We start from the raw sequence: 144,179 nt of genomic DNA, 5'->3' as shown, positions 1-144,179 counted from the left end.
ATGGTGTCAACTGATGTTGAGGGTGATGGTACTGCCTACAGAGATGTTAAAATAACTTCTGCACCATTACTGAGAACCAGCCACTAAGAACCATTATCCAGTATTGGATATTGGCTTTGATCATTGGACACAACGCAGACGTTAAGATGTACATAAAACTATACGATCACATAACTTTTTATTGGTGAAGGGAATCGTTCTACAGCATCACAGGTAGATTTTCCTGTAATGTTTCAGCCGGTGATAACTGAGCAACCTAGTCAGGGACTCTGAATTAACAGAGTAGGTAAGCTAGGTCAGTTAGGAGTAAATCAACAGCGGATGGTGGATCACATGAAGGACGGATGGTGGATCACATGAAGGACGGATGGTGGATCACATGAAGAACGGATGGTGGATCACATGAAGGACGGATGGTGGATCACATGAAGTACGGATGGTGGATCACATGGAGAACGGATGGTGGATCACATGAAGGACGGATGGTGGATCACATGAAGTACGGATGGTGGATCACATGGAGGACGGATGGTGGATCACATGAAGTACGGATGGTGGATCACATGAAGGTCGGATGGTGGATCACATGAAGTACGGATGGTGGATCACATGAAGTTGGAATGGTTGCAGAACTTTTAAATGACGGGAATTGGCGTTGCAGATAAACAGATGGATTGTTGGAGTTGACAACGACGATCAGAGGAGCAGTTCACTGGAGTCGGGGTTATGAAGACGGTCCGTAGTTGATGGTTGCGCCTTTTTCTGGAAATAAGAAGTTCCGATATTTGATGTTACGAACTTAGTTATTCACACAAGAATTGTATGAACTATACATTGCTGAACATTTAGATGTTGTTGAACTTTTGAAATGATTTTATTTATGAATATTTTTGTTGTTTTTAGGGAAATTTGCAAGCATTCATATTGTCACCGATTTTAACTAAAATATAAATTATATTTCTTAAGAAAGGGAGGAATGTGACAATATGATAAGCTAAAAATATATATATAAATATATATAAAATATATTTATATTTATATTGATGATTATATATTCTTAAAATGTTTATTAAATTGAATAAAATAAATACAGGGGAATATATCTATTAAGTAAATCATGACCTTGTAAAAGGTTGTTCAGTTGACCGCTGGGTTGCATATAACATGTTTACATGCAGAGCAGGTGGTGACATGTAGCAATAACAATTAGTTATAACACTGGACATACGTGTATTCTTCGAACATCAATTTCCAGGTTGGTCAAAACATGTCAATTAGAGTCAACTTAATAGATATTCATCCCTGCATCTTTTGATTTAAGACTATGATGGTCAAATTAATAGAAACCTTGACGCTGTTTATATTCTGTATATATACTTGTGTATTTTATTGTATTGGACACATCGGTCTAGGCAACGTTAATAAACTTATAGCAAAATACCATCTTGTTATAAAAATAAAGGACGAAGTTGAAGATCATTGAGAACATAACATTCCTAGTAGTTTTGCCAAATACAGGTAAGACAGTTTATTCCTGGTGTAGAAAAACCTTTGTTTTTTTCAAAAATTCAAAGCGGTGTTTATTTATAAGATTATATTAATGATAAGCCAAGTCAACACAAGTGCCAACTACTGGGATGGTGATACCCTCGGGGAAATAAATCTCTACCAGCAGTGGCATCGACTCAGAGGTTGCATTTTAAGTTTTAACTCATCATAGATACCAGTATTTTAATTTTATATTTACGCCAGACGCGCGTTTCGTCTACAATATATCAGTGAATGTCCTGTGAAGGGAAGACAGGCGCATCGTTTACGTAAGACTTCAAAAGGTGCTATGTTCAATTTTGTCGAAAGGAACTAAAAAAAAAAAACTCAACTGTCAGACAAGAACGCGAAAACCAAAAAAAAGACCCAACATATCAGAGTCAGTAAAAACTAATTTTCAAAATCTTGCCATATAAAGTCATAATTTCCCCATCCGAATAACATGATAAAAGAGTTTGTAAAATGTGTTATGTAAATGCTGATAAAAGAATGCTGATTACTGGCTGATTTTCTTTTTCAAGGGTATGTCGAAAAGAAAACGACAAAGATGAAAGAACTTTAGTGCGAATGCCAGCTGGTATAAAGTTCAATATACACTTACAGACTTAATAGACAGTCTACTTTTCATTCTTTCAAAAAAAATTCATATCAGAGGTTTTGTACCAGATAGCCAAAATCAGCAAAGAGTACTGCATTGTTAAAAAAGAATGATAGTAAAACTACATACAAACCAGTTAACTTTATCAATGACAATACAAGCGACACAACCTTAAAGACGGTATAAGTACCCTCGTCCACGTGCGGGTGTTGTCTGATAAAAATAGATGTACATGGATACACATGGAAAAAAGTATTTTGTAAAATGTGTTATGTAAATACTGATAAAAAAAATGCTGATTACTGGCTGATTTTCTTTTTCAAGGGTATGTCGAAAAGAAAACGACGACGATGAAAAAACTTTAGTGCGAATGCCAGCTGGTATATAACCAAATTGGAATTTAAATTAAAAAAACACTCTTTATTCTTTTATGATATAATTTGTTAAAATAGAACTAGTTAAACACTATTTAAATATCACCTGAGTTTGATCAATAATTATCGACTCGATAAGTTCTTATCTGCACATGCATCTACTGTACATGTACACAGCAAAACATGTGTTTTTATCCTCATTGTTTACAACACTTTAAATAACCAAGTTTATAAAGTTATGTGATTGACACCTTGAAATAGATCCTCCACAACTCTTAACCGCAGCAAGATGGCAGATAATCAGCATGAGAGAGGCAGGAATGTCGCTGTGACAACTGTACGTATTGTCGGTCATCACTTTTCCACTATTAGTCATTTAGAGAATAAAAATCAGGCAATACACGATATAAAAGACTATCCGAGATCAAAAAGACCCCCTATGCCACCTGCTAGGGAAAATCAAGCATGATGAAGCTTAGTTAGAAAGAAACCCATTGCATACAATACAATCCTGAAAAGAGAGGGGTTGGCATACAGGAGCCTTTTAACAATAATTGTTCGAGATTGAATCATCTCTACTGGTTATTGTGCGATAAGACCATTTCAGGAACGTTTGCTGACGAACAGACACACAGTTATCCGTATCCAATGTAGTGCAGAGCTGGCCAAAATTGGAAATAAGCATCGTGGAGGAAGATCCATTGTTCAAATGGAATTCTGTTTATCTTCCTTGGTCCAATCATAGCCCGGATTTGAACCATATCAAGGATGTATGGGACACTATTGGGCGTAATTTTCACAAAAGGACACCCCAGTCTAAACACGTGATGAAATAAACAATGCCCTTCATCAGAAATGGTTGCTGCTACCTAAGCAACAAATTAGTCGATTTATGGCAGAAATCATAAGACGTTAAGTGGCGGTTCACTGTTTAAATGGAGACTGCGCACAAAGTACTATTTCTTTGGCGTATAACGATTAACCATGATGTGAACATCTTAAGATTGATTTTGAAATGTCTGACATTGTAAAGTTCGACTACAGTGAAAGTTGTAAAGTTTTGTTTTTAGAATTGTGGTTAGATAAATAATTTTTTTTTCAAACATTTTTTGTTCGTTAAAATGCCAATGTTTTTATAAACTATGTTTCAATATTATTTTACAAATATTTTATCAAATTCTATCCAAAATAAAGGCTGATTATGCAAGTTTTAAAAAATTAATATTTTGCAATACTTTTTTCCATGTGTATATATAAAAAAAGAAACATTACTTTGCTTTTTAAGTAAAATATATTTAATATATTAGTTTGTAATATTTTCACGATTATAACTAATGACCTGATTCATCTATTCATGATCATTTAGTATTTTCTTTTAAATTCGAAGATAACTTTACGCCATTTTCCGATTTCAAACAAATACGCATTTTTTCAACCATTTACCTTTATAGAGATGGAACTGAGTTGTCCTTTTGATCATTAAATGTATCGAGCACTATTCAATGTCTCTAGAATGACTTTGAAAGGCGCTAAAGACTCGTTTTAGAGATACTGGTACAACATTTTAACGTCCCCGAGGTTGCAACTCACGTGAAACGAAGTTATGTGAAGATTGGCAAATCCGCATTATTCATCTCCGTAATCGATTTGGAGAAACTCATGGAAGAAACAAAAATAGGCTATATGCGCAAACAGTTTGTAACCGACTTCATCTGGGCAGCTTAAGAGCTCGTCGTTCGTTGAAGTGAACTATCCTTACGCAGAATCGAAGGATGTCGCGAGTTAAATGGAGAGGGTACGGATTCGATTACATAGACTAACATGGAGACTAATCCTCTTTACCGCTGAATCGAAATTCAACTTGACATTTATCGATGGCAGAGACATGGTCTGCCGCAGGTACAAGGCATGCTTTTTGATGCGCGCGTACAGGAAACAAATTGGCTTTAGGATAACCTACCAGGAACGCCCCGATCTGACAATTAGTGAAGGAAACCTAAATGCAAAAGGGTATAGGAACGAAATTCTGGCTCCACTAGTTCTCCCGTTTCTCCGAAGGCAACGTTAAACTACATTTTTAACAGAAAACGCCCGTTGTAAACACATTTTAATGAATTTTAGAGAATAATCGCATTCGAGTGTTGCCGTGGCCAGTATTGTCTTCAGATTATCGCCAATGGTACATCTTTGGGACGAACTTGGACGACTCACCAAATAGAGCCCAAATCCATCGGAAACGGTCAACCAACTTGAATAACACTTTTCAGGGAAAGTAACAACAGAAAGGGTCATTGATAAAAAGGACGATCACGAATAGTTTCTTCAGATACTGGAACATGAATGACCACAATATCACCATCCTGAAAGCTCTGAGGGCCATTTCGGATGTTGTAATGAAATGTTGGTTCATTCAAAAGCACGTATGAAACGGATATAAAATGGATGCAAATAAAATATGATGCAGCAATAAAAGAACGTGAAAATAAAATAATGAACAAGCTGGACAAGTAAGACCACAAATTCAAACATGCAGAACCATTGATTTATTAACTTCACGAAAATAAAACGGCAGCTGAGATCCAGGTGATGAATGTTTGGTAAGTAAAACAAGAAGAACAAGAAAGAGAAATTGAATAGATTCACGGAGTGAGATGTGTTGAGACAAATTAGATTAGATATTGAAACCTTAAAAATTGAGGGTAATACGTTGCATCATACTCATACCTCTCGTAAATAGCACACACATGGTGTTTACTATGTGCCGCACTCAATGTAATGTCACGTCATTTTGAGCTCTAGTTTCAGATTTTTGAACATAGCGCCCTTCGATACCTAGCGCAAAAGAAGCGCCTGTTTCTCCTCTACAAGACCTATATAGTCATACCCCGTGACACCCCTCATTATTTTTCTCTAGAAGTCCTAGAATAGGCCGACCCCCCTAATTTTTTGACATTTTTTTCGAATTTTGAGCTCTAGTTTCAGATTTTTGAACATAGCGCCCTTCGATACCTAGCGCAAAAGAAGCGCCTGTTTCTCCTCTACAAGACCTATATAGTTATTCCCCGTGACACCCCTCATTATTTTTCTCTAGAAGCCCTGGAATAGGCCGACCCCCCTAATTTTTTGACATTTTTTTCAAATTTTGAGCTGTAGTTTCAGATTTTTGAACATAGCGCCCTTTGATACCTAGCGCAAAAGGAGCGCCTGTTTCTCTTCTACAAGACCTATATAGTCATTCCCCGTGACACCCCTCATTATTTTTCTTTCGAACTCCTGGATTAGGCCGACCCTACCCAATCTTTTGGACATTTTTTTCGAATTTTTAGGTCTAGTTTCAGATTTTTGAACATAGCGCCCTTCGATACCTAGTGCAAAAGAAGCGCCTGTTTCTCCTCTACAAGACCTATATAGTCATACCCCGTGACACCCCTCATTATTTTTCTCTAGAACTCCTGGAGTAGGCCGACCCTATCCCCTTTTTTTTGACATTTTTTTCAAATTTTGAGCTCTAGTTTCAGATTTTTGAACATAGCGCCCTTTGATACCTAGTGCAAAAGAAGCGCCTGTTTCTTCTCTACAAGACCTATATAGTCATTCCCCGTGACACCCCTCATTATTTTTCTTTAGAACTCCTGTAATAGGCCGACCCTAGCCCCATTTTTTTGAATTTTTTTTCGAATTTTGAGCTCTAGTTTCAGATTTTTGAACATAGCGCCCTTCGATAACTAGTGCAATAGAAGCGCCTGTTTCTCCTCTACAAGACCTATATAGTCATACCCCGTGACACCCCTCATTATTTTTCTCTAGAAGTCCTAGAATAGGCCGACCCCCCTAATTTTTTGACATTTTTTTCGAATTTTGAGCTCTGGTTTCAGATTTTTGAACATAGCGCCCTTCGATACCTAGCGCAAAAGAAGCGCCTGTTTCTCCTCTACAAGACCTATATAGTCATACCCCGTGACACCCCTCATTATTTTTCTCTAGAAGTCCTAGAATAGGCCGAACCCCCTAATTTTTTGACATTTTTTTCGAATTTTGAGCTCTAGTTTCAGATTTTTGAACATAGCGCCCTTCGATACCTAGCGCAAAAGAAGCGCCTGTTTCTCCTCTACAAGACCTATATAGTCATACCCCGTGACACCCCTCATTATTTTTCTCTAGAAGTCCTAGAATAGGCCGAACCCCCTAATTTTTTGACATTTTTTTCGAATTTTGAGCTCTAGTTTCAGATTTTTGAACATAGCGCCCTTCGATACCTAGCGCAAAAGAAGCGCCTGTTTCTCCTCTACAAGACCTATATAGTTATTCCCCGTGACACCCCTCATTATTTTTCTCTAGAAGCCCTGGAATAGGCCGACACCCCTAATTTTTTGACATTTTTTTCGAATTTTGAGCTCTAGTTTCAGATTTTTGAACATAGCGCCCTTCGATACCTAGCGCAAAAGAAGCGCCTGTTTCTCCTCTACAAGACCTATATAGTTATTCCCCGTGACACCCCTCATTATTTTTCTCTAGAAGCCCTGGAATAGGCCGACCCCCCTAATTTTTTGACATTTTTTTCAAATTTTGAGCTGTAGTTTCAGATTTTTGAACATAGCGCCCTTTGATACCTAGCGCAAAAGGAGCGCCTGTTTCTCTTCTACAAGACCTATATAGTCATTCCCCGTGACACCCCTCATTATTTTTCTTTCGAACTCCTGGATTAGGCCGACCCTACCCAATCTTTTGGACATTTTTTTCGAATTTTTAGGTCTAGTTTCAGATTTTTGAACATAGCGCCCTTCGATACCTAGTGCAAAAGAAGCGCCTGTTTCTCCTCTACAAGACCTATATAGTCATACCCCGTGACACCCCTCATTATTTTTCTCTAGAAGTCCTAGAATAGGCCGACCCCCCTAATTTTTTGACATTTTTTTCGAATTTTGAGCTCTAGTCTCAGATTTTTGAACATAGCGCCCTTCGATACCTAGCGCAAAAGAAGCGCCTGTTTCTCCTCTACAAGACCTATATAGTCATACCCCGTGACACCCCTCATTATTTTTCTCTTGAAGTCCTAGAATAGGCCGACCCCCCTAATTTTTTGACATTTTTTTCGAATTTTGAGCTCTAGTTTCAGATTTTTGAACATAGCGCCCTTCGATACCTAGCGCAAAAGAAGCGCCTGTTTCTCCTCTACAAGACCTATATAGTTATTCCCCGTGACACCCCTCATTATTTTTCTCTAGAAGCCCTGGAATAGGCCGACCCCCCTAATTTTTTGACATTTTTTTCGAATTTTGAGCTCTAGTTTCAGATTTTTGAACATAGCGCCCTTCGATACCTAGCGCAAAAGAAGCGCCTGTTTCTCCTCTACAAGACCTATATAGTTATTCCCCGTGACACCCCTCATTATTTTTCTCTAGAAGCCCTGGAATAGGCCGACCCCCCTAATTTTTTGACATTTTTTTCAAATTTTGAGCTGTAGTTTCAGATTTTTGAACATAGCGCCCTTTGATACCTAGCGCAAAAGGAGCGCCTGTTTCTCTTCTACAAGACCTATATAGTCATTCCCCGTGACACCCCTCATTATTTTTCTTTCGAACTCCTGGATTAGGCCGACCCTACCCAATCTTTTGGACATTTTTATCGAATTTTTAGGTCTAGTTTCAGATTTTTGAACATAGCGCCCTTCGATACCTAGTGCAAAAGAAGCGCCTGTTTCTCCTCTACAAGACCTATATAGTCATACCCCGTGACACCCCTCATTATTTTTCTCTAGAACTCCTGGAGTAGGCCGACCCTATCCCCTTTTTTTTGACATTTTTTTCGAATTTTGAGCTCTAGTTTCAGATTTTTGAACATAGCGCCCTTTGATACCTAGTGCAAAAGAAGCGCCTGTTTCTTCTCTACAAGACCTATATAGTCATTCCCCGTGACACCCCTCATTATTTTTCTTTAGAACTCCTGTAATAGGCCGACCCTAGCCCCATTTTTTTTAAATTTTTTTCGAATTTTGAGCTCTAGTTTCAGATTTTTGAACATAGCGCCCTTCGATAACTAGTGCAATAGAAGCGCCTGTTTCTCCTCTACAAGACCTATATAGTCATACCCCGTGACACCCCTCATTATTTTTCTCTAGAAGTCCTAGAATAGGCCGACCCCCCTAATTTTTTGACATTTTTTTCGAATTTTGAGCTCTAGTTTCAGATTTTTGAACATAGCGCCCTTCGATACCTAGCGCAAAAGAAGCGCCTGTTTCTCCTCTACAAGACCTATATAGTCATACCCCGTGACACCCCTCATTATTTTTCTCTAGAAGTCCTAGAATAGGCCGACCCCCCTAATTTTTTGACATTTTTTTCGAATTTTGAGCTCTAGTTTCAGATTTTTGAACATAGCGCCCTTCGATACCTAGCGCAAAAGAAGCGCCTGTTTCTCCTCTACAAGACCTATATAGTTATTCCCCGTGACACCCCTCATTATTTTTCTCTAGAAGCCCTGGAATAGGCCGACCCCCCTAATTTTTTGACATTTTTTTCAAATTTTGAGCTGTAGTTTCAGATTTTTGAACATAGCGCCCTTTGATACCTAGCGGAAAAGGAGCGCCTGTTTCTCTTCTACAAGACCTATATAGTCATTCCCCGTGACACCCCTCATTATTTTTCTTTCGAACTCCTGGATTAGGCCGACCCTACCCAATCTTTTGGACATTTTTTTCGAATTTTTAGGTCTAGTTTCAGATTTTTGAACATAGCGCCCTTCGATACCTAGTGCAAAAGAAGCGCCTGTTTCTCCTCTACAAGACCTATATAGTCATACCCCGCGACACCCCTCATTATTTTTCTCTAGAACTCCTGGAGTAGGCCGACCCTATCCCCTTTTTTTTGACATTTTTTTCGAATTTTGAGCTGTAGTTTCAGATTTTTGAACATAGCGCCCTTTGATACCTAGTGCAAAAAAAGCGCCTGTTTCTTCTCTACAAGACCTATATAGTCATTCCCCGTGACACCCCTCATTATTTTTCTTTAGAACTCCTGTAATAGGCCGACCCTAGCCCCATTTTTTTGAAATTTTTTTCGAATTTTGAGCTTTAGTTTCAGATTTTTGAACATAGCGCCCTTCGATAACTAGTGCAATAGAAGCGCCTGTTTCTCCTCTACAAGACCTATATAGTCATACCCCGTGACACCCCTCATTATTTTTCTCTAGAAGTCCTAGAATAGGCCGACCCCCCTAATTTTTTGACATTTTTTTCGAATTTTGAGCTCTAGTTTCAGATTTTTGAACATAGCGCCCTTCGATACCTAGCGCAAAAGAAGCGCCTGTTTCTCCTCTACAAGACCTATATAGTCATACCCCGTGACACCCCTCATTATTTTTCTCTAGAAGTCCTAGAATAGGCCGACCCCCCTAATTTTTTGACATTTTTTTCGAATTTTGAGCTCTAGTTTCAGATTTTTGAACATAGCGCCCTTCGATACCTAGCGCAAAAGAAGCGCCTGTTTCTCCTCTACAAGACCTATATAGTTATTCCCCGTGACACCCCTCATTATTTTTCTCTAGAAGCCCTGGAATAGGCTGACCCCCCTAATTTTTTGACATTTTTTTCAAATTTTGAGCTGTAGTTTCAGATTTTTGAACATAGCGCCCTTTGATACCTAGCGCAAAAGGAGCGCCTGTTTCTCTTCTACAAGACCTATATAGTCATTCCCCGTGACACCCCTCATTATTTTTCTTTCGAACTCCTGGATTAGGCCGACCCTACCCAATCTTTTGGACATTTTTTTCGAATTTTTAGGTCTAGTTTCAGATTTTTGAACATAGCGCCCTTCGATACCTAGTGCAAAAAAAGCGCCTGTTTCTCCTCTACAAGACCTATATAGTCATACCCCGTGACACCCCTCATTATTTTTCTCTAGAACTCCTGGAGTAGGCCGACCCTATCCCCTTTTTTTTGACATTTTTTTCGAATTTTGAGCTCTAGTTTCAGATTTTTGAACATAGCGCCCTTTGATACCTAGTGCAAAAGAAGCGCCTGTTTCTTCTCTACAAGACCTATATAGTCATTCCCCGTGACACCCCTCATTATTTTTCTTTAGAACTCCTGTAATAGGCCGACCCTAGCCCCATTTTTTTGAATTTTTTTTCGAATTTTGAGCTCTAGTTTCAGATTTTTGAACATAGCGCCCTTCGATAACTAGTGCAATAGAAGCGCCTGTTTCTCCTCTACAAGACCTATATAGTCATACCCCGTGACACCCCTCATTATTTTTCTCTAGAAGTCCTAGAATAGGCCGACCCCCCTAATTTTTTGACATTTTTTTCGAATTTTGAGCTCTAGTTTCAGATTTTTGAACATAGCGCCCTTCGATACATAGCGCAAAAGAAGCGCCTGTTTCTCCTCTACAAGACCTATATAGTCATACCCCGTGACACCCCTCATTATTTTTCTCTAGAACTCCTGGAGTAGGCCGACCCTATATCCTTTTTTTTGACATTTTTTTCGAATTTTGAGCTCTAGTTTCAGATTTTTGAACATAGCGCCCTTTGATACCTAGTGCAAAAGAAGCGCCTGTTTCTTCTCTACAAGACCTATATAGTCATTCCCCGTGACACCCCTCATTATTTTTCTTTAGAACTCCTGTAATAGGCCGACCCTAGCCCCATTTTTTTGAATTTTTTTTCGAATTTTGAGCTCTAGTTTCAGATTTTTGAACATAGCGCCCTTCGATACCTAGTGCAAAAGAAGCGCCTGTTTCTCCTTTACAAGACCTATATAGTCATACCCCGTGACACCCCTCATTATTTTTCTCTAGAACTCCTGGAGTAGGCCGACCCTATCCCTTTTTTTTTTGACATTTTTTTCGAATTTTGAGCTCTAGTTTCAGATTTTTGAACATAGCGCCCTTTGATACCTAGTGCAAAAGAAGCGCCTGTTTCTTCTCTACAAGACCTATATAGTCATTCCCCGTGACACCCCTCATTATTTTTCTTTAGAACTCCTGTAATAGGCCGACCCTAGCCCCATTTTTTTGATTTTTTTTTCGAATTTTGAGCTCTAGTTTCAGATTTTTGAACATAGCGCCCTTCGATAACTAGTGCAATAGAAGCGCCTGTTTCTCCTCTACAAGACCTATATAGTCATACCCCGTGACACCCCTCATTATTTTTCTCTAGAAGTCCTAGAATAGGCCGACCCCCCTAATTTTTTGACATTTTTTTCGAATTTTGAGCTCTAGTTTCAGATTTTTGAACATAGCGCCCTTCGATACCTAGCGCAAAAGAAGCGCCTGTTTCTCCTCTACAAGACCTATATAGTCATACCCCGTGACACCCCTCATTATTTTTCTCTAGAAGTCCTAGAATAGGCCGACCCCCCTAATTTTTTGACATTTTTTTCGAATTGTGAGCTCTAGTTTCAGATTTTTGAACATAGCGCCCTTCGATACCTAGCGCAAAAGAAGCGCCTGTTTCTCCTCTACAAGACCTATATAGTTATTCCCCGTGACACCCCTCATTATTTTTCTCTAGAAGCCCTGGAATAGGCCGACCCCCTAATTTTTTGACATTTTTTTCAAATTTTGAGCTCTAGATTAAACAATGACATAAAAGGTGCTACATTTTACAGAGTAGGACTACTTTTACATACGTTCTAAATTGAAGAGGGTGCATAGGTGGCCCTACACCTACAAATAATCCGTTGATAGATGCATAGTTATTGTGGTACTGAATATTAGCCTAAAAAGTTATGCGACTTGTTAAATCAATAGATTGGATAAAAAACATTTCAAAATTGAGTTAAAATTGCTGTATTTTAACTCATTTTCTGCCTTTTTGAATATTTTTTTATTTAACGGCCGTTGTTGTCTTATTCTGTTTTTTTGGTTTCTCGATATATCGCCTTATTGTTCGCTGGCTTATTGTTCGCTAGCTATTGTTCGCTAGCTTCTGTCTGGTGGCAATCATTTAAAAAACCCGTTTTGTTTACGTCTTCCACTTTGGTCTCTGGTGGATATTTCTCTCATTGGCAATTATTATACTTCATCTCCTTTTTTATCAACTTTCACCACTTTGTACGGCTTACTTCTCCTACATTTCAGTAAAACGTTTCTAATTCTGTATAGTTTACCAGTACAAAAGCAAATATTCACACTTTAGCACGCACACAAATAGCTATGATATACATTATTTTTTCAGGTAGTCACTTCAATAAATATATAAACCTTATAAGTTAGACAATAGTTGGCAATTCAAATTCACAATCCTAATCAAAACAATACTTTCTGAAATAAATTTATATTTTATGTATTTAGAATATGAATAAGAGTTGGGAAAAATTAAAACAAAAGATATGTGGTGCTTGTGTCAATGACACAACAATCCACTAGAGACCAATTATCGTGGAAGTAAAGCATCTTTTAAATATGTTCACTTCGTATTTATTACCATACTTCACTGGAAAATATAGTGGCAAAAATGTACTGTCCAGAAAAACAATAAGAACTGTTTCTTTTCAACGGATGTCAAGTTGGTTTAATATTCAACATTCAACATTCATTTTTTTTCTGGCATCCATTTTCAACATTCAGCATTCATTTTCAACATTCGATTTCAACATTCAACATTCGATTTCAACATTCAACATCCGATTTCAACATTCAACATTCATTTTTTTTTTCCCTTACATCCATTTTCAACATTCAACATTCGTTTTCAACATTCGATTTTCAACTAACAACATTTGTTTTCAACATTCAACATTCGCCCCATTTTCAGCTTTCAACTTTCAACAATCGTTTTCAACAAAAAAAATTGTGAAAAATAAAATTTGAGGAATAAAAAAATTGTGAGAAAAAAAATTTGAGGAAAATTTTTAAGGAAAACAAGTTGTAAAAAAAAATTTAGTTTGGACTTTTTTTAAATTCTAATATCGAAAAAGAAAAAAAAGGGAAAAGGAAACAACTTGTGTCTGGTACATTTAAATATTAAACGAATCACAAATCCAAATTGTACAATACAATATTACATAAAGATGGTACAAATAAAAAGACTGATTAAAACATCAATATAATTTTAAACGGAGATAAAAGTCTTTATCAATCTAAACAATAAGGGTGCGTGCTCTTTACTTTTAAGTTTGGAGAAGATCTAAGATGATACTTAAGACAGAATAGTGACTATCCTCTATTACAAATAAAGCATATCTATTTTTGGCGAGGTAAGAGCTAAAGAATTCCAGAAAAACTGGAAAAAATGACGCAAAATCTTGCATGCGGAAGGTTTCTTTTAGACCCTTTCTAAATCTAAAGCGCAAGTTTTCTTTTATTTATTGTTTTATATTCTGGTCACGGAGCAAAATCACGGCCGACACTCGGTTAACCGAGAGATATGTCGGTTAATCTATATTGAGTATGCGGCTATATCGGCGGTGGGTCTGTTAATCGGGTTGGCTAAAGTCTGTTAATCAGGTGTTATCGTGAAAATCAGTGCAAGGTCATTATGTTTCATTGTATAACCTTTTAATTATATTTATATCATAAAAACTATTCATGTCTGACAAAATGATTTGGAGTACTGAATCCAGTGGTGTAATTCTTTTTTTTCTAGCTTCAATAAACGATATATAAAATGAAAAGGCGAGTTACTCATCAGTAAATTTATACACATTTTACACACACAAAATGTACACAAAAATGACAAGTTGGTTGAGTTTACTTGTATGCAATCTTTGGAACATCGAAAAAAGACTGGCATTATGTTTGTTTACCATATTAACATCAATATGTGTAAAATCTACACGAAAAACTGTAATTTGGTGACATAAATCAATTTTTGAAAAAAATATGGTCTGTTGATGGGTCGGATGTATAAAACGGTGACATCCCATTAGTCCGACAATCATTATTCCGACAGCCCATTACTCCGACAGCCCACTATTCCGACAGCCCATTACTCCGACAGCCCATTATTCCGACAACCCATTACTCCGCCAGCCCATTATTCCGACAATGCGTTTTTCTTATGGTATGGGTAAATTTTCTCTAAAAAGACCAACTCCGTCCTCTATGGTATGTGTGGTTGTCCGTCTTGATTAAAAATATTCTTTCCATGCGGGATATTTGTCTCAGTATATTAATTGAGTTGATACACATGCTTATAGCAACTGCTCAGTCCTTATCCTCGTCCAATGTTCGTTTTACGTGTCAATGTACTTTATCTATCTTCATATTTCGTTGTCTGTATGTCCAATATCAGTCTGTGCTGTTCTATTTCGCTAATTTTTGCATGTGTGGCTTGATCTATCTCTTTTTAAATTAGAAGATGTGGTATGATTGCCAATGACACAACTATCCAGAAGAGACCAACATGACATAGACATTAACAACTATAGGTCACCGTACGGCCTTCAACAATGAGCAACGCCCATACTGCATAGTCAACTATAAAAGGCCCCGATATGAAAATGTAAAAAGTACCTTATTTGTATTAAAATATGAACGAAAAACAAAAATGTAACACATAAACAAACAACAACCACTGAATTACAGGCTCCTGACTTGTGACCGGCACATACATAAATAATGTGGCGGGGGTTAACATGTTAGCCGGATCTCAACCCTTCCCCTAACCTGCGACAGTGGTATAACAGTACAACATAAGAACGAACTATAAAAATCTGTTGAAAAAGGTTTAACTCATCAGATGGACAAAAATACAAGTGGACGTGGCAGGGTACTTGTACATCCCGACAACAAAAAGACACTAGGAACAGATATGAGAGTTCTTGCCGTTATCTGAAAGCTAGTTCAAAGCTTCTAACAACTAATAAAAAAAGTCATGCATCTAAGACTTAACTAGATCTTCGGTCCCCCCCTTTCGCGTATCAGGGGAGTGAGGTTTCCTCTACTATTAACTACATAAATAAATAAAAAGGAGTTGAATAACACTACCCACCCTCTTTGGTCGCAACACTTTCTCTCCTTGTATCAATCATCTGAGTTTTATTTAAATTAGTTTTGTCGCAGAAATATACAGTAAACGCATTTTGACTGCTCAAATAGAATGACTGCAGTATGAAAGCCAATAACAAACTAGTTAAAAAACTAAGACAATGTGTGACATTCTTGTCCTGCTTGTGTCTTTGTCAAATTGTCTAATTTTAAAAACGTGGTACATTATGTGTTTTGTTGGAAATTTGACACTTATTTTTCATTTAAAGAAACTTGGTACATTATGTGTTTTGTTGGAAATTTGACACTTATTTTTCATTTAAAGAAACTTGGTACATTATATGTGTTTTGTTGGAAATTTGACACTTATTTTTCATTTAAAGATTGTTTTCAAGAAGAAGAAAAATATTTAGATATTATTGAATTTAAGAAAGGTAGTTCATATGTTAATTCACAATCGGTGCTCTTCCATTACATTTTAAAAGAATTGAAAATGCTAGATACTTGTACAGCTGATAAAGTTGAGGATGAGAGTCATTTTTTAATCGAATGCTCACTTCATAATAATTTGAGGGAGGAACTCTTTCACCATATTTCTAGCACATGTAAGAACTTTAAAAAGTAAGATAAATATGATAAATTTTCGATGTTAACAAAAGAAAACTTTACTATTATTGGGGGGGGGGGGGAGGGGATGATGATTACACTGTTAGATCTTTTGAATTATATAGTACATGTCTTGATACCGACTATTATTTGATATCAATGTGTTAGTTGCTTTTTTGTATTTTGTCTTGGTAACTGAGGCTTATAGTGCTTTAAAGATAATTATATCAAGTATTGTAATGTCTTAATGTCAGGAATATTGACCCAATCATTAGACCGCCGCTTTGAAAAAGTGGGGGTATACTGTTTTATCTCTGTCTGTCCATCCGTCAGTTCGTCCGCCCGTCCCATAAATATTTTCGTTGCATCTTTTTCAGGAACTACATTACAAGGCCGTGATTTCTGAAAGGTTTATTGAAGTTGGCTATGTCGTGTGATGCGTTTTTAAATTCATTACATATTACATGTCTGACAGCCAAGTTGAAAATTGTCGTCACATTTTTCTCAGAAACTACAATTCAATGATTCACAACTCAAACATTTCCCGTTTACCGAAATGTTTGGAGGGGTTTCATCAGCAGCTCGTACCCTCAATGGTTGTTCTTGATTTATATGTTCTTTAAAGAGCCTTTAGTTTGGAAAATGACGTATTCTTTTCTGTTATATTCTATATACAGATTTCGAATTGAGTATACAGAAAGTATTCGAACAACCTAAGCCTTATTTTATATATACGGAATTATTTCTTAAAATATGTTACTACATATCTAGACGTAATATAATACAGACAGATAAATTTTATTTTCACCTGATACCCTGGTACTGACTTGCTAAATGTCGGACTTATGGGTTGTCGGAATATTGGGCTGTCGGATCAATGGGTTGTCGGACTATTGGGTTGTCGGACTAATGGGTTGTCGGACTAATGGGTTGTCGGACCAATGGTCTGTCGGACTAATGGGCTGTCGGAATAATGGCGTGTAACCGGCACACATACCACATCTTCCTATATCCAGAGTACACGGATGTCCGGTTACACGCCATTATTGTGCCAATGAGACAACTCTCCATCCAAGTCTCAATTATAAAAGTAAACCATTATAGGTCAAGGTACGGTCTTCAACACGGAGTCTAGGCGCCCATCGAACAGCAAGCTATACAGGCCCCAAAAATTATTAGTGTAAATTCATTCTAACGGGGAAACGAAGGGTTTGTATATATATAAAAAAAATAAACAGAAACAATTGGGAACCACATAAACAGATGCCAACCACTGGACATCAGATTCCTACTTAGGACAGGCGCAAACAATTGCAGCATATTTTTGTTTTATCTTGTTACTTGTAGATCAATGAGGCGCACAGGAGAAGTACACATATCTCTTAAAATCACTTGATATCTAATCAAAGAATAGGTTTGTAATAACAAGGCGGTTGCCACATGTGGCGCAGGATCTGCCTACCCTTCTGGAGCACCTTAGAGTGTCCCCAGAATTTGGTGGGGTTCGTGTTGCTTAGTCTTTAATTTTCTATGTCATGTCTTGTGTACTATTATTTGTCTGTGTGTCTTTCTTTTTTAGCCATGGCGTCAACTTGTCAGTTAATTTTCTATCTATGAGTTTGAATGTCCCTCTGGTATTTTTCGTCCTTCTTTTTTTAAATAAATTGCTATGGTGACGAGCTTCAAAACAAGTTTCAATGTTGTTGCCGATGACGAACGTTGGATGACAATTGAAAAATACGGACGATGAGATAAGTCATTAGGTAAAATTGTCCGAATGGTTCATGTAATGTAAAAGGTGAACTAGAACTTAAATCATTAACTATTGGCACCTCCTTTTATGTTGAAAATAGGTAGGTTTTATAGTTACGAGAGAAACCTGCAACATGCCCCAAAATGCCTTAATCGGCCTCTTATCTTGAGTTCAGTGTATGTTCACTTGTATTAATATGTCTTTTGTTTAAGTTACCTATTACAGCCGATTACATTAAGTGTATAGGAAAAGGTGAGAAAGCAAGCTAACCAACGATATATCCTTGCCTACACACTCAATGAGCGGGTTCTTAACTCTAACATTTAGAATAAGAATAAAATGGAATGTTTGATGTATACATTTAATGTCAGACCATATAAATTTTATTGACAGCAATCTTAAGACAAAAAGAAAGAGACAATGGAAAGAAAAACAAAGGTCCAATGTAAACAGACACGCCATGGCCAAAATTATAGACGACAAATAGAAAACAACCGTAACTAAATATTACTCAGAAAACTAGAGATTGAACAACACGAACCAAATTGAAAACCGTGTTGAGGTCGGATTCTCTGGAAGGTTTTAGCTCGATCTTATATAAAAAATAATCAGATTAATACATGGCCTTTCTTTTTTATATCAGTCTGGTCATTAGTCGGACCTCCTCCTCCTCCCTTTATCAGCTCGATACGTTAGCCTGTTGTTCAGTGGTTGTCGTTTGTTGGTGTGGTTTATAAGTGCTTCTCGTTTCTCTTTTTTATATAGATTATACCGCTTGTTTTGCGTTTGAATTGTTTTTTTACACCAGTTATTGTGGTGTCCTTTATTGCTTTCTTTTCGATTTGTGCAAATGCTCTGTGTTGAAGGCCGTTTACCTCGAACTACAATTGTTAACATTTTGTACTTTGTCGGACTTAGATGGAGAGTTGTCTCATTGGCACTCATACCATAACTTCTTATGTATATGTATTAATCACGTATTAATCATGATATATACTACTGATTTACGAACGCTTATACAGCGTTTCCTTCCACTCTTTACACATATTCAAAAACTATCTTATAATTGCTAAGTATGCGATAAAATTAATAACATCTTTCGAAATTTACTATCATGCAAGATATATGTTTCAGTGTTTTCGTATAAAATGAACTCACAAAGACGAATACGTCACATATAAGTTTTATTTGTAGACGAATATAATTGTAGAAGCGAGATATATACAGCATTTTTACAGGGACTTGGAATATTAGAAGCTGAATAACTACAGCATTTATACAGGGACTTGGAATGGTGAAAGCTTGACAATATACAGCATTTGTAAAGGGACTTGGATTGTTATGAGCTGGATATATACAGCATTTTTACAGGGACTTGGAATATTATGCATAAGACACGAGACTATTTTCTAAGTCAATAAATATCAGAATTTAACGAGACAAGGCCTCCCGTCAGAAAGTTACTTTTATACAGCATCTGCTTCGTGGACAGAATTCTGAAATAAATAAATGTAAAATTAATAATTACATTGAAATAAACTGTATTGTGTGCAAATTGATTGAATTGAGAGAAAAAAAAAACAGATTTAAAAATATAATAAATGTACAGAATTTATGTATTGAAACATACAGGTTGAACCCGGCCACATTATTTATGTACATGTACTAGTATGTGTCTGTCCCAAGTCAGGAGCCTGTAATTCAGGGGTTGCCGTTTGTTTATGTGTTACATATTTGTTTTTCGTTCATTTTTTTCTACATAAATAAGGCCGTTAGTTTTCTCGTTTAAATTGTTTTATATTGTCTTAACGGGACCTTTTATAGCTGACTATGCGGTATGGGCTTTGCTCATTGATGAAGGCCGTTTAGTATTTGTTTTTCATTTTTTTTTTACATTTTAATTTCTCGTTTGAATGGTTTCACATTTGTCATTTCGCAGTCTTTTAAAATTGACCATGTGGTATGGGCTCTGTTCATTGTTGAAGACCGTACGGTAACCTATAGTTGTTAATTTATGATTCATTTGGTCTCTAGTGGAGAGTTGTCTCATTGGTTATCATACAACATCTTCTTTTTTATATAAGTTTACAAAATTTAATAGTGCATACATTTGTACAAATTTTTTTTCATCAATTTTGAAAAGGAAATTTAACATTTTATTGTATATTACAAAGCTGGATAAACTGACAAAGGAAATCCACTTAAGCTAGAAAAAAAATAATGTAATTTAAATAAAATAAAAATATCTTTTATAAGTTAAATATTTTAATGTTGATACTTTTTTATTTTTATTGTCTATATTATAATAGCTTGGTGTTAATAGAATTGTGAAAATATAGATCTAGAAAACAAAGAAGACAGATATACATAGCAGTAAGAAGTAAGTTGAAGAAGGCAGAATATAACATAATAATTATAAGAGGCAAACAGGTCCGATAACTCGAACAATCACTTCCATCGTTGATGTGAAATGCATTGAATATTGTGTCGTTTTCTACAATTCCGTCATTTCTACAATTGCAGAAACGGACACAATAATCAACACAATCAAAATGATAGTTTATAAAGGAATATAGATAGAGAGTATGTTATAATGTCTACAGATCATTATATTAGCGGGGTATATATAACGAGAGCATATTTAATGTTATTATATTAGAGGGGTATATAGATAGACCGTATTTAATAATCTCTAAACGTTATTATGTTAGAGGCGTATATAGATAGAACATAATTAATAATCTCTAAATAAATGTTATTATTTTACAGGGGTATATAGAAAGAGTATGTTTCATAGTTTCTAAACGTTATTATGTTAGAGAGTCAAGCTATATAACATGCACTATTTAGTTCGATTAGATTTGTTTCCAACAAGAAGTGTTAAATCATTATTACAGACCCAGTGTAAAATATTAATCAATATAGAGCCAAAGTTAGCAAAAACTGACAAAAACTATACTGGTCAATATGAATTGTAAAGGCATTACACCCACAGTAAGTATTTACCTTATTTTATATTAAATGGAGAAGTTTTCAGGCGTCTTTTCAAGGCGAATATCATAGTGGCTGACTGCTTTCCTGGTCAGGTTTTCTGCTTTTTCTTGTCCAAATATTCCTGTTCCACGATAGATAACTGCAGATTCTTTCCCGCTGCATTTAGGAGTCGGACTAGGGTCAACTTGATTGAAAAGAGCAAAATCTGCCCGCCACTGACCGGTTTCAAGATCGAAGTCCATTAGATTGGAAAAGCGACAGCCCCATTGAATATCTTTGGAAGAATAAGACGTCCTAGCTTGACATATTTCACCAGTGGACTCTATTGTGCCTTCTAATACAATTATGATTTCAAATGTGTTCGCTAACATTTCTTCGAACTGCATGTCATACAAAGGACTGTCTTCATTAATTTTATGACTAATAACCATCGGCCACATTAGAAACATTCGGTCATCCATTCCGTTTACTTCAAATTCCATTTGTTTCTGATACAACGGATAAACGAACCCTTCCTCGGAAATCTTTTCACCTACATAAATACCATACACGGAAGCGTCAATCAAATGGCTTTTTCTAATGTCACCTACTCTTATTTGTAAACAAAGTTCGCCATCTTCTACACATATACACATAGTATCACTGAACATAAGAGTGTATCGTCTATATTTTGGACGTGCAACCTTGACCAATATGAACCCTACAAGTAATGTCTCGAGCAAAAAGCCTATTGTGATCTGGATAAATACCAGAGGGATGCTTCCGCCACATTTTGTATCAGGATAAAAGGTTCCATATCCGATTGTAGTTTGTGTTTCCATCGAAAAAAGTAATGCATCGGCAAAGCTTTTCATCCTAATAACACATGGTGACCATGCCGGATTATCAAGATTATCGAAATCACCATGGGAATAACTCAGTAAATACCAGAAAATTGCAAACAGTAAATACACAAAGAAAAATGTCAGGCAAAATATAAGTGCAGCCCATCGCCATTTTATATCAATAAGAGTTTGATACAAATCACGGAAATAACCTTTTCGCTTACTTCCTTTTATACCTCTATATCCAACACGGTATTGTCCAGTTTTCTTGACCAGTGATGGTCTTCCGAGCTGATAGCCATTTCTCATTTTGGTTGAGGAATCTTTACTTTCTCCAGGAAATTCCACGGTTTTTACGGAAGGTCGTCTTTTCATTGTAACACCAGTCTTTGGGTCGAAGTCGTAAGTTGTTTCAGTTGTTTCATCGCCATGTTTTGGAAGTTGTTTTTTGTCGGAAGCCATGTTTGTAGATATATTGCGAATTATTGTTTTGTGTCCTTTTACATAGTACTCTTCGAACTGAATGATCTTATGGTATACAAAAATATCAGAAAAGGTTTTTTATGCCCCAAAAATAACTATGACGTAAATTTATGAGAAAAGCAGCATTTTGATTGGTTAGCTGGAAAACAATGCTAATTTATGAAAATCGATCTGGGCTGTCAACAATACTTGTTTAACATCTAATTGTTCACCAAACATTATCTCATTGATGTTCAAAATGATTGATTGATGATCGCTGGAAAAAAAGGTAACATTAAACGCATTAATGATCTTAATGTGCCTCTATGATATGCTCATTACCTCCAGGCAAAAAACAAGTGAAGAAGAATTACTGATATGTGTTTTATTCTCACATTTGTACATTGATTATAACGAATTGACAAATAAAATATTTCAAATTCATGATAATTATAAAACAAAGAGACTACATGCTAAGATTGACTTCCATTTTTTTCTTTCCATTCTATATATCTTCATGGTTTGTTTATTTTGTGTATATTCATAATAAATATGATATGCAACTGTACATCACGAATTGATAAATAAAATATTTCAAATTCATGATAATTACAAAACAAAGAACGTAAATGCTAAAATTAACACTCATTTTTTCTCCAGAATATCTTTAAATTGCCTTTCATATGTACATATGTATGTTAATAAATATGATATTCAAAAAAGTTTTACAACTTTCATTATTTATTCACAATGATCCATCAAACGTCTTGTAACAAGTGTATAATAACCTAATTAAATCATTTATTTTTGTTTATTATTCTTTGTTAAAATGTATTACTTTTAATGGAAAATACAGTGTTGGGCAATAAAAACCATTGATAAAAGAACTGACGGGGTATTAAATCCTTCAAATATAAATTATATAGGATGTATAATTAAGACATTACAAGTCTTTTAACAAAAATGTACACAAATATTCATAAAGAATAACATTATCAATTTGTTGGTAAAAATGATGTGTTTTAAAAGATATACATTTACATATTACCATTAAGAATTATCTGTACTTCGTTATTATAACTGGGACAAATTGAATAAGGTACTGATGCCAGATGGTGCCCTGATATCTTGTCAAGCATGAATAAGGTACTGATGCCAGATGGTGCCCTGATGTCTTGTCAAGCATGAATAAGGTACTGATGCCAGATGGTGCCCTGATGTCTTGCCAAGCATGAATAAAGTACTGATGCCAGATGGTGCCCTGATGTCTTGTCAAGCATGAATAAGGTACTGATGCCAGATGGTGCCCTGATATCTTGTCAAGCATGAATAAGGTACTGATGCCAGATGGTGCCCTGATGTCTTGCCAAGCATGAATAAGGTACTGATGCCAGATGGTGCCCTGATGTCTTGTCAAGCATGAACAAGGTACTGATGGTGCCCTGATGTCTTGTCAAGCATGAACAAGGTACTGATGGTGCCCTGATGTCTTGTCAAGCATGAACAAGGTACTGATGGTGCCCTGATGTCTTGTCAAGCATGAACAAGGTACTGATGGTGCCCTGATGTCTTGTCAAGCATGAACAAGGTACTGATGGTGCCCTGATGTCTTGTCAAGCATAAACACAGAATTATTGGATACACACTAGTGACATGTTTACTTCGTACTTACTAAAAGCAGGAAACAAAATTTGCGCATTATTTTTATAGATGGGTAAACAGAGGACATCCCTGTCAAGTCACAATTAGTTTAGTTTAAACATATATTTAGATTAGAAAACTAGTTATTACAACTTATATCAATCCATTTTCACTTTGTTAATGTGAGTGCTGCCTTGTAACGGCATCGGCCGGCTCTTTTTAATCTATAAGAATGTCTTTATATTGCTGTCTTCCTTAACGCGGGCAGCCATTTAGCATCCCCTTCAAACGGACTAGTATATCATCGGCTCTCAAGACTATACTCACAAATGGTGTCAAGGGAGTCAGAGTCGAAAACAATTATTACAGATATTTGTTTTGTTTCTGTATATAAATCTTGTATTTTGTTTTGTATTTCAAGGATGTGTGTTGAAGACCATACTTTGACCTATAATGGTTTACTTTTATAAAGTGTGACTTCGATAGAGAGTTGTCTCATTGGTACCCATACCACATCTTCTAATATCTACTTATTACGGTTTTCCTTTTTTACATGTGTACATCAATGTCAAATATGACTGTTTTAGTCACTTCTTTTAATTGATTGTTGGTTGCTTAATGTCCAGTGGCAAAAATTGCATGCATTTTGAGGAGGAGAGCCACTATTTTAATACAATTCTTCATTAACAGGTCCAAGTTTACTGTTTAAATTCTAGATGTTTTTAATATTATCTTAGTACATCCTAATTTACAGTTTTTCCCGGACAAATGTTTAAATACATGTATGAAAAAAAAATACGGATATACATTGTATATGTCTGAATAATCTGGCCTATAGTTTCCTACATGCACTTCATCTAAAATTTGGAGGATACTGGAAAGTTGTCTCATGGCAATCATACCACATCTTATGAGTATACTTTACTGAAGGAATTAAAAATGCATGTTCCGAGGTTATTTTTAAAATTTGTTGTCAAAATTCTTCAAACGATATTTTGAGTTTTAAATCGGTGTGATCAACAAACAGGGCCTAATGCAGAATTTTTGAATAGGTGGCCTTATTCCAAATGAATATAAACAGCCAAGTTGAGTGAGGTCAACAATTTTAAACCGAATTTTAACAAAAAAGTAAAATTCATAGCATTTCCAAAAAAAAATTGAGGTGATCAAAAGGCCTAGGGCCTACCTTCTAGATCAGCGACTGACAATGTATCAAAAACAGTTTGAAGGCTTTGACGTTGTATTGGTCATTAAAATATAAAATGCATAAATTATTTTTATAATTGATATTCATGAAAAGAGTAACGTCATGGCCACCACATCATTATGAGTAATTCCTTTCCTTTGATGAAAACCAAATGTATTTTTATGATTGACAGTGGTCAAGGGTATCATCCATTAATAAGAACATAAATGTCAAAACGGACGTTGGACACTTCGCACCTTTATTGTTGCAAACATAACTCGGCCTAAAATCTGACATCTAATAACGACAATAATAATTCTTACAAATTAGCTTCCTTCACATTCTGAAACATAAAAGGTAACGGAATGTAATTATGTTACTAGTCACTGGACACGTGCTCGGAGTATTTGTCAAATACATATTAATTAAGATGTGTTCGAATATCTGACAAAGCTGGCATATCAAAAACCATACCTGTTAGTATGTACCAATATAAAATTGTAAATTATAGACGTGAAATAAGACCCCCAAAATAATGATAAATCAAGTATGCAACAGCCAAATGATCATCGCCTATAACATGTATGCATGATAAACTTTTTATAATTATACTAAGAATGCATATCAGTAAGAGTTGTTATATGGCATTTCTTACATCACTATGTCTTTATTTTTGATTTGTGCACAAAATTGAACGATACCTAACTCAGTTGTACATTTTTTTAAATACATTGTTTATTTTTTCATAGCTACAGAAAAAAATCCATACACGGTGTTTGTATATATCTCAACTTGTACGATTTGCTCGTGTATGTAACAATGTTTTAGATTTTAACGAGTTAAATTTATGTATTACTGAAAAATTATTACACGTTCAGGTATGATCACATACAATATTTTATAGAAATATTCTTTGTAAAGCACAAAAATGTCAGTATTCACCTCAGAACCTTACAAATCCTTGAAATAGACTTATTAGGAAGGTATATAGTTACGATACTGTTGTCAAGTCATTAAAAATTGCATATTTTGGCGTTAATATTGATTCACTTATAGGGTCTTTGCATCGGAACTAAACAAATCTATTTAAAACCCAGTTTTTGGCTTGACACGGGTTATGTTCTTCTCATAATATGTTATGATGGTATAATACTAAACCCCTCACGGGAAGGATTGTGCCTGCTATTTATATGATGAAGACAATCTTTCAATCAGCTTAATTGAAGTCTGAAGCTGGCATATAGGTTAACTGCTAGTAGACTGATATTATTTATGTATATTATTGGCATTTTGTTTATTTTCTTTGGTTACATCTCTGACATCAGACTCGGACTTCTCTTGAACTGAATTTTAATGTGCATATTGTTATGCGTTTACTTTTCTACATTGGCTAGATGTACAGGGGGAGGTTTGAGATCTCATAAACATTTTTAACCCCGCTGCATTTTTGCACCTGTCCCAAGTCAGGAGCCTCTGGCCTTAGTTAGTCTTGTATAACTTAAACTTTTACTTTCTTGTGTATAATTTGGAGTTTAGTATGGCGTTCATTATCTCTTATTGATTGATTGTTGGTTGCTTAACTTCCAGTGGCAAATATTTCCTGCATATTCAGGACGAGAATAAGTTCACAATAAATACTATAGGTAGGTCTTTAAATGATGGAGGCCATCTGGAATGATGGTCGGGGAAATTTGGACTGCCACTGGAAAATGAGGGTATATTGGATATTATCACTGAACTAGTATATATATTTGATATGGAGCAAACTTAAGGACGCCTGCGGGTGTGGTAATTTCTAGCTGCATTGAACACCTGTTGGTGACCTTCTTCTGTTGTCTGCTCTATGGTCAGGTTGTCGTCTCTTTGACACATTCTCAATTTCCATTTCCATTCTCAATTTTATGTAGATATTTAAACAAGGTAATACATTTCCTGGTCGCCATATCTTTTAAATGTGCCAACTATTAGTAAGCTAAAAGAACAGAATACGTTCAGTTAAGAGTTTTAATTTAACCCTTTATAATTTCAAACGTTTCACTTGTGTAGGAGCAAACTATAAAGTGGGGAGGGGACAATCGCCATCTTGGCCGTCGCTTCCTCCGCACATGCGCGTAGGTTATTTTCTTCTCTTGACTTTGGCTTGCGATAAGCTTGAGTTGTTGTGTACCAAGTTAAAATTTACAAAATATTTGCTTTACAGCTTGCTTACTTATGTTCATCATCGGTAAAGGACAAAATGTGAAAAAAATGAGATGTCAAAATAAAAATCAACATTGATTGAGTGATTTTTGTTAGTTTATCGTCCAGTGGCAAATAGTCCATTCATGTTTAGAAAAATAATTAATCATGCAGGGTATCAATGTAAACAAAAGTGGAAACAATTGTTATGTTGGGGAGAAAAATTAGCATGAGAAGCATCCGATATGAAAAATATAGTAAATCCACATACCCCCCCCCCCCAAAAATATCAAAGGATAATCCATTTATGTTCAAACACACACAAAACATGAAAACATGAGGCTTATATTAGATGGAGATAACACACAGGAACACACGATGATATAAAAATAAAGTTTATTGACATAGTTCACAACAATAGATGACTTCGTGTTTCTAGTTAACTAAAAACTTGTACAAAATGAATTAGTGGTTCATACATTAAGATTGATTGTACATGTAAGGTTATCTATCAAATAGAAACCAAATTGTTTTCAATACATATGTAGGAACACACAAAAGGTATTTAAACAATTGCGTGTTGTTGATTTGAAGAAAATAATCTGCAGTACTCATCACAGGATTTTTTAAAAACTCTGAACATATGATTAAATGTTTTTAGGTTAGTAAAAACAGTGTTCCTCTTTATATATATTTGACATGCATATATGGATGGTACCATAAGGGAGCTACCATTTGATTTTTATGGGGGACTAGGATGAAATTTGAAAAAATAGGCAGGACAGGCGTTTTGAGTAAAAAAAAAAGGCAGGATGAGACACTTGCATAAAAAAAAGTCAGGACGACAATTTAGGTAAAAAAAATCAGGATATACTAATAAAAAAAAAGGCAGGACCAAACAAAGTGGAAAATAAAAAGACAGGACAGTGATTACAGCTAAAAAAAAATGCAGGACAAAATTTTTCATCTTACTTTTCGTAAAAGAAATAATATTGAAATAACTCAGATATAAAACTATGCACTGATCTATATATAGACTGCATGAAAAATGAGATGGCAAATTATCAATCAACATTAATTGATTGATTTTTTTGTTTGTTAATAATTGTCCACTGGCAAATAGCTGATACACTAATGTTCAGAATGATTAATCAACTCTGCTGTTTATTATTTTGTCATATTTGAATAATGGTTAATGCTTTTTGCAAATTAACCCTTTCATCCATTCAAATCAACATTTATTCTATATTTATATATATATATCTTCTAGTTTAGAGTCACTCGAAAAATATTTCAACCACGTTGTTTTAGTCTGTTTCGGTTATTATACTTACTAAAAGAGAGACGAAAGTTACCAATGGACAGTCAAACTCATAAATCTAAAACAAACTGATAACACCATGGCTAAAAAAGAAAAAGACAAACAGACAAACAATAGCACATATGACACAACATAGAAAACTAAAGAATAAACAACACGAACCCCACCAAAAACTAGGGGTGATCTCAGGTGCTCCGGAAGGGTGAGCAGATCCTGCTCCACATGTGGCACCCGTCGTGTTGCTTTTGTGGTAACACATCCGGTAAAATAGTATAATACGGTAGGTCACATTCATGAAAGGGAAGGGGATTGTAGTTACGACGTAAGGAACATATCCGATATCATTTGTGAAACGGTTGATAAATACCATAACGGTCAACCAACTTGTGATGGCGTCCGTAAAATTTACGAAGGGATGATATCAACTTCACCTTTTGGAACTCTTGGTTTAATAGCTTCCTTGTGATCAGCAACCCTCTATCAAGACAATCATGATAGGAAATGCAAACACGGGAATATCGTATCAATTGGGAGATATATATCCCGTATGCAGGTGCTGCTGGAATGTTGCTACTTAGAAATGGAAAGTTCACAATTGGAAATCTGAAATCATCTCTTTTGTCGTTAAGTTTTGTTTTCAACCATTGTCAATTTCTAGATGTAAGTCAAGATATGAAGCCGACTTTACTGTATCTGTAGTATCCTTTATCTCTAGTTCGATGGGATAGATGCGTTCCACATAGTCACCAAATTTTGAATTATTTAGTGAAAGAACATCATCTATATAGCGGAAAGTAGAGTTAAAGGATATAACTAACTTTTTATCTTTCTTCCTAAGAAGTTCCTGCAAAATAGTCAGCCTCATAGTAATAAAGAAAGAAGTCGGCAGGTAGAAGGGCACAGTTTGTGCCCATTGGAATGACGACTAAGTGAGTCAAATATATTTGAACTTGATGATATCTGGTTTTAGATCTAGCCGATTGCGATGCTGTTATCTGCCAATTTCTTGTAAATATTGTGCTTAAAACGTAGTTTCTCAATGAGATCCCCTATATTTTTTTCTTCTAAGATTGTAGTTCTTTCCGATGCTCGTTTCCTGCAACTCGGTCTGTTATGCATGTTATATTTGTCCACTGGACGACTAATTCAGCTTATTTTTCTTTCCTTCCTGACGCACTGGTGTTCATTGCCTAATAAATCATGTTAATCAGGGATTGTATTCCTCAGATCAAAATTGGTTTTAAATGAACCCAAATATATGTTTGAAATTTACATGGTCTCACTAACATATTTGGTTCATAAACCATTTAATAAAACTAAAAAATATTTAATAACTTTTTCAGACAGAGATGACCCCAGACGATTATGACAGCTCTGTCCATGTATCTCTTTTTTAAGTCTCACTTATTTAAAAAAAAAATTAAAAAAAAAAAAAAAATGGGTATAAGCTAGAAGAACCAAAACCGTAAATGGCAATTTTTACTTTACCACATAACTCTCCCTTTACGTCATAATTTGTAAGAGTGACCATTATTATATAGTTTAAAGTAGGGTCTTCAACACGGAACTACATTTTTTTTTGGTGGTTTTTACGACACAAAATGGAAATCAAGTCTATTTCATTGTCATATTCGTTTTTTAGAGCGAAGAACTTTTTACCAACTTTATTTTTTTAAATTGTCATCCGAAACACAGAGTTAACCTACCAGTCAATGTATACCACACATAGCCTTTGGATAGTGTTCACCAACAATATACACTTTAGATGATTATAACGATACCAATCATAAATGTCTTAATAATCATCAATGTCATATGTTTGATTGATGTCAATAATAAAATGTTGGTTAAATGTGGAAATATATGCAGAAGTTTGCATGTATACTGTTATGAATATCGTTTCTGATCCCACCGTATAGATACAAGGTCACTGATATATAATATTCTTTTCTAATAAACATACTATTTAGTTGGAAAAGATCCTTGAACTTATATAATATGTGTTCTTAGGACAGACAAACCTAAGTTTTTTTAACCTACACTTTTGCTCGTTACTTGATAGGTTTTCAATGTGTTTGTCAAAACAAATGTATGCTATATAAAAAAAATTCATACTAAAATATACAAAATCTCCTTATACGATGGTTGTTCGTCCGTGCAAGTAAATGTATGAGTGTTTTTTTTTTTTTATCTCCGGATTTTTTTATTTTTATTTATTTGCTTTGATTTTTGCTGTTAGTGTTTCCAGTCTTTAGGGACGACATCAAACGATCAAAGTAAGGTGGGGTGGTTAGGATGGGGTTGAACTGTTGCAAACGCTGCATTTGTTTCATACTTTGGCATATTTAACTACAAAAATGTACACATATTTTAACCACTAAAAAAGGTATATTTTGAGCAAAAGAAAAGAGGTATCGTTCTTGATTGCCCCAACTCAAAACAATGTCACAAACTATTCAAATTTAGGTATTGCCATCCTTTTTTCTTGCTGCTTTTTTCAAATAAAAAGACTTTATTACTCACTATCTTACATATATTACATTCATCTGATGAAGTCGATGAACTGACAATACAATTATATATTCATAGAAGAGCGATGACCTTTGTGTCTCAAAATTTTTCTACACAAGTTATTTTCCAGCGCAATAAATTTTGATAACCAAAAACATGTAAATGCATTTCGGTTCAAACACGGTCAGTAAACACTGATTAAAAGGTATACTTTATAACAAACGGTACACAACATTTAAAAAACTTTGGTTAGGAAGAATTTCACTCTAAGTAATATTTACAATCACAGGCGTTGGTCAATTTCGCGCTACATGTCTAATGTATTAAGGTGACTCGGGGGACTAAATCGATTTTTTTAAATTTTATATAGGATATCGATATATTTTTTTATAAATGAACTTTATCTGATACTTAATAGAAAAATAAAATAAAAAAAATGGGATCACCGTTCATTTACGCTCACAATCTGCCTTTGAAAGAAGCATTCATTCGTGTAAAGGCCTTTTTTCTATGGAACTAATAGGAGAAAAAGAGGTGATATCGAAATAAAAAAAGAAATTAATTACAGAAATCGTTCAAATTTTACAATAGTTTAGTTTAAGTATAGCTCAATTGAAATTAATAATTAAAAAATATAGGTCACTGATGAGTTATAAAAGATATTTCAATCTAAATGCCAAAAAATGGCATTTTTGTACCAAAGGGAGATAATTTGGAGCGTTTTCAATGGGGGAAGTGTCACAAAAATTACCTTTACAATTACCTGTAATTTTGTTATTGCTCTTATTGTCGTCACGATAATAACACAATGAATGGTTGTGGCATTATAACACACCGTTTACAAAATTGATTCCAATAGTATTTTTATATGACTGCATCTGTGGTTTTGTGGTAATGTGCTCGAATGAAATTAAAACTAAAACTGATAAAATCCTCAAGTTTTGTTTTTAGATTTTCATAATAAAAAATTGAAATGTGTGTTCATTGAATGTAATTGTGTTTCCTCATCTTTCTGTTTCGAAATGACTCTGTGTTCTTGTGAGGAGTTTTACCCCCAAAGTATCGTCGTTGTTTGAAGCCAAGCATCTCCTAGCAAGTGAAAGTTTATTTTTCGTTTTTTTATCGGTAATATTAATGATCAAATTAAACAGCATTTGCAATCCCTTTTAAATTTTACTTTTTTTTAATGTTCTTTTTGACCAAGTGATTGAAAAAGTTCTAAAAATGAGCTATGATAGGATGGCACCATGTAACTAACCAAGATATGAGTGAATATCGACAATCCTTCTTTTACATAAAATATTCATACAGGAATTTGGCTTTTTGGAGTCTTTATATGTATTAATATAACCAATACGCCCTACCAACTTCCAAGCAAGGACTGAAAATCGTAAACTGGACAACCAACAAAGACTTCACAAACAATCAGAGAGTCTAGAGAGTCTACGATCTTGTGTCAGAAGTTGGCGCCGTATTTGAGACATCTAACCAATGAAACATAAAAAGGACTTTAGTAAAATTGAGAACGGAAATGGGGAGTGTGTCAAAGAGATAACAACCCGACCATAGAACAGAAAACAGCAGAATGTCACCAACAGGTCTTCAATGCAGAGAGAAATTCACGCACCCAGAGGCATCATTCAGCTGGCCCCTAAACAAAAATATATACTATTATAGTTCAGTGGACGCCATAGTGAACTCCAAATTGTACACAAGAAACTACCATTAAAATAAGACAAGAGGCTCCTGACTTGGGACAGACGGGGTTAAACATGTTTATGAGATCTCAACCCCCCATTAATACCTTTAGCCAATGTAGAAAAGTAAACGCATACCAATACGTTTATCGGGTTTTTCTTGTAATGGGATTTTTAGTGGTTTTCTTTAACTTGAGTTTCAATATCCGCTTGGTATCTTTTGACTCCCTTCAGCAAACTTTTGGTTTGTAAGGGAGTTGACTAAGGTTATTACAAAGAAAAACATCACCTATCATTGCATATTGCAGTAGAATTATTGCCTTAAATGCTTAATATTCTTGATATCAAAGATTGCAACTTATCACCAGATTTGTAATTGTTTTACCCATATGTCGAATAACCCATGTGAAGCAAAATCCTGCTTACCCTTCCAGAGTAAACTGAGGTCACTCTCGGTTTTCAGTGGTGTCCGAGGTGGTCAGTCTTTAGTTTTCTACGAGGTGTTTTGTTATTTTTCGGGGTTTTTGTTTACTATGGCCATTGTTATTTTTTTTTTATTACTTTGAGTTTTGAATGTCTCGAGCCCCATTTGGTATCTTTCGTCTATTTTTCAAATTCAGCTCAAACATAAACCACTTGACCGGCATACACCTTAAACTATCTTCTATGAAATTATAAAAAACTGAAATTTAGAACTATTTCAATGCATGCGGACATTCTCTCTATTTATGTTCTAAATATATTAAAGAAGATGTGGTATGATTGCCAATGAGACAACTCTCTATAGAAATTTACAACTATAAGTTACCATACGGTCTTCAACAATCAGCATGCCGCAAGTCCATGCTGCATAGTCAGCTATAATTGGCCCCGTATGACAATGAAAAACAATTCAAACGAGAATTTATGTACAAACAAGAATGTATCCTTAGTACACGGATGCCCCACTCGCACTATAATTTTCCATGTGCAGTAGACCGTGAAATTCGTAATCCAAAACTTTAATTTGGCTTTGAAATTAGAAAGAGCATATCATAGAGAACATGTCTACTTAGTTTCCAGTTGATTGAACTTTAACTTCATCAAAAACTACCTTGACCAAAACTTTAACCTGAACTTTGCACTGTCATTTTCCATGTTCAGTGGACCGTGAAACTGAGATCAAAACTATAGTTTAGCATTAAAATTAGAAATATCATATCATAGGTAACATGATTACTAAGTTTCAAGTTGATAGGACTTTAACTTCATGGAAAACTACCTTGAACAAAAACTTTAACCTGAATCGGGAAAGACTGACGAACGGACGAACAGACGGGAGTACGGAGGAACGACCGAACGGACCCACAGACCAGAAAACATAATGCACCTCTACTATCGAAGGTGGGGCATAAAAATGAACGAAAATAAATATGAAACAAATAAACAGCCGTCAATCACTGAAGTACAGGCTCCTGACTTGGGACAGGCGCATACATACATATTGTGGCGGGATTAAACATGTTAGCGGGATCCGAACCCTCCTCTATACTGGGACAGTGATGTAACAATTCAACATTAAAATGAACTACAAAAATATAAGTCTGTTATACGGTTTTGGTTTTGCTCATTAATGACGCGGCCGTATATTGACCTCAAACTGATTATTTTTTGTCATGTGGTCTCATTGGTAATCATAAATCATATCTCCTATAGTTTTATACATTTTGTTTTGTACTACGTACCGAGAGTGCTTTTGCTACAATAAAAGAGGGACGAAAGATACAAGAGCTCTGAGGGACAGTCAAACTCATAAAACGAAAATAAACTGACAACGCCATGGCTAAAATTGAAAACGACAAACGGACAAACAATAGTACACATGTCACAACATAGAAAAATAAAGAATAAACAACACGAACCCCACCTAAAATTAGGGGTGATATCAGGTGCTTCTGATTTGACCGATGGGAAGGGATAGCAAGTTAAAATAAACCTTTTGATTTTAATCTACCGCACCAGTAGTCCAATGCTGAAGATCTTAAATGCCTTAAATGCAGTAGGTCTTGTGTATGTTTTAACTATAAACCAGCACCAATCCGGGTTGTCTTGGATTTGTTTCCCGTTCGTTAGACGTCGTTTTTGGTTAATGTAAGATCTAGATTCTGATTAATTTCGGTTGGATTTTTGGTTTTTTATTATTTTTACATGTAGGTGTTGGTTATGATTTATACTTCTATTTCGTTCATTTATTTCTTGACATCAATCTGGCTTTTTGATTTTCTCGTTTGAACTGTTTTACATTTGTCATTTCGGGGACTTTTATAACTGACCATGCAGAGTGGGCTGTGCTCGTTGTTAAGGCCATACGGTGACCGTCGGAGGACATTTGAGCGCATTGATAGGACATTTGAGCGAAAAAATAGGACATTTGAGCGCCAAAGTAGAACCCATTTGAGCGCCATATACTCAATTTAATTCTTTATTAACCAAATGTTTTACAAGATATTGGTACATAAATAATCAATTTACACTGAACATAGATTACAAAAATATACGATCATGACAAAACAGACAGAAGTATTAAATACACATAAAATAAATACATATAATACCAAATACTAGTAGCAAATATTTGTAACAAATGAATTACTGTAACAGATCATCTTACTGAAAACAGTCATTTCTGAGCTTCAGTGCTCTAAATATATATATTTTCACAAGTTGCACAAGTCTTTTACATTAGCAGTGCTTAATAATGTTTACTACTGTAAAATAGTACTGCTGTTTACTTCTTTTTCATTTAGTCTCTGGTGGAACGATTTTTGATCATTGCTAATTATACCACATCTTCTTATTTGACATTAAACTTTGATCATTCAATATTAACCATTTTTAAATTAAAAAAGAAGAAAAAAAGTAAAAATGTACTTGCTCACAAGCACGCTGTTAACTTTAAATCAAATCAAATGTTTAGATAATAATTGGGACTTGCTCAAAACATTGAAAAAAAAAGGATAATATTTTGAGATTTTATATTTGAAACTTTTCAAATATAGATATATGAAATGCATTGGAATATCTGTTTGTCATAATGAATTATTACTTTCATTGTGTATGTTAAACGTTATAAAAGAAAAAATATAATAAAGAACACTAAAAGTACTTCTGAAAACCAGTTTATTTACTAAAAACAAATATTTCTATAAAAAAAACATATAAAATAAATTAATCATTTTAATTTTTATGTATTTGACAGCTGAAGTACAAAATAATAACAATAAAAATGAAATAATTTAACAAGTTCTTTGTTTGTTCCGATGCCGCAAGACAATATTCGATATAGGTGTTTTTCTTTATTTCTTTTCGATCAGTACGTTTTTTTGCGCATATATATCATACGCGGTTGCTTAATCTTTGTAAAACAATGTCCAATAACTGTCAAATTGAGCAAGTAATGGGGGAAAAGTAAATTACTTCAACAATTGATTAATTATACAATCAGTAATGTGTGTTTGCTTCATTGCTCCGAGACAAAGAAAATAACCGTTAAATATAAAATAGAAATAAAAACTTATCATTTTCAAATTAGTATCACGATACCAAAGATGGTCTCTAAATCCGAAGAATTAGGCGCGATGTTTCTGTTTAGCGATGAGCCAGAAGATTATCAAAAAAGTAGATGGCCGTTTGTAAATTACATGAAGAAGAAATTAAAAGTTGGTATTTGGGATAAAGAAAAGAAACGACAAGCACTTGTTCAGAAAAGTGGTCACTATCGTGTTAAGTACAGCGGTATTAAAAACAGAAGAACTCGATTCCTTCAAGACTTATATGTAACACTTATTGACTTAAAATGGCGCTACGCTATTGCCATACTTTTTAATGTATATTTAGCAACCTATTTCATGTTTGCCGTTTTCTGGTATTGGTTAATGCATAACCATGGTGACTTCGATCACGTTAACGATCCGGACTGGAAGTCGTGTGTAGAAGGCGTTCACGATTTTGGAAACGCTTTCTTGTTCTCTATAGAAACACAGACAACTATAGGATATGGGTTTGCCTACCCTAATACGGACTGTGAAGGAACTCTTTTATTAACATTTCTACAAGTAACTGTTGGGATATTTTTAGAAAATATGCTCCTTGGGTTCATGTTCATGAAGTTTGCCCAGCCTAAGAGACGCGGGAAGACATTGATGTTCAGCAAGCATGCTTGTGTCAACCATGAAGATGGTGTTCTTTGTTTGCAAGTGAGTATTTATAGTAGAAATGTAAAATCTTTGTAACTTAAATGGTATTTAAAGACAAGAAATTATGAGAATTGACGATGAGACTAAGAAAACGTTTTATAGTAGAAATGTACAATCTTTGTAATTATTTTTTTTAAAGAGAAACATGGTTAAAAAGACACGAATTTATAAGAATTGATAATAATACAAAGAAAATTACGTGTTATTTGGATACACTTATGAATATAGTAAAACTGTTATATTTTTGGAAATGAATTTGTTTAAATGCAAGGCTGGGACAGGATTGAATTAGATGTGAAATTAATTATTACGAGCAAGGAACTTAAGACAAGGGAACTCTTCAACTGCTTATATACTCTATTCAAAACATTTAAAGGAAGACGGTTTTACATTATTCCTACATTTAAATTTGACTAAATTGAGCAAAGCACCATATTTTACTGATGTATATATTTAATATAATAATTGTGCTTGAAAGTGGAATGTGTCCAAATCTTTACCTCTATCATTTACATAGAACGATAAAAATGATTATGAAAAAGTAATGATTGATAAGTTAGCAGCAGTTAAACCTGTATATCTTAAACAAAATGTCTAATATGCTTTTGCAAAATGTGGTTTTATTGTCTTTCAAATTATATTCAAATCATATTACTATCGGATTTTTTTGTTCTGAAAACCCATACCATTAGTAATTTTAGTGTGCTTCTGGTTAATTATTCGATAAATGTCGAAATCGTTCGTCTCTTTATTTTCACTGTATGTTTATTACACATGATAAGAAACTATTTGTTAACCTGTTCATTTTTTAAAACTTTGGGGTTGATATCATTGCAACTAAGTTAGTACGTTTAACAATCGACATTGCACAAAAAGAAAACCGGACAATAACAAGATGTGATTTGTTTTGACCATAATAGATAGTAAGTTATCTCCCTTTCTACATAGACTATTATATATCTTCTATTAATTGCTTCACAAATTCATCAGCTTTCGATTCTTCCTTTATATACATATAGATTCTTACATTGGTACCAGTCGATTATCGTATTTATCCAATCGAGATAGTTAAATTATCAATTTTAAAGTCCGAGCCGCCTCGGCGAGGACTTTAAAATTTATAATTTAACTATCGAGATTGGATAAATCCGATAATCCACGAGTAACTATGTAAGAATCTGTTTCTCTAATGATTAAAAAGACATTTTCTTTTTTTTGTTAACCGAAAATCCCCTTCAAGTGCCTTTCACATTGCACGAAGTTGTCAATTTCATTAACACCTGTTATCATATTTTGCTTCATTCAGTTAGCTAAAAAGTTCATGACCCTTAAAATCATCCAATGATCTTTTGAGATCACCAGCAACCACACGTTGATTAAATTTTTTTATACAATGGGTTCAGAAAGGGATAAATTTCCATAGAATTAGAGAAATATAGATTCTTACATTGATACCAGTGGATTATCGGATTTATTCAATCGAGATAGTTAAATTATCAATTTTAAAGTCCGAGCCGCCTCGGCAAGGACTTTAAAATAGTTAAATTATCAATTTTAAAGTCCGAGCCGCCTCGGCAAGGACTTTAAAATTTATAATTTAACTATCGAGATTGGATAAATCCGATAATCCACGAGTAACTATGTAAGAATCTGTTTCTCTAATGATTAAAAGACATTTTCTTTTTTTGTTAACTGAAAATCCCCCTTCGAGTGCCTTTCACATTGCACGAAGTTGTCAATTTCATTAACACCTGTTATCATATTTTGATTCATCCAGTCAGCTAAAAAGGTCATGACCCTTAAAATCATCCAATGATCTTTTGAGATCACCAGCAACCACACGTTGATTAAATTTTTTTATACAATGGGTTCGGAAAGGGATAATTTTCAATAGAATTAGAGAAACGATTATATCGCATAGATCACATGTATACAAACAGTTTTATATAATCAGACAAATCCAGACAACCTGAAAATATTATCGCCGGAATCATTTACATTAACAATACAAAATGTAATGTAATTAGAATAAAAAAGATGAATAAATTTAAAAAAAAAATGGTTTAAAAATAAAATCTTAAACTTTCATTTGTTTTACAGGTACGGATTGGTGATATGAGACAAAGCCATTTAGTAGATGCTAAAGTGCACGGTGTATTAGTCAAGAAAAAAATCACAGAAGAGGGAAAAACTTATCCACTGTATCTCCATAGTCTAGAGTTCGAGGCAAACGACATGGGCGACAAAATTGTTCTCATGTGGCCAATGGTTCTAAGCCATAAAATTACCGAAAGTAGTCCGTTATGGAACATTCGTCCTTCAGACTTGACAAATGAAAAGTATGAAATTATAATTTATGCCGAGGGAACATTAGAATCAACTGGAGAATTTTGTCAAGCGAGATCATCATATTTGCCATGTGAACTTCTCTGGGGTCATCGATTTGATCGCATAGAACAATTCGATGCTGGTAACGGGAGGTGGGAAGTTGACTTCTCTGGATTCAATGATGTAGTTTATAATAGTAACATTCGTCACAGTGCTAAAGAACTTAACGATTTCAAATATAGAACCAAAGGCAAACAAGAAAAGCCACCTCGACCTCCATCGCCTCTCAAATCAGTAACATACGATTTACCGCCAGAATATCCCGCCGTTCTTCCGCCGTCCGAACATGAAAATGTTGATTACCACAGACCATTATCAGGATTTGCCGTGTTACATAGACTTTCTAACCCGGAAGCAGACACAAGCTCTGAAGCAACAGATGATACTGTAATAGAACGAGATCTCGGAGAGGGTGGTACTGTAGACGAACGAGATCTTGGAGAAGGTGGAACGGTAGAAACACACAGTAGTGACGAAGAATCATATGGCGATGCTGAAGAAACTTGTAAATCTATAGACATAAATCAAGATGCAGTTGAATGATATTTTAAATAGTTATTATAATAAAAAACTTACATTTTGTACATAACATGTTTACTTTACTACAAACTTAGTTTAAACCGGAAATCACGGTTTTATGAATTATTATACACTCTAAGGTTATGAACACTGCTGAAATACACCACTTCAGTATAAATAAATATCTTTGCGATCAATATTATCCAAACCTAGTATGTCTAAAAATTTAAAAACTAAGCGGCAGTTCATTTTGAAAAACTCCTCACTTTGAACTGAAGAGTAACGTTTACATGGTTAACCTACAACCTTTTATCATTTATCATAAAAGTAATGCTTGCATTGCTTACACAAAAAAATGAAAATATTAGCGGATGGCAAAACTATGGAAAGGCAAATCTCCATAAAGCATTGTTATAAGCAAACTCGGCGCATACACTGATAATTCTTTTATTCTTACATAGAAAATAATACATCGTACATTGTGTCTACAGCACCATCCGTTTTAGACCAGCATATAGATATAGGAAGATGTGGTATAAGTGCTAATGAGACATCTCTATATCCAAGAAATGATTTATGAAATAAACCATTATAGGTCAAGGTAGTTATTTTACAAGATTCATTATCATAATTCACTCTGGCTAGCATGTTGATTTTAAACAGGCATTATGTACACAAAAATGGAATATGAACCAATTTGAACTTCAAATCTATCACATAATGCGGAATATTGCTTCTTGCTCATAATTGACTAGCATGATTATGATGACAGTAAAATGTTCAGTAGTTATCATTTTTTGATGAGGTTCATAAGTGTTTCTCGTTTCTTATATAGACCAGACAGTTGTTTTTTCCGTTTGAATGGTTTTACACAGTAATTTATGGGGCCCTTATAGCGTGCGATTAGGTTTGAGCCAGGGCTCCGTGTTCAAAACCGTACATTGACCTATAATAATGGTTTACTTTCATAAATTATTATTTGGGTGGAGGGTTGTCTCATTGGCACTCATACCACATATTCCTTTATATCTCAAAAATTGCACAGACATTTTGAATGGATCGTATAAAAATAGGGTGAGCTATGATTGTCAATGAGATTTCTCTCCACCAGAATTCAAATAACGTAGAGTGTTGGCAACTGCATAGATCACCTTATGACCTTTAATAATCAACAAAACCCATGACACATAGCAAACTATAATAGCCCCTGGTCACCCTGATATGAAAAATGTAAAACAATTTAAACGAGAAAACAAACTACGTAATGTATGTGTAGAGCAATAAATGAATAAGTGAACGACACACAGCTAGCAACAAACAACAACCACTGAATTACAGGATCCATACTTTGAACAGGCACATACATAATGTTGAGGGCCTTTACAAGTTCGAGAACGTCCAACCCTACCAAGTATACTTGGTAATCAGTGGAGTAACAAATACATGTAACTACTAAAGAAAAAAATACAAAACAATTGTTGAAAAACAAATATGATAAACAACCAATTCAAAAACCAACAACCATTCAATAACAGGCTCTTGACTTGGGCCATACTCATACAGAACGTGGCGAGGGTAGAAAATATATATCTGCAGGCGCGACGGTAACATAAAACATGGTCCCTTATGAAATATTCAACATTCCATATGAAATATTGTCTGCGATCTGCTCAAAGCTGTTGCGCATTCCATGATTAGCAGGATCGTATTTATATATTTGATAAGACTACACAAAGTTGTAGGTTTTACTATTAAGTGCCAGTCTACCTATGAATCAGGCAGTGGTGAAAACATGACCAAAAAAACCCACCCAATTTGACAATGATTTCAGTTCATAATATGTAGTTATGCACAAAAATAACATTCATTTCTGTTTTCCTTTCTGGTAATAGACGATACAATTTGGTTGAAATGCACTAGAAATCAACGAATAAGGGGAGATAACTCTGTAATATGCTATCTTTCTAACCAATTTTCTAACCGAGTTATTTGATATTACCAGACACACACAAACGAAAGACCAATAATTTTTAACTCAGGATGATGGTTAGTATTAAATAGAATGAATAACTCGGTGGGTTAACGTTCTTTCTTATCATGTCTTGTTTTTTGCCAAAATTGCCTGATTCACTTAATTAACCATTTTATACTTGGAAATGTGAAAAGTTTTAACAGGTGAGAAGCATAGTATGGTAATACAAGAACTAGAATATGAGATATATGAAAACATGAAGCATCAAAACCTGTGCAAATTTGTAATCGCTCGCTTGCATAAAGTGTTTTTCTTAAATTCTATGATTTAGTATTTCAAAAATAATAACGCTCGCTAGTAAAAAAACAAACCTTTCGCCTGCCAAAATTTCAATTTAGAAAAAAAAATCGCTCGCTCTCTTCCTTTTTCCAAGGTAAGTGTATGAAGAACGGGAAATTTATTTGATGTGGCCCTAACATTTTTTAATATGATTGTTTTAAAGTGCTTATAAATGTGTAACACCCCTGATATCCGTTATTAAGTTAAAGTTGGTGCTAACTGTTACCAGCTATTGACTTTATTTGCCAAATTCGATGTGCTTTTAATTAGGTTAAAATAATGGAACCCCTTTTGCTCCCTCTCTATTATGCAGTCAAAAGATGAGTAAACTAAAGTTTAATTCAGATAGTTAACATGAAGATATCAATAAACAAAAAAATCAGAAAACTTATAACAGATTTTCCCAATAAATGTTTAGGCTTCATTGGTATATTCTATATTTATAAACAAATACACGTGCTCAAAATGCCCGACTCACATGATTACTCAAGTGTATTTGTTGATGTCTTTTTATAAACATTTACCATTGGCCGCATTTGACCCATAACTTATGATATATAACGGGTTTGAACTTATGCTGCACGAATTTTAAACGCGGGATAAAGTTTCTTTTGTTTAAATCTTTTAATAACATTGAATCTCACATTGGAAAACCCTTTGATTTGGGAGAGACACTTTAATTGCAAGCGAATCAACAAACGCTTGAAATTTAAAGTGGTCTAGATTAACAGATAACAAAATGGTTAAGATTAAACTGGGTAAGTACTAAAACATACTAACATAGGGTCAAAATAGAATAGTGGAAATGGCATATCGGGGGCGGATCAAGCCATTTTTCAAAGGGGGTCCAAACCCAGGATAAAAAAAAGGGTCCCACTATATGTCCCCATTCAAATACATTGATCGTCAATAGAAATGCGGTTTCACCCCGGACCCCTCCAGTGGATCCGCCACTGCATCTTTTGTAGAAGGCATATCTTCATTTCAGAAGGAATCGATGAATATCATGATGGTTATCTTTATACAGATTTCGTTATACAATTGTAAACCTAAGATTACTGGATTGTTTTGTCCAGGTGTATGATTAGCTAATGTTTATTGTTTATAAAAAAAAGTCATAAACAGCATTTACATTCCAAAATACAGAGTCATTAAGGCAGCAACCATTTGATTTTCGGAGGGGGGATATACATTTTTTTGGAAAAAAAGTGTTTCCAGTTTTTAGAGAAAAAAGTAATTTGTTTTTGACCCTGCGAAAAAAAATGTGTGTTTCACCCTCAGCTGCCACTATATGTAACGCTAAAATGGAAAGAAAAAAAATGTTTTCGACTTGTCGACAAAAAAATAGATAGTTTTTCACCGAAGGCGAAAAAAAAGGTTTGTCCAGAAAAAAAAATCCATAGGCCCCCTCCCCCCAGAAAATCAAACGGTTTCTGCCTAAAGTCGAGCGCACCAAAGAAGGTGTACTTGAATTGGTCCATATTTATAGTTGCCAAATAACGGAAATCGTCAATCTACTGAAATATTAGAGTTGTTAGCCTTTAATTTCAAATTAATCTCCTTTTTTTGTTTTGCGTTTCACCTAAAATCTTATAAAACTACGAGTCAACTTTCCACCTATACCAATTGATATAGGAGTTTGCAACAACTATAGATCACAGATTTTTTTTAATTCTGCAATTTTCACACGACACTTTTATGTTTTATTGCTTATTATTGATAGTCTTTTACGTGGACTACGAATAGAAACCAAAATGAACTGTCGCACAAAACGAAATATTCACATTCTTCTATGCTCTATATTGAAGCATGTACATGTATTTGTGTTCGTGTTTTAGTTGGTTTATTTTTAGTTTCTTAATACATTTATCTATTGAATATTCTATACGCAATTTGTAGTCTGTATGTACATGTACATGTATGTAATATTTGATTAAATTCTCATTTTACCTTTAAATTAATTTTCAGAGTTCGCTTCTAAATGGTCCTTCTTGGTAACTCTTTTGATGTTATTTTCCTCGCCTATCCATAGCATGACTCCGGAAGAAAAACAACAAGTTAATGCTGGCCTTGAACTTGGAAAAGGGATAGCGGAACTGCTTGAAAAGAAGGAATTCACAACGTCTTTAACAAAGATCGCAAAAGGTATTGGTCCCTACCTTGGTGCATTAGGTCCATTTATAGGGGTCGTCATGGCGTTCATTCCATCAGAATCTGAGGAGTTGGGTTTCATGAAAGATATGATGAAAACTATCGACAATCGATTGGATAGAGTTGATAATCGATTTAACGACGTCGAGCGGTTGATTCAGTGGAATATTGTTGCAATCAATTTCGGGCAACTAGAACAAAGGATCAATGCTGTGTCGCGAGAGTTTCAATATATTTATGCTGTTCCGCAGGTTGCTGTGAAAAACAGAAAGACAATTTTTATTGCGAATTATGAAGGTGATTTTCAGAATAGTGGCACAAAATTGTATCAAGCCATCGTCCAAAAGCAAGATACATTTCAAGAAGATCTTGGTACTTCCGTTTTGCGGTATACCGAAAATGACCGCAAGAAGACGCAGGTATTTCTTCTCGGTGTAATGCAACTTCTTTTTCAAGCTGTAAAAGTTGAATTGGGCTATCTTTTTGTTAACAAATTTACCCACAATGCAAATTTTATGAAGTCTGATTGGGAAAAGAGAATAAAAGAAGTGAAAGGGAAGTTCGAGCAAATTGACTACCAGTGCACTAATGTAAATTATCACCCCCAATGCGGGAAAGATATTGACGCATACGCTGCTACAAACAGTGGTCAGACAAATGGCCAATTTGCCACTGGACTCTTTCGTCTCCTTGGTGGCAAATACTACTGGAGGGACTGGGTTGTTCTCGCCTATGACCCCATATCTGGCGGTGCCAATCATTGGGTAGGGGTTGGTGGGGGACACATCAAATTTAGGAAAAATGGAAGAAACATTGTAGTGGCTAGTGTGGACAAGAGCCGGTCAGTCATGAATTTAGCAAGAGCTGAGAAGAATATGAAAGCAGTAGCCGAGAAAAAACGTGTTGGAAATTGGTGGCAAGGATACAGGAACGTCCTTAAAACTGCACAAGACATTTTCAACTCCTTAGATAGAAAAGGTGCCTCATTTATTTGTGTTGTAAGAAATGGAAAGCATGCGCATTTACATTTTCATTCTAACAGAATAAAAACCGTCCAAAGAACATATTTTTACCTCGCGATGTGGGGTTAAAAGATTTTAGAATGAACACTCTAATTTATTGGTATTGCCAAGCACTGATCAAATAAATATTTAGAATTCAAATTTTGTTTTGTTATCGCTAGCTGTTCCTTTTATTTTAAAATGACATGGTATGTTTTTGGATGCCTATAGCCATGTGAATTAATGAAAAAGAAACAATTGTCGTTTTTAACCGGAGTTTTGTGACATAAATGTCGGTTATTGATTTGGGGATGTACGGCGAGCAGTCGGGCGGGCGGCAACCAAATGTTGTCCGTGCATTTACTCATGAACTGCTCAACCAAAGCTTTTAAAAGTTTAATATGTTGTTACTGACAACAAAATGAAGGTCAAATTCAATAATAATCAATCTCGCCGCGATTTAGCCTTTTTGTGCTTATGCGGCGTAAAGCAACCAACAATCAATCAATAATAGCGATTTTGACTTTTACCGTTCAGGAGTTATGGTTCTTGAAAGATTGAAAAATGGTGTTGCCAGTCATGTCCGTGCATTTACTCATAAACTGTTCAACCAAAGCTTTTCAAATTTTAATATGTTGTTACTGATGACAAAATGGAGGTCAAGATCAATAATGACGATTCTGACTTTTACCGTTCAGGAGTTGTCTTTCTTGAAAGATTGAAAAATGGTGTTGCCAGTCATGTCCGTGCATTTACTCATAAACTATTCAACCAAAGCTTTTCAAATTTTAATAAGTTGTCACTCATGACAAAATGGAGGTCAAGTTTAATAATGCCGATTTTTACTCTTACCGTTCAGGAGTTATGGTACTTGTTATATTGCCAGGACACAAATAAATGTTAATAAATCCGGTTTGCTGTCGTTGTGACAGTTTCTTGTTTTTCTTAAATAAATCAACCGTTGGTTTTCATGTTTGAATTGTTTTACACGAAGACAATTTTGAATCCTTTATAGCTTGCTGTTCAGTGTGAGCCAATACTATGTTGAAAGTCGTACATTGGCATATACTGGTTTAATGTTAACACATAATGATTGTTACTTGGATATGGGCCTAGTCTCATTTGCACCCATACCACATCTTATTTCTATTTGTAGGATATTAAAAGGAGTTGAGCTGTGATTGCCAATGAGAGAACATCCAGTAGTCTAAAAGATTACCTATATTATATTTTGTTAATTTCTTAAAATATAGTTCGAAAATTTATTTTTGTGTAGTGCGTAAAATAGCTATAAATAGATTATTGCAATCGAATATAACTATTTAGGGACAACATAAAAAAATCAATGTAGGATAAAAAAAAAACTAAATTCAAATAGTTGTTTTCTTTGGGGTGGGGGGTGGGGGTATCCTACATCGAATTTGGGATTGAAAAATGTGATTTCCAAAAAAAAGTTCGTCTGAAATAAAATTTTGAAAGTTTGTCAACACTATCCAGCAGACATAGATCTAGATCATATCCCATTCACTGCATTTATACTTGACTGCTTTCCCCTCCCTCAACGATTGGCTAAAATACACTGCCCTGTCATCACCATACATTTCAATGGACAACTATTTTTTTTAAGTGAATCCACTAAACCAATTTTCTTATTTAAACCACGCCTAATTATTAATGTATGTGCCTGTCCCAAGTCAGGACCCTGTAATTCAGTGGTTGTCGTTTGTTCATGTGTTACCTATTTTTTTTCGTTCGTTCTTTTTTGAACAAATGAGGCTGTTGGTTTTCTCGTATAAATCGTTTTATCTTGTCATTTCTGGGCCTTTTATAGCTGATTATGCGGTTTGGGCTTTGCTCAATGTTGAAGACCGTACGATCACCTATAGTTGTTAATTTTTGTGTAATATTGGTCTCTTATTCTTATTGAGACTTGTCACGTTGGCAATCATACCACATCTTATTTTATTTATATGAAAAAATGATTATACATAGAGTGCGCTCTTCAGTCTTCATGCATTTGAACTGAATGACAAGTTCATACGCCCTGGAACATATAATACAATCAATTGTATAGTTATACCGGTACCAAAAAGAACTACGATTTTTAATGCTGCCTATCGCGGCTATAACATCATTTCTTGCTTGGATCAGGATTATATTTTTGTATAATTTTTATATCATTTGCATATATCTATAAATACTTGAATTGGATTGGTCAAATATAAATTTTCTCTTGGTTTACACTTCGATAAACCATGTTTCCGAAACTACTTTCGTAATCTATTCATGCGTTAGGGATACTGAGATTTTCAGCAAATTGAGATTAAAAAAAAACAAATGCATAACAGTTGTTTCGATTCTAATTCATATATTATAACAAAAAAATAAATTAAAATGAATCCCCAATTGATGCTGTCGGAGCTTTAAATACAATACAGTTATCTCTTATTAGGATGTGGGGAAGATACTTATTACATCAGAACCCTTTTGAAGACTATGCACTGTCTAATCTCTTACGCGGAGTAACATCCATTGAAAATGACACGGACATTAACGGCCTTCAACAATGAGCAAAGGTCATAACGCATAGTCAGCTATATAAGGCCCAGAAATGACAATGTTAAACAATCCAAACTAGAAAATTAACGGCCTTATTTATATAAAAAAATATGAACATAAAACAAACAAACGACAACCACTGAATTACAATTATACAAGTCAAGATTATTCGATACTTAAAAAATGAATTAAAGGCATTTTGCAATCGTAATAGAATTCACGCAGTTAGTGTATACGTGTTTACATATTATATTGATCTATAAGTCGATCCCCAGTTTGTAAGTATATTAAAGATGTAACATATGTCCTGATATTTAGTATGATATCATTTCTATAATTTTTCGCATACACATGGATGTATCTTTTTCGAATATGTTCTTTTTCGTCACGTTTGTTTCATTTATATTGTTAAGTTTTGGAGCCAATATAAACAGATACCAAATCGACGATCTGTCTAAAAATCCGTTTGGTTTTTTAACGGGTAAGTTCTTCGCCATCCTGATTAGATTTAGATGTTATTTTTATTTGAAGGTTTTTTTTTTTAAACTGTATATTGATTGATTGATAATAATAGTTTAAAGTGTTTGTATTTTTTGTAGTCCCATACGAATGTCTGAACACAATTGTGAATTAATTCCAAATATTTATCAATACACACATAATTAAGTACAGGCCCACATGCAGTCTATATAAAAAGAAGATGTGGTATGATTGCCAATGAGACAACTATCCACAAGAGACCAAAATGACAAAGACATTAACAACTATAGGTCACCGTACAGCCTTCAACAATGAACAAAGCCCATATTGCATAGTCAGCTATAAAAGGCCCCGATAAGACCATCTAAAACAATTTAAACGAGAAGACTAACGGCCTAATTTATATTCAATGAGACCTAAATGTAAATTATAAGCTAATAGAGACCGTCAAACAAGAGATCTTGCATCATCACAAAACTATCAAGAACGTGCTTCTAATATCTGTAAATAGTCCAAACAGTGGTACATCTATATATTGACAACCAGGACAGGAAAATACTTAAGGTGGTATGGGTGTCTTCCTCCATCTTGGATTGTATAAAACTGAGAACCAAATTTCTAGATTTTCTATAGATTTGGCAAAATTTGATGCAGGAATTCAGATATTAAATGTGATTTTTCATTTAAAGAACCAATTTATAAGAATATAAATTATCAAGAATATCATTTTCACAAATGTTGATTATTTTTGGTGTCTTTTAAAAAGAAGTTAAATCGGCATTTTAAGGGGAGGTAACTCTAAAACGGTGCATTTTCTAAAGGATTCTACATGGAATTTTCCAAATTTGTATTTTAGCCGGAAAACACGTACGGTGACTCTATCTTTTCTTTTGATACTCTCAAAGCATTGTCTGAAAGCTATCTTTTCCTTAAGTATTTAACAATTCTATCATTGTGTTTAGTTTCTTATCACAAAATGGTGTTTTTTCCTGTATAATCCATACAAAATGTGTCATTTTGTCATGCCCTGTAGCTTGAGGAAATGCACGGTGATTTTATCATATTTTTCAATATATATCAATAGATACTACATTTTGGCAAAGTATGATCAAATTCTATCATTTTTATTTTAGACTCCCATACCACCTTAACTCTATGATACTAGTAAAATGTTCAGCACCAACAAAAAGAAAAACAATTATAAAAGACCTAGAAAGACGAAAGAGGAACATTCAAACTAAAAAGAAGTGTTCAAAAATCACATCTCGGAATGTAGATGATTATTTAGTGCATTAAACGTGGGATTTCTATATATGTAAACTGTAACATTGTTTAAATTTATAAAAAAATAAATAATGAACCAGTATTCATGTGATATTTGTCATGTACGGACATATCTAAGAATCAAACTGAGTTCTTCTTGCTCTACCATGGCTTAAAACATGTATGATTGACTGGCCAAGTCATAATCTTATAGATGGGGTTCTCGTCAAATGCTGGAAATATTTGCCACTGCACGTTGAGCAAACATTTATTTATCAATCAATATAGATATTAGCAAGGCAAGATAGCATGTTATCCTGTTTGTGGCCAAGCTTTAAGCTACTCGGTTAAAATAAAAAATGGCCGATTTTGTTGTAATGGCACATGTAAAACTGCCGATATCTTTCAAATAAAGTAGTGATTATTACAACACATCATCAGTTGTCCAATGCATATGTGGCCATAATCTGATAAATATAATCCATGATTGCCAAGTTGATACTGATTGGAATTATGTTGTTTTCAGAGGCGGATTTAGAGGGGAGAGGGATCGACCCCCTCCTTTTCTGGGAAAAAAATTGGTTGATTATATTAGGAATCACTGACGCCTGAGCAACCCCTCTTAGGCAGTCAATGGGTCCTCACTTAGGGAGCTATCATTTGATTATTATGGGGGGGGGGGGGGGGGGGCTAAGATTAAAAATTTTGTCCTGCTTTTTTTTTTAGTTGTTATCTCTGCCCTGCCTTTTTATTTTTACTCTATTCGGTCCTGCCTTTTTTTTACTAGTTTATCCTGACTTTTTTTACACAAATTGTCATCCTGCCTTTTTTTTTTTACCAAATTGCTCATCCTGCCCCCTAAAAATCAAATGGTAGCTCCATTATGAAATTTTCTTCTTGGTGTGCCACTGGTTTTTTAAAAGCTTTCAATCCTGGTTTTAACTTTATCATGTTTATAGTATATGAGTTTGTTGTGCTTGAAAAGAAAAAAAAAACCCACACGGCTTCAAGTATACACAATGTATATGAAAAACTTTTAAAAGTGAAAATCTTAAATATCTCAAAAAATAATGAATTTGTTTACAATTGCAGATTTCCTGAATTTACTGAAAGACGATGATAAAAATTTAACAGTCATCCCACTGGTCATGTCGAATATTAGCAAAGAAATAAGCGAGACACTACAAGATCAAATGAAGTCTTCGAGCCACATCAATACGATATTGGACCAATATCCAGATAATTATAACAAATCTTTCTCAGACGTAAGTTTTTGCGTAAAGAGAAATAAAATAAACATACTTTGGTACTGACTTGAAAGCACGGGTATTGTTTGATTGAAATTTACTTTAAACAGATTTTGAAAATGATTTTGAATTAACATATGTATCGTGCTGAGCTTGCGTTACTTCTCCGGTTTTAGATTTAATTCGAGTATTTTAGGGTTGGATCAGGCCGTACACGTTTGTATATTAAAGTTTTTGGTGTTCAACTGAGCTGGACTCGAGCATCACTGCTAAGACATAAATTGTCGAAATGTATTAAATCTGGTTCCGTTCAATATCATATGAACTGCTTAGTAATTTTTACTGATATACTATTATACTGATGGTGAAACTGCCTAAGAAGTTAAATACCAAAACGTGTCAACGCATAGTACTATTTGAGGACTGGTATATATATATACCGATGTTAAATAACCAAGGCAACACTCCTCTTCTTTTGTTTTGATGACCATCTGTAAGCATATTTGCAAATTTCTTCTGAAGTACATTGTAGATATTGATTACATAATGACTTTATATATATATATACGTTAACTTCAATTTGAATCTCAGAAGTTGAACATGGCCTGCTTGGTATTTTTGAAAGTAATTATTGAGTTATGCCGCTTTGTGCTTGCGTTTTAAACATCAATAACTGGAGATGTGAAAAAAACGTAGGTCATCATACGTCTTTACGTCATACGGTTTTTAACAATGAACAATACCCATATCGTATAGACAGCACACAATAACATCCAAATGTTGTGAATATTAAAATTTGTGTTGTAGATCAAAACTGTAAATGGGACAAAAGTAATGACCAACACAACGATCTTCAAGAGTAAGGACGACAACTCCATGACCGGAATGTATATGAAAGAGAAGATAGTTGGCGGGAAAGTAAGTTTTGAAATTAGGGAAAAGGATATTATGGTAAATTTAAAAAAGCATTGTTCAATATCCTAATGTGCACGTTTTAAGACTTGAGCAGTACATACATGTACTAATTAGTATGCAGCTGTCTGATTTTAACACGAAACGCCGGGTGCCTCGTGTGGAGCAAGATTTGCTTATCCTTCCTAAGCGCCCGATATCACCCCCAGTGTTTGGTTGGGTTCGTGTTGCTATGTCTTTAGTTTTCTATGTTGTGTCTTGTTTACTCTCATTTGTCTGCTTGTCTTTTTATTTTTTAGACATGGTGTTGTCATTTTTTTATGGATAAGTCCCTCTTGTATATATATTTCACCCCTCTTTTAAGTTCTGTCAAATATGAAAGTAGTTATATCATGTATTATGATGCTAGATCAAACATATTTAAAACTTTGAAATGATTCAAACTTGCCTTGACTGCTTTTTTAGTGAGTAAACTTTAAGCTAGAGTTAACCAGTTAGTTTTGTACCTTTTCAATTAATATAAAAACAGTGATCATATCTATTTAAAAAACACACACGACCATACAATAAATATATGTAGGTCCGTGTAAAATCTTCAAAATTAGGTAAAGGTTAATATCGTGATGTCTCATAACAATAAAACATTTGAAATTTGCCTTTAATGATCTATACGAATTATATTTAAACAATGTATGTTTATACACGTTTGTTTTATCTATTTGTAGCCCAAGTTCTTACACGCACAAATGATACTACATCCAAAACATTTAGCGATGAACAACACAGTTTGATGACTGGAACAGACCTATGGAAGCTAAAGTTACTCACTGATTTACTAACTTTATTCTGAACTAAAGTTTAGACGAGAAGACATCTACATGATCTATGTCTTTGTTTGTTTAGTTTTAAAATGAACTGATTGTGGATATAATATATGCAATTTAATGAAATCATGTTGTTCAAATAAATGCTTAATTTGTACATTTTACATGTATTATTTTATGTGTTCTTTAAAAAAGCTGTTCATGATAATGAAATTAAAGCTGCTTGAATAACGTCCGTTTCAAGAAAAAAAACTAAGATAACAACAAATACAGATTAGTTGACGTACACAATGTAGCTGTGTATCAATACATCCCGCAAAAGTTCGTCCCTCCCTCCAAAGCATTTCAGGTACAGGTGGGCCCACTTTTGTTTGAAACATTTGATGATTATATAAGGAATCACTGAAGTATGATTGGATCGCCTCCCTCTTTAAGGTCAGTCAGTGAGCCCTAACCCTTATCAAAAGTTCTGGATCCGCCACTGGGTTTTGCTACATGTCAGGAGAAATAAGTATGCCAATAACCGCAGTAACTTTTGGGTCTTAATCATTTGTAGGTTCATTGAAATTGGTACTGAAACAGAAAAACAACTACAATGCTATTTTTGATGTTGTGAGCTCAAATTATTGCTACTGGTTACAATCGGAACGTCACTGTTTTTTTCACAATGTGATTGGTCTTTGTATAATTTAGAATTTACAAAAACGAATGTTGAATTTCTAACATGTTCGATTGGTATTGGTTTTTATGAGACAGTATAAAACCATTAATTGTTGATTTTGGAATCAGAATAATATATCTATATGGATGATATGTTTTTCTGCGATATTGTACTGGTTAAAAAGCGTCTCTGGGCAATTCAGCATACAAAGCAAAATTCACTTCATATAATGTTTCCGTGTTGTGGACCTAAATGTCAGTAGTGCTAGATATTTAAAATATTGTCTGCGATATTAAATGTTTTGATTTTAATCTGGATTATAAATCTTTTGCTTCCATTGATCCTCGTATAACGAAAGTTTTTTTTTCAAATTCCTTTGGTGCCTCATTAGTTGAAATGTCAGATCCCAAAAGCCATTTAACTATAGGAGGTTAATGTTATTATTACATACAATCCAATAGAACAATCAATTCAGAAACAGCAAGCAAGCTTTCGGGGTGGCTGCGTGTTTATGTTTGTTTTATCATCACGCATAATCTTTGTTTTATTCATTTCATTCAATAAAATCTGTGCGTACAACACATTCCCACTCTAGGGACTTCACGGGTGAACAGAATTAAAAAAAATGTCCCTAGATAAAAATGTCACTCTATTGGTGGATGATCTTTACATAATAATTATATATCGTTTGTTTTAGCATCAGTAAACCATGACATTGTAATGTATCCAAATGTTAACTTGGATGTTAATTTAATTTACAAATGCGGTACAAGATAGGCCCTTCCAGCTCGTACAGGGTATCATACGAATCAGTATGCATGTAATGATTCTTTTCCACTGTCAAACCAACAGCTTGCGACTCATCCAAGCGTGATCCAATCCCCACTACAAATATGTGAATTTTCTTAAATTTAGCCCTTCTAGATTCCAGTTCAGACTTGTGGAATTCTTCCTTGCTCAGGGGTCGACTTAGAAAGATGAAACCGACCTTTATACCTTTGTCCGATTGGATTTTCTGTCTCATATCTCGAAGTAAACTCTGGAACGAGGCTGAGATCATGGTGTCAAGACTGTTCTGTAACGATTTTTGGTCATGAACATGATCTATGAGTCCGCCATCCTGTGACTGGAGGCCACACGAGCTTGTCAAGACACTTAAGCTGATTTGTTGCTTGTCCATTCGGAGCCTCGATGCAATTCTATTTATCAGGACCATTACAAAGTACGCATTTTCAGCACCAATTGATGACGTATCCACTGCGTATGCAATACTCATAGGTTTGGCAGGAGAACATGCTACATAACAAAAAAGTTCACACTTTAATTATTTTGTATTAGGTTTATAGAACTTTAAACTATATTGAAAGTCGGATATCAGACATAGATTCTCTTATCTAATGCATTGGATTTTTTTTTAAATCTTAAGTTTACAGCCCTCGTAATGAAAGTGGTTTTTCATTCATCAGTTTCCGGTTTGCTTTTATAAGCAAAATGTTTCCACTAATGCTAATGAAAATTACTGAACTGCATAGATATCTATATACCTTTATAACTTAAAAAACTCGTTTTAAATAACTTACTGCCTTCTCCGTACAGTACTTCATCATCATTCATCATGGGCTCAGTAGGTGGCGCTGGTGTAACGGGAACAACTAAAAAGGACACAATGTTAGTGTTATGTGTTTTTATTGATTATACCTTTACAAAGTGTTAAATTCTGATTCATTGTCCATAATATTCAAAACTGACTGGACAAGTACATTTGTACATCCAGCCAAATAAAGTGTCATTGACATTGGACGGAAACATTGTTCTGTTGAGTCTGGTGAACTAATTCGAATGATTATACATTCATATATTACGGCATCGTAAGTGTATAAACAATAACACATTTTGTCAAGTATATCTGTTTTTAAATATGTTCTTTTTAAAATTATACAGAGTAAATGGCATTAGCAGATCATTGATAGTTTCTGTTTAGATTGTTTATATGAAGACATTGGAAAACGCTTGGTTGTGTCTGATTGACTTTGCCTCACATCCCCGGGTACATTAACAAATGCCTGCTTTATGTCAGACATGCATCTTTATATAAATCAATATCGAGACTCTTTAACATTACTGCGATCTAATTGATGATAAAAAATGTGATATATTTACCTTCACATGCTTTAATTGCCAGTTCATCTTTGATTGAGTCCAATGCATCAAAGTTTCCTATCTTTAACATATAATGTGACAATGGTTTGGTTGCAATAGCTTCCAGTTCCTTTTCATCTACCTGAATAATAAAAACAACCCTATCAATTTTAAACGTTGGATGCGCTGTTCGAGATTTATCCTCATACACCTTATCGCTATTCCCGGCTGACCCTGCCGCTTGAACTTTTGACGCATACAACAATCACTTTTTCATTGTGGCGTCAGCTATTTTGTTTTATGACGTCATAATTTTACGGGAACCTGTGTGATATTCAGTAATGGCGGACAAATAGCGATAAGGTGTATTAGGAACGCTCGAAGCCAAAATTTAAAATGCCAAAATAAAATAAATAAGTATCGAAAAAGGTTGAAAAGCAATACGACTTACAAGAAAACATATATATAGGCTGTTTGTGCATATACAGAATATACATCAACGATTGAGCTCCATAAATACCAAAGGAGAGCCATGGTGAAGTGACCAGCGCATCTCTTACAAGTATAATATACACTTGTAGATTTCGAAAAAGGAGCAGGCTAATGTCCTACACGGCAGCACTCGCACCAGCAAAGTGGAAAGGGGTTTATATAAGTTGTAATAATTTGTTGCTCAATCCACGATGAATAAAAATGTAAAAAGTAACCCCGTCTAGACCTTCATATACAAATTACAACTAGTAGAAACTAAAATTGTTTCATATAAAACATATATCTGAAGTAAATACGAACCTGAGAGCCTATTCCAATGACAAATACAGCTATTCCATCTGTCTTTGTCTTGGCAGCTTCCGTTATTGTCCGTACTACGTCATTTGACTGACCATCGGTCAATATTATAGCTATCTTAGGTCGACCTATAGACTCGGTGGCCTTGAAACCTTTCTTTCTAATGTAACTTAGAGCTTCAGCAGTATTGGTGTTACCTCCTTGAAACTGTATCCCGTTTGTCTTTTCTAATATCTCGGCTTTAGTTTCAAACTCTCCCACACGGAGTACTGGGACAACTGTTGTACTATGAATTCAAAGATATTTGCATATATCACATGATTTATTTGTAACATTGTTTTATATGTATATTGACCCAATGTCCTTTAGTTTTAAGTGTATTTTTTTATTTCTTCTACTTCTCCTGTTCCATCTTATCTCATTGTATTCCAGGGACTTTCTATACACAAAGTCCCTGTTCTATTCATATCAAACCGTATGGTTATTTATTAAGATACAACCGTTTGTAATCTCATGCTTGGTTAAGGTTATAATTATTATAATATTGTTGTTGTCCAGCCGTTGTGTCTGTTAAATCATGGATTTATAGTCTGAAGCAAGATGAATATGTTGATAAATGTTGTTCTTTGCATTTGAATCCAATACAGTTTGTTTTTTTGATATCTCAAGATTCTGTCTGACAGTATTAATTGTGGCATTGCTGTATGACATTTCTATGAAAAATTACCACCGGTATTAAAGTCTAGGACGGCATGAATTCATATCAGTAACATGCTTTGACCTTGATAGCTTTCAGTAACAGAGAAAAATAATTAATCTAGTTTAATTTTCTTTCTTTTTAGACAAAACGCAGATTATTCTTGGAAACATGTTGTGTTTGTAATATGATGACTGTCAGGTTTTAAGTATCTTTTTGTTTAAATATTAAATGGATGTAATTTGTGATACGTAACTCTATAACTTCCTGTTTTTTATTGAAAATTAAAACAGATATATAATTTCAATCAATATATTGTATTTGATTAATTCATAACGTACCTGAATGTAACTAGCCCAACTCGAGTTTTGTCTGAACCAATATCAAATATTTTTATTAAGTTTTGTGTAAAGTTTATTTCTTTTTGGAAATCCTTGAACGGAATGCTGGCAGACGAATCCAGAGCAAACATGATATCTGCTGGCTTGCCGCCACATTCTACAATAGAATTAAAATATCAGTATTAAACGCTATTGTCTTATGTTATAAAATCATCTAGTAGAAGCTTAGGGAGCTAATATTTGAATTTTAAATTGTCGTCCTGCCATTTTGTTTAGTCACCGACTTTTTTTTCAAATTTCATCCTACCCCTACCCCTCCCCTTCTATAAGAACCAAATGGTATAGCTCCCTATATATAATACATGTACATATATGCTTTTCAAAAAGTTCACTGAGTTTGTATATTTAAACAAGTGGACCCGGGTGTGGAAAAACATTAAGTGACACAAAACACTTGTTAAACAATATCGTAACTGTATAGCTTATCATTTTTAAAATAAATACAAATCAACATCGGATGATGAATTTTTAAAAGGGCGAATAACCTCTAGGAATTTGATGTATCTATAATAGTGCATTCTCTGCTAACTAGCAATATGCAAATCGATTGCTGTATTCATCCAACCTAACATGAATTGAATACATTTTTACATAATGTAGAATTTAAACCCGATCAGTTCATATTAAATAGAGGCTTAGTGATATAGAACAAAAATACATTCATTTGTGTAGTATCGTTCAGGAAACAACTTTAGATAATTTCTTGAAAGCAATGCAGAAACCATTGTATCCTACATACATTATTTACATGTGGATGAGAGATTTTAAATATATAAAATGTCAGGTTTTGAATTATTCAATTGTTTATAATTAAGACTGCTAAACAATACCCTTTTATATATTTTTCTTTCTCTTTTTGTCCTGTTTTTTTTGCGTTGATGCCTCCAAGAAATACATGTCAGACACACACAAAACACAGCATTCTATGTATATATTTCAACACATCTTGAAGAGTTTTATATAACAGTAAACTTTTGTATAATGTCCTAGTATGTATTATCTTAAAGCTCTCTTGTGAATTGAAATCCGATATAACATAACGGCAAGTGACCTGTTAGACTATCAAAGTCAAGGAATAAATGGACAAATAACAAGAAAGGTGATAATCAAGGTCGTACTTTGTAGATGACAGTTGATTCTCGAGTACTTGCGAATTTTTGATCTGATAACTAGCTATATATAGAGAGATTTATTCAGGCACTTTACTTCTCATATATATTGATAATGATGTAGTTTATAGCTGAACAAGTGTTTTTAATCATGTATGGATGACTAAATATATGGGGTATATGTCAACGAGACAAAAAAGTCAACTAGAGGTCAAAATCTTGTCTTTGCTATTGAAATTCTTTTAACAGTCTTAATTGAATAGTATGAGAGTCAACAGAAAAATATTTTTTGAATCCCTTAAGAATAAAGCATGATTGGGTTCATGGCTTGCGGCGCATATACATTTTTGTGCCCCGATTAGACTAGTTATCTTCTTATTCAACGCTTTTAAAGAAAAACTCTAGGTTCTTAAGGTACAAGGAGCATTTGTATTATGAGAAAAGTGGTATATAATGTATGCGCCGGCTGTGTCTTCATAAGCGAACTATTGCAATAGACGTCACGACATCCTTGTAAATAACATGACCTGTTGATGACCTTCTGCTGTTGTCTGTTCTATGGTCGGGCTGTTGTCTCTTTGACACATTCCCCATTTCCATTCTCAATTTTATGGTTCTTTCCGTTTAGAATACTTAACACAACCCTGCTAGCTATATGAAAATAAACAATTGTTTTGACATTTTTGTTATTATTTTCTTGTTCTATTTGTTCTTTACTTTCAAATTCACGTTGAAGTTATGAACACAATTTATCGAGACATATATTTTTGGTAGAATTTGCATTGTCAAAAATGATGAAGAAAAAAAGGACAATATTTCATTGTTGATGATGTTTGCATTGTATCAACATTGGTTTTGAACATAAATATATAAGATATCGGTACTTACCTTTATACTGTTGTCCATTGATAAATGTCTGAAACTTAATTGAAAAAAACAACAACATTAATTTCTAGTAAATTGGTATTTGTTGTTTTGCTTACCATGCATGTGATAACATGTTTTGTTTTTACTTAGTAAATGTGAAGAACATTAATGTCATTACCATCTTAATACATAAAGCAATAGATAATGAATTGCCGTTATTTTTCTACAGCACAAATATTCATAAAATAACATTAGCAATAAGTAAAATGCATGCCATGGTTCTTACATCAGTACAAGTGCACTTCTTACATCGCTGATTTTTTTTTAATGATAAATGACAAGTACAGATGAACGTACATGGCAATTGTCAATTTAATAAACAGGAAGTTCGCTCTTTGTTAACAGACGATATCCGGGAAGTGGCAACAATATGCAATTATTATTACGTATACATTGATCGTACTTTGATTTCCTCGGAGACTAGCTGGTTTGTAATACAATACTAACAACAGCAATGTTATCATAAACATCATACTGGAAGAATAATTAAAAAATAAGATGAGTGTAATACGTTGAACTAAACGTTGATCAACATTAGTTGCAAACTCCATTCGACATAACGTTAGATATCACGATGTAAACCGACAAACTCTATTCGACGTAACGTTAGATATCACGATGTAAACCGACAAAGGCAGAAGCTGTAATGTTAAGAAACGACAATTCACGAAACTATCGAATTTTGACTTGTATGTACATATGCCGAGACATTGAATAATAATGTCATACTTCTTACAATACCCTTGAAGGGTAGAGTGTCTGTTATTAAGCGTGATATTGGACAAAATGTTTGATGAAAATAATCAAAGCGACTATCAAGTGAAATACTATAAAGCCTTCTCTCATAACATTACTTAGAAAGTTTTCAATGCTGGTTCCTATTTTCTGAATTAAAAAGAATATTATGTAGAGTCAAACTTACATACTTTTGATTTTTTAACCCTGTATGCGTACATTGCCTATGCAAATTTTAAAATTGTTTGTATGCACATTGAACGACAAATTTATGTGACGTATATAATTTTTCTGACGTCAGACACTCAAATCAATCCATGTGTTCGTAGATAGTAGATGTTTTTGTGTCCTGTTAATTCCTTTTAAAATTGTTATACGATGATGACTGATGTACCCATATTTTGACTATTTTATCAATTGTGACTGTTTATTTAACGCATCATGTAAATGTAGCGGAATTTGATGAGAATGTTATTAAAGTGAGAGGGTTAGCGCTATAGAACCAGGTTTAATCCATCATTTTCTACATTTGAAAATGCCTGTACCAAGTCAGGAATATGACAGTTCTTGTCCATTCGTTTTTGATGCGTTTTGTTTTTTGATTTTGCCATGTGATTATGGACTTTCCAAATTGATTTTCCTCTGAGTTCAGTATTTTTGTGATTTTACTTTTTGATAAACTCACAACTGGTCAGATAATCTTTTTTAAACAACACTTGATTCAACCATGCAAATATTTTAATCTTACATAAATTTTACCAATTCTGCTGAAATATTCCCCAAAATGAATACCAGGATTGTCGGTAGATTTGTTGTACATCATAATTTATAAATTGTATGAAGTTACATTGGCTGATTGATTGGTGTTTGCTTAACGTCCTGTGATATTTGATTTAGAGGTAATATTACAAAATCTGATACACCCCGTTAACTTATCTTGGTGGTCTCGGGAACTTATATAAAGAAATGGTCGGAGATTGACAGCGCATTACAAATGATAGCTCTTATTTACGTCTGGCCATTAACGACGCTGTACTACAAATAATGATATTAAACCGATATATCAGTTATCAGTGCAATATTACAGACATTAAGAGAGACAGCGTAGTAAAAGATAAGGGGAAAATCATTTATAATAAGTCAATATTTGTTTTCTTTTCCATATATTAACGAATTGAATGTATAATTCCTTAAATGTAAGTATTAAGGTAGCACAATACAAAGATTTTTCATCCCCAATTAGACATCTTTAAACTGATGTAATTCCACTCATCTTTCTTTAAAATTTTTAAATGAGGTACCAAAAGAAAGAAGAAAGATTAATCTTTCAAATTGTGATAATTTCATTATGACATATTATTACAAAACTAATTGTTATGTAATTAGTTGCCACATTGTGATGTCCATACTTGAATGAATTTAGATTCTTTGTTATTCATAGCATCCCAAAATATTTTATAGAATCTTGCACAACACAGTTTGACCTCCATAACTGTGTCTCATATTTTTCTTATTGTATTTCATTCACCCATTAATCTTCAATGAAGTTTGCAACATCAATTCATAAGAGACCACTAAATTCAATCGGGTATAAAATGTGTTCTATTGATGTGTTTGGAAATTTGAGACACTGTTTTAGAGGTCAAGCTGTGTTGTATCTATAAAATATTTGGGGATGCTATGAGGAACAAAGATGCTAAATTCATTCAAGTGTGGACATCACAATATATCAACTAATTACTTAATAATTAATTATGTAATAATTATGTCATAATGCAATTATCACAATTTGAAAAATCAATCTTTCTTCTTTCTTTTGACACCTAATTTATACAATACAAAGAAGAATGAAACGAATTATATCAGTTTAAAGTTGTCTGATTGGAAGTGAAAAAATCTTTGTATTGTACTACCTTAATTTGACTTTTTTTAGATTTTATATTTCCACATTTGTGACTCTGACATAAATATTTATCAACGGTATCAGAATTACAATTTAATACGCCATACGCGCGTTTCACCTACATTACAAACGCGCAGATTAAATTATTTATAAAGCCAAACATGTACAAAGTTGAAGAGCATTGAGGACCAAAAATTTCAAAAAGTTGTGCCAAATATGGCCAAGGTAATCTACTAGTATTCTCAAATAGTTAAATAGTTACATCTAAATAGAATGTGATCAGAAATATCAATTTTCGAAATGCAAATTTCAAATTTGAAATGCAAAGAGACCATAGTTGGATATCGCTATTATTTTGTGTCCTATTTGGTTATATATTCATACAGCTGTTCTACTATTTCGGTCTGTAGGTCAAAGGCTTTCAAATGTTCGAGTTTAAACGTACTTGATACACATAAATACAGAAGTTCTCTTTGGATGCATGAAGTCTTGTTTTCATTTTTGATATTTTTTTATTTTGCAGATATAGGCAGTATAACGAAGTACATTGTACGAGTACCAAATATGTTCTTTGATATAAATAAAAAAAAAAACAGAATATAGACCAAATGTGTGATAACAAGGACAACAGTAGTATACCGCTGTTCAAAACTCATAAATTCATGGACAAACAGAATTAGGGGTAACAAACTAAAACCGAGGGAAACGCATTAAATATAATAGGAGAACAACCTGTTCAAGAAAAGTTTTGTTTGCACATATTTAGCTATTATTTGATTATATATATATATATATATATACATAATGTAAATCGGAGTACTACATTTCGCTAACATTAATTGATTTTAAAAATTTCATCATGATCACAGCGAAACAAATTACATTTATTTACCATCATACAGTATTGATTTTAACCGTATAGCCAGACGCTTCAAATTTATAAATTTGAACTTCAATTTCGTTTATTTGCAAACGAAACCGCAGACTTTTTTTTAATTAAATGGAACCGTTCTACGTCATATAGTTCAGATTTATGTTTACGTTTTAACAATGTAAATACTCGTAACCAAACAAACATTTGTCGATAAATGTAAGAGCTTGGCGCAACATTAAACAAATATCAAACACTCACTATTTTGTTTTCCATTGTTTTCTAACGTTACAATCACACTAAATGGAAACATAATAATTGTATATGAGTATGGAGATGTTGCTGAAAGTCTATGAAACACAATGTGATCTATTCACAAGGGCTAAAATGTACAAGATAAAAGCAATATTAGGTCTACATCTGGTCTTTGACGAATAGAAAAACTCGTATATAGTGAGGTAAGCTGTTAAAAACCACAACATTTTAAATGTAAAACCATTCGAATAAGGAACTATAACGACCCACTTTATGTCGGCTAGCTGTGATTGAATCGCATATGAAATAATGGCATGCATCCACAAGGAACGAATTATCTTCATGAGAGGTACTGCGAACCCTAGTTCTTTTGCAAAGACAATGTTTTGATAAGAGTAACAATAGATTAACTTTCGGATACAAAACATATAAGTTGTGCAAAATGACATTCTATAGTGAAGATTCTGAAATACAGATATATATATATATATATATATATATATATATACAACTCGTCTAAACATCAACCCAACAATGTTAGATCTGTAAATTTGCTTTCGCAAATGTTTGGTTCTTCCCTCGCCGGGATTCGAACCCATGCTACTGTGATATCGTGACACCAAATCGCCTGCACTGCAGCCGTCCCGCTAGACCACACGACCACCTGGGCTCTCAAAAAAAGAGCTTTCGGTGGCCATATGTTACCTTTCCACGTCAGTTTTAATCTAGCGGCGTACTACAGTACATGATATATAAGGCATGAAGATGTTATTGTTACAGATCAGCTAAATTATCTATAGTAAAGGATCCCACAAATTAATGTAAGATACAGTCACAGAAAATAATTATATTCATAAGTACGTCTGAGTCAGTGACAACCCTACAACAGATGTATCCATCGGATCGCCATCAATGATGGTGATACATATATATATATAGCCGTAACAAATTATAATTAGGATATGGGGTTTTAGAAAAAGCTGTACATTTAAAATATACGAAATAAGTTCATGCATCTCTAAATAAAGCAATGCGATGCCAATGTCTATGTTTTTTGGTTAGGACAACCCATAATATTTAATTGGACAAAATAACAAAACTTAAGATGGCATAGTATGGTTAAGAATCTGTACTTTATGTAGACGGATGAATGCAAATATAACAGTGTCTATGTTGTCCGAAAGTTAAACTCCAAAATATAAAAAGAAGAAATGACATAGGAGGTGTATCATGTTAGGAAGATTCTGGTAAATAAACTCATCACAGATACCAGAACTAAATTTAGTACTAGTATATACGCCGGACGCGCGTTTTGTCTACAAAAGACTCATCAGTGACGCTCGAATAATAAAAAAAAGTTAAAAGGCCAAATAAAGAACGAAGTTGAAGAGCATTGAGGACCAAAATTCCGAAAAGTTTTGCCAAATACAGCTAAGGTAATATATTCCTGAGGTATTTAAAAAAAGTAAAAATTTTGTTAACTGTAAATTTATAAAGATAACCATAAAAATGATAATTCATGAAAGCACAAAAAGTGCTGACTAATGGGCTTGTGATACTCTCGGGGAAATAAATCTCCACCGGCAGTGGCATCGTAAAGAATTGTTATTGATTCCTGTGAAGCGTTTCAGATGCAGTCCAGTACGAACACAAAGCTGGACAAAGATAGACTCTCTCATCACTAAATACCCCCCTCTTTCCTTGTGTCTGATTAGGTTTAATCCAAAAGAGGGAGAGAGGTAAACTCCCATCACTAAATACCTCCTGTTTGTTTGTGTCTGATTGGGCTTAACACAAAAGAGCAATCATGGCACGGTTTACTTTGAGATACATGTACATATGAATTAAAACAAAACAAACAAGAATCCACTGCATGATAATTATTCAGATTATATCTTTACTGGTATTTGATTCTAGATTAATACATTGACTTGAGATATTTAGATTGAAAATTCTGGTCTTCAATGCTATACAATGTTATACTTGGTCAAGTTTGGCTTTTAAATTTTTGATTCGACCGTCTCTGTTAAATCTTTTGTAGACAAAATACGTGTCTTTGGTTCGACCGTCTCTGATGAAAATTTTGTAGAAAAAAACGCAAGTTTTGGATTCGACCGTCTTTGTAGGAAAAAATCGGGTTTTTGGATTCGACCGTCTTTAAAGAATTATTTGAAGACTAAACGCGGTTTTTGGATTCGACCGTCTTTAAATAATCATTTGAAGACTAGACGCGGTTTTTGGATTTATCCGTCTTTAAAGAATCATTTAAAGACTAATTGCGGATTTTGAATTTGAACGTCTTTGAATAATCTTTTGTAGACAAAACACGGGTCTTTGATTCAACCATTTCTGATGAAAATTCGTAGACAAAACGTGGGTTTTGGATTCGAACGTCTTTGAAGAATCTTATGTAGACAAAACACGAAATTAGGATTCGACAGATTTTGAATAATTGTTTGTAGACGGATCCTGTTATAGGAACTATCTATTTAATTATTCATGTTTAAATTATCTCATTCTCTGATGTTGTGATGTGCACAATTTATGTTAAATACTGTATATTATTATTTCATTCTTTATAACAATGTTAACGGTTTTATAAACAAAATTGTCTTCCAGGATCGTGTCTTTCTAAACATGCATAAACTATCTGTCACTGGACATTAAGCAAACATTGTTCAAATCAATATAATCATCGTATGCAAAGCAATGTTATTTGTTAAAACTGTGTAAACCTAATTGTGAATGAAATAGAAATTCATATGATATGACATAATTGAAGATAAACTTTGTATCTTTTTTTTCGGAAACAATTGATTTTGTTAAACTATTGCAGTAAGTTATATTGTTGTCGCATGCCTTTGGGAAGGAAACGAAAATAATATAGGACCGTCAATCTTTATTAATGACAAAATTTACGATACTTACTTGAACATATATTTGTGTAATGTAACATGACTGTCAAAATCTAATAGAATTCCGTCACTAGGCAATTAACAGTTTAGGTCAGATCCCCAATGATCATTCTAACAGAAACTCTCCAATAACTCACCCCACATTACATTGACAGTACTACTTGGTTCTCTTATCAGTACATAGAAAAATACTTTGATAATAAATTACTTAAAAAAGAGTCTTACCAAGCAAACTGTGAACTGAAGCAATAAACCAAAATTCTTCAAATTCATACTTCGATGTCTGGCTGTATCGTTATGTTCCAGTACTCCTTACTCAGATTGTTTACGGGAATTTTATACAATGGATTATTAACATGAGAAACAATAATAAAATTTCATTTATAGCCCACGTGTAAAATTTATAACATCCCTGCGCTGGTGTATGATTTCCTTAACAGTTGATTGCAAATAGTTTAGTAATGATAATGCAAAACGGTATAATTACGACAAGCTTTGTACATTGAAATTGATAGAAAAGCGTAGCATCCTTTAGCGGAAATTACGAAATACTGATTCCCAGCTGACTATGTTATATTACGCGTTACTTTTAATCCAACTGTCTAGTAAATTAATCCAGGATACATCATTTCAAATCATAAACAGTTATAATAGTTTCATATTTGCATGGTTTTAGTATGTTTTGATGAGAAATTCAATAAATATCAAATATTTATGTTCATTTTATAGATTTTTCAATATTTGCTCACAAATTTCTGCAATGTTAACCATTGTTCGGCTTATTAATGAAAATACACGATCTCGATAGCCTCTACAAACGCTAGATCGAAAGGATAATAAATGTCTCCATTTATCATTTTAAACAAAATTAGCACGCCTGTTTGTCATGAAATTAACGGGAAAGAGATAATGATTATATCTATTGCTTCAATTATTCAGTACAAATGAAGGCCATATATGTTTTTTTTTCTTTTTCGATTTATTTCATGTCGAGTTACTCAGAACAAGAGAACCGTAGTTTGCCAATTTGTAAGTATCTCATTGGGAATAAACTTAATTGATAGCGGTGCAGCTTTTTATCGTATTCTTTTCGATGTTTTTTTTTAAATGTGTACCTTTTCAAATATTGCATATGACAAAATTTAACTTCATTCCATTAATTTCCATATTTCCGAGAATTATCACATTCCAGCGCATTCAAACAATATCCCATTTGGTCGGAGAACAGATCTGAGAATAATTTTTCTTATCTAGTATTTACTTACGGCCACTCTTTCGGCTGGGGAAAATACAGTGAATTGGATATAACAGATATTTGAAACTTAATTGACATTGTCACAAATTTCTGATATTTCCCCCTCACCTTACGTCATATTTTCTGGAAAAAGTTAATTTTTCCAGCGGCACGTCCTATCAACTCGATTATAGGTAGCAGTCCTTCAGAAGTAAGCATATTTGTTAGAATTTTACATCAGTGTGAGATAAGACGTGGCACGGTACTTGTCTATCCCAAATTCATGTATTTGGTTTTGATGTTATATTTGTTATTCTCGTGGTGTTTTGTCTGTTGTTTGGTCCGTTTCTGTGTGTGTTGCGTTTCGGTGTTGTGTCGTTGTTCTCCTCTTATATTTAATGCGTTTCTCTCGATTTTGTTTTTTGTCCATGGATTTATGAGTTTTGAACAGCGGTTTACTTCGGTTGCCTTTATTTACTTCTAGCAATACATTTTCGTTATGCTATGATATAAAAACACTTATAAAAAAACAAAACGCATTTAACTTCCACAAAGGCAGCACAAAAAGCGTTTAGTATTGGAACAGGTTGCCTAAGTCACTGGGATTATGTTTTCTTTAAGGGCATACGATACAGTTGTGATTCCGTATTTACATTTTTATAAAAAATTCCATATAGACTATTTTGTACCTGATTAAATCAAATATGTAAAAAACAATATACCTTCATGTGCTACTTTTTGAGTAAAATGAGGTCGATATTTTGTAAATGTGCTAAAAATTCGGATTTTGGACGTATTTTCTCATTCGAAAGAAAGACATAACTTTTTTGTTTTAAAAGATAAACACAAATTGTTTTTTGTTTACTAATTTGTAATTTTTGTATGTTATAAGTATCCTGAAATTAGATAATTTTTTTCAGAAATAACTCATATTTATTAAATATTCATGAATGTAAAAAAAAACATAATTTTTTGCTGTATATTTATCAAGTTAAAAAAAAGGCACTATTTACGTTATCATGAAAATCGGCTTACACAATGTTCTCGTGATATCAAACCTATTGGCTTTTAAAAAAAGAGGGGTCCATGAACTCGTTTTCAAGTTAGATAAGTTTGAATGGTAAAAATCAGTCGAAAACTGAGTCTTTTTCCGATAAGTCATAGTTTGAAGTCGCGAAAATAACATTTTACGTAAGCAACGTCTTTACCTCCCCTGTAACTGTATCGTATGCCATTAATATGTCTATAGATACAGTTACATTTTCTTTGGTTTTATCTTTTGATCTGAATCATAATGACTACAATCAAACTTCGATATGACTTTTTTTATTTTAATTTTTTACTTCAATCCTTTAAGTTATAAGATTTTTTTTTAAATGGAAGTAACGAATCGAAATTTAGCGTTTTTCAATTTATAGAATGAAGTATAGGTAAAATATCTACTAGTAGTTTTAATCAATTTTTCTATTTTCTTTATCGTTTTCTCTATCGAGCCTTTGCCTTTTTGATGTGAAAATATATTCTGTACAATTATTTTCAGAATTATAGAGGTATTACAAATGCATTGTTCTTTTAACTTGAAACCAAACTCACATATTGAGACGATATTTCTTTTTTTTGAATTACAATGTTTGCAAAAGCGTTAAAAGCGCTGTGCTGAAGTTAAATTGACAATTTGAAAAACCAATATTGCGACACCTAAGAAAAAGTTTTACAAGTTAGAATTGACTGTAGATTAAAACATTTATATTCATGGTTAAGGATATATAATGTATCATTAACCTCTTTCGTGTGTGGCACAACTTAAATTATTACAAAATGTATAGGAAATCCACACCTTTTCTCTTCGCAACTGAGTTATATTTTCTTTCTTCATCTGAATAAATAAATAGTGACTTTGTTTTTCAACGATCACCAGCAATTGTGATAATTATGTTAGCTTATTTCTTCCCCTTATTTAAAACCTACCTTTTTTTTTATTGTCTTATAGGTTTGAAAACTGTTCAATATATTGCCATTTTGATGTGGGTTTTTTTCCGACACCTTCCGCATATAAAAATTAAAAACAATAATCTTGTTTTCAGTGCAATTAAGTTTTATCATTAGAGTGTAAACACTTCTAAAAAGTGTATTTATTCGAAGCATTTGACAATAGAATACGGTATGGTCGGTTAAACCAAAATTTATGAGTGTTGTAAAACATCTGTTTATATATCTATATATCTTTATTTTATTTCGGCTTTTGTTATGTCAATTGTAAGTTATTTTTAAATAGTTTTCATATGATTAAGTATGACTCTGACTCGTCGAGCATAATTCAGACTGAAAAATAAATCGAGAACTGGTCAGGTATTGGTCGAGTACAAGTCGAGAATGGGTTAAGACTGTTTAAGACTAGTCGAGTATTAGTTCAGACTATTTTCAATACATAAATAAACTCGTCATAGATACCAGGAATACATTTACTATATACGCTAGACGCGCGTTTTGTCTACAAAAGACTCATCAGCAACGCTCGAATCCAAAAAAGTTAAAAAGGTCAAATAAAGTACGAAGTTGAAGAGCATTGAGGACCAAAATTCTAAAAGTTTTGCCAAATATAGCTAAGGTAATCTATGCCTGAGGTAGAAAAGCCTTAGAATTTAAAAAAAAATCACAAATTTGTAAACAGTAAATTTATAAATATAACCATATCAATGACAATTCATGTCAGCACAAAAAGTGCTGACTACTGGGCTTGTGATACCCTCGGAGAAATAAATCTCCACCAGCAGTGTCATCGACCCAGCGGTTGTAAATAAACTCATCATAGATACCAGGACTAAATTTAGGGTATACGCCAGACGCACGTTTCGTCTACACAAGACTCATCAGGGACGCTCGAATCCAAAAAAGTTGAAAAGGCCAAAAAACCTACGAAGTTGAAGAGCATTGAGGGCCAAAATTCAAAAAAGTGTTGCCATACAGCTAAGGTAAACTAAACCTGATGTAGAAGAGTCATTAGTATTTTAAAAAAATCTAAAATTTGTTAACAATACATTTATAAATATGACCATATCAATGACAATTCATGTTAGCACAAAAAGTGCTAACTACTGGGCTTGATCAAGTACATATCAGTACAGTAGCGTATGGTTAGGCTTGGGGTCGAGTAGCATCAAGTAAAATTTAGACTGGACGAGTCGAGTATTAATGTGTACAGTCGAGTGCAGATATGGGCCATGTCATACTTTTACTGGTTTGTAGCAATGTATTTTTTTCCATTGCATCCTCCAGTCAAAACAAGCATGCATGTTTTTGATCATACCATCAATTCCATCTGAGATATGTGGTGCCTTTAACCCAATGTCTGCCAAAGTTATAAAGGGGATAGTTTCTTTATATTAGACCATATATACTCTAGTTTATCTGCAAAAACAAAACTCATACTAAATTCTGTAAATTCAACTCCAAAAAAGGACAAACTGTGCAGTGTTAACTGAGTTGGGAAGACAGCCATTATATTTAAACATGATTAAAACAATGATTACATAATATAAAAGATCAGAACTAACTTCAAGTCTTACAAGATCTAGCATATCTGCTCACCCTTTACTTATAGAGAGAGGTATATATAATGTATAATAATACTCCCTGAAACAATAGAGTTATGTAAAAGATCTAGATGTGTGATTTTAGGAAGAAAATGGTGTTCGTTTGGTCCGCAGAAACAGTGTGTGGGGTTGCGAATAAACTCCAGTATTGAAAATATTTGTTTAATAAGTAAAGTTTTCATATGTTGGTCACTAAAACTCACTTAGAGCTCTGAATCTTTAATATCGATTGAAAGCCAGGTTTTTAGTTTTGCATGAGGAAAATACTATGACGGATATTTCTATTTGTTAATTAATTTTTTTTTAATCAAGAAAGGAAGAAGTTACAGGCAACATATGATAGGATATGGTTTCTTATACTTTTTGGTCGAGCACGTAAGAGCTCTTTACAGTCCAAACGGTTCATAAGGGTCAAGGTACAAATCAAAGTGAATGTCGAGAAAAAGAGAAAGAAAAAAAAACCCCACAAACTCAAACACGAAGACATTTTTCTTCAAACACCGTGAGAGTTGAGCATCAATTTGGATAGAAAAAATATAAATAGTAGCCCCGCTATAAAAGTGCACGTTGAATGGGATCTGAATGTTAGGAATCTATGATCCGAAAATCGTAAAAAATATGTCATAAGATCCTTAAAATCTACTATCCGCAGCTAGAACTCAATACGAGTTGCTGCATTTTAAATTGTCATGAGCAAAATGACAGACAGACAGACAGACATGTTGGACAGAAAAACTTTAATGACATTTGGATCGAGAATTTCTTTTTTAATTTTCAGTTTGGTCAAAATTTGTGTCCGTCCTCATTCAATTTATGATTAATCTTATATTTTGATAGCCAGCCCGTCAAGTTACATGAAAATCGTAAAGCATCTTAAACGCTTCATTAAAAAAAACTTAAACTAAATAGGAATGGCCGGAGAAAAGTATTATTACATCGGTAAGATAATGTATTAAAAGACCAAAATATATTACAAATGAAAAAATCATTGAACAGTGCTGGTCCCTTTTCAGGGTATGCAAATATAAATAAGCGATAAAACGATACACAATTAAAAAAGTTCTCTATTTACGGATTTAAAAGATGATAAAAATAATAAATAATATTTCTAAAATTAAAAAAACAAAGAACAAAAATAACTTACCAGACATACAGTTAACACCACTAGATGTAATTGACTCATTATGTGTAGAAGCCTCTGTCAGATTGATTGTGTTGCTTGTCAAGTTTGTTCATCGCTACTCTCTACATCAATAAGTTTTCAATTTCATGGTATTTTAGTTTTATTTAAACACTGTACTCACAATACTACTAGCCTTATTGAAATTATTGTATTAAATACACGGAAACGATTTTAATTAACATAAATCAGATTGTTATAGTTGCTGGAATTCCCTGGTGTTTGTTGGAAAATGGACTATTTAGTAGTGTAATGGAAATCAATTAGCTGGAATCTGTTATGTTGTATGTGTTACAAATGACCATACGAGATGCTGACCGATACATAATAAACAAGACATATTATGGATTATTGATGTTTGTGTGACTTGATTTCTGATATATAGATGTCCGTTCATTATTTTCATCTAACACAACTAGAGCCGTGGGACATATTGTTTTATAAACTGTAGCATATGTTAATAGTGGTATTTTATTATTTGAATAAGTCAGAATGGTATTTAAATCAATGGGACTCAGCCTGTAAAACAATATTCGTGACAAGATCACACTTATCCCTTCATTTATTTAAAACTATTTATTCTTATTTTGTGTTTTTGTATTTCTTAGTTGTTGCTTGTTTTTACATTTAACACAGGGACTAGCTTAATATTTTCCTAATACTTTAATAACATTGTATTATAGTACTATAAACATGTATAATGTCAGATTAGAAACAAAGAAGCATGTTTTTCAAAAGACATTTTTTTTTATATATTCTTATGGTGTTTATCAGGTAAAACGAAATTAGGAATAATAATAATTGGTGTTTTTGTATAGTCGAAAACTAACCAAACATATCAATAAGTATTTTCCCTTTTTTAATGATTATATTTTACAGATCTGCACACATATTTCAGTTTCTGAAAAACAGAATGGTACTAAAATTATATTTTATAGATTCCTCCTTTTTAAGGAAATATCACTTTTACAATTATTGATAAAATTGTATAATATTAGTCCATATGTAAATATTGATCCCCAAGAGCCCGATTTCAAATATCTAATATATAACCTTGTTTTTCTCTATAAGAATAGCATTGAGTACACATCTAATTTAATACAAGTGCGTCATAAATTAGTTTAATATTTTTTTTACATTTACACTGGTACACGTAGGATATCCAATTTTGATAGATTCGATATTTCTCTGTTTAAAACCTATATTAGGGTTTATGTTTGTTTTCATTTCATAAAATAAATGTCACTGCTACCACAGTTTATATTGAATTCAAACATTTAAATGTAATAATAAAAATTGAATGACAACCTACGGTTAAATCATAAACAAATTAGCCCTGTAGGAGTTGTTCACAGAAATACTCCTGCAATATTTATTTTACCCAAACACGTTCAAAACTATAGCTTTGTGAATGAAACTGTTTGCCTGAGAGGGTTAAGGAAGTTTGAATAGATTGAGTTATTGGCATACGGAACTAATTTACTTCTGTAACAGTTCATAAAAAACGCAGCGTCTGCACAGAAATTACATCATGCAAATTTGTTTCTTTTGGAAGGAAACATTAAAAGAAGACCTGACTTAATTTAGACGACTTTCAACCCTGTAATTGATATTGCATGTACATATTATGTCAGTATCAGTATGAACGTATGGAGATATTGACAAATCGTGTATACTAATGAATAATATATTCGAATTCACAGAAGTTTGATATTACTCAATAGTAATTCCGTGTACTTTTAAACATTGTAATTCAAAGATAATCATAGTGGGTGCTTAATTGCCATTAGCTCATCCGTCCGTTTGTTTAACAGATACTTCAGTCACAGTCTTTACAATCTGTTAACACCTATACGAAACTATACTTTCTGCTTGCCGATACTTCGAATTTTTCAATATGTTGACTGAAAAATTTCGTTCCAGTGAATCTTATTCATCATACAAGGATGCAAGGAGGATTTTATATTCGGGGGCTATCAACCGTCGCACACGTTTGTACCTCTTAATATGCTAACTAATAGCAGTGCATTCACAGACTATATCCAATATACTATTATTATCATTTTACTAACATATCATGTATTGCTTCTGCTTTTAAGTTCTCAATATCATATGATAGTAGAGCGTCATTAGTTTTAAAACTGCTGTAAACCAAACTTTTGTGTTAATTTATTCTCTTCGTATTGTAAATAAGAATATTTATTATTGTTCGATTACGAAATTGCGAATAAAAAGTATATGTGTAGTCTAGTTGTCGTTAACATATTCTCGCCGGAATCAATGACATGGTTTTATAGATGATAAAACTAGAACCGCTACTTTATGTGTCCCTTGTGTACTACACAATTTTATGATAGAATAAAACGAGATCCGATGATTTATATAAGTCGTATTTGAAATTGTATGTATCTTAATATGGTTGGTTAAATTTCAGTTATGTAAGTTCATGTTAAAATAATTTGATTATTAATAATATTTCACATATGAATAATCTTGTCTGGATATCGGGTTAAGGGTTTCCAATGTGATTAATAGCTACTTAGACAAAGGCCGTGTTGAAGGCCGTACTTTAACCTATAATGGTTTAATTTTTAAATTGTTATTTGGATGGAGAGTTGTCTCATTGGCACTCACACCACATCTTCCTATATCTAATAAATCCCACTTTTATCTTACTTGTATATAGTAATCAGTATATATGTGTTTTTGGTTTTTACTCAACTCACAACTTTGCCACTTTGCTATTTATGTTTTCCCTCTTGTAATCATTATAATATTCTAGGGATGTAATATCGATTCATTCGATAAGGAAAAATGTGATTTTTAGTAATTTTGGTAAATCCATGTCAATAACATAAATTTTAAAGGTTCAATTAATTTAGTTTTATTTATAGATGTAAATTCTACTTATTAGTTAACAGACTTAACCCTAACAAAAACCAATACCAACAGCAGTTTTACAAAATATTTACCAAAATCATACTTAACAATATAATAGTATACAAAAAATGTACAGTTGATCCAACAATAAAAAAAGCCTATACAATAATAATGAGTTACCAGAATCACAGAATATATTCATGACTCTAGTATTTCTTTTTCAAGCTAACAATATATAAATATACAGTTAGTGCAAAAAATTAGACTAGTGTTCTCATCACGAAATTTGTCGTCTATCAAATCAAATGGACAATTAAGATCAAGACCTGGATCGAAGTTTTCATATCTAAAAATATCGACCATTATCTTTTTCCTTGGAAAGTATGAATGAACTCTACTTCTCGTCTTCAGAGTCGTCCCAAAGGCACACACAAAGACATACTTGACAAATTTTCTTATAAGCTATAGTTAACCACCATTAAATAAATATGAATGGTTTGCAGAATGGACAACATGTCCTTCAAACTATTTGGTTTATAAAACCTTTGGCATGATGGAACTATTACAGTACTTAAAGGTACTTGTTTTTACCTTTTTTCGTTTTGTTTTTTTATGTTGGTGTCTACTTCGAGTTTTGTTTTACATTAGTTAATTTTTTAAGATTCGCCCACATATTTACGTTTCTGTAAAAAACAGATTGGTACTTAAGTTATACTTTAATAGATTCCACCCTTTGTAAGAAATATCGCTAACATTCATTGGTAAGATTGTGTTACATAAAAAAGAAGATGTGGTATGATTGCCAATGAGACAACTATCCACAAAAGACCAAAATGACACAAACATTAACAACTATAGATCACCGTACGTCCTTCAACAATGAGCAAAGCCCATACGCTATACTTAGTTCCTATCTAAAATGTTGTTGGCAATGCACGTTAAACATGTGTTATAAGAGATCTTAAACGTTGTACATATACGTATGGTTAAACTTCGGACACTTTATTTTGCAGCACTGCCACACCATTACATATTAATTTTTCAATCATTTGTATTTATTCCTCGTACTATGAAAAGTGCCTAACAAGATTGTTAGAGGTAGAAGAAGTTGACTTTAAAACGATCGTATTGACTATTGATGTGCAGAAATAGGCAGATCGGATATATTTTGACTTTATGTACTCACTTCTTAAGTTTGGGATTAATTGTAATCAACATATTCCAATGAGACTGAAAAATGTATTTTTTATAATGATAAATAATAATTTTGCCTGTCGTGGTCGTGCGTAAAATATATTTCGGCATTTCTCTTACGAAAATGACTTGTAAAGGAGGCTCCTGGGTACAAAAATTTTGGCAAAAAATTAAACCTTTACTTTTTCATTACAAATTTTATTTATTACACTATTAGTTGTTACTTTATGATATGGTACAAAAAACAACCCACAAAAATGATTTGGTTTGGCCCCAGATGACTTTAAAACTTGAAAAAGCTCCAAATTATCTCCCTTTGGTGCGAAAATGCAATTTTCTGGCCTTAAATTTGAAATATATTTTTTAACTCATCGGTGACCTATATTTTTTATTATGGCTTTCAAATGAGCTGTAAATTAACTAAATTATTGTAAAATTTAAGCGATTTCTTATATAAGTTATTTTTTTATTTCGATATTTCCTCTTTTTCTCCTATTAGTTCAACAGAAAAAAAGGACATTAACAAAAATGTATGTTTTTCCCAGAGGCAGATTTTAGCTTAAATGAACGGTGACCCCAATTTTTCATTTCAGTTTTCTTTTAAGTATATGATAAAGTTCATTTATGAAAAAATATAGCGAAATCCTATATTAGAAAAAAAATCATTTATACCCAGGAGCCCCCTTAAAGGAACAAAACGTATTATTTGTAAACTTTTTCTTTACATCTGCAGTAGGCTTTTAAAAAATTACCTTTCAACTGTATATTCCGAAAATTTGGTGAAAATCGAATAAGTGTCAATTGTTACCTTTCATGCCTAAACTTTCATTGATAAAACATAATAATGACTCGTCCAGTGTCCAGTCTGAAAGTCATTTTAGTTACCGTACACATTCATGGTAGTTTAAATTAATCAATAGTCATGTATGAAAAGCATAAACAAGTTTGAAGGTAAACTAATAACTACTTAATCCAATCAAATTGACTACGATTCAATAACAATGACCAGTCCACACCATACAATTGTATAGGGGTAAACTGGGTAGGGAGAAAATGTCAGATATTTTAAGCAATTTTTGCAATAACGAATACACATTTGTTAACCAATAGATTTGTTATAAATTCATAAACATGTCATTATGTATTGGTATAGTTTTTGGATCTTTCATTAGCGTATTTAAGGCTGTAAAAAGTTTGGCCTTCAAAAGTCAACATAATCATTGACTTTATACAGAAAATTCGCCTTTTTAAAACATTGAATGTTTCTCAAATAATACACGACAACAAAGCAAAATCATTTCTTAAAACACTCCAAAAAAAATAATTCTGATTGATGCAGTGGTATTGTCATAAATTGCACTGCAGTGAACAGTGGTACAGCAAACGTCGAATTCCCTCATACAATGTTATCACACACTATAGTTATTACTTATACACTTAATTACTATGATGGTTCATGTAAAGTGAAAAGTATAAACATGGATGGAAAATTGTCTCATTGTCATTTATACCACATGTTATTATACCCCCGCTTTAAAAAAGGGGGGTATACTGTTTTACCTCTGTCTGTCCTTCCGTCAGTCTGTCAGTCCGTCAGTCAGTCCATCCGTCCCATGAATATTTTTCGTCCCATTTTTCTCAGGAACTACAGGAATTCTGAAATTTGGTTTTAGGGTTTATCTAAGTCAGCCATACCGTGTGATGCGTTTTCAGATTGATCACTTGACAACTTCTTGTTTACCGAACACTTGTATGATTTTACACATGATAGCCAAGTTGAAAATTTTAGTCACATTTTTCTCAGGAACTACAATACAAGGATTTCTGAAATTTGGTTTCAGGATTTATATAAGTCAGCTATACCGTGTGATACGTTTTCAGATTTATCACCCGACAACTTCCCGTTTACCGATACTTGCATATTTTTACACTATTAATATTATCCACTTGCGGCGGGGGTATCATCAGTGAGCAGTAGTTCGCAGTTTCACTTGTTATATCTGTATAAAGATATGTTGAATGATCGTCAGTTAAACGAGAAAGAATCAGATGCTCTACCAGCAACAAAGTAACAAAACACCTACAAAAATTGTGAAACATTTGTAACGATAAATTAAGGCAAAGCTAATGCTTCAAACAATTATAAATATTATTAAACAATTATGACATACAATAACAACGACTATTCCTGAATGACAGGCTTCTGACCTAGAACAGATATATAAGTAGGAATATTATGTAATTATATAAAGAATGGGACGAACTTTAATATGTTTGTGAGACCTCAACTCTCTCATTAACTAGATTAGTGGTGAAATATCACAGAATAAGAGCCAACAAAAAAATCATCCTTAAGTAACAATTAAAAGAGACAAAAGACCAAAAGACACACATTAACGATATAAGAGAACGATCATTCACCTTTAACAGGAATGGGAATATGTTTTTTTCCTTAAATATATTGGGATTCCTAATTGGATGAAAACAATATTGTGTATAAGCAGATAACAAATAATATATTCTGATCCAGATTACCGATGGTGTTAAGTTTTGAAAAGAAAAAAATTAAGTGATAGCGTCGGGTTAGCGTTTAGCGCAAAAACAAAATGATTTACTCAGAAAAAGAGCCATCATACCTCCTTCGAAGATTAAATGGTTATATCCCAAGAGTACTTGCATTTGCTGAAATCTATCTTGCAAAGCTAAATTTTTAATAATACAAATAACTTTGTATTCCTATACAAGAATAGCATTCAGTACACATAAAGTTTAATATATCTACGTCAAAAATTTATTTTTATATCTTCTTGGCATTTTACACGAGAGGAATATCAAATTTTTGTAGGATGTCACATTCGAAATTTATCCCTTTAAAGACATATGTCATACCTATGGTTAATATGTGTTTCAAATTCATAGAATTAGTGTCTCGTCTTCCAAAGTTCTGTTTAATTCAAACATTTTAAATCAATAATCAAAATTTAATAACAACGGTTATATTCTAAACGAATTAGCCGTGTAGGAGATGTAAACAGAGCAGATATTCTCTTGCTATATTTATATAACCAATTCAATACACGTCCAATTCTGTAGTTTTGTGAATGAAAATATTTGCCTGAGAGGGTTAACGAAGTATATGGAGTTATTGTCATGCGGAACTGAATGACTTCTGCAACGGTTCCTAAAAAAGTCATTGTCTGCAGGGAAATTATATCATGCAAATTTGTTTCTTTTGGAAGGAAACATTAAAAGAATATCTGACTTAAATTAGACGACTTTCAACCCTGTAATTGATATTGCATGTACATATTATGTCAGTATTGGTATAAACGTATGGAAATATTGATAAAAGAAGATCTGACTTAATTAAGACGACTTTCAACCCTGTAATTGATATTGCATGTACATATTATGTCAGTATTAGTATAAACGTATGGATATATTGATAAAAGAAGATCTGACTTAATTTAGATGACTTTCAACCCTGTAATTGATATTGCATGTACCTTATGTCAGTATCAGTATAAATGTATGGACATGTACATATTATGTCAGTATCTGTATAAACGTATGGGCATGTACGTATAACGTCAGTATCAGAATAAACGTATGGACATGCACATATTATGACAGAATCAGTATAAACGTATGGAGATATTACATGTACATATTGTGTCAGTATCTCTATACTATATGCATAGATACTACTAATTAATATATTCGAATTCACCGAGGTTTTATATTGCTCAATAGTAATTCCGTATATTTTTAAACATTGCAATTCAAAGATTAACATAGTAATTGCTTAATTGTTGTTGGCTGTTCCGTCCGTTCATTCAATAAATGCTTCAGTCACATACATCTCTAATTAGTTTTCAACGGTTCCAGGATTATAATTAGATAAGCCAAACGCGCGTTTCGTCTACATAAGACTCATCAGTGATGCTCAGATCAAAATAGTTGTAAAGCCAAATAAAAACAAAGTTGAAGACCATTTAGGACCCAAATTCCCAAATAGTTGTGCAAAATACAGCTAAGGTAATCTATTCCTGGGATAAGATTATTCTAAGTTTTTCAAAAATTCACAAGTTTTGTGACAGGAAATTTACAAAAATGACCACATAATTGATACTCATGTCAACACCGAAGTGCTGACTACTGGGCTGGAAATACCCTCGGGGACGAAACGTCCACCTGCAGTGGCATCGACCCAGTGGTGTTAATAGTTATCAACGGCACCAGGATTATAATTTAATACGCCAGACGCGCGTTTCCTCTACATATGACTCATCAGTGACGCTCAGATAAAAAAAAGTTGTAAAGCCAAATAAAAACAAAGTTGAAGAGCAGTGAGGACCCAAAATTCCAAAAAAAGTTGTGCCAAATACAGCTGAGGTAATCTATTCCTGGGATAAAGCGAACAAACAGACCGAGGCCACATTGTGACTCCTGAGGCTGAAGGTTATTACTTGTTATAAATATGTGAGCTCTTTTTCAACCTGTCCATAGGCGGATCCAGGGGATACCCCCTTTTGTGGGAAATTTTTTATTGATTATATAGGGAATCACTTAAGCATGACTGGAGCGCATCTCCTTTTAATTTAGTCAGCGGGCCCCCTTATGAAAAGTTCAGGACCCGCCACTGCTGTCTGAAGTTTTCCATCCTGTTTGACGATATTATGACCTTTTCAATATAATAGTGATTGAACTTACATTTTTCGTCTCAGTAATTAATCTTCATCATCCTTAGCATATGCAAGGGGGATTTTACCTTTCGGGATTATCAACCTACATACACTTTTGTACCTCTAAATATGTTTAATATTTAATACCAGTGCATTCACAGTTTACATTCAAGGCACTATCACCAATTTACCAACACATATGTTGCCTCTGCATTTACAATTCTTAGATATCAAGGTAGGAACGAATAAATACTTCTGAAACTGCTGTCAACCAAACAATTGTGTTAATTTATTTACCTAGTCTTGCAAAAACTATCAACTATTGGACATTTTAGAAATTCCGAATAAAAGTATGTGTAGTCTAGTTGTCGTTTACATATTCTCACAGGTATCATTGACATTGTTTTATTGACGATAAAACTAGAACAGTTATTTTATGTGTCCCTTGTGTGCTACAACATTTTATGACCCAAATAAAACGAGGTCAGATGATTCTACTATTAAGTAGTATTTAAAAGTGTATAAGGTAAGGCATAACAATACTGCGCTTGAGTCAAATCCAAAAATGAAAGTCCCTAATCGAATGGCAAAATTAAACGCTAAAACATAGTACACGAAAGGATAAAAAAATCATATTCCTGACTTTGTACAGGCATATTCTTATGTAGATGGTGGATTTAACATAGTTTTATAACTAGCTGAACCTATCACTTGCATGACAGTCGCATCAAATTCCATTTTATTGAACAATAACGATGCGTTATCAAGCAAATAGTTATCAAAGTTACCAGGATTATAGTTTAGTACGCCAGATGCGCGTTTCGTCTACACAAGACTCATCAGTGACGCTCATATCAAAATATGCAAAATAAAGGCAACAGTAGTATACCGCTGTTCAAAACTCATAAATCCATGGACAAAAAACAAAATCGGGGCAACATAGGTAAACATGTCAAACATAGGGGTTAAGCAGTCAACTTTGTGTTTAAATCTTCATCACAATAAAAAAAAAATGTACGAAAAGGCATCTATCATCCTCCTTCGTTTGTTTTTTTTATTATCCAATGATTTTATTCATCGTTATTCAATCACTTTCAACCGCAGTTCCACTAGGCCACGATCGCACTACGATCTGTGTAAAAATGTAGATCGCAGTAAGGTCGTATCACTGTCTTGGTGAGGTAAGATATCAAAGGTCGCTATACCATCGTAGAAAAAGCGTGACTATATTCGGAGAAGCTGCGCTACGATCTGACAGCTACGTAATAACGACCATCACGTTCTCACCACGATCCAACTACGCTTCCACTACGACACTACCACGTTAACACCACGCTGTTCAAGATCATAGTACGGTTCTAGCACGCCCATGCCGTCCTCGTCACACTCTTCTCTCGACCTGACAACGTTCATACTACAACCATCATTTTCATTGTTATTTTCAAATAAAATATATAAAAGTTTTAATTGTTTGTTTTTGGATCACTTGTCCTTTTTCTCTAAAGGCGACACAACCTTGCTTGACACATCTGTGTCATCCATGCTATCGTTCACTAACATATTTGAGCTCGATGGACCACCAATAGGTTGTGATTCAGATTTGATTGGTCGGTCCGACATCATAGCTGGATCAGGATTCGTTACTATCAGAGCTGCCTCCGCCTCAACATCTACCCCTACCATCAAACCAAAGTGTTCTGGTAGATTTTGGTGGCATTACTGTGTTGTTTCCAAGAAAGTTACGTATCAATCAGAAATAGGAGGAATGGAACAGTATTGATACGGAACACGATGTTGACGTTGTTGCTAAGAACGTAGCGACATCGCGGTATGCACGTAACTTATAATCGAGGTAAGAACGTGCTATAATTGCAGTAGAAGCGTGGTAAGATTGTGTTGCAATCGGATAACTTGTGATATGGTCGTAAAGAGAACGTGATGAGCGTAGTACGATCATGATAATCGCAGAAAGAGCGTTGTAAGAATGTGGTTTAATTGTAGGGGGATCGTTGTAGAAGTGTAATGAGGACATAGTATCATCGTGAAAACAACGAAAATATTCATATTTATGCCGCTCATACCGATATCTGAAGAAATTTAAGAACGCGTTGAGCGTGGTGAGATCGTCGTCAAGTGGTACTGGGGCTTTAGTCTAACTTTATTCACCATCAATAGTTAAAACTCTTATAAATGATAAATGAAAATATATGCATGACCCTTATCAGGCAAGATTTGTTGACTTACACTGTCAAGTATTTTATACAGTTAGTGCAAACATTACCCCCTAATCATGAAATTTGACATTTGTTCAGTAGAAATTTTAGATCTGGAGCTAGGCTTTTATGTTAAATCGATCATATATCCATGTCTCGCCTTCATTGACAGTGGTCTCAAAGGGACACACAAAAATACTTGATATATATATTTAATACTAAAATAAATAACATCATATACATATGAAATGTGTGTTGAATGGTCAGCCTGTCCTTCAACCTATTTGATTCATATGATGGTACTAAAGTTATCTGTAGGCAGGGAACCAGATTAGACAATCACGCTGATTTCATGCTGCGAATCTCTTTCTCGAGCACTTCTGTTACTCTGATAGCTTCATTTGCCTTTGGTCCTCCAATTTTGTTTAACGCTACAAGGGCAGCCTCTCTAACATTGGAAATAATGTCGTTTCGCCTACAATTATTTAAAGAAAAATGAAAATATATACAACGTTTAAAAAAATAAAATGAAATACCAGGTAGTAAGCGAAACAAAATATCTGGTGTAATGCTAACAATAAACATAGAGTTCGAGAAATAAGTTGTGAATCTGTAATTTTATTGGATAGTGCTGAAAATGTTGCACACCAGACGATCGTTATTTATTATGGATAAGCATTTATAAAAGCAAAAACATCGTGGTTAAAAAGGAAGAACACTATATAAAAATTGCTCATCATTTGAAGATCTCACTATGATAACCTTTTTTTAACCTTTTTTTTTTTCGTGTATTGCTTTGCTAGTGTCTCGAAATAGTTTAGTTCACGTTTATTGTAATTTACCAATCTGTGAAAAAAATTATCGCTTATTAGATTTTTCAATATTTTGTCTCCAAACATTGCTTTATTGTGTGGGTAGATATTACGAAGCATTATATCGTCGCAAAATGCATATGATTTTAACTCATATTTTAACTAGAGACATCTGGCCTTTTTCTTTCAATTTAACAAAGTGAATTGCATATAATTAAAAAAAACCACTATGTGAATGATGAGAATTAAAACGGACTAGGTGTTCAGATGACAACTTGGTAGATACGACAGCTAAAAATACCTTTGCAATAAGTTATTGTTCACACGGGTTCAAAAATACAACGAAATAAACAGAATAAATAAGTTGCGATGTAGTATTATATATTCCTTTTATGGAAGTGACAATTGACAGAATAATCTTTTTTTTTTGTCACATCAACACAGAAAATAAATCAAAATCATCTCCAAATGTGTCTAATGTCATATTGGAATATCAATTTATTATCCTTGTGTGGATATGCAAAGAGAATTAAACTCAAGTATTGTGAAGAATAACTCTGAATTGTGATTGAGCTTGTTTGCTATCAAACCACCATATAATTAGATATATATAAACTCAACTTTCAAATTATCAGAATCAATCAAAGAAAAATTGTATGTCATGATTTTATTTTTTATTTCATATAATTGTAGATGATCGATGTGACTTCCTATACCTGCCGTGACGAAATTAAAAGTTTTTTTTCTCGACGAAACAGATCTCCACTACAAAACAAATGACGTAAAAGTTAATAACTATATATCCTATTATGACCTTCAAACTTGAGCAAAATTCATACATAACCGCAAAGCAAGCTTTAAAAAAGCCACGACATGATGAATGTAATATATTCCAAAAGTGAAAAATATCGGCATGATTTATGTATTAACAATAAACGAATAGCAAGTACGATACACATCAACAGACGACAACCACTGAATTACAGGGGCAGACTTTGGGCACACAAAGAATGTAACAGGGTTGATCTTGTTGTGTTTTAAGGTGGTAGACCTTGGTTCAGGGAGATAACTCTTTAATTCAGTTATGTGTTTGTAAACGTCAAGTTTCATCAACGTATTTTAGGCATTTACCTGAAACAGATTGAAAATAATCTATGTGACATAGAAGCTTAGAATATATTTATAAACATGTTTGACACAAACTTACTGATGATGTTAAGAGTTATTTCCCTTAACCTATGTCTACCTCCTTAAGCGCTTACCATAGGTTAACTAGCTCTTCAATAACAGCTTCTACACCAAGATGACCTAAAGCAAGACATGCCGCTTCTCTAACGACCCTGTCTTTCATTCTCAAACATTTCCGTAGAGCTACGATAGTTTCTATGTCGGTGGAATTTGTTCTAGCCAATGAGATGATAGCCACGGCCTGTACGTTGGCGTCTTTATCTGCCAATAAATCTCTCAAGGCACCAATCACTGTCAGACTTTTGAATTTTCCTGGTAATAATAAAGATTTTGAAATGAGTGACTATGTTATATTGCGCAAACGTTTTAATTTAATTTGAAGGCAAAGTACCAAAACATATTTTCATCATATATATACTTGTTATAGAAGGCGTACAGTTAACATAAAATGTAGCTTCTTTTTTCATTCTTTGTGAGAAGCACAAATCATATATATGACGTCTGGCAATTATATATGAATGCTGATTGTTTGTTGTAAAACTTATAAAACAAGAATGTGTCCCAAGTACACAGATGCCCAATCCGCACTATCATTTTCTACGTTCAGTGGATCTTGAAAATGGAGTACAAACTCTTATTTGGCCTACAAATTAGAAACATCATATCATATCATAGGGAACATGTGTACTAAGTATCAAGTTGATTGAACTTCAACTTTATCAAAAACTACCTCGACCAACCTGAATCGGGACAGACGGACGAACGGACGAACAGACCAACGAACGAACGAACAGACGAATGTACAGACCAGAAAACATAATGCCCATAAATGGATCATAACAATGTGGTGACAATCAAAAATTGAATGATCTTGATCCACTCTATCAGCGACTTTTTTTTTATCAAAGAATGTGCTATGTTACATCTAGAACATGCCGTTTAGGCTACGTACGTCAGTTTTAATAAAGAAAAGTACGATAAATACTTTCAAACATAATTATATTACATGTACATTCAAAATGAGAAAAAGATGTTTGAATTGAGAGAAGAGATTGAACTATGTAGTTGAAGAAATCTTTTGAATTTTGAATATCAAAAACCAAATATATATTGCTATAAAATTTTAGATACTATTATAAGTAAATTAAGTTTTGTACTGAAGGTGTGCCATAACGTTCCATGGTATTACATGTTAAGTGGAAATATATATTTTGATGATATATATCAACTTTTACACCTACCTAGATTTTCTATAGCATCAACTCTTACACTAGAATCCATGTCAAAGACTTCTCTCATTGCGTAACTTTCTCTAGCTTGTTCTTGTATCCTGGACCATACTGGCAAAACTTTCTCATCGATGGTACAGAATGCTGGTAAAAATAAAACATATTTATTATCAACAAATAATGAAAATATTTTTTGTCATCATTGTTCATTTTTTTACTATATAACATAATTTCTCTAAAATGAAAGGTATTTTTCGTGTTTTAGAATCTTCCAACTCCATAATATTTGGCTGATTTGTTAAATTTACAAAGTATGCTAAATACATATTAACAATCATGAATTTGGAATCGCACGTGGGGATACCTTTGAAACAGAAGACGTGAGACCAATCGGCACTTTTTGGGTGATTTCGCTACTCTTCTTATGATGGTATGGAATCGGCCGAGTTGTGACGAACCCGAAAGAATTATCCGGTCTACTGGCTCCACTTGTTTTTCACGCAACTTATAAAAGATATCTGCCAAATGAACTTATGAAATTCAACAAAAGATATACAAATATGGCCTCGTAAATTTTAATATTGTATCAAATATATAAAACAGGAAAATTAAACTTTATGTTCATTAATATACATTTAACAAAATAACGAATAAGTCGGCTAAAAGGTACTGTATGAAGCAAGAAATTAAATTTAAAAAAGTCTGAAATACTTGCTGCTGACTCAGAAACAAAAGCCAGTTATAACTTAAATTGTAACAATCAATGAAATTCTGTCATACAAGTGAGAGGTTTGGCTAATCATTAAACCAAGTTTAATCCACCTTTTTCTACAAAGAAAATGCCTTTACCAAGACAAGAACATGACAGTTGTTGTCCATTCATTTGATGTGTTTTGTCATTTGATTTTACCATTTGATAAGGAACTTTCCGTTTTGAATTTTCCTTGGAGTTCAGTAATTTTTTGATTTTAATTTATACTAATTACATAGCATATAATTATTTGGCTACAGGATGGAAAACTTTATATAAACAGGGGAACCAAATACATTGCATTAATGTGGTAAATTATTTTATTCATAATTAAATGTATGACCCAATAATAAGACAGTTCAAATTATATTACCAATGAAATTCTCAAAAGAGACGTTTTCATCATGTTCAACCATCAACTCTCTGTGTAAGATAGCTAGTAGCCATTCGGTATCCTCTTCCCCGAAAGTCTGCTCAAAATCAAGTTTGAAATCTTCTAACAGTTTTGCCTTGAACCTACAAAAAAAAAGAAGAACATCCTATTTTTAATATGAATTATTACTTTTCATATAATTATAAAAAGTCATGCTCTCTGTTATTTTTTAAAATCATTGAACAATAAATAAAAAAAGCCTAAGATCGTATTGACTTTAGAAAGAAGGAGGTGTGATGTTGCAAATGAGACAATCATATCCACCATAGTTCAAACAAATCAGATGTAAGAAATTATAGGCAACCGTGTGGCCTTCAACAATGAAAAACATACCGTATAGTCGGCTATAAAAAGCCCCCACATACAAAATACGAACCAGCTCAATTGAGAAATTAACGGCTTGTAACATATCAATTCGATATACAAAATACAAATACAAATACAATATGACATGCACGAACCAAGGCCACCTACTTAACAACAGGCTCCTGACTTGGGACAGGCGCATAAAGAATGTGAGATTAAACATGATTGAATGCGCCTCCCCTACCAACACGTTTTTTTTTATAAATCAAAAGTGACAATGGTCATCTTTAGAAAAAAAACCACATATATATTATATAGAAACTCGTCCTTTCTCTGCAAGAATAAAAATCAAGCATTACAAATAACTACTAGTGTACAAAATTTAATAAAGCCTCAAAATAATTAGAAATAAAACAACAACCTATAAACATTGTAAAAGTAAAGGCAAGTGCAAGTTCAAATATGTTAGCCAGACATCACCTTTCCCAAGACATATTTGCGACTGCTCCGAATGTATTGGTCCAATATGCCTTCCCGTCTTGCAGATGAATTCTGGATGCTTTGATCCTGGACCGAGATTTAGCTGATCGTAGGTACCTTTTCTTTTCTTCGGTTTTCTTTTTCGTTTCTTCGTCTTAAAAATAAACAAAGTACGATTCACAAAATACCTGTAGTTTGCATTGAATTTAACATTCCGATATTGGGAAACCGTATATCATCATCAATTTTGAATTTGCATTATAGAAACTGTTTGAATGTTTGCTTATATGGTAGGAAAGTCTTGATGAGTAGTACGTTTAATTTTTCAAGGAATTTAAAATTGGCAGTTTAGAAGTCATTTTAAGAAAAACAAGAGTACACACGCTGAAATGTATCCTCTTCTATACTAACCCTTTATATAATGTTGATAGTCCTAAATACGAAACTTTGCTACAACTATCATAGGTCATGGTCATATATATAGAAACCAAAGGAGAAATACATGTACATGTACACCTTAAAATCATTCAATACACTAAACACAGTTGACATAACAGACCAAAACACAAACAGCTATTTAACTAATAGAAAACAGTGTGTTAAAGTAGGTACTATTTCAAGCTATTGGCAAACAATGTTTAAAGGGGTGCCACAAGGGTCAATATTAGGGCCAACATTATTTAATATTTTTTTATATGTTATTTTTTATTTTATTCATAAAAGTGAACTCTATAATTATGCAGATGACAACACCCTTTCATACGCAGATAACGATTTAGATAGATCAATTAAAACTTTAGAAGATGAAATAAAATTTTGATAAACTGGTTCTCAATAAATATAAAATGAAAGCAAATCCAGAAAAAATTCTGGCAATAGCTGTAGGAGAAAAAACTAAAGACAAAAACCTAAAATTTAAATTAGAAGGTAATGAAATAGAGTGTGAAGATAACGTTAAACTTCTAGGTGTAACCATAGATTTTAAACTAAATTTTAATGAACATGTCTCTATAATATGTAAAAAAGCATCCAAACAATTAAATGTATTAAAAAGAATAGGTAAACACCTGACTAAACTCGGAAAATTATCAATTTATTATTCTTTCATAATGTTCAATTTTAATTACTGCCCACTAGTTTGACACTTCTGTGGGGAGATAAATACAAAAAGATAGAGAAAATTCAAGAGAGAGCACTAAGGTTTATCTATGAAGACCATTCAGCAAGTTATGAAGATCTACTTTGCAAATCAAAATTACCATCTTTAAAAGTAAGAAGAATGCGATCTTTGGCGATTGACGTTTTCAAAATTATAAATAAAGATTGTCCTGTATATCTCCATGATTTGATTCACTTAAAGGAAAACACTTACTCTTTCAGATACCAGAATACAGCAGATCTACCACATGTAAGAACAACTTTATATGGCCTACAATCTTTCAGGTATGCGGGTGCTAGGCTTTGGAATGAGCTGCCAGATGAGCTTCGTAAGCAATCATCTTTAAATCCATTCATTTACTTGATAAATTCTTGGTTTGGCAGCTCATGCCAATGCTTTGCCTGCAAAACCATTTAATCTCTGCTTATTAATTTTTGGTTTATTGCTTTATTTTTAGCAGGACAAATTTATTTTGTGTTCTTTACTATAGTGCTTCTGCTGCTTTTGTGCTAATTTTAGAAACTTTATGTGCTTTTAATATGCTTTTTATGTGCAAACCATTTCATTTGTGCTTTGTGTTTTTATCTCAAAATTGCATTACTTTTGTGCTGCATGTTTATATACTGATTGAACTCTTGCTTTATATGTTTAATGTTGTGTGCATGACTCGATATGTATGTTTTGTTTTATTTGTTGTTATGTCGGTTTTAAAAGCTCTTCAGATCTTATGTTTGTAATTGCTTGCTTATACCGACTCTTAATAAAGCTTTATGTCTTATGTCTTATGTCTAAAAGCTTAACACTGAGCAATGAATCGTGAACATGAGGTCAATGTCAAATAAAACCTTTGAGACTGACATGTACATCATAAAATATTTCCATAATTAATACCAAATTGATTAGACATATTGCGTATGATATAAGAAAAAAGACCAAAACTTTTACCACTAAACCATGAAAATGAGGTCAAGGTCAGATACCTACCAGTTGGACAGGTACACCTTACAATCCTCTTATACAGATAATATACTAGACCTATTGCTTGTTAGTATCTGAGATATTGACATGACCACACAAAAACGGTGACCTATAGTTGTTAATTTCTGTGTTATTTTGGTCTCTAATGGATAGTTGTCTCATTGGCAATCATACCACATCTTCTTTTTTTATATACATGTATTATTAGTAACCTTGTTCACTGATCCATGAAATGAGGTCGAGGTCAAGTGAAAACTGTCTGATGGGCATGAGGACATCGCAAGGTACTCAAATATATTTATCCTATTACTCATAACAAGAAAGAAATAAACAGTGCAAACAAATCTAAACTTTTTTCAAGTAGTCACTGAACCATGAAAATGAGATCAAGGTCAATGGTCATGTGACAGACGGAAACTTTATACCATAAGACATCTATATATACAAAGTATGAAACATCCAGTTCTTCCAACTTCTAAAAAATACAGATTTTGAGCTAACGCCGCCGACACTGTAGAATAAAAACCCCATTTTTTTTGAAATAAACATTGTGACAAGATATAGTATGTAACTTAACTACCTCGGTTTGATGAATCATAATCCGCTAACATATCTTTGATACGAGCAACCAAGCTAGGTAAGCCATCCTCAATTATTTCACGATCTAAGAACGACCATTCAAAACCAGCAAGTTGTAATCGCCTGAAAGAATAGTGATATAATCAACAAAATATACAGATCGAGGTAAAGCAAAGTGAAACGACATGGAATTTAAAAAAAACAACAAAAACATTCGTATTTAATTTCTATTGTACACGACTGAACTGATTATGAATGTACTGGAGTTTTATTACAGTATGTCTTCACATTACACAGTCTATTGGTGCTGGTATTTCACTTAGAACATTAAAAAAATTAAATGACTTTTGTACAAAAATAAAATGTACAAAAGTTTAAAAAGTATTGTAATGTTTATTGGTCGTTAAGGTTATAATCAAGTAGAATCTGGGTGAATCAATGCATGGTTTACGCTTGAGAAAGAGTTAAACAGATTTAGACGTTTGGCGGGAGAGTCAGTGGTTGGGTCCATCGGTATGGGGGTGTTTGAGAGGTTCTCTTGTGTTCGGTATCGGGAACATTTAGAGAACACCCTTATCAATTAAATAGTATAGTCGCCCTGGGGTATATAAGAGAGTGAGAAACGGTCCTCGGAGCTGTCGGTTGGTTGTCGATGAGGCGTCTCAAGTCAACAGAGCGTACGTTGGTTATATTAAGCGCTAGTAAGATCCTTAATATATAAAGGACACTTTGTACCGGGTACAAAGTAAACGTACAAGTTGAACGGATAAACAAGGCAGACTGTCCGACTCGGAGGACAGGCTGTACCAGCCCGCACTGTCTGGTAGTGACAGGTTGTCCCATTCGGAGGACAAGTTGTTCCAGCCCGTACTGTCTGGTAGTGACAGGTTGTCCCACTCGGAGGACAAGTTGTATCAGACCGCTCTGTCTTGTATTGACAGACTGTCCCATTCGAAGGACAAGCTGTACCAGCTATACTGTCTCTAAGTGACACGTCGTCCCATCTTGAGGACAGACTGGTTAATTGTATTATATTTGTATATATATAATTGTCCGCTGTTACTTTATATCGACAAAGAGTCAATGTGTATATTTTAGTTCATTGTGCATAACGTAGATAGTTGTAGTTTTTAGCATTACCGTATTGTTTGTGGACAACTTGGATCCAAGTAATTACTGGAACGGACGTTTGAGATTTAAACGCCTGGTTACACGTTACAGTATCTAAATTCAAATACTAGTAGCACGTTGCGATAAAGGATATTAATATAATAAAGATTTGAACTTAAATAATGAATAATTGAACTGTTTATTTCTTAATATTTAAATTATGATACTAAGAGTATATACATGTAGCATAACCAACGGGTTGGTGCAATATCTTACATGCCGTTGTCCATAATTTTAGAAACATCATCTTCATCGTCTATTGCTACAGGTAGAATCGATTTCTTCGAGACGTAGGCGAGAGCCAATTGATCCTGGCATAACTTTGATTTCACAGAATCTGTGCTGATCAGGTAAAAAAATATCTAAAAAATGGGAGACAAAATGAAACTTCAGAAACTGTATGGGTTTTTACTTATAAACTTACTTGAACCAAACACCTGAAAATATGGATGAAGTTTTTATGAAATAAAGCTTGCATTGTACTGAATGCATCTTTCAAAAATAGAGTACGGACAATTTTACACTATTGCTGCAATAAACATATATTACATGTATATGGTCAACCGTTTCTAAATACTAGTATATTGTACTCTTTTCAGTAAACTGAAAATTTCGTTAATGCGGCAAAATTATTTTGATCCAACACTTTAAAAATGGAGACAGTCAATATAAGGGTCATGCAGATTCAACTTTTCATTCAGATTCCCTATACTGCAACAGAACCTGTGTTGACATAAGAAATAATACTTATGTTCAAATCATTTAGTAAGACACACCTTTGCATCCACGACAGCCTGTCCGACCTTGCTGAAGACGTTTGCTCCTCCTCCCAAATCATAAGTCTCCACCCACACGGCAATTCCTGCTTCTTTCAATTTGTCTGATTTACAAAAAACAAATAATACATGATAAGATACAATGTACGAATCATGTTCTGGTAGATACATATTTATATGTTAATGTACAATGTAGTTGCCCTGCGTATAAGTTAATGATAGAATGTTATGGAAAAAAAATGTCAGTTGTTGTAGTTTATATTCTTATCATATTTCAATACACAATCTTTATATCCAGTGTAGTATATTATGTTTATTTGGTTTTGTGGTAGTTAGTCATTAGTAATAGACATTGTAATAGTTTCTTTCCCTTTTCTTTATAGACTCCTGTAATCATGAATGATGGTTTGGATTTAAGTTGATAAATAAATCATGTATCTACTTGAGAACTCATTTGAATGATTATTAACTACACTACAGTTTTATCAACTTAAATCATCATGCATAAATATCTCAGGCCCGAACGATTGGATGCCAATCCTGATTCACCTACAGCAGCAAAAGAATGGTTTCACTGGAAACGAACTTTTACGAATTTTCTAACCTCTGCCGAAGAAGAAGTTCCAGACAAACTGATAATGTTGATCAATTTTGTTTCGCCGCGTATATATGAGTATATTGGTGAATGTCAAACTTACGATACCGCTATATCACTGTTAGAAGCTGTGTATGTTCGACCAAAAAACGAGGTTCTGGCTAGGCACTTGTTAATAACACGCAGACAACAGACAGGTGAGACACTTGACCAGTTTCTACAAGAGCTTAAAGTATTGGCAAAGGATTGTAAATTTCAACCAGTGACGGCCGATAAATAGAAGGAAGAATACACAAGGGACGCGTTTATAAATGGACTTTGCTCACAAATTGTTCGACAGCGTTTGTTGGAAAATAAAACTCTTGACCTTAAGACAATGTTTGATCAGGCGCGAACATTAGATCTAGCTCAACGCAGTAATGAAGTGTATGTTCAGCCATATTCTGTGACAGCCGCGATTGGACAAAAACCAGATGAAAGTGTTCCAGATACCACAACAAAACTTCAATTCGTTACTGAAGAAGACAAGATTACAGCAGCTGCTGCACAACGACCCGGAAGTAAACAAAAGTGCTTCTTTTGTGGGAATAATGCTCACGCGAGACGTTTTTGTCCGGCAAAGGATGCCTCTTGTCATAACTGTAGTAAGAAAGGACACTTTTCGAAAGTGTGTAAATCTAATACAACAATTACTGGGACATCTGCCTCTTGTACTCCTATATTAGCAACTGTAACTGCTGCATCTCCGCAATGTTTAAAGAAAGCAGTCATAAATGTGCGTGTGAATGAACGTCCGTGCAAAGCCTTGATAGACACAGGTAGTTCTGAAAGTTTCATTGATAGACAATTTGCAAAATTAATGTCATTAAATATAAATGACGCTACCGGAAGTGTATCGATGGCATCCAGTGCTCTCAGTAGTCCTATAGTAGGAATTTGCAATGTAAACTTAAACATTGATGGACATTTCTATCGGAATATGCAGTTATCTGTCCTCAATAAACTCTGTTGTGACATTATCTTGGGACAGGACTTCATGAAAAGACACGACAGTATAAAAATAAGTTTCGGTGGAAGCAGACCAGCCGTAGAAATAAATGACTCAAATACAGTTTGTGGTTTAGCTGCTTCAAGTGTTGATCCGCCGGAATTATTTGCCACCTTGACAAGTGAATGCCGACCTATTGCTACAAAATCAAGGAAGTACAGTGCAGTCGATAGAGAATTCATAGAAAAGGAGACAACAAGATTACTTACCGAAGGTATAATTGAGCCTAGTATGTCACCATGGAGAGCTCAAGTTTTAGTAACTTCAAATGAAAGGCACAAGAAAAGACTAGTAATCGATTACTCTCAAACTATAAACAGATTTACTGAACTTGATGCTTATCCGTTTCCTAACATTAATCAAATGGTCTCAGACATCGCCAAATACAAGGTATACAGTACGCTTGATTTACGTAGTGCCTATCACCAAATTCCGTTACGTGAACATGAAAAGAAGTATACAGCTTTTGAAGCAAATGGCAGTTTATATCAATTTCGGCGAGTCCCCTTTGGCGTTACGAACGGAGTTGCTTGTTTTCAAAGGGTAATTGACCGTCTAGTGGCTGAAAACAAATTAGAAGCAGTATTTGTGTATATCGACAATATCACAATAGGCGGAATGGACCAAACCGAACATGACGAAAACTTACGTCGATTTCTTGATGTTGCCGACAAACATCAGCTAACATTTAATGAGGACAAATGTGTGTACTCTGTCGAGTCAGTTGATCTACTTGGATATACCATCAGTCAAGGTGTTTTACGACCGGACCCTGATCGAATGAAGCCGCTAAGGGAACTCCCTGTGCCCCACAGTCCTAAATCGGTGAAAAGAGCCATGGGAATGTTTTCGTATTATAGTCAATGGATACCAAGATTCTCAGACAAAATCAAACCGTTAGCTAACGCTACTTCTTTTCCGTTAGACTCTATTGCAGTGAAAGCATTCGATGATTTGAAATCCGACCTTGAAAACGCAAGCATAAGTGCAATTGATGAAGCTATTCCTTTTGTCGTAGAAACCGATGCCTCGGATTCTGCAGTAGCCGGAAGTCTCAATCAGGGTGGAAGGCCTGTTGCTTTCTTTTCGAGAACTTTAAATGCTCATGAATTAGGACACTCATCTGTAGAAAAGGAAGCATGTGCCATTATAGATGCGGTTCGCAAATGGAGACACTTACTTAGTGGGAAACATTTCACTCTTGTCACTGATCAGGAAGCAGTTTCTTATATGTTTGATTCAAAGAAGCACGGTAAAGTGAAAAATGACAAAATAATTCGATGGAGAACTGAATTGAGCTGTTACAGCTATGATATAAAATATCGTCCTGGACAAGACAATGCATCAGCCGATTGCTTTTCTCGAGCGTACTGCTCATCCATCAGCTCCGATTCTCTTTCTGAACTACATAGTGCACTTTGCCATCCGGGCATCAATCGACTTCTTCACTTCGTCCGTTCAAAGAACTTACCTTTCTCAGTTGATGACGTCAAGAGAACAATCAAACAGTGTGAGATTTGTGCAAAAGTAAAACCTCAGTATGCTAAACCGAATGCATCACCTCTTGTGAAAGCTACACAACCATTTGAACGCTTAAGCATTGATTTTAAAGGACCACTGCCGTCTGTTAGTACAAAGAAGTATATTCTTACCGTTGTTGACGAATACTCAAGATTCCCGTTTGCCTTTCCTTGTTCCGATATGACAAGCGCAACAGTTATTCAGTGTTTACGACAGTTATTTGCTCTTTTTGGTATGCCCGCTTATATTCACTCGGACCGTGGTCAATCTTTCATGAGTGCCGAACTCAAAACTTTTCTACAATCGCATGGAGTAGCTACTAGCAGGACAACGCCATACAGCCCACAGAGCAATGGGCAATGTGAACGCTATAACGGTATCATCTGGAAAGCCGTGACTCTAGCATTAGAATCTTTGGGACTTAAAGAGACGCAGTGGGAGAGTGTATTGCCAGATGCACTGCACTCTGTTCGAAAATTGTTATGTACACCAATAAACTGTACTCCACATGAAAGGTTTTTCAACTTTACAAGAAGATCATCATCTGGCCAATCTATTCCGTCGTGGTTAGCCAATCCTGGACCAGTTTTAATGAAAAAGCATGTGCGTGCGATTAAATATGATCCTTTCGTCGAGGAAGTAGATCTTTTGGAAGCTAATCCAACCTATGCTCATGTTAGATTGCCCGACGGACGCGAAACTACTGTATCAGTCCGACATCTAGCACCAAGAGGACACTCAATAAGCAATGACAATCTTGATCATTCCGTTTTGAACGATCATACAACTATGGACATTTCCGAAACCGATGTTGAAAATACAATACAGGAAGCAACCAACAACATGGACAACACTATGGAAACATCTCCCGTTATTAGACGTTCTACACGTGAAGTTAAGAAACCATCTAGATTTGGATTTGACGATTAACTGAAATTTTTTAATTGAACTATTGTGTTGACTTTAAGAGGGGGTGAATGTAGTATATTATGTTTATTTGGTTTTGTGGTAGTTAGTCATTAGTAATAGACATTGTAATAGTTTCTTTCCCTTTTCTTTATAGACTCCTGTAATCATGAATGATGGTTTGGATTTAAGTTGATAAATAAATCATGTATCTACTTGAGAACTCTTTTGAATGATTATTAACTACACTACATCCAGTACACACAAAGCTTTAATTTAATGAAGTTTCAAATGTTTTATCCGAATTCATAAGATAAGAGAAATTGTGCATGCAATAATAAAGTTTCTAATGTTTACATTCATTATTATTTGATTAATGGTTGTTTGGATGCTTTTTCAAGATGGCCATATTGTTTTGGGGGAGTCGGAATAACAGAATCACCGACCCACGACAGTAAAATCTCGTCTCCTTTAAGGAAATACTGTCATCACAAGTCCAAACTGGTTACTTTTCAAACACTTTTTCCTTGCAATCATGCATAACAATTACTCAGAACGACAATTCGTGGAAATCAAGGAAAAGAACTTAAAATGATGCTAAAATACCTCTGATTTTAATGACGTAATTTCGGTCTTCCGGGTCGTAGCTAATGATTACGTCATTTCCGGCAGGAAGGTGAGTTACCATGGCAAGTTTTGCCTTCATGCGTTTGGCTTCCATCTTTGTCTGATATACCACTTCAAATTTTCAGAAAGCTGTTTGTGTTTGTGCAGTATGCCTCATTTACACATTGTTAGTGTTTACACTATGCATGCATTAGCTAAAGAAAAATGTTAAAGTAAAGACATACAACTTGTATATTCATACTAAATTAATTTAACAATACGCATCGTCAATTGTATAAATTAAAATCAGCGTCAATTGTATCAATTAAAATCAGCGTCATTTGTATAAATTAAAATCAGCGTCAATTGTATAAATCAAAATCAGCGTCATTTGTATAAATTAAAATCAGCGTCAATTGTATAAATTAAAATCAGCGTCAATTGTATAAATTAAAATCAACTATTTGTAAACGTACATGGTTATTAAAAGGGAGATCATATGCAATAATCTGACTTAAGTTATCTCAATCAGTATAACCCATGCCTCAAATTATTTATCAATGGCGAGTAGGTTGCATTTTTTCTTATCAAATATTGGTTCCAAAATCATTCAAATAATGTCAATGTCTTATTGAGAACTGTATCATAATGTCTTTACTAGAAATAAAAAGCAAATGTTTCGCATATATATCAAAACAGATAGGTTTCTGTGAAACCTTCGAAATTGCCCCTAGTACAGTTTTATTGATGTCAAGTTTTGTGTAGTCCCCGACCATTTGGTCTTAAGAAATCCATGACCAAATATGATGTATTTATAACAATTACAAGAAATATTGCATGAAACATTTTAATGCTGGCTAACAAATTTTCTTTTGGCGTTATCAATTAAAAAAAACAACACTTTTTTGTTAACTAGTATTCATCTTAAAATCATTAATTTCTTTTATTTTAATTCCAAGTCAGATTACATACAAATTTAAATAGTTGTACAGACTAGCGTGTTTTTGTTTTTGTTTGGTAAAAACTGTTATTTATAGATTTATAAAGGCAAAATGCTTAAGGGGGTACCCAACACTATACCCCAAAAAATTCCTGTCGTTTAATTTTTCTTAATTTTTTTTCATTGATAAACTAGGCCAACCTAAACATCTTGTAAAAATTTTAAAAGATTCGAACCATAGGTTTAAAAGATTTGGCAATTCAAATATGGCATCTTTTACATACTAGTATCGGCCAAAATTGGAAGTTTCTGAAATATGGGTATAGGGTTGAATTTGTAAAAAAAAAATTAATTTAATCCTAAATTGACAATACATGTAGCATAGCTAATAATGATAGCTGAGGAGAATATTAGTTCACTGATACCCCCTTCTTGTACGTTTTTTATTCCGGTTAAAAAAAATTGCCAGAACTTTAATAGGGGGTATCAGAATTAGCCCCGAAATGTGAATGCTGTGCTTCTAGTATTTAAAGAAGAATTTTTTTTTGAAAAAAAATGTGTCGTTAAAATTTTTCATAAAACTAAGCATTTGGAGCGCTATACTAGTCGGTTGTTCTTGCAAAAGTTTTTTAAAATTTAACCGTTAGAATTTTTGGAATTTAAGTTAAAATTAGGCCCCACCCTCAAATTGGTTCATTAATTAAGAGCAAAATCTATTCAAAAAGTACATAATGGCAATAATTTTGTTTGTCTTTGGAACTAGGTCTTAGCTATTTGGCATGTGGATGTATCATCACAGGGTTAAGTGTCTTGCATCATGATGACCTTTGTGTGACCTTCAAATGTGACCTCAAGGTCAACTTTATTGGTGTTTTTCCGTGAAAAACACAACCATGTAGGCCATAACTTCTTTGCCGTTTGACCTAGGCCTAACATCTTTGGCATGTGGATGTATCACCATGAGGTGGTGTGCCTTCTTAAAATTTTGACCTTCATATGACCTTGAACTTTGACCTCAAGAACGATATATGTGTTTTTTTGGTAAGAAACACTTGTACAGGCCATGACTTTCATGTAGTTATGAATTCATATTTATTTAAAAAAATCATATAACAAAAGCTTTAATCGACCATACATCAATATAGACACATTTTATTACATTTCAAACCATTCAATGCACATCGAATACATAATGGAGATGAGGTCACATAGAATTGTTTGAAAAGGGAATCGTTTTTATTGAAGCGCAGTGTACGCACTTAAATACTCAACAGACAGCGAAGTGAAAACTTTCTAGGAATCAAACAATAGGAGGTCAGGAGTTATGCCAAATAACTATATATATACCAATAAAGGGACAGACGGACAGGGGTAAAAAAATCCCCTCCCCAAACCGACAATCAGTTGCAGGGGGAACAAAAGGATGTAATTGACTTTTGATTTGAGATACGAGCTGTTGAAATTAAAAGCATGACACACCAAAAGTACACATGATACATAGGCAAAAGCTTTAAAGTTGGCAGATGCTTTACATAATTAAGATTTCAATTTATTGGTCTTTTGGCCAGATTAAAAAATATACGATTCAAAACATAACGTCAAAACCATTGGTGCAAAGAATTACAGCTTATGAGAGATGAAATAGAGCTGACTGTGCAAAATCCTTATACTGTTAAATCAAGCTCGTTAAACATGGACCATTTTTTTAGTATTTCTGCAGAGTTTTATAAATATGACAACTAGATACAGCTGATTTTTAGTTAAAAGCACGGCAGTTACAAGTTTCACATTATTTTTGAGCCCCTTATTACAAAAGAGAATGATTACTCTATTCGGTAATATCTTGAATTGAGACTTGAAAATAAACATTTTCACTTGTCACTTGCAATAATATCACACTTTCTTTTTTATATTAATTTCAAAATTGCATTTGATAAAAAAAAAAATCAGAAAGATACACAAACATGACAATGGAATAACAAATTTTGCTATCCCTTCCAAATTGAGGTTTGATAAAGCGAAAATAGCATGTTCTATTTATACCATACATGTGTAGTTTCAGTTTCATCTATGATTCTAAATATAGACTTTACTTTCCCTAAAATTGCGGACGGAATAGAAGACACCCGTTAATTTTCTACACATGTCAAGATAAAGGTTGGAAAAAGATACTAGAAAGATAAAGTTTTTTAAGATGAATTAAGAAAGCAAAAATATGTGTATTTTTTTTTGGACTTAATGAGATGTTTTTTTCTTCTTTTTGCCTTGTTCCGTGACATTTTAATGATGCACTGGTGGTTGAGTATCCCTCTGGGTATCTTCTAACTTTTTACATAAATATAAATCATTCAATAAAATATTCAATTGCACTTTAAATAATATGACAGCAATTATAAAATCATGAAGTATTCGTAATCGTAAGAAGATCTACGAACATAAGCATTGTGTAATTGTCCAGGGATTCTTATTTATTTGGTTAAAATTTTATTGTCGGAGGGAGCTACCATTTAAGAGGAGGGTAGGAGGGGTCCTGATCCCGAAATCCCGGCTTAAAAACATGAAATCCTGAGGTCCCGAATTTAGATAAATTTAAATCCCGACATCAATAGAATTTCGGATCTCGAAAGGGTCAATCCCTAAATCTTAACATTAGAAACATTTGATCCCGGAGTCCCGATAAAGGTCATATCCACCCTCATTTGAGGAGGGGGGCTTGGATGAAATTTGAAAAAGGCAAGACAGGCTTTGGAACAAACAAAGGCAGGATCAGTAATTTAGCATAACAGGATGACAATTTATGAAAACAATTTCAGTAAACTAATGAAAATTACAGGTCCGTAAAGAATGAAAAATAAAAAATGCAGGACAATATAATGATGAGTTCAACTATAAAAAATAATGCAGGACAAAGTTTATAAATCCTAGCCCTCCCCCTTAATATCAAATGGTAACATCCTTAGACTGTTTGCACTTTATTTCATTTTATTTAAGACCTACATGTAGGCATTGTCAAGTAAAAAACGAAAACAGTTATGGTCCCTTCTCTTTCTGTTTCCCTCCTTTTCAAACGTCCTTGTTTTCTTTGGTAAATTTATTTCACTTTGAAATTTCCTTATTATGTCTCATTGAAGGTTCATTTATTGAAAATGAATAACTTTAAATGATTTTTAAGGATTAACTGAATAACAGTCTTAGCAATAATGTAAACATTATAATCATGATCTTTTAAAAGCTTGCATATTGCACATAATTTTAAAACGCAGCAATGAATCAGACTATGAGTAAGAGTTATCTTTTCTTAGGTGTTCTGTACCCCCTTATCTTTAATATTTTAATTAATCAAGCTTCAGTCATGCACCTTCAATCACCTGAATGGTATATATATATCACTTCGGTCGTAAACTGGTATTGTCTGGGATATGCACTGAATAGAAAAAAGGTATTTGATTTAAAAGTTTAACAATGTCACATCGTAAATGAATAGGTTGACAGTACTACTTTTAGAGGTCGGTCTTTTAAAGACGTAATATACTTTAAATAATGCAGATTGGCAACTGGTTAGTTTCTTATGCTAGTATCTTATTTTATTATACTTCACGTTAAAATGCCATATTTTGATTGGCTAAGACGAGGGTGTCAATTTACTTTATTATACTTCATGTCAAAATGCCAGATTTTGATTGGCTAATACGAGGGTGTCAATTTACTCTATTACCCTTCATGGAGACGCTTGATCAAGTGTGCGCTTTATTAAATACGACTCTATCCCATGGCAAATACTCTATTACCCTTCGCGGAGACGTTTGATCAAGTGTGCGCTTTATTAAATACGGATGGTTATGTACAAGATGTCACAGTTTATTACTTTGAATTTTAAAAAAATCGACAGTAATAACAGAACATTCAGTACAATAAATTAAATAACATATAAATAACAAAACAACGTTACGGGCATTAGAAAAAGAAAGAAAAAGTCAAGCAAGATGTTTAAATTTATTTATTTCAACAGTCGATAATAAAATCTGAGCCAAAACGTAGAACTTAAGCATTGTATTTAATTCCTTGATGTAAATTCAATTCATTGTTCTTTGAATTATCGATTTCTGATTGGTCACCCGCTCAGCCATGTGATAGTATATAAATAACATATAGCTGAGAGGGTGATAGAGCAGATTGGAACCCCTCAAAAAGGCATTGTCAACCTTGGCTTCGCCGTGGTTGACAATGTTTTCTCGGGGTACCAATGTGCTCTATCACCCTCTCAGCTATATGTTATTTATATACTATCACATGGCTGAGCGGGTGACCAATCAGAAATCGATAATTCAAAGAACAATGAATTGAATTTACATCAAGGAATTAAATACAATGCTTAAGTTCTACGTGTTGGCTCAGATTTTATTATCGACTGTTGAAATAAATAAATTTAAACATCTTGCTTGACTTTTTCTTTCTTTTTCTAATGCCCGTAACGTTGTTTTGAACGTGACGTCATAGAAAATATTTTTAAAATAAAAGTAATCTGTAAAAGGACATTCAGTATAATAAATTAAATAACACATAGCTGAGAGGGTGATAGAGCAGATTGGACCCCCCGAAAAGGCATTGTCAACCTTGGCTTCGCCGCGGTTGACAATGTTTACTCGGGGTACCAATCTGCTCTATCACCCTCTCAGCTATGTGTTATTCATATAGTGTAGCTGTCTTAATTGTAGGAAAAGAGGGGCGAAAGATACCAGAGGGATAAAGGGAAAACGTATAATATAGTCGTAAGCTCGGGATCACATAATATTATTTGCTATATCTGCAGATGCGTATATATACATCAACGTATATGATACAGTTGAAACGTCAAATATATTACAGTAAAAAGACTGACCCCATTTAACGTGTTAATGGCAATCATTATAGGTTTTATTGATAAATATTGTTTATTTTTCGTCGAATAATGTAAAATCGAAGAAATTTCTATACTTTAAAAATATTAAGTTTTACTTTCATACAAAAATATTGCTTTTTCTTATTCGATTGTCTTTCTCTTTAAAAATTAGCTAACTTCTTTAAAAAGCCAAACTGACAATACTCGTTGTCAAATTAAAAACAATTTCGATTTTTTTAATCAAATGAAGAGGTAAAAAAATCATTGGATTATACAGTCGTATATACACTTGATGCCTTTTACCAGGCACTCTTGAAAATCAAAGGAAATGATTGCAAAGCGATCAATGATATATGTATTTCGCAATATTTACGTACATGAACGTATCAAAATTTAAGTAAAGCAACATATTTTGGTATATATCACAAATAAAGTTGTCGTGTACGAATTTTGTCATACAAATGATGGACACACAGAGTGTAGGAATAGCTTTTTTTTTACACAAACAATTACATTCAACTTACATTTTTGGAGAAAATAATTCCACAGGTATATATTCTAACCGGATGTTTACAATCGTTGTTTAGTTTTACGACCTTGCCATTTAATTAATTTTTAAACATCAATGATTCTTTTCATAAAAATCGATATCGTCTATTTTAATACAGATATGTTTAAAGTACATCATGTCAATGTAGAAATCAATGTAAGTGTGATATGTATAACGTACTTATATTAAAATTATACTGATATATGCTAGAAAGTGATAATTTGGATATTAATTTTTCTTGATAAAAATAAATCTTGATAATTTATTAAATATTTGCCACTGAACGTTCAACAAAACAACAAATAAGGTTATTGAATATAACTAACATGAATTAGCACATGAACTAGAATATATTAAGTTGTTAAATACCATTTAAAATGGTATTTGAAGTCTCTTATACTAGTATTGATCATTTAGAGAATATTCAAAATCTGCAATCAAGGCAAAGTTTCAAGAAAATGGCAGAAATATTAGAAATACGAGTCTCCTGACACGTACGGGTAAATGAATACGAAGAAAACGAGTTTGTTTAAAATATTGCGTTCTATCTAGTAAATAAAAATTGATTTACATGTACTATGTTAGTTTAATAAATACATATGGTTGATTCTAGAGGAAAATGTCTTACAGATATCTGAAATTATTGGTTTTTGCGTAAGTTCATTGAAGTTGTTTTGTAAAATACAATCCAAATGGAAACCCAATTATGCAATGTAGTAAATGTGGAAATGATGTCTTACATTTGTACATATTTAATTGAGATTGTTTTTTTATATATAGACAAAATACAAAACAATGTTTGTGAACTCATTAAATGCTGCATACAAATAATGTTACACAATTTTAAAATATGAGTTTCTTTTCACCAGCGTGATACCAATTCCTTCTTAAGTTTCTCCTGACAAAATCAAAATTTAAAAATAAATTGAAGACATACATATTTTCTTTTTTTAACGCTCGAATGGAATGTAATGATTTTAAAATTTGGAAAGGAACGATGATCGAAATCGATTGTCTCACGTTTAGATGGAAAACAATCTCAAAATAATTAACAGATGGAAATTTTCCCGCCATTCTCTTTTAAGATTTTAAAAAGGCTTTAGATACGTAAATCACAGTAAACTTTTATTAAAATTAAAATTATACAAAAGAGGGACGAAAGATACCAAAGGGACAGTCAAACTCATAAATCTAAACCAAACTGACAACGCTATGGCTACAAAAGTAAAAGACAAAAAGACAAACATGACACAACATAGAACTAAAGAATAAGCAACACGAACCCCACCAAAAACTAGGGGTGATCTCAGGTGCTCCGGACGGGTAAGCAGATCATGCTCCACATGTGGCACCCGTCGTGTTGCTTATGTGATATCAAATCCGGTAAATAGTCTAATTCGGTAGGTCACATTCATGAAAAGGAAGGGGATTGTAGTTACGACGTAAGGAACATGTCCGATATCATTTTGGAGACGGTTTTCCATACCGGTCAACCAACTCGTGATGGCGTCCGTAATATTTACGAAGGGATGATTTCAACTTCACCATTTGAAACTTTTGGTTTAATAGCTACCTTGTGAGCAGCAACCCTCTATCAAAAAAACCATGATAGGAAATGCAAGCACGGGAATATCGTATCAATTTGGAGATATATACCCCGTATGCAGGTGCTGCTGGAATATTGCTACTTAGAAATGGAAAGTCTACAATTGGAAAGCTGAAATCATCTCTTTTGTCGTAAAGTTTTGTTTTCAATCGACCCTCATTGTTAATTATGATGACCACTCTGTAAAATGTTTTCATCGTACCTTTCTAAGAGAATGCAAAAAGTTAAGGTAGAAACCACTGAATCAGAATATAAAACTGTGACTTTTGGAGTTCCTCAAGGTTCTATACTTGGACATTTGTTGTTCCTTATTTATATAAATGACTTACCATTAACCTTAGAATATACAAAATCTGATCTATATGCTGATGATACAACTTTACATTTGTCATCTAAATCTATTTAAATTTAAATATATGATTGAATAAAGACATAGACAATGTTATTAAATGGTGTAAAGAAAATGGTATAACGATAAATAGCAAGAAATCAAAATGTATGCTTTTTGGATCAGACAGACAACTGATAAACTGTTATGAATGTTTATGTGTTTTATCACAAGATAATATCGCTTAAGATAATGTTGAAGTTGAAAAACTTCTCGGAATTCATATTGATAAAAACCTATCATGGTAAATTCAAATTGATAAAATATGCGAAACTATTACTTTTATTTTCACTGAACTAGTACAAAACTTTTGTTTCTATACAGATGCGGGATTTCCCGCTGTGTTGAAGACCCACTGCTTACCTTCGGCTGATTCCTGCTCTTTAGTTGGGTTGTTGTCTCTTTGATACGTTCTCCATTTCCATTCTCTATTTTATACTGCTTTCCTCACATCTGCTTTAATTAGGTTAACTCAGTCACTTGTGTAAAATAACAACATATCCAATTTAACTGCATATAATTGTTTTGTTCACACATTCAAATTGGAGTATGTCAGGGACGTATTTGTGTCATGTATTTTAAATAATCTCATCCTAGATACCAGGACTAGATTTTTACGTGAGTACGGGGCGCCGAATGGGACTCTTGTGGTTTTGTACTCAAAATTCAATTTTTGTGACTTTTGTTCAACAAAAATGAGTTCAGTTTAACAAAATTTGTATCATACTACAAATTTAAAATTTTGTCATACAAAATTATCTATCAGCGGACAAAAGTCACTTTTGTCATGACAAAATTTATTTTTGTAACACAGATTTGACTTTTGTTACCTAATTTGAAAATTGGGCGACAAAAGTCAATTTTGTAATGAAATTAGTTTAGTTTGGTTTCTGTGAACTCATTTGCATACAAAATCGACTTTTGTTACACAAAATTGACTTTTGTTACACAAAATTGACTTTTGTTACACAAAATTGACTTTTGTTACACAAAATTGACTTTTGTTACACAAAATTGACTTTTGTTCCACAAAATTGACTTTTGTTACACAAAATTGACTTTTTTGAGACAAAATTGACTTTTGTCTCAACAAAATTGACAAAATTGACTTTTGTCTCAACAAAATTGACAAAATTGACTTTTGTGAGACAAAATTGACCAATGTGATCAACAAAATTGACAAAATTGACTTTTGTCTCAACAAAATTGACAAAATCGAATTTTGTCTCAACAAAATTGACAAAATTGACTTTTGTCTCAACAAAATTGACAAAATTGACTTTTGTCTCAACAAAATTGACAAAATTGAATTTTGTCTCAACAAAATTGATTTTTGTCTCACGAAAGTCAATTTTGTCTCACCAAAGTCAATTTTGTCGTCACAAAAATGAATTTTGTGGTCACAAAAATGAATTTTGTGGTCACAAAATTGACTTTTGTCTCAACAAAATTGACAAAATTGACTTTTGTCTCAACAAAATTAACAAAAATTGATTTTTGTCTCAACAAAATTGACAAAATTGACTTTTGTCTCAACAAAATTAACAAAATTGACTTTTGTCTCAACAAAATTGACAAAATTGATTTTTGTCTCAACAAAATTGACAAGATTGACTTTTGTCTCAACAAAATTGACAAAATTGACTTTTGTCTCACAAAAGTTAATTTTGTCTCACACAAGTTTATTTTGTCTCACAAAAGTCAATTTGGTCACAAAATTGAATCTTACCTCATACAATTGACTTTTGTGATTTAATTTCCATATCAGGTAGCAAAAGTCAATTTTGTATGATGTTTATATTTGCATACCATTTAGACAAAATTGACTTTTGTCATGACAAATATGAATTTTGTCTACAAAAATGAATTTTGTCTACACACATGAATTTTGTCATCACAAAATTGAAGTTCTCACAAAACAAGTCTGTAGCACATAGTTTTGTAAGACAAAAATGATTTTGTTATGACAGAATTGAAGTTTGTACAAAACCAAAAGAGTCCAATTCGGCGCCCCGTACATAGTGCGTGTCCTCTTCAAAGACCCAAGTGACGCTCGAACCAAACAAAAATATATAAATTTAAAAGGCCAAATAAAGTACGACGTTGAAGAGCATTATTACTGTCGCGCAGTTTGGGGATCACATAATGATCTTATATTTACAAACTCTATTTAGATTGTTCATGTAAGTGAAACGAAAGATACCAAAGTGACATTCAAACTTATAAGTCGATTTTTAACATGGTATGTTTATTAATCTACATACTTAAACGTAAACTACTTCTTACATATATTACGAATGTTTCCTTTGTATATTTTAGCAGAAATAACGATGATCTGAAATTAATTGTAAAATTATAAATTTCTTCAATATTGGTATACGTCAGTGAAACGAAAGTAGGGTTACACAAAGGTAAGTGCTGCCATAGATCAGAAATAAAGTACAAGCGACGTTCGTTACCAGCATTTAAATAGGCTTGATCATTCAATCATTTCTAGGACAATTCACATTATCGTAAATTTATACCACAAGACTAACAATCCTCATCTTTCAACTCCTCTCCGTAGACAAAAAGAGGACTACTGGATTCGACAATTGGAAACAGCGACACCAAATGGTTGCAAATGGCAAAATTGATGATACAGGTATTCTAACTTGTCCTTCCTTATAGCTCAGTGAATGTGATGAATATTTTCAACCCTACGCTATGACCAAGACGCAGTCATATATATATATATATATATATATCAGCAACTCGGCATGATGTTTCTAACAATGACTTGCTGTCATTTACACAAACGCCGTTGGGTATTTATCACATACGCACAAAAATTTATTCATTACCCTTTTCAAAACTTCATTCTCTGAGTCTTTTCAATTTATGTTTGAAAATAAACTTATAAATTCCAGGATCGAAATTTTATATTAAAGTGCTATTTGGCCTGTCTCGCTGGTTACCCGAGGGGTTGATACAAGCTTTACTTAGTGTTAGAGTGCTCTTTCCTTTCTTCTAGATGTCAGTGAGCTAACCTCGTCAGGTCCCAGATATCAGGCGTATTGCCTAACTTGTTCAGCCGTAAGAGAGAGATGTACTCGAGGAAGAGGCTGGAAGTAACTAACTGTTACATCATGCCATGTGTCCCGTCGGATACCTCGGCGATGTATCAGTACCCTTGTGACTGGTTAGGGAAATCCCCTAGATCTCCGGGCCAATTACACTACACCCCCTCCATGTAAGAAAGGAGGAACTACAGTTCCGACAAAAAACGACTGTATAATCGTACAAAATCTCTCAAAGGAAGCCTGGCAACGTCTTTTACTCATTAAACCATGACATAGGGTATCTAAAATATCCATCCCCTATATCCTAATAAGGGGAAAATTGATAAAACTTAATCTTCCAAAGGAAAGAAAAAATAATTACCCATGTAAAATAAAAATACATGAAAATCGAGTTCTGAACAGCTATCTTATCTATGAAGTACCAAACTCCCAACAATTTACACACCAGAGTTGCCTTAGGGTGCCAACTTCAACAGGTTCATCAGGACAAATAGCAGCCGAACTCCACGTGGACCATGGCCATATGCTATTCTAATTTATAGTCGTTGACATTGATCTCACTACAAGACGATAAACTGCGTGCTCAACACGTCTAAAATCCCTTACTGTGTAATGTTCACATGCATGTACATGTATCAACTGTTCAGATCTTAGCTGACAATATCATACTTCAAAATATAAAACTATCTTTATGTCCAAATGACAAGTTCATTATTACCGCCCTGAATTTCCAAATGAAACTAACTAACATGTACATAATTTACAATCGACTAAATACTAAAGGTCTATAATCTCATACGTGGAAAGGATGTACATGACCATAGTTGATTTGACTCTAGACTTGTCAAATATCCCTCCTATATATTGCCTCTATATAGGGATGCATTTTACTATTTAACTACTGTTATAGTTCTGTTATAAAAATGTTACTTTTGAAGCCGCCTCAGGTAGCAATACACTGTTAGGAAAAAAACACCCTCTTTACCCTCCTGTCTAACAAAGAAGGCTTTATATGTGTGTTATGCATGTATATACTTGTAAAAGGAAAATCTTCCATAGATTTGATTTCTAATGATAAAAAGGGTGAAATATAATCCCTTTTGGGTGTAACCATGGCAACAATCTGCATTTCTTAGATACACAATATAGCAAAAAAGGGGGGTGAACCTGTCACAAAAGTCTCCAAAATTTGGTCTTAAGGAAAATTTCAATGAATTACAGTGATACCGTTCCTGAATCCATAGTTTATATCTTTCAAGTGGTCCAAAAAAATCATATGCTTTCCTGCTCGTTTTTCCATAAAATTTAGTGGAAGATATTAGCAGGCAAAATCGAGGGAATTGTGCAAATGATGATACAAGCATGAAAATTACCACAAAGCATCATTATTATATACTTTTAAAGAAACAACTGCTGGCCATTAAAAAAAATCATTTTTTCAAGATGGCCACCGCCGTTTTCTAAAATGGCTGTTTTTTCAGTTTGAAAATACTGATTTTTTCGGGAAAACTTTTCGTTTACCTTCTTTTAGTGAAAAATAGCTGTCAGGTTTGGTAGCTACCTTCTTTACATGTGAATAATTCACTAGACATGAGTATTTGACACATACAGGGTTTGCGCATGCGCGAAAATGTAACAAAATTCATTAAAAAATATTTTAACTATTTACTGTAAAATAAATGATTTGGGATTTTAAATGATATTATGATTTGGTTTGATAACATTGTTCAAGGTTATGACACACATGATTTAACAATTTTGCGCATGCGCAAACTATTTTTAGACATAATGAGTGATTTGTTTGTACTACCAGTGCAAACTGGTATAAATCGTAGTTCATCTCATTACTCTAAAAGGCAAGTAAGTGTAAAATCTATGATGCCACTGTTTAAAAACAAGTCAATTCAGTTGCAATGATCAGGTATTTGATGGATAAGATGGAAAATGTGGTTAAAACGAGAAAAAAACATCAAAAGTAACGGCAGATCAGCCACTTTTGGTAATGGATATTCAGTGGGAATTGCCTGATTTGTACAGAGAAGATAGATTTATCGTCATGTTAGGTGGATTTCACATTGAAATGACTTGTTATAAAATTCTTGGTAATATATTACCTGACGGTAAAACCATTATTGCAACACATAGAACGGCATATTCTTGTATGTATGTTAAAATGCACATAGGACTAGACACGCGCATCATATAACTCTATGTGTTTTAGCTTGAAAGGTATATATCGGCTTAAGAAAGCTAAACACAGAAATTATAATCATGTCATGACTCTGTGACGTTCCATGATTTGATAGACTGGCGTAAGACAATATAGTCATCTCTACAACAGTACAATTCCTGGTGTTCAATTATCAAATAAGAACTTCTTGTGAATTTGGTAGTATGCTTATTTCAAGAGTCAGATTTTGTACAAACAGTCCATATAAAGCATGATACTGTATTGATTTAGGTCTTGATCGTGTAACATATTCTCGATCGCGACCGACCTTCTCCGAGATATGGCTTCCCTTTTCCTAAGTCAGCAGGTGGCAATTGATTTTGAAAATGATATTTTTACTGTACGTAAGACCAAAAAATATTTTTCTTATAACACAATTGATCAGACAAAAAAAGAATAATGCAATTGTAAAGGGCGATGTGTTGTCAAAGGTTTAACCGAAGACCTCATTAAGACGTATTGATGGTATCTAGACCAGAAGTCAGTAGACTATCAGATAAATTTGCAAGATCTAGTGGTTTGAGGCATTCTATAATAGATGAACGACTTAATGAAGTTTTTTTTTAAAAAGATCAAAGGCAAATAATTTGAAGATCGTTTGAAGCAAATACAAAACGAAGGAGAACCGGTTTCTTATAACCAGATTAAAAAGAACAACTCCTTTAATGTCGGTAAAATAAAACTGTAAACGTTTTTGTAAAAAACAAAGCTAGAGCTCTTAGATATCTTTTCTACACTTTTATTTTTTGTCGCAGTGGACAAATTGATTTGGAATATTTCTTAATCCATAAAGACAAACTGTTCCTCCGTTTTTGTCTTCGAATGTCATTTTAAACAGTGGTATTAAATCGGTGCAAGTGGATAAACTTGAAATATTTTGTAATTTGTATATCCAAATTCTGACGCATTTATCGTTGATAGAGCAGCAATGGTTAATTCCAGGCCACCTTGTAGGGAATCAATATTGGATGATTTTGCAATTGTGTTTTACGGCCTTAAATAAAATCTTGCATCGATAAGTATTCAAGAGTAGATATTGTGTTAGATTTTCTAAATGAATCATTGAAAGGCTAGATGTGAAAAGACAAAAGTTGGGTTCTTGAGTAGTTTTCTCTATGAAGATGACAACGAAACGAAATTTTTCAAGTGACTTGCCGACAGAAATGCTTCTGTAGAGGCTTATAAGGATACTTTCCAGCTATCCCTTGTAAGCATGGAGAAGCAGATATACGAATGTTTGGCCTGATTATGAAAATTGTTGTAGGACGGTAATTTAAGGTAGTACCGACACAGATGTAGCAGTATTAAGAATTGCAGCACTCCAAAAATATGGTGGAACAAACTGTGAATAGGTTTATGCTGAATGAAGACTTTTGATGGCTTCCTGTACGTGATATATCAAATGCGTTTGGTCCTCGTGTAGCTACTCTTCCTTTCAATCATACATTCGGTGCATGTGACCCTAGGGGAATATGTCAGTTTGGATGACATAGGAAGTATTTCAACATGTAAGGGACTTACTTATTTCTTTGCTGAAGTATAAAGAAACATACAAGGACATAAAAGAAGCATTTGTTTGCATCATGTATAACAGAACAACATCACTATTTGATGTTAACGAGGCACGATGTAAATTTTAGCCCAGGAAGCAACAGCATTGTGATGTAGTTCCGCCCACAAGAGTTTTTTTTTGGAGCACATCCAAAGAGCATATCCAAAGTTGCATCCTCCTGTCGGGAACTTTTGAAATGAGGAGGCGAAAAATCCAGTTGTGTTAGTGACTGTAAATGCTACCGTTCTGTCCTTCCTTGTACGAGTTTTGTTATTGGCTACTGTCCGATAATTTAAAGATAACGAACCTGTCTTTCTAACAAAACTAGGCATTTAATCTTAACAAAGAATGTGATTTCACTTGTTAAGTTGATGAAAATTACAAAAAAATACATTTTCAAAAAATTTGAAATCAATATTGGCTAATTTGTTATGACGCCATTTTCAAAATGTGTGGTGGCCATCTTGAAAAAATGATTATTTTTTCTGGCCAGCAGCGGATTTTTTATAAGTATCATTTAGTTAACCTTCATACCAAATTTCATGCTTGTATCACGATTTGCACAATTATGTCCATAATATCTCCCACTAATTGAATTGAAAAGATCGAGCGCAAAATCTTTGTTGATAAGCACTACAATAATTTATGGACATATGAACGGTACGGATAGAAAAATACGGTCTGTCAATCATAGAAATGGCCTATAAAACATGTTTAAATCAATCTAAATGTTTGTATAAACCAAATAAGAAGGCTATATTATTCTTCAATTATCTAAAAATCAATTTTATTGTACAAAAACTTTCATCTTTAAAAAATTCACAGGGGCCATAATGCGAAACTAAACTTCTAACTGTGTATTGCTACCTCACCTCAATGTGATTACGATAACCTAACAGATTAAAACAGACACTATCTTCTAAGACTGTTTCTTCACAGATCAGTGAAACATTTCCACTTGCATGGAATTTTTATTTTTCTCCCTTGTGCATGTTAAACAGTTCCGTTATAGAACTTACCCTTGCTATAAACTGCAAACCTTCATACTTTATAACTACAAGTGTTGGACTTTGAGGGCTCTGACTCAACTTGAGCTGAGGAGAAGAAGCCTCTGCCTGGAATTCAGCTAGTTGTGAAACTTGGCGTCCCAGGAGAAATGAAGTTTCATTTCCCAGAGTATGGTCTGCATCTGTGTCATTGTTAGTAATATTGGACGGCGATTTTCTCTTTTTGCTGCATGTTTCAGTGTTCCAACTTTCACTCTCATAGTGATTTGATTTCTATTTTGTGCATTACCATGGTACGTTCTTCTTGTTTAGACTGAACATTGTCTTCCTCCCCTTCTTTCGAAAGATTGCTGACCCATCTTGAGCTTTGTTAACAAACACTGGACAGACACTGACATTCATCTCAGCAAAGTTCCTCAGGTTCTGGAGGATTTCTAAGATTGCAGCTAAATCCCTCGGCTACCATATCTTGTGGTTCAGGGCTTAAAAAGTGAAGGACCGAAGAAAGGACTCTCAAATTGAGTAAACAAGCGGGCTGTTTACTGGTCTCAAACTATATCTGAAATAAAAGACCATTCCATCTCTTTACACACTGTACGATGGACTTGCATCTGTATCCCTGTAACATGTGTAGAAGGGGGCACAACAGACTTCTCATTTAGGAAGTTCATCAAATCTTTAGCAGTCACTGTTTCATGCCCGGTTAACCATTTTACTTCGAGCATAATAACAAAAGCTCTATGTTGGTGTAATCAACTGTCCTGCATGAATCGTTTGGAATGATAGGTCTGAAAGATATCAGAAAGATGTTATTCAAATCAATGTCGTTTTACCTCTCTTCTATCTACCACTACGGAACATTTACGATCTGTCAGACTTTGAACACAAGTCTTCTCCCTCTTAGTAAGCTCAGACTTCAAGTCAGACCCAACTTGGCTTTTTGTCAAGTTTCTTTCTTTAGACTCTGTCTGGAGACGATTAATCTGACCAGAACTCTCAACCAATTTTTTTTTTGAAGAACAGATATTTCATCGTTAATATTATGGATGTCTTCCTCCCTATAAGCAAGCTAACACTTCAATTCAGTCTCAAGTTAGCTTTTTGTCAGATCTTTTCCTTTGGATCTTGTCTGGAAACGATTAATCAGACCTGTTTACCTGTTTAACTTCAACTCTCCTTTGTTCGACAACATCACCCCTGTGATAAGCAAACCCGAGAACCTCTTGTAACTTCTTTTCCAAATCATGATTTTTGGTCCTCATTTTAACAAGGCTGGCATGTTTATCAGCAACCTGACAAGAACTTTCAGCCAGATTTTTTTTGGAAGGACAGATATTTCGGCGTTGATGTTATTTATGTCGTCCTCCCTTACGACAAACACGCGTCTTCTTATACTTTCCTTTGCCAACAAAGGCATCGATGGCATCAACTTGGGTAATATCTTTAATCATAAATATGTTCAATCGTAAATACTTAAAAACTATTTTAGAGAACAATCTGTACCAATAAATTTTTTATACCTAAAACAAACAAACTAAAATGTTCAAACAATTTGCAATTAATTAATATCTAATTACTACCAAAATTTGATATTGATAAGTATTGTTATTTCATTGTTAATAATAAATGTAAAATTAGTTTTACACATTTAATCTAAAATCAATCCTGATTCTATCTTGTTTTTTTTGGAAATATCTTTACAAATTCATATGTGACGTCACTCTGTGTTTTTTTTATTTCAAATGTGACGTCACTTTGTGCGTTGATGCTTTGGCTAACTCGGCTGTGTATTTGTATGTGCTGGATTAGGTTGTTTTATGTAATGTAGCAGTTTTTATTATGTAGTTAGTCACCACATCAGTTTTATCATGTATATATATCTATTCGAATAGTCATTTTTTTAATAAAATTTACTGTTTGCATATGTATGAATTATTCTAAATAATAAGGATGTATTTATCCCAGGCAGAAAACCCTTGCCGTATTGGGCACAACTTTTTAGGAACGTTTGGTCCTCAGTGCTCTTTACCTTTTTTGGCTTTCGAACTTATTTCATCTTAACGTCACTGGTTGGTCTATTGTGGACGAAACGCACGTCTGGCATGTTTCATTTCAAACCTGGTGTCTTTTGTTAGCTATTATTCGTGTGTTTCTCTGTCCTATATGTTCTGCCAAATTGGCAATTATTTGTATTGACCGTTGCTTCATCAAAACACAGTTAATTATTCAGTTGGTTGAGTCGGTATATGACCTTCAATCGTTGTCGATCGTTACGATCGAGTATTCATCAAAACACATTCAGTTATTGAGTTGGTTGATTCGATATATGACGTTCAATCGTTATCGATCGTTAAGATCGAGTATTCATCTCAAAACACATTGAGTTATTGTAACGTGTTTGGCTTATGAACTTCACTTGGAAACTTTCCTTAAAAATTACGAGACCAACTTTTAAACTCTGAAACTATATAAAGAAATATCACTATTTACACAAATAACGTACGTATAACTTTGTATCAAAAAGTAGTCTGAAAACTATAACCTCAATATATCCTTAATCCTTTTATCATGTTATTGCCTACGAGTTCCCAACTGGTTTGACAAATCCTAGGTTCCCGAAACACCTAGTATTGAGACACCGAGTCTTTAAAACACCTAATCCTGAAATGACTAGTCCTGAGACAACTAGTTTTGAAGCACCTAGTCTCTGGAGCACCTTAGTCACCAGACTATTACAAGCTATCTGTTCGAGGGACAGCGACCATTCTCGAGGGAAATTACAGTTTCGGAACAACGCGGTAGCTTGCAGCAATTGTTAATCTTAGTCTCCGAAGCACAAAAGTCACCAGAATACTACAAACCACCTGTTCGCGGGACAGCGACAATTCCCGAGGGAAATTGAAGTATCGAAACAACTCGATAGCTTGCAACAATTTAAAACCCGCTTCCTTCAAAACCACAACGCTTTTCACTCAGCTAGGTTTACAAACTTACTTTCCAGCTTCAAATCTTTTAATTCTTTAATTTCTAGTATTCCTTTAAGAAGCGATTATTACGCGTTGACAGCCAAACAATAAATGACCGACTCACAACAACAAGTGGAGGTTTATAACGACTTTGAATAGCTATACAGCCCTTTCACGGTCGGTCCAACTTACACAATGAATCAGTGTCGTTATATACCAAGAGCGCGAACCTCGAAGAGAGCTACCTAGCATCATTTAACGCGTCTCTTAACAACCAAGGATAAAATAATGTTTTTTAAATGTATTTTTCGTTAACTCATTGTTCAATCTGGTAATAAATTATAGAATAAATTCAACGATAAATTACAAATATTGTCTTATGCCTAAACTGTATTTTTGTTCCAATATGACGTTAAATCGTTATCAATGGTATCGATAGTTGCGATCGAGTCTTCATCATAACACAAAGGCATGGCATTGATTAAATCGACAAACAATGTACAATAGTTATTGATCGTATTTATCGTTAAAGTTTGGTTGAATAAATCGATCTTTTATGTGTCTTTTCAATTTATTCTTTTTAATTGAATTGATTGAAAGCCTGAAGGAAAAATCAACTCTTGTCGAATCAATTATAGATTGTCGAATACTGTACCTTAACATGGGTATAACGATTTCCCGAGAAATGCAAAAAAAAAACAACAACGTTATATCCCCAAAACAAACGGATATATCCCGAGAAAAAGATTTTTAATATTGCTATTATAAAAAAGAAGATGTGGTATGATTGCCAATGCGACAACTATCCACAAAAGACCAAAATGACACAAATATTAACAATTATAGGTCACCGTACGGCCTTCAACAATGAGCAAAGCCAATACTGCATATAGTCAGCCATAAAAGGCCCCGATAAGACAGTGTAAAACAATTCAAGCGAGAAAACTAACGGCCTCATTTATGTAAAAAAAATGAACGAAAAACAAATATGTAACACATAAACAACCGAAAACCACTGAGGCTCCTTACTTGGGACAGGCACATACATAAAAAAAATATTGCAGGGTTAAACATGTTAGCGGGATCCCAACCCTCCCCTAACCTGGGATAGTGGTATAACAGTACATTGTACAATATAAGAACGAACTATAAAAATCAGTTGAAAAAGGCTTAACTCATCAGATAGACAAAAAATAAAAGTGGATTATAATTGCATTAATTTGGGCACAATTTGCAATGTCTACCGTAGCTTCATGTAGAAAATGTAATTGAAAGGAAAGTTGAAAACTATCATCAACTTGTTAAAAACATTGTTTTATTTTATTTCTGTAAAATAAGTTGCAAATTTAGACATATTTGTCCTTGACTTTCCTCATTTTTTGATACAAAAAATAACAACCTTGACCGCCATCATTGATTGTATGTACATCCTTCAAAGAAGGAGAACAATCAAACAAAAAAAGATAACTAAATGTTATCTTTTCCTAGCAATGCTGCATTGAGTTACCTACTAAAGATATTCTTAAATATACCTCTGTCATTATAATTTATATGTTTAGATATTTTGAGTTATGTGGGAAAAGTTGAAGAGGGTCTTGGTAGCGGGGTCGGTAGGGTGCTTATGTAATCTTAATCTGTATTTTGTATTTTGATACAAATTTTCATTGTTCATTTATTCCTAACATTGTGCATTTACTAAGCACAGCTGTTTTGTGCTGTATTGTGTTGAAGCACAGGAGAAAATAAAAAAAATAAAGGATGCAAAGTGAAGACAAATTTCTTTTTAAGTGTTTTCTTAATAATATTTCTCAATATTATTTGTAAAAAATGATGTAGGTAGACATGCTCCTTTCAGATTTAGTTTTTGTAATTACCTGAAATTTAAGCGTTAGTTTGATTACATTGATACATGTACACAATTTATTGGCACTCACACCACATCTACCTATATCTATATAATGATAACAAGTTAAAGCCCTGTCTACATGTATCTATTGCTGTCAATCTTACATGTAATTGCAATGATTTAGCAAACATTTACACAAGCAAAGCAAACAAGCTATACAAAACCTTAAAAATAAATCTTATAAAAAAGGTATCAAACATATCAGTGCTTATGTAAATATATAAAAACAAAAAGTATTATCGCAAAATCTCCATACAAGATCAAATGACACAAACGTGTATATTAACAAGTTCAATGTGTAGGTCACCACAAAGTCTTTTCATGAAAAATGTACCTCTGTTAACGTGTATTTGTTTCACTTAATAGAAGTTCCAGTGGAAACTTTGTTATAAACAATGTCATGATAGCAGTATACCTGACACCTTATCACACATAACACGGACAAAGGCATCCAACGTTCATCAGACATTACATGGACAAAGGCATCCAACGTTTAAATGCTAGTTTATTTATTGTTGAATAGTTTAATATATGTGTAAAGAAGATCAAGGTTTGAAAAATGTGACAGAGTTAGAAGAGGAGAATAGAATGCTATACAAATGGATGAACATTATGTGTACTTGTGACTGTTATATACAAATATCAATGTAATATATAACAACAAACCAGAGTATACAGATTTGTATCACTACAATATAAAGTTCATTATAACATAGGTATGATGAGGTTGAATTCCCTGTTATTTTATCCAACGCGAAGTTGCGGAGGGTACAATGTTTTTTAACCCATCCGTCAGTCCTTCCGTCCGTCAGTCCTGTTTCTTGTCATCTCAACTTCTTTCAAACCACACAACAGAATTTCACGAAATTTTGTAGATATAAGGACATACTATGTAGATGTGCATATCAACAGGAAATTATGATAAAAACATTTTTTCTAGTAGTTACGCCCCTTTGAAAGTATTTACTTTAATGTATTACTGCAACAGTTTGTCATCGCACCTCTGAAACTACACAACAGAAATTCATGAAACCTCTTAAGATAATAAGGACATACTATGTAGATATGCATATCGACAGGAAATTACGATTCATTTTTTTCTAGGAGTTACACATATTAACACATGTTAAACTTATCTGCTTTAAGGTACTACTTCAACAGTTTGACTTTACAACTCATATGAAACCACACAACAGAATGTCATGAAGTTTTGTAGATAATAAGGACATACTATGAAGATGTGCATATTGAAAGGAGATAATTATTCAATATCTTTTTCTTGTATACTTTTTTTTCATACACTTATTTAATTTCTCCAATGACGATGTGGGGATGTGGGATATGTGAGCGTGCTTTAATTTATTTATCATCCACGCACAAACTCATCTCAGAAAAAAATATATATTTCTGTAAATTAACCTCAGTTTTAGGTATAGAAATGGGATATTTTTACCTGTGAAAAGCAAATATAAAAAAAGTCTTCATATAGTTTAAAATAAACCAAATAGACAGAGGTTGAAGTTGTTGATTGAGTATGTTCTTTGAAGTTGATTTTGTTATATCAATGTCCATAATGATAGTTATTTGAATATACATGTAGGAAATAAGAGAATTAAGGTATTTATATAAGACAATGACATTACTAATGGTTTCTTTCAACAAAAATTATGACATGTTTCTACATTTTTTTTTTATTACCCTCATTTTATTAATAATAATACATAATGAAGAATCTACCGTGGTTGTATAATTATAGAGAGTATACTGTGTAGGATTTGCTTTGTCATATAGCTATATCTAATAAGGACATTAGCCTTTAATAATCTTTTGAGAAAACACAAGATTCAGTCTTTCTGACCCAAAATTTAAATGTTATTGAGATGTAATTCCACAGTAAAAGTAATTTTCAATTACATCTTCTATTTTGGCTATGTAATTCATAACCTTTAATTACATGTAATATATAAAAATGTTCAAGTTCACATTACATTCAACATTTTGAAAAATTGTAATTAATTACAATCAATTACAATTACATGTTTCAATTCTCCCATGTCTGTTTGGTATGCAGTTGTATTAACAAATAAAAACACAAATATACTGAACTTAGAGGAAAATAGATTCGGAAAGTCCATAATCATATGGCAAAATCAAATAACAAAACACATCAAAAACGAATGAACAAGAACTGTCATATTCCTTACATATATCTTGCCGCCTAGTTATTTTGATAATGCAAATTTTGAATTGAAAATAGCAATACTTTAACATATCAATTATATTTATACAAATATTCAAGGTTCATGAACCATGACTGAAGGTGCATGGCGACACAATCTCTCTAAGATTGAGATGTGCCAGTGCTAGTAAAACTGCATACCAAATACACTCGACTTATTATAGGTTGTTCCATTTAAGCAGTACTAAACATAAACATTAGCTGGTAAACTATGTTAAAGTTTCAAGGTCAATGAATCATGAATTATGATGAGGGGTGGGGCTCTATACTTTCCATGGAAACTATAATTGCACATAAATTTGCATACCAAATATCATTGACTTACCATAAGATGTTCATTTTTAACTGATTTAATCACGAACATAACAAAAATTTCAAAGTCAATAAACCATGACTGAAGGATTGGGGCCAAATATTCTACATGGAAATGAGATGTGCTATAGCTTGTACAACTAAATACCAATTGACATTTGTCTACCACTGATGGTTTCCTGAACTGTCTTCATGACTAATAACTAATATATGAAAACTAAATAACTTGTTTATAGTCAACAAACCAGACTAAAGGGGCGGTGCCAAATAATTTCAATGGAAATAATTTCAATGGAAATAATTTCAATGGAAATTTGCTCATGTAGATATAACGGATTTTTATGAGACTGTCATCAATGTGAGAGGGGTAGCGCTTTAAAACCAGGTTTAATCCACCATTTTCTACATTCGAAAATGCCTATACCAAGTCAGGAATATGATAGTTGTTATCCATTCGTTTGATGTGTTTGAACTATTATTTTTGCCATTTGATTTGGGACTTTCCTTTTTGAATTATTCTTGGAGTTCAGTATTTTTGTGTTTTTACTTTTTATATAAAGATTTGTCTGTATGTCGAAATATATGCTGGTAATAAGCCTTTTTGACACATTAATAACTAAATGAGGAAGTAAAAAAAAGTATACATGTACTAGGTAATAAGCGAATCAAAGTGATTTACTAATAGTTCCTTTCAACGAAAATAATGACATGTTTCTACAAGATGTACAAATTATTTTTCATAAACTTCATTTTATTATTTATAATACTTAATAAAGAATCTACCTTGATTGTGTAATTATAGAGAGTATACTGTGTAGGCTTTGCTTTGTCAGCTAACTACATCTAATAAGGACATTTGCCTTTAATAATTTGTGAAGAAAACATTCAATGTTTCTGACCCAAAATGTAAATGTAATTGTAACTCAAAAGTAAAAGTAATTTTCAATAAAATCTTCTATTTTGGCTATGTAATTCATTGATTTTGACAGCAAAGTTTCTACATGGAGAGGTTTCTTGTGTAACATCCTACTGTAAACACATTTTACAACTTTTTTTTTTGGAAAAAAATGCCTGTACCAAGTAAGGAATGTGACAGTTCTTGTCCATTCCTTTTTGATGTTTTGTATTTTAATTTTGCCATGTCATCATGGACTTTCCGAATTGATTTTCCTCTAAGTTCAGTATTTTTGTGATTTTACTTTTTTCTTCAGCTTTCAATAGCATGAATACATCCTTTTTTGAATATTAATTTAGTTTTTTTTTTATTGTATTTGTATTAGCTAAGAAATGTTCATAATTTGCATTGCTACAGGCAAAGAAAAACTCCTCTCTGAGTGATTTTAAAAAGTCATAATGAAAAAATGACTGTCTAAGTGAAGTCAAATTAAGATTAAATTATAAAAACATACAATGATCAATCTCTACAGTAATTCTTATTTAATGGTAACACAAATATGATAATTATACATTTGTCCATTTGTTTCTTTAATATAAAAATTACAATAAAGAATCTGAGGTGGTTATTTTACATTCAATATTTATATATAAAATGAGTATGTATATATATATAGGAAAATGTGGTGTGAGTGCCAATGTCACAACTCTCAATCTAGATTACAATTCATAAAAGTAAAAAAATTATAAGTCAAGGTACGGGCTTCAACATGGCGCATTATCTCACACCGAACAGCAAGCTATCAAGAGCCCCAAAAATAAAAAATGTAAAACCATTCAAACGCATATATATATGTAGGACTCAAATCTATGGTGGGTTTCAAATCTTACCAGATCCTTAATCTATGGTAAATGTGACGTCATGACATCCCAAATCTATGGCAAGTTTTGTAATTTCCTAATCTATGGCGGATATATGTTGTTTCCGAATCTATGGCAAATTTTGTGCAAATAGAAAATAATGCAGTACATTTTCGAACAATAACTTGCGCAAGAATAAAAAAACGACAACGGGAGCATGTCTATAAACATTTGTGAAATAAACATTCCATAATGGTCGACAAAAAAATATCATAAATGATAAATTCATTTGCATTAATACAGACTTCAAAATTAAAATGATGTGCTCTGTAAAAAATAAACATTTTTAAACCAACTGATAAGACCTTTAACAAACAAGAAGGCCGCTTTTCATAAAAAATTATAAAAAAAGTGACAAATAAAAATTGACAGTTTGAATTTTCAAATAATATTTATTTCAGAGATATCGTTAATAAATCTTTTTTTATTTGATGACGATTTAAATCAAACTTGTATCAGAAAATTTTATATATTATTTGTTAACCTTTGACAGACGTAGACCTGACTTAGGACAGGCGCAAAAATGCGGCAGGGTTAAACATGTTTGTGAGATCTCAACCCTCCCCCTATACCTCTAACCAATGTAGAAAAGTAAACTCATAACAATACGCACATTAAAATTCAATTCAAGAGAAGTCCGAGTCTGATGTCAGAAGATGTAACCAAAGAAAATAAACAAAATGACAATAATACATAAATAACAACAGACTACTAGCAGTTAACTGACATACCAGCTCCAGACTTCAATTAAACTGACTGAAAGATTATGATATCATCATATGAACATCAGGCACAATCCTTCCCGCTAGGGGTTTAGTATTATACCATCATAACATATATGAGAAGAACATAACCCGTGTCATGCTAACAACTTTTTTTAGAATAAATGTGTTTAGTTCCGACGCAAAGACCTTATCAGTGACTCAATATTAACACCAAAATATGCAATCTTTAAAGACTTGACAACAGTATCGTAATTATATCCCTTCTTAATAAGTCTATTCAAAGGTTTTGTAAGTTTCTGAGGTGAATACTGACACCTTTGTGCTTGATAAAGAATATTTCCACAAAAAAAATGGATGTGAAATACATGAATGTATAAGAAGTCTGCATGTTGAGCTATATTTACGAATGATGTCTTTATACCGATGATAAAATTTAGTACATGTTTTGACTAGTTTGTTATATCGAAAACCCTGGTGTAATAATTTTTCAGTAATACATACATTTCTCTCGTTAAAATCTAAAATATTGTTACATACACGAGCGAATCGTACAAGTTGAGATTTATAAACACCGTAAGGTGGTGACAAGGGAACGTCACCATCTAAAAACGGACAATTAACGATAGGAAATGAAAAATCATCCCTTTTAGTATTCAGCTTTCCGTTAGTGATATATATATCAAGATTGAGGAAAGGGCAGTGGTCATTGTTAGTATTAGCTTTATTTAAAGTAAGTTCAGCAGGATAAATTTCATTAATATACACACTGAGGTCGTCATTATTGAGAGCCAAAATATCATCCAAATATCTAAAAGTATTATTAAATTTGTTAATCAGATGTTGTTTTGATGGGTCTTTTCTTATTTTTGTCATAAATTGTAACTCATAACAATACAAAAAGAGGTCCGCAATAAGTGGTGCACACTCAGTCCCCATTGGAATTCCGGTAATCTGACGATATACGGAATCCCCCAAGCGAACAAAAATGTTATCTGGTAAAAATTCAAGGGCTAATATTGTATCAAAGCATGTCCAATTAACATAGTTTTTTTGTTTATTGCTACTTAACAAAATACCTAAAAAGAGTTCAAACATATATATTCACATTCTGATTTTTTGAATGCCCATTTAATTAGGTGTGTGAATTATTTCTTAATGAGAATGTGAGGCAATGTGGTATACAGGGTAGAAAAATCAAAACTTTGAACAGATTCAAAATCACCAATATAGGCATGCAATTTATCAAGTACTTCCAACGAGTTCTTGACACTCCAAAAGTAATTTATTCCACTATTTTCGAATGCCTTATTTGCACAATTTATCATAAGGTTTTTGATTGTACCAAGTGTGCTGGTAAGAAGAATAGACAATTTAGTAGTTAAACAATGGCGTAAAGACGAAATAAATCTATATTTGTAAGGGGTTTTGTGTAGCTTCGGAAGCTAATTCATTGTTGGGACTTCATTGTATTTGGCTCTGCTTGTAAAGCTGTGGCTAAAAGTTTATGTTTGTTACAGATTTCGTTTTCTGAAAATGGAGTCAGTTGGAATGTTGGTGAATTGGTGATTTCCTTTTTCAGAACCTCAATGTATAAATTTTGTAAAACAATAATAATATTATTAGCAGCTTTATAGGCCGGGACAAAAACAAATTCCTTGGCTAGTTCTTTTAGTTTATGTTTGATACGAGAAATAGGTTTATTGTGGTTATTGTTAATAGTTAAATGTTCTTTAAAATGTTGAATACCTATATCAACTATCTTCATTACTGAATTAAAAAAAGAATCCAAAGATTTTTTGTCAGCTTTTTCCCGTTTTATCCATTTCATACAGTAAGTATGTTGTGAGTCGTGGATGATATTACGACACTCATTCCAATAAATAATTGGCGGGGACGATATTAAGGTCCTTTACTGAGGAATAATTTTAACTCTCGGTCTTGAACGATGTTAAGATCTCCTGTTATAACATGGGAAATTGGTCCATAAATATATTCGAAATTACTGCAATTACATGAAGTAGGTGTATTTTCACTGATATTAACATCTTTACACAATTGACTATAATTAAACACAAATTTCCGGGTAGATTTCTTGTAAATATAACAGATAAGAGGTAGCTCAGTATTGTCAAAATATCCAGGAATTTGTTCTTTAACAGAATGGTCGTTAAATATACCGGCAATATTTACAAAATCAAAGCCTTTATTGATATACTTAATTTTAATAAAATATTTTTCATGATCTTCAGGGCGATCAGTTTTGGAAAATAATCTAGAATAACAATATGCCATAATAATTTGAACAATTTCATTCTTAGGACTGCTATATGAAATTGTGTTGCAATCCTCCAAAATTTTATTTAACTAATTAACTGGTAACGAACAGAGTTTTGTGAACAGATAATGTCTGCCGTTGTTTTTTGAAATAGAAATTAGGTCCGAAATATTGGTATGATTGGCCCGAAATTTTCTTTGATTGCGATTTGTTCTACGACCGTGAGAACGGTTTTTACGAACAGTTTTAGAAACTATATCCAAAATGTTAACGGAATTGGTTCTAGATATATTACCAATTCCCATGAAATTATCATTCAGACCGAGATGATAAACTGTCTGTAATTTTTTAATCCAGTTTATTTCAATTATTTTCCGTGATCGTACAAACTTTTAATGCGATTCACCAGGCTGCTTATTTACTACTTCTAAAGGTTGAACTGCTAAATATTTAAAAGGATGGTTGTGCTTCTTAAGGTGTTGGTAAATGAAACTTTTGAATTTATTTGGTCTTTTAAAACGATACAGATGTTCTTGAGTGCGTTTTGATAAATATCGTCCAGTTTCTCCTACGTACTGAATACCACACCCGGTTTGTTTCACGTGAATAAATAAATAATACTGTTTGTTTTTCAAGTTATATCAGTTTCAAAATTTAAAGAAAACTAGAACACACCCGCGAAATCGCGGGCATTCAGAGTGTAGTTTAAAGTATATAAAGTTTTGTTGGAAGAATTTTGTAAAATATTGAATGACTTGAGAATTTCAGCAAAATTACCATAAGTCATAGGTTATTGAAGACAGGAAAATGCTTTTTTTTTTTTATCCCTCCTCCTTCATTTCAAATATTCCAATTTTTTGGTTTTCTATCAATTTCAATATGAACATACATTTAGTATGTTATGAACATTCCACCCAAGTAAGGAGCCTGTATTTCAGTGGTTGTTGTTTGTTTATGTGTTACTTATTTGTTTTTCGTTCATTTTTTTTTTACATAAATAAGGCCGCTAGTTTTCTGGTTTGAATAGTTTTACATTGTAAGTTTGGGACCTTTTAAAGCTGAGTATGCGGTATAAGCTTTGCTCGTTGTAGAAGGTTGTACGGTAACCTATAGTTATTAATATCCGTGTCATATTGGCCTCTTGTGGAGAGTTGTCTCAACATGGCAATCATACTACATCTTCTTTTGTTACGTAATCAATGAATTTTGTATAGGATTTAATGACTGGAGAATTTCAGAAAAGGTATCAAAAGTTCACATGAATATTTTTAGCGCTTATCTGTATACTATGAACATTCATTACTATATAAATATAGAGTATTTACTTTCAATTCGAAGTTTACTAATCGATCCATAGTGGTCATTGATATAGTTTACAGACCCTCTCTATTTAATAAACTCTGTGACTGCCGTGGATAGTAAATTTGAAAATGATAGCAGATAGAATTCTGAAAATACACTTTATTGTTTGTATATGTATGTTCAAAGTATACAGAAAAACGCAAACCGGAAGTCTAATCTGACTTAAAATTTCGTCCAATGACGGGACACTATCCGGATGCCTTTTTGTTCTCGTTTTTCTCCAAAAATAACTCAATCTGAATAATTATATGAATGGATGACAAATAGCACAATGCACTGTACCTATAGGACACATAGGCGTGTTGATTAATTTATTGTGGAAAGAAGAGGAGCGACACCCAAAATGAGGTCTTTTCGTTTAATAGTATAGATGTGCGAACATTGAACGTGGACCTTATCGTATTGTTGGTGGAAAGACGGGGACATGTAAGTCATTTTTTGCCATGGCACTTATCGATAGAAGGGTAACCACGATTGTTATTATTAAAAATGTTAGCGATGGTAGTATTTTTAGATAACCGATTTTGCAGATTGAGACGTGTAGATACCCTTTGAACAAGTTTAGTATTTAGTATTTTTCCATTTCTAAGTTATAGCAATATAACAAGAAATAAAGCTTGATCTAGAAAGATTAAACATCCCAAGATTCAATTTCTCTGTGAACAACCGTCTGATTATCTGATAATTTTCTAAAAAGAGAACTTTGATCTGATATATTTATGAAGTCTACATAAATTTATTTAATACCACTCTCTTCAGTAATTAGCTGTTTGGCATAAACAATGTATTATGAGATTTAGTCTCCATAACACTATTACCGGTATACAATTGTTTACTAAGGATAAGCATTAAACAAGACAACCAACAATAAGTGACATAAAACAATATTCATGGATATTATCCAATGTACATTACAATAATCCTTTTTTAAAAAGGAAAATATGTCAGACATATAGTTCATCGCTGATGAGTCTTATGTAGACGAAACGCGTGTCTGGCGTACCTAAGTATAATCCTGATACTTTTATGATCAACATCAAAGTAAAATATTCTCTATAATACGTTAAACATTCATGTCTGTTATCATTTTCAGTTAAGTGAACACATTATAGGTCATTATGCACAGGCACTCGTCTTAGAAAAAACATCTCATAGGTCTTTATATACGTTGTAATACAAGGTACTTAACTTGCATTTTAGAAAAAAATGTCAGGCTGTGAAGAAATTTCGTTATATGCCGCTTTCTAGCCTGTCAATGCAAGAAAAACTTGTTTAGGCTTTACAATGGTGTATAACATGCCTACATTTGTGGTCGGAATCATCCGAAACAATCATATCACAGCATATCAATCGTTACAAATTCGTATTAATTTTGCCAACCGCTGAAGAATTGGCAATAAACCCGTCAAGTCTCCTTATATATTTCGCTTTCCTTGGTCAATTTTATGGGAAAGTCTAAATGATTATCAGAGTTATCTGATCTTGTTTAATTTTCATACGTAGAGTCAAGAGAGAGTCTGAATGACTATGACGTCATGGGAAAAGGAAACTCGTAACTTATTTGACACTACCACAAGTAACACTTGTGATTTTGTTTCAAGGTATCAAGTTAAACAATTTTACCAACTGGGGGATAAGTTCTAGACAAAAAATAATATTTTTTTATAATCTATCATTTACTGCGAGACATGTATTCCAAATTGTGTGTTTTTAAGTACCTTGCCTTATATAAAGGTATATAGGATTTTGTTTGTGAGACGAGTGCCTGTGTCATCATATCAGTCTATAGTTTCATTACTAAGACTGTCAGATATAATTTGTGTTATCAAAATTAGCACATTTGTAAAATCTTTTCTGCAAGTATAAAAAAAAATCATATACTTTAAGCATGGCAATATAAAACCGCAAAACTGATTTTTAATATTAAAATGAATATTCCAAAAGCTGCTTTATTCCTAGATTTGGGATGGGGGCCAATAAACGATATCCACAATATATGATCAATTTAATCAGTATGGTTGGTATGGATCACGTTTATAACTCGAATGTCCACTCTACTACTTGAAAGGTATGTCCGGAAAAGGCAATATCAAGAAATAAACTAAAAGCAGTCTTGATATTTTTTCTCAAAATTTAACTTTCCACAACATGCACAAGGAAGGCAATCATATCTGACAAACTCGCTGGACTTCAAGTTTGCAAGACTCAAATTGTTAATTTGAACAAATTGTTTACCTGTAAATAAAGTCTTGCATAGGGTGAATCTTAGCAAGAGTCCCACTTGACAAATTCTGTTTAATTAATTCTGACGAGTCTGTTGAACATATCCTATTAGAGTGTGCTGGCTTCTCCTCAATCCGTATTAAATACATAACTGATATAAATGAATATCTAAGTTTTACTTTCCCGGGCCTTCACAGAGTTATCGTCCTACGACTAAATACAAATACTGGTTGAGGATTGCTTTTATCAGGTTGATCACTACATTAGTAAATAATATCAAAAGTACCAGGATTATAATTAAGTACGCCAGACGCGCGTTTCGTCTTCATAAGACTCATCAGTGACGATAAGTACAAAGTTGAATAGCATTGAGGACTCAAAATTCCAGAAAGTTGTGCCAAACAAAACTATGGTAATCTATGCCGAGTTAAACATGGGACAGTTTAAGTAAATAGTTATCAAAAGTACCAGGATTATGATTTAGTACGCCAGACGCGCGTTTCGTCTGCATAAGACGTATCAGTGACGACATGAATAAAGTCGAATCGCATTGAAGATTCAAAAGTGCCAGACACAACTAATAAGGTAGTCTATGCCTAGTTAAACATTGGGCAGTTTAAGTAAAAAGATGTTCAGTGAAATGTACTCAAGAGACAATTGGTTTTGGAACCTAAACTTTAAATGTTATTTTTTACGTTTCTTTTAGTTTAGTTTATATTTTTATGCTGTACATAATGTTTATTTTCTTATGTAAAGATGATGTCAATGCACTTATTATAAGTCTAAAAATGTTTTATGAATACTTTTAACTGTCTGTATATATTCATTTCATTTTTTCAATTGTCCCCGTTGTAAAGTGGTAGTTTCTAAATAAATATATATATCCTATGTTGGCAGAATCTAGTACTTAATTCCTATATTGGTATTTCAACTTAAATTTAAAGTAAAACCTTGTTGACTAGTCTTGATATCATTATTCTGTATGAATTATGTTTTATTAGTTACATTATATACTATAACATTCTTCCCAATGTTATACATTAAAAGGTAAAATTACCCTGGTACGGAATAAGCCATTTTGGTAAACAAATGTGTCGCTTTCTAAGTTGGCTAAGGCATAAGGAGAAGGTAAAATCACAAAAATACTGAACTTAAAGGAAAATCAATTCGGAAACTCCATAATCAAATAACAAAACGCATAAAAAACGAATGGACAAGAACTGTCATATTCCTAACTTAGTACAGGCATTTTCAAATGAAGACAATTGTGGATTAAATCTGGTTCTATAGCGCTAACCCTCTCACTTTAATAACAGTCTCATCAAATTCCGTTATATTTAAGGTGGCTAAGGAGATGTCCGAACAGGAAAAAGATGTTCTACGATAAACTCTTTAAATAAAAAAGTGTTCGGGGCAGTTCCAAATAGTATAAACTGTACAATTATATAAACAAAATGTTAAGGAAACATTTTTGAAACATCAATACGTTCATGACGAAATTAGGCAGAAGAAAAAAACAATCGGTACAAATGCTAATGTGGGTGTGTGTTTTTTGTTTTAGTCATGATGTTGTCAGTTTATTTTAGATTTATGAATTTGACTTTCCCTTTGGTATCTTTCGTCCCTCTTTTATGGGCATTATGTTTTCTGGTCTGTGAGTCTGTGCTTTCGTCCGTCCGGCTGTCCTGTTTGTGGTTAAATTTTATGGTCGAGGTAGTTTTTGATAAATTAAAAATTAGTGCACATGTTCCCTTTGATAATATCTTTCTGATTTTAAATTCAAATTAGAGATTGTTCCTTAAATTCAAGATCCACTAAACATAGAAATTGATAGTGGGGATGGGGCATCCATGTACTATGGATACATTCTAGTTTTTTAAAATTCATGAACTTGATTTGATTTGAATTGTATTTTCATTTGTTTGTCACTGTCATTAGCATTTGTTAATATGGTCCTGATATGTTGTACATTGAAATAAGGCTGTGGCTATTCATCCAAAATGTCTTTTCGTCAGGCTCCAAGTCAAGGTGGATGGCAGTTTTTGAGCAGTTTCTTAGCCTTCCCAGTTCACATATTTATTTAGCAGTATCTGATGTTTCGCAGTTTGTAACATTCCAAAATTAATTAGTTACTTCACATACAAAAATGAGCAGATTTCCTAAACTGTTACAGTTATTCTGGCAGTTCAAAGCAGTTCCCTTTCTGCTTAAGGCATTTTGTTAGCAGTTATTTTCGCGCAATATTTAAATAAGGTATTAAAACTGTCTTCACAATGCTTCAGTTTATGAATATTCATACTAAACTGCTTCTAGTTAATAAATATGCATATACAACCTGGAAATAACTGCTAAGGAAAATGCAAAAATGGTCATTCTCTAATGCATTATTCATTCTAGGAGACGGTTAAAAAGTATAGGTAACATGGTAAATTATAAAAAAAAATCTATATTATCCAGCCAAGTAGTCAACACTTCGGTGTTGACACATGAATATCAATAATGTGGTCACTTTTATAAGTTTCCTGTTTACAAAATTTTGAATTTGTCGAAAAACTAAGGATTTTTTTTATCCCAGGCATTGATTACCTTAGCCGTTTTTGGCACAACTTTTTGGAAATTTGGATCCTCAATGCTCTTCCACTTTGTAATAGTTTGACTTTATAAATATTTTGAAATGTGCGTCACTGCAGTCTTATGTAGACGAAACGCGCGTCTGGTGTAATAAATTATAATCCTGGTACCATTGATAATATGTTTACCTTTTATGTATTATAATCCAATAATGATGTCAGAGGGGCAGCATGTAAATTAAAGTTCCAAAAAAGTCATCTGATAAAAGGGAAAACGGAAATCAAGATTTACGTAATCTTAAAAACAAAAATAGACTTGAAACTAATTTCGTTGTTATATACTATATTACTTGATTAGTAATTTAAGAAGACTCTTGAATATTTATATAACTGAATAATTATTTTGTTAACCTGATCCATTTGATTCTTTTATAATCTTTATGAATACATGACACGTAAACCAGCTGGATTGACACAAGTATGAGGAGCGAAAATAAGAATTATAAGCTATTAAAGAACAATATATAATACTTGTCATTTTTCGTTTGTTATGTTGAACAAAACATTGAAAGTACAATTAAGAAAAATAAAAAAAATAAAAGAACACAATTTCTTGCACTTAACTACATTAAGACACGTAAGATGTACATTCAAAAATCACACAATTGATATGATTGTTATCTTCAAAAATTGCCATTGAGACAATGCTCATATTTTAAAATATGCAATGAGAAAAGAACTATTTCCAAGTGAAATATATTATATCCCAAGTAAAATTTTATTTTGTTCATCTAATAATCAAATCTTTCTTGTCATGCTTGTTGTTTTCCTGTATTCCAAATTCAAATCTCATGATCATAATGATAATGCATGTAATGGAGATGTTTAAGGAGTTGTTTCATTCTGCAAAAATATTCAAAGTGTGAGAAAAATATTAAGAAAAATATCCCATTTTTGGTAATGATAAGTTATTTTTATTCAAAGTTGTAATAATTGCCAAACAATATATTAAAATCACATGAATCAGTGTTCTCCTTCATGTGCCCTAAATTTCAGTGAAGATAGTACTTCCTGTGTTCGCCACAGAGATGTCAATTGTAAACAGATGACACGTTTCTGCAAGCCAATCAAGTCACATTAATTCTGTTTGATGCAACTGCTTAGAAATAATAATTTACAAATCTAAATTCTAATTTTATAACAATAACTGCCAACCTTAGCTGGTAGACAATTATAACCTTCATCAAACTGCTAATTTTATAAGAATAACTGCCAACCTTACCTGGGAGACAATGTTTTTGCTTTCTCTGAATGTCCTATTGTGACGGTTTGAAAATAGACGACCATGCCTTATGACGTTTTGCAGATATTTTGAAAAGAAAGAATAAGTTTTCCTGCAAATTGTTTAAAATCGTTAGAGAGAAACAGATTCAACCACCAAATCACATTTTTAACCATAAATCAATACCAAAACATTGTGAAATCCAAATATTTGAAAAACCACATTCATCCAATATATATTTAATTTTACTCACACAAAATGTACATTCATTAATGACAGTAAATAATGTTTGTAATAGTCTGTATTGGATATGTACATACATTGATAACAGTAAATAGTGTTTGTAATAGTCTATATGGGATATGTTACCATATGTACATACATTAATAACAGTAACAAGTGTTAGTAATAGTCTATATGGGATTTGTACACACATTAATAACAGTGAATAGTGTTTGTAAGTGTCTATATGGGATATGTGCATACATTAATAACAGTGAATATTGTTTGTAATAGTCTATATGGGATATGTGCACACATTAATAACAGTGAATATTGTTTGTAATAGTCTATATGGGATATGTGCATACATTAATGACAGTAAATAGTGTTTGTAATAGTCTGTATGGGATAGAAGAAAATGTTTATAATAGTCTGTATGGGATAGAAGATAGTGTTTGTAATAGTCTATATGGGATAGAATATAGTGTTTGTAATAGTCTTCATGGGATAGAAGATAGCTTAGTTTCTTTAGTAGACACTAATTTACTTATCAATAAGATACTATTTTTAATTTGATACTAATGTCTCAAGGATTAGACCTTAATTAATTCACAGTAAACAATATAGTTAGGTGTGGAATTTTTCAGTTTATAGAGAGGTTTACATAATTTTAGATAGATTCTTTATGTATAGTTTTTTTTTCTGTTTAAGTGGTTATACACAAGTAATGATGTGGTCGTTTATAGCTTGTTTTTCGTCGGTGTGAGCCACTTGGGCTACTCTCTGTGTTGAAGGTCACACATCGAACTATAATGGTTTACTTTTTAAATTATTATTTGGATGGAAAGTTGTTTCATTGGCACTCACACCACATCTTCCTATATCTATCTTCAACCCATCGTTTATTATTGTTCATTTTTCTAATACACAATATTATAACATCTCTTGTAATAGGGAGATTTATATCATAATATTCCACCCATGTTGGTCTGGATAATTACCAGGTTAATTCGTGATAGCTGTGTAAACATCAACAGCATCTAGTCCTTTTAAAAATCAAATAAAGACTCTATAGACATATCAGGTTGTTGTTCACTTTTCCCTTGTTTTTCAATAATTTCCAGAATTCTTCTGGATTTCTTATAATAATTTTTTCATATCTTTCATCATTTTCTTTCTATGTAAATTTATTTTTTTACATATTTGCTTAGGTGAGTCTTAAGGGGGTACTCAGCAACTTAACTTAAATAAAAAAAAAGTATTTACTTTGACCCTTTGACAAAAATATCAAAAATTAAAAAAAAAAAATGAACCAACTGATTTATCAGAAAATTTACACTGATTATGCATGTTATATAGCTGTTTGACAAACACGTATTTTGATAACCAAGACGCTTGATATTCCCTTAAACGTGTAGATTATTTTACAGAGGTATCTTCCTGTAGGGTTAGGTACCACCTGTAGTTCTGCTTTTGTTGAAAGGAGCTTTAAAAAAAATATATATTTATTTATTTTTTTATAATTTCCCCTAGGAAATTAACACTTCTCAGCAAAACAATGTTGATCTTCTTGTTTTATTATTTTTCATGTCTTTGGGATTTGAAAATACAAAATTTACTTCTGTTGGGATTTGTTTTACTAACATAATCAAAAATCGTGTCAACATTCAATTGGTGATATTTGATTTAGACTTTCCAAAATCATGTCTTTTCTTTCTTGTGACAAATTGTCAACCAAAAGTAATAAAATCTATTACAATTTTATAATTGGAAACAATCATTTGATTCAGGTAAATAAGCAAATAAAAACAATAGAAAAGGAGTAGGTCCAGTAAGACACCTTTTTGGCCCCAAAATCTAGCAGTTTTACAAAAGTGTTAATATGTAAACTTTTAGTTGTTCATTGGACAGTAGAATGCTTCTGCTACATAAATTTAGGGTGATTTTGATAAAACAATGCACATATATCGGGTACTAGCATCATTAAGTCATGCTAGATTACTGAAATCTTCACAATTCTAGCATTTTAGTAAAATCTTAGACGGTTTTCGTGTAGAACGAAATTGGCTGCATTCGTGTTCATCCTTGATATTGAAATGTAAGTTGTATTTTATGATAATACATAACATATATAAAGGTTGAGGATGAACACGGATTCGGCCACTTTCATTTTTGAGAAAATACCACCCGAAAAATTACATTTTCGGCATATTTGGTAGATTTTTCATATTTCACCTTTAACCTGCGTGTTTTATAACTAAATCAGTTGAAATCTTTCACATAAACTAATTAATTCAAATAAAATAGACACTTAAGTGTTTAAAAAGTGGTCAAATCTTTCGTCAGATGAACATGAAATTTGAGACCAAAATCGGTCCTTACCGTACCTACTCCTTTATAAACATTTTACAAAATACAACTAGAATAAATAGATATAAGGATAAATGGTATGAGTGCCAGTATGAAAACCTTCCATCCAAATTATAATTTGTATAAGTAAAATTGAGAATGTAAATAGGGAATGTGTCAAAGAGACAAAAACCCGACCATAGAGACTATTTGTATGTATAGCATGGCCGACAGATGTACATTTAATTAAATTATAATGATTAATTAATTAAAAAATAAATAAAAAAATAGGCAAATAGTATATATATACAAGTTTTTGCGTTCAATTTCACTGAACTAGTACACAGTTTTGTTTAGGGGCAAAATGAAGCCCGCCTTCATGAGGAATTTTCTAACTGAATCAAAGACCCGTAGCCTCTAGCTGTTTTCTGCTCTTTGGATGGGTTAATGCCTCTATAAAACATTCCTGATTTCCATTCTCAGTTTTATTTTAAAAAAAATCGGAATGAGACAAAAAAAAAAAACCCAAAAAAAACCCACAAAATTCACACATAATATGCAGCGAATTCCTATTTTCTCTAAAATCTGAAATAAACCATGACACAAATTGATAGATGTATTGTCAGTTATATCTAGGTTTTCTTTGTATACATTTTCTACACAATGTCTTCAATGTGGTCCTAAAAACTGGTATTCTGAGCAGTACACAAATTGGATTTAATAATGATACAAAATATCTGCACAAAGCACAGATAAATCTAATACTGCTGCTACTGGTGTAATAAGGCAGTAATTGTACGTTAGATGAAAATACAAATGCTGGCAGACCACTAAGAAAATGGAGGCCTACCTGCAAGAGAACTGTTGAATAGGCCTTAAAGTTTTTAGACTTCATGAAACTATTGGTCTTTGTTCCTTTCAATAGTTTTTTTGTTGTTGTTTTGCGTTTTTGATTGTGATCCTTTATTGCTCTGTTCTGCTTTCTAGTTTGATTTTCCAACTCATTATTTATATTTACGTGTGCATTTAGTATTTCTCCTTTTGGCAAATGTTTTATGTTAGTGTTGAATCTTTTATGACTAGTACCATCTTCATCCAGAGTACTGGAAATATCACTTACTGTTGTAAGACCTCCACTGGTACCTGGAATTAGAACTGACATCTTGGCTAAAGACTTCATATCTAGTTTTCTTTCTATATCTCGGTAGATATGCGGTGTTCCTTCCAGAATTACATTGTTATCTGGTTCCTCATCTAAGGTTGAGGTATCCAGTACATTTATAAAAGTTGTACTGGTATCAGGTTCAACCACATCACCCCAGATGTTCAGTTTACTGTCTAAAATTATATTGTTACAAGGTTCATCAATGGGTGTTATAGTTTCCACTTTCTTTCCAAGAACTCCTCTTATATTAGGTTCATCAACAGTAACTGACCAACCAGTGTCCATTTTACTTCCAAGAATTCCACTTATACCAGGTTCATCTACAGCAACTGACCAACAAGTGGCCATTTTTCTTCCAAAAGTACCTTTAATATCTAGTGCTTTAATGGGAGTGTCTAGTTTACCTGTCAAAACTCCAACCTTTCTCATGTTTCTGCTTCGTTTTAATATTTTTATAGCGATCATCGCGTTCAATATCACAAGGGAAAAAATAAAAATTCCCATTACTGATTTTCGTAAATTGAAATAGTGTTCAACATTGTCTCCATACACGTTCTTCAGATCGCATTCTTGTTCGGATGAATAAACTTGCTTATGTGTCCAAACCAGTGATGGAATTATTACAAGACTAGAAGTAAAAATCCACACTCCAATGGATAGACCTACGGCCATTTGATGTGTGACATATTTCAGACATTTCAAAGGAGTGATGATTGAACAACATTTCACAAATGTCAGTAATAAAAGTAAATATCCAGTTATGAACATCTGTGTGTTAGTTAATATGGTAATTGAGTAACACAACTTGTAGTTATGAAAAACATCTGAATCTTCATAAAAGTATGTGAATGAATACACCAATAACAGTGAACCATTTAATAGGTCCGATACGCCAAGAAATGTATAAAATATATGTAGTTGATTTCTGATTTGCTATTAATCTTACATGAAGTAACAAGGAGGACTGTATTTAGAACAATTATTCCTAATCCTTCGATAACAGAAAACACAAAGACAGGCGCTTTGTTGTCAAGAAGGTCTTTGGTATCGTTTCCCATTATGTGCACTGGATTTTGTCTATTCGAGGATTGATATCACGAACTTTCTTAATCTGAAAATCATAAGTTTATATAACTTGATTCCTTCCTTTTCTCTTAGAATGAACTGCCCAAACGATTGTTTTGTAGTAGGTTATTTATAGTGTAATTTCATATATAATCTGATTTTTTTCACGTGACTGGGCGGGTTTTAGCCTGTTAGCTTATTTTTAACAAGCTCATCTATAGACAGGTGTGTCTGGATAAACTAATAAATGAAGTGTCCAGTTATTAGTCCATTATCATACACTCAGTTCACTTGTATATCCTTTAAGAACAATGTATATCTGTTTGATGACAATAATAGATGACTAGAAAGCAATTATCATTATTACGGCCTTCATCCTGATTAAAAACATCTTCAAGTAGATTGTCCTTATGTAAGTTTAAAAGGTAAGCTCCGCCTGATCAGCTGAAATAACATATTAAAAATCAGCTAATTAATACTGTAGGCAAAAAGTAAAATCACAAAAATACTGAACTCAGAGGAAAATCAATACGGAAAGTCCATATTCACATGGGAAAATCAAATAAGAAAACGCATCAAAAACGAATAGACAAGAACTGTCATATTCCTGACTTGGGACAGGCATTTTCAAATGTAGAAAATGGTAGATTAAACCTTGTTCTATAGCGCTAACTCTCTCTCTTTAATTACAGTCTCATCAAATTCCGTTATATTTACATATTGCGTTGAATAAACTGTCACAATTAATAAAATAGTCAAAATATGGGTACATCAGTCATCATCGCATAACAATTTTAAAAGGGACAATTTACCAGAACACAAAAACATCCATCTACGAACACATGGAAACTACTATTAAACATAGCTGTAAATCGGACATTCATATTGCTTCAATAATCATTACGTGATGGTCAGCATCACAAGGTATTATGATAATAAAAACAGTTCTTTATTCAAAAGCTGTAACAAGTAATATCACAACAATACTGAACTACTGAAATACTGAGGAAAATCAATTCTGAAAGTCCTTAATCATATGGCAAAATAATTAAAAAAAACGCATCAAATACGAATGGACAAGAACTGTACGTAATACTCCTGACTTGGTACAGGCATTTTCAAATGTAGAAAATGGTTGATTAAACCTGGTTTTAATGTGCTAACACTCTCACTTTGATGATAGGCTCGTCAAATTCCGTAGTACAGCCTTTTGCATCATTGACAATATTCTATATACATGATACAGATATGTGTTTGAATATGATTATTGTGAAAAACAAAGATTTATTAAGGGTTTTATTTGTATACCCCACCTACGATAGCAGATACGTTTTTTTTCTCGTCTATGCATCCGTCCCGTCTCAGGTTAAATATTTGGTCGGGGTAGGTTTTGATGAGGTAGTAGCCCAATCAACTTGAAACTTAGTTCACATTTTTCCTATGATATGATCTTTCAAATTTAAATGCCAAAATAGATTTTTATCCCGATGTCACTGTCCATTGGATATTGAAAGTGATAGTGCGAGTGGGTCATCCGTGTACTGGGGACACATTCTTGTTATATTTATTTTTTTCTCTGAAACATATCTGATTATCAATCCAAGATAATTTTCAGATATACATGTATAATGTTATAAACTATGGATATATATTTGATTGGACATATATTAGATTTTTAAGAACGATATATTGTTTAACATTGAAAGCTTAAAAGTGTTGCAAGATATTGTTTTAAAGATATTTTATTCTTAAGCATTTTAACTTATATCTAAGATATTATAGAGCGAAGTGTAAGAAGACATCTGATATACACAATCGAAGAGTATGTTTAATGTATTTTGAAACCATACCTACTAAACAATAATATAAACTGACAAAATAAGTAAAATACTAAATATACAAACTAAAACTCATAAAACATACTATATGAAAACTTTAACTTTCCCTGTCTTGCAACAAGAAGTTTGCAAATTATCATCCCCAAAATAAACAGATGAAAATCTAACCAAGTCAGATGGAAATAAATTCTGAACTCTGTTGACAACTTTGCATGATTTTTTCACTTTCTGAAGTGAAGTAGAAACTGGTTTGTCTGGTTCAACAACATGAACAGAATTGACACTTTTACAAACTTTACTGGGACAATTAGCTCTGATATGTCCGACTACCAAACAATTAAAACATTTTTTAACTTTTAACTTCTTATAAACCAGCTTTTTAAGAATTTTGACAATTTGATCAAAACCAGACTTCAAACAACTAAAATCGAAGTTTTCTTCACTTTCCTTAATTTCACATTCAACAGTTTCAACTGTCAAATTAAAAGACTCAAACTCTGTAGCCAAAAATATAGCATCGTCAAAAGTTGCAGGATGCTTAAAATGGACAAACTTTCCCATTTCCTTCTCTAACTTTCCAATAAAAAGATCCATAAAATAAGTTTGCATACTTTGAAAATTATCTGGATATGCACGATGACATAAAAGTTTGAATCTATGTCCAAAATCGAACACAGATTCATCTGACAAAATTAAACAACTATTCAGTTGAAATTTATAAAATGCTATCCTTTCCTTAGGATTAAAGCGTTGAAAAAAGTAAACTTTTCAAAAAATCATAGCTTTGCAACTGAGTTGGAGTAAGAAGACGTAAAATAGTTCGTGCTTCTTCTCTTAGGTTTATTACTAACTGAAGAGCCATTTCAGATAAATTCCAGTTATTCCAAAGACTAACTGCTTCAAATTGAATAAAATAATTTTGTACATCGGCACTAACACCGTCAAAAGTACAAGGTTTCTGTTCAAACTTTATCATTTTTAAAATCAAAAATTGAACAAAATCAAAATAAATGTAATAAAAATATTCAAACGAAAACTGAGGGATCAGGTATCCTGGTCACGGCACCATTTGTAACGGAGGGGGTCGGTGACGACACCTCCCGGGACGTGTAGCGGCCAGTACTTCGCCCCTATTCGACCATTGGGATACCTGATATCAGATTATGGCTGAACAACAGACAATGAATCAAATGAAACTATAATTTTATTCACAAATGTACAATAATTGCATGAATATTAAACAAGGTCGGAAATAAACAGGAGTCAGAAAACTTTCTAAAATGGAGTTCAAAAATAAAGTAATTTCAAATGTAAAATGAAAAATAGAGTGTTCCCAGAGTTAGTCTTAAAAATAAAATAAATTAGCTTCGCGTTGTGTTTTCATGTAGTAAAATTGCACCAAAAAGGGGTGACTAACTCTGGCGAACTGCACCGAAGTGGTGGCTAACTCTCAACTCGGTTGGGCTGATGATTCCGGCGAGTATTTGGAGGCCTGTGCAAGGCCGACTCCGACTGAATATCAAATGATATCCTAAACTTGTCATTAATCAGGAGAACTTTAACATAAAAGGTACTGAAGAAAAGTAAAATAAATGAATATTCTTAAAACATTATAAAAACATCAAAAGTTAAATACTAAAACAGTTAAATTAACATTGATTACTTTTATCCTTCTATATTTAAATCAAATTTAACTTAAAATAAACATTTAAATACTAAATAATTAATCTGTTCAAATTAAGGGGAATTAATCAGGCAAATCAAAGCACATCTATTACAATGAAAACGATATTAAGCAGCTCTAGATGTGAACCAAATATTTTATGTTTTACAAGCCCTTTACCAAACTCTGTAACACATTTTGAATAGAGACAACTATGACATTACTTTTTGGAATAACTTAATCTATATAAAAAAATCAGTGAAAATTCCCACACGAAACAGTTTTGCATTATTCTTAAAAAAATGTTACTGAAGGTCAATGTTATATAAAACATGTGCGTGCATTTATTGTCAGACAATAAATAAATACATTCTGGATACGAAAAATGACCGTGAAAAGTTTTTAAGTAGAGTTATAATCTTGAAAAAAAACATCATTCTCATTTTCCAGTTAACATATGAAGTCATAAATTAGTCATGTAATATTTTTCAATTAGTAATAACTGGGTTATCACACGAAATTTTATAAGTGCTGACCTAGTAATTATTTGTGTTGTATTACACATTTTAGTTGAGGAGATTTAAATGTTATCCATCTGAAATAGCTATTAACCGAATTGTATCAGAGGTGTTTGTCAGAATGTTCTGAACTTATAAATTATACATTTCATGAGATATTGACCTTGACGGCGTGCACGAAGTTGAAAGCAACTGTTAAATGCGGTTTAAAAGTAGCTTTATAACAGCCGTGTTAAACATATTATATTTTAAATTGGAAGGTTTTATTTAAATGAAAAAATGATTAAAGTTGTCGGCTCTATGGTCGGGTTAACGTTGTTGTCGCTTTGACTCATTACTATTTCCTTTCTCAATTTTCTCAATTTTCTTACTTTTAAAAGTGGTTTTAAAAAAATCTGCAAAATATGAATGATTCGATAGTTCAAGCTGAACACATAAATGTTTTAGATGTCCAGCAATTATGTTACATTTTAAAGACATAACGTTTAAACGCTATTTTCTGAATAGGGTCAATGCCAGAGTCGCTGATTATTTCCATTACACTGCTCTAAGCATATATATTTTTTCGATTTCTAGAATATGCATGTGCTTAATGTTTATATTAAAACGTATGTTATAAACTAAGTGTCCAGTGTTTTTGTTACGCTTACGTTTTCTCAGGGGAAATTTCAACGTCGTAAATGATTTTGGTAATTTGAAGACGTTACAACGTTCTTGGACTCAGCTTTATGCACGCTGTCCTTGTATTCTCGATCGTATATACAAATTTTAGTCCTGGTATCTATGATGAGTTTATTCACTGGTTGATTTATAGCGAATTCAAGAATTATACTATTATAATAAAGAAGAGCATTTTCAGGACATATTAGCGCAAAGGGGATTATGATATATCAATTACGTATCATATTATATACTGTTTAGAATAATTAATTAACTTAGAATATGTATGCGTCTATGTGCTTATATATAAATACTTTAATATATATTGTTTTAGTAACTTTGAAAATCGTATTTGAAACTAACTTGCATAGTATTACAATAATCGTGTTTAATCGTTCATTAAACTAAATTATGAGTAACTATTTCATGTGTTAGAGTGGAAAGTTGAGGTTATTTAAGAATTATTTCTCACGATATTCGAAAGCAGCATGTTTATTAAATTAGATTAACCAGTTCACATGAGTATCATATGAAATAGGATCATAGTAGAAAACGAATTTGCTGATTTTCAAAACTTTTTATAATTAACTGCTCTGTCAGCGGGTCACAGGTTTATAAGGTTAAAACGTTTGTTTATCATTAAAACAATTTTGTTTTCTTCTTCTTTCGTTTTGATTTCAGCTGATATTAATCAAAAGATCAAAACAATATCAAAATGTAAGAAAATTACTGTGTTTGCGTATTTGATTTTTCAGAAAAGTCTAGCATTTATCCCAATTATTTGTACCAGTGTTGAATACAAAAAGTACTGAGTAGTCAAATAATTAACGTTATTGCATTTGTATAGAATCAATCTTTCCTTGTTTTACGTACAAAAAATACTGCTTAATAGAAGAACGAAAACTTCAATAGTTGCGTTCCGTTTATTATATTTTTTTCTGTCAATAATTTTGTATCACAGATGCATATATGGTTTCGGAATAGGTCTATTATTTCAATCTGTCATATCACTCGGTAATCTCGATCTTTTAATAGCATATAAGAAATCAAGATAGGATAAAAATTGGAAAAAACATCAAATTTGTTAATTTCTGCTGATAATTATATGTTTCGGTCCACGTATAATCTTTCATTCTTAATCTCAGTTTGTCAGATGTATAAATATTATCTAGATGTTCTTAAATTGATGCACACTTAGATAACGATATCTTTTATAAAGTAAAGGATTTCTTGTTTATCGCTGTTCAATGCTTAAAAATTTGTTCTAATCAATCAATCCTGTTCTTTCTTATTGTTTGAGAATTTGCAGACAGACTAACTAGCATTATTCTTTACGCAAATATATACACCTAGTGATGTCTGAGTTAAATGGAATGAACA

The 144,179-nt window shown here is 33.1% G+C and overlaps 5 protein-coding genes across 10 annotated transcripts; 2 read left to right on the top strand and 3 right to left on the bottom strand.

Moving 5' to 3' along the window:
• Window positions 1-18,991: 18,991 nt before the first annotated feature.
• Window positions 18,992-22,186, bottom strand: LOC134728123 (G protein-activated inward rectifier potassium channel 3-like). The gene is made up of 2 exons (XM_063592558.1): window positions 20,815-22,186; window positions 18,992-19,304 (listed from the first exon to the last, which is right to left on the bottom strand). The coding sequence occupies exon 1, from the start codon at window positions 22,086-22,088 to the stop codon at window positions 20,826-20,828; it is 1,263 nt and encodes a 420-aa protein (XP_063448628.1). The 5' UTR covers window positions 22,089-22,186; the 3' UTR covers window positions 18,992-19,304; window positions 20,815-20,825.
• Window positions 22,187-36,174: 13,988 nt separating this feature from the next.
• Window positions 36,175-39,834, top strand: LOC134728122 (G protein-activated inward rectifier potassium channel 4-like). Its single transcript, XM_063592557.1, has 2 exons — window positions 36,175-36,857; window positions 38,958-39,834. Exons 1-2 carry the CDS (start codon window positions 36,210-36,212, stop codon window positions 39,786-39,788), a joined length of 1,479 nt encoding a protein of 492 aa, XP_063448627.1. The 5' UTR covers window positions 36,175-36,209; the 3' UTR covers window positions 39,789-39,834.
• A 2,795-nt stretch (window positions 39,835-42,629) lies between these two features.
• Window positions 42,630-52,543, top strand: LOC134728120 (uncharacterized). 3 transcript variants are annotated; one of them, XM_063592555.1, is made up of 5 exons: window positions 42,639-42,833; window positions 44,044-44,220; window positions 50,622-50,794; window positions 51,584-51,694; window positions 52,414-52,543. In XM_063592555.1, the coding sequence occupies exons 1-5, from the start codon at window positions 42,815-42,817 to the stop codon at window positions 52,477-52,479; spliced, it is 546 nt and encodes a 181-aa protein (XP_063448625.1). In that variant the 5' UTR covers window positions 42,639-42,814; the 3' UTR covers window positions 52,480-52,543. The 3 variants fall into 3 exon arrangements, with proteins under 3 accessions (XP_063448624.1, XP_063448625.1, XP_063448626.1); XM_063592556.1 differs by lacking the exons at window positions 42,639-42,833; window positions 44,044-44,220 and adding an exon at window positions 48,119-48,267; XM_063592554.1 differs by lacking the exons at window positions 50,622-50,794; window positions 51,584-51,694; window positions 52,414-52,543 and having other exon boundaries at window positions 42,630-42,833; window positions 44,044-45,389.
• A 1,356-nt stretch (window positions 52,544-53,899) lies between these two features.
• On the bottom strand, window positions 53,900-72,160 carry LOC134728119 (collagen alpha-1(XII) chain-like). Of its 4 annotated transcripts, none has more exons than XM_063592552.1 (7): window positions 71,886-72,160; window positions 59,197-59,230; window positions 57,140-57,296; window positions 56,105-56,387; window positions 55,334-55,454; window positions 54,754-54,825; window positions 53,900-54,469 (listed from the first exon to the last, which is right to left on the bottom strand). In XM_063592552.1, exons 1-7 carry the CDS (start codon window positions 71,922-71,924, stop codon window positions 53,919-53,921), a joined length of 1,257 nt encoding a protein of 418 aa, XP_063448622.1. In that variant the 5' UTR covers window positions 71,925-72,160; the 3' UTR covers window positions 53,900-53,918. The 4 variants fall into 4 exon arrangements, with proteins under 4 accessions (XP_063448622.1, XP_063448623.1, XP_063448620.1 ...); XM_063592553.1 differs by having other exon boundaries at window positions 59,197-59,224; XM_063592550.1 differs by lacking the exon at window positions 71,886-72,160 and adding an exon at window positions 66,140-66,426.
• Window positions 72,161-83,089: 10,929 nt separating this feature from the next.
• Window positions 83,090-103,858, bottom strand: LOC134728118 (uncharacterized). The gene is made up of 10 exons (XM_063592549.1): window positions 103,774-103,858; window positions 97,431-97,645; window positions 92,755-92,858; window positions 92,195-92,340; window positions 90,810-90,931; window positions 88,093-88,246; window positions 87,247-87,389; window positions 86,135-86,266; window positions 84,968-85,205; window positions 83,090-83,368 (listed from the first exon to the last, which is right to left on the bottom strand). Exons 2-10 carry the CDS (start codon window positions 97,543-97,545, stop codon window positions 83,233-83,235), a joined length of 1,290 nt encoding a protein of 429 aa, XP_063448619.1. The 5' UTR covers window positions 97,546-97,645; window positions 103,774-103,858; the 3' UTR covers window positions 83,090-83,232.
• Between the last annotated feature and the right edge of the window lie 40,321 nt (window positions 103,859-144,179).

The sequence above is a fragment of the Mytilus trossulus genome, chromosome 8 (genome assembly GCF_036588685.1).
Source record: "Mytilus trossulus isolate FHL-02 chromosome 8, PNRI_Mtr1.1.1.hap1, whole genome shotgun sequence".
In the NCBI taxonomy this organism is placed as follows: domain Eukaryota; kingdom Metazoa; phylum Mollusca; class Bivalvia; order Mytilida; family Mytilidae; genus Mytilus; species Mytilus trossulus.
The sequence above is the reverse complement of the archived record's forward strand: the minus strand, read 5'-3'. Positions and strand labels throughout refer to the sequence as shown.

What these genes read in the sequence shown, in the direction of transcription:
- LOC134728119 (XM_063592550.1), bottom strand. Translation starts at nt 66,187, where the DNA reads ATGAATTTGAAGAATTTTGGTTTATTGCTTCAGTTCACAGTTTGCTTG. An exon ending in TTCAGTTCACAGTTTGCTTG is followed by an intron (nt 59,231 to 66,139) that starts GTAAGACTCTTT and finishes TTTTCAATTAAG; the next exon opens with TTTCAGACATTTATCAATGG. An exon ending in TCATTGGAATAGGCTCTCAG is followed by an intron (nt 55,455 to 56,104) that starts GTTCGTATTTAC and finishes TTTATTATTCAG; the next exon opens with GTAGATGAAAAGGAACTGGA.
- LOC134728123 (XM_063592558.1), bottom strand. Translation starts at nt 22,088, where the DNA reads ATGGCTTCCGACAAAAAACAACTTCCAAAACATGGCGATGAAACAACT.
- LOC134728122 (XM_063592557.1), top strand. Translation starts at nt 36,210, where the DNA reads ATGGTCTCTAAATCCGAAGAATTAGGCGCGATGTTTCTGTTTAGCGAT. An exon ending in ATGGTGTTCTTTGTTTGCAA is followed by an intron (nt 36,858 to 38,957) that starts GTGAGTATTTAT and finishes TTTGTTTTACAG; the next exon opens with GTACGGATTGGTGATATGAG.
- LOC134728118 (XM_063592549.1), bottom strand. Translation starts at nt 97,545, where the DNA reads ATGGAAGCCAAACGCATGAAGGCAAAACTTGCCATGGTAACTCACCTT. An exon ending in AAAATTATGGACAACGGCAT is followed by an intron (nt 90,932 to 92,194) that starts GTAAGATATTGC and finishes CTATTCTTTCAG; the next exon opens with GCGATTACAACTTGCTGGTT. An exon ending in GAAGAGCTAGTTAACCTATG is followed by an intron (nt 83,369 to 84,967) that starts GTAAGCGCTTAA and finishes AAATAATTGTAG; the next exon opens with GCGAAACGACATTATTTCCA.